Source organism: Sus scrofa, chromosome 6 (genome assembly GCF_000003025.6).
Source record: "Sus scrofa isolate TJ Tabasco breed Duroc chromosome 6, Sscrofa11.1, whole genome shotgun sequence".
NCBI lineage: Eukaryota > Metazoa > Chordata > Mammalia > Artiodactyla > Suidae > Sus > Sus scrofa.
In genome coordinates, this window is record NC_010448.4 from 61139062 (window position 1) to 61260957 (window position 121896).

Consider the following 121896-nt stretch of genomic DNA (forward strand, 5'->3'; position numbering starts at 1 on the left):
AGTGGTCTGTTCTTATTTTTTTATATAATGATTTTTTCCATTATAGCTGATTTAGAGTGTTCTGTCAATTTTCTACTGTACAGCAAGGTGACCCAGTTACACATACATGTATATATTCTTTTTTCTCACATTATCATACTCCATCATAAGAGACTATAGTTCCCAGTGCTATGCAGCAGGGTCTCATTGCTTATCCATTCCAAAGGCAATAGTTTGCATCTATGAACCCCAAATTTCCAATCCATTCCACTCCCTCCCCGCCTTGGCATCCACAGAAAAGAAAATCATGGACATTTTCCTGTTTTCTATTTCCTCCTGGTTCTGTCTTGGGAGATTGTACCTTTCTAAGAACTTGGCCATTTCTTCTAGGTTGTCCATTTTATGGACATGTAATTGCTTGTAGTAGTCTCATGGTCCTCTGTATGGCATCAGTTGTAACTTCTCTTTTTTATTTTCTATTTTATTGGTTTGGGCCCTCTCCCTTTTTTCTGGATGAGTCTGGCTAAAGGCTTATCCATTTTACCTTTTCCAAGAACAAGCTTTTAGTTCCACTGGATGTTTCTGTTGTTTTCTTAGTCTCTAGTTCATTTACCTATGCCCTCACATTTATGATTTCTTTCCTCCTGCTAATCTTGGGTTCTGTGTGTTCTTCTTTCTCTGGTTGCTTTAGGTGTGAGCTTAGAGATGAGATTTTCCTTGTTTCCTGAGGTACTAAGCTTGTGTGGTGATAAACTTCCCTTTTACAACTGCTTTTGGGAGTTCCCGTCATGGCTCAGTGGTTAACAAATCTGACTGGGAACCATGAGGTTGCAGGTTCGATCCCTGGCCTCGCTCGGTGGGTTGAGGATCCAGCATTGCTGTGAGCTGTGGTGTGGGTGGCAGATGTGGCTCAAATCCCTCGTTGCTGTGGCTGTGGTGTTGGCCAGTGGCTACAGCTCCGGTTGGACCCCTAGCCTGGGAACCTCCATATGTGCCATGGGTGCAGCCCTAGAAAAGGCAAAAAAACCCAAAAAATTTTAAAAAACTGCTCTTGCTACTTCCCATCATTGTGGATCAGTTTTCATTTTCCCTTGTTTCAAAAATAAACAGGTATTTTTGTTTATTTCTTCAGCAATCCATTGGTGGATTAGTAGCATATACTGTGTAACCTCCACAAGTTTGTGTTTTTCAGTTTTTTTCCTTATAGTTCGTTTATAGCCTCACAGTACTGTGCTCAGAAAAGATGCTTGATGATGATTTTAATTTTCTTAAATTTACCAAGGCTTGCCTTGTGGCCCAGCATGTGATCTGTCCTGGAGAATGTTCCATGTGCTCTTGAAAGGTATGTGTATTCTGCTTCTTATGGGTGGAATATTCTATAAATATCAATGAAGTGCAGCTCGTCTTATATGTCATTCAGGGCCTGTGTTTCCTTACTGATTTTCTACTTGAATGCCTTTTCTGCTGATGTAAGTGGAGTGTTAAATCCCCCACTATTCTTGTCACTGTCATTTTCACCTTTTATGTTTGATAACATTTGCCTCATATACTGAGGTAATCCTTTGTCGGGTGCATGTGTATTTATCATTGTTGTATCTTTTCTTGGATCGAGCCCTTGATCACCATGTGGTGTCCTTCTTTGTCTCTTGTCACAGTCTTTGTCCATTTTCATGCAATACCTTTTTTTCCAGCCCCTCACTTTCAGTCTCTAGATCTGAAGTAGGGCTCTTTTAGAGAGCTTTTTAGATAGATGGATGTGGGTCTTGTTTTTGTGTCCATTCAGCTGGTTTGTCTTTTGGTAGAGCATTTAGCCCGATTTGCATTTAATTTTTGATATATGTATGTCTTTATTGCTGTTTTGTTAATTATTGATATATGTATGTCTATTGTTATTTTGCAAATTACTTATATATGTATGTCTTTATTTTGTTAACTGTTTTAGATTTGTTTTTGTAGGTGTTTCTTTTCTCTTGTGCTCTAATGATTTGAGGACTGTCTTTCGTATTGTGTTTGGATTCCCTTTTCTTGTGTGTGTCTATATAGATTTTTGATTTGTAGTTGCTATGAGGTTTTGATAGAGCAGTCTTATATATGATGGTTTTAAGTCATTGGTCTCTTAACTTCAAATGCATTTTAAATATCCTGTATTTGTACTCCCCTCTCATAATTACTAGTTTATTCAGTTTTTTTGTCCTTTTAGGACCACACCTATGGCATATGGAGGTTCCCAGGCTAGGGGGCAAATCAGAGGTGTAGCTGCTGCCTATGCCACAGCCACAGCAGCACAGGATCTGAGTTGCACCTGCAAACTACACCACAGCTCATGGCAACACTGGATCCTTAACCCTCTGAGCAAGGCCAGGGATCGAACCCCCATTCTCATGGATGCCCGTCAGATTCGTTTCCGCTGAGCCAGGACAGGAACTCCACAATGACTACTTTAGATACCATATTTGTGTGTGGATGCTTTCCTACCTTTAGTGGATCTTTGCTTTTACCAGTGGGCTTTCCAATTTTTAATTTTCTTGTGTCTAGTTATGGCCTTTTCTGCCTAGGGAAATTCCAGTAGCATTTGTGGTTCAGTTGAGTGGTGCTGAATTCTTTTAACATTTGCTTGTCTTTAATGCCTATGAGTGCTCTGTCAAATCTCAACATGAGCCTTGCTGAGTATCCCCTTTTATCACTTTACATGTGTAGCACCAGTCCCTTCCACACTGCAGACTTTCTGCTGAAACATCAGCTAATAACCTTATAGGGATTCCTTGAATGTCTTTTGTTGCTTTTTCCTTGTTGCTTTTAATATTTTGTCTTTAATTTTTGCAAATTTGTATGTGTTGGAATGTTTTTCCTTGGGTTGGTCCTTTATGGAACTCTTTGCACTTAGATGTGTGACAATTTTCTTTCCTATATTAGGGAAGTTTTCAGCAATTAACCTGTTTAGATATTTTTTTCCAGCCCTTTCTCTCTCTCTTCCCTGGGAACCCTATCATGCAAATATCAGTACATATGATGTATCTGAGGTCTCTTAAACTTTTTTATTTTGTCCTACAGCAGGGCCTTCCACTCCTCTGTCCTCTGTCCTCCAGCTCACTGATCCTTTTTTATTGCCTCATTTTTTTCTCCTGTTGATTCCTTCTAGTGCATTTTTCATTTCAGTTATTTTATTCCTCAACTTTGGTTGGTGGTTCTGTTTTCAAACTCTTAAAACCTTGTGACTTTTCATTCCATGTATCCATTCGTTTCCTGAGTTCTTAGATCATCTTTACAGTCATTATTCTGAACTGTTTATCAGGTAGAAAGCCTGTCTCCACCTCAATTAGTTGTTCTTTGTGTTTTTTTTTTTTTCTTCATCTGGAACATATCCCCATGCCATGACATCTTGTCTCAGTTTCTGTTTTCAGGTATGTAGGTTAGTGATGTTTCTCGACCCTGGAGAAGTGGCCTTCAGTAGATGTCCTGTATGTCCCGGCAATGAGCATTCCTGTCATCACCCGGCGGCAAGGACATGTGCTCCCAGGGTAGGTGCTGACCTGCCTTTGCTGGATCAGGTCCGTGGGCTGCTGGATGGTCGTTTTCTTCCTTGTGGTGTCTGCTTCCTGGTTGGTGGAGCTGGTCTGGAGGTTGTGTCAGCTTCCTGGGGTGGGGGAGGAACCAGTGCTTTCCCACTGGTGAGTGGACTTGCCTTGGCCCTCTGGTAGCAGGGCTGCATCAAAGGGCATGTCTGGACGTTGTTGTGGGCTCAGGAAGTCATTAGGCAGCCTGTCTGCTGATGGGTGGGGCTTTGTTCTCACCCTGCTGGCTGTTCGGCCTGAGACATCCCAGCACTGGAGCCTCCAGACTGTTGAGTGGGGCCAAATTTTGGTTCAAAAATGGCAGCCTCTAGGAAAGCTCACGATAATATTGGCGAGTACCTGTGCCACCAGTGTTTCCACAGTGAGCCAGGGCCATCTCTGGTGTGCCCAGGAGACTCTCAGAGCCAGCAGGTAGTTATGGCCCAGGCTTCTGTTGAGTTGCTGCTTTTGCCCTGGGTCTCAGAGTGCAGAGACCCCATGTGTGCCCTCCAAACATGGGGTCTATTCCCCCAGTCTGGTGGAGCCCCTGCTGTCCTTTCAAGCCAAATGCTCTGGAGCCTCCTTCTCCCACTGCCGGATCCCCAGGCTGGCAATCCTGGTGTGGGCTCAGAACCCTCACTCCTTGGGAGAAAGTCTGTGAAGTAGTTGTTCTTGGGAGGTGGTTGAGATTTGATTATATCAGGCCTGTGCCCTTCCTCCTGTCTTGTTGGGTTTCTTTATGTCTCGGGATGTAGAATATCTTTATTTGTAGGGGGCTTTTTTGTTGGTTTGTTTTTGTGTTTATAGGGCTGCAGCCACGGCACATGGAGGATCCCAGGTGAGGGGTTGAATCAGAGCTGTAGCCACTGGCCTACACCACAGCCATAGCAATGCCCGATCTGAGCCGCATCTGCAACCTACACCACAGCTCATGGCAATGCTGGATCCTTAACCCATTGAGCGAGGCCAGGGATGGAACCTGCGTCCTCATGGATGCTCGTCAGAGTCATTTCTGCTGAGCCATGACAGGAACTCCTAATTTGTAGGATTTAGCCTTATTTTAATCAATGGCTGTTCAGCAGGTAGTTGTGATTTTGCTGTGCTCATGAGAGGAGGTGAGTCAGTGTCCTTTAACTCCATCCTCAAAAACTTTTAGTGAGTATCTCTTGTAGTAAGTAAATATTTATGTGTAGTTGAGCCATCTTTCCAGTGTTGCTTCTATTTAACAAATTTACCCAAGTCAAGGCAAGTGAAGCAGCCTCATCCAGAGGCACCTGTAGCTGCGCAGGACGGGCCTGACAGTGCAGTCACCAAAAAGGCCAGTCTGCCTGCTGGACCCATCCTGTTCTCTCCAGCTGCCCAAGTGAGCATGGTCTTGCTTCCTCCGCATGAGTCTGGGGCCCCCAGCTCTGCCAGGTACTGGGGGTGGGGGCAATTCTAACCAAAGGAACTACTGTTATCAGATCTTTTGATTTTTCAGGGTTTTTTTTCTAGTATAAAATACTCACATTTTTATATTCCGGCTCTTGTTATTTTAATAGCTGATTTAAAAAACTCAACCACAGAACACTTGTGGGCTATGTGTGGCCCACAGGGCCCTTCTGAGGCATCTGAGTTACTATGGGCCAGACCCTCTGCTAAGTGCACAGCGGGTTGCTCAAGAACACGCAAGTAGAAATTGGTGTTGGATTGAATCCAGGCAGACCTGTGTTGATTGACTCTCAAGCCACGCTGTTCCCTAGCCTGGAGGTCTAGTTTGTGCTTCTCACTGTGTGGTCCCTGGGCCAGCAGCGTGCCCATTACCTGGTGCAGCAGGCCAAGGCTGGCCCCGAAGAGATCAGTTCCTAATCCCTGCAACCTGGAAATGTTACTTTTGGGAAAAGGGTCTTTTTAGTGTGATTAAGGATCTTGAACTAGAGAGGTTATCTGGGACTGTCTGGGTGGACCCTAAATGCCATTACACATATCCTTATGAGGGAGGCATAGGACGATTTGACACAGAGGAGAAGGAAATTTGATAGCTGGAATGATTCGTCCAACAAATGAGGAGTGCTGACAGCAGAAGCTGGAGAGGCATACTGAGCAAGGTTCGTGTTCTGGCCGAAGGTCCTCGCACTCTCACTGCATCCACAGGGCTTCTCCCCCAAGTGGATTTGCTGGCTCCGAGTGAGGAAGGACTTGGAGCTGAGGGCTCTCCTGCACTCAGGACAGCATAGCGCCTTTCCCTTCTGTGAAACTGCTCAGGCGTCACTGGGACTGGAATCTCTTGGAGGCTGTTTCCTCTGCAGGCCTTTATGAAGTTCATGTCCATAGACACTTTCTTTTGGGGTCTGATTTTCGGTGATGGCTCTTCAGAGACATTGTACCCTGAAGGTGTCTTGTTATTGGGTCAGGAAACCCAGTCTAAAACTTTTAAAAAATGGAAATTCCCAAAAGATGAGATTCAGGACACTGAAATCAAGAGGTGGCTACTCTATTGCAAGTTGGGGTGGTTAGTCTTTAGTCAGGCTCTATCAAATGCTGGCTAGGTGCTGCTGGGGAGGTATTTTATAGATGGGGTGAACATTTACGAATCAATTGACACTAAGTAGAAGATGGTGGAGTGTAAGGACAGAGGCCCCACCTCCTCTCATGAGAGCAGCAAAATCATAGTGAACTGCTGATAAAGAGTAGAACATACCAAAAAAGATATTTTACATCCAGAGACGTAAATAAGAAACCCACCAAGATGGTAAGAGGGGCACACTTGCAATATAATTACAACCCCCCCACCAGGAGGAGTAACCCACAAACTGGAAAACCATTATATTGCACAAGTTCTTCTATATATAGGAGTGAGAGTTCTGACCCCATGTCAGGATCCCCAGCCTGGGGGTCTGGCAGTGGGAGAAGGAGCCTCCAGATCATTTGGCTTGAAAGGACAGCAGGGATGGAGAGCAGGGGCTCCACCAGACTAGGGGAACAGACCCCACTCTTGGAGGGCACACATGGGGTCTCTGCATGCCGGAACCAGGGCAAAAGCAGTGACTTCGGAGGAGCCTGGGGCAGGACTACCTGCTGGCTCTGAGGGTCTCCTGGGGAGACAGGGAGCTGCTGCGGCTCATCTGGGGGCCACAGACCCTGGTGGTGGAGATATTGAGGCATATTCATCTGTGTGAACTCTTGCTGCAGGCCAACATTTTTCTTGGGTCATTAGCACCAACACCTGACCTCATCCAACTGTCTACTGGTGCCAGCGCTTGGGTGCCTCAGGCCAAACAACCAACAGTGTGGGAACACAGCTCTGCCCATCAGATAAGCTGCCTAAAGACTTCCTGAGCCCACAGCAACGTCTAGACATGCCCCTTGGCATGGCGAGGGCCAAAACCCAGCTCCACACATCAGTGGGCAGGCACCAGCCCTTCTCTCCACAAAGCCTCCACAGGCCTCTAGACTACACCCACCTGGGGGCAAACACCAGAAGAAAGAAGACTACAGTCCTGCAGTCTATGGAACGGAGTCCACAAATACTAGTCAGAACCTGTCCCGGGAGTAGCTGGCCCCTGGCCGTTGGGCGGTGAGAGGAGGCACAGGTCCTCTGAAGAAGGCCACTTCTCCAAGGTCGAGAAATGTGACTAACCTGCCACACACCTAAAATACAAAGAGAAATTTAGATAAGATGAGGGCAAAGGAATATGGTCCAGATGAAGGAACAAGAAAAACCCTAGAACAATTAAAGTGGAGACAGATAGGCCATCTACCCGATAAACAGTTCAGAGTAATGCTCATAAAGATGATCCAGGAACCTGGGAAAAGAACAGATGCACAGAGCAGGCAGTCCCAAGAAGGTTTTAACAAAGAGGAAACATAAAACAACCAACCAACCAAAGTTGAGGAATAAATGAGAAACACTAGAAGGAATCAATAGCAGAACAAATGAGGTAGAATGGATCATTGACAGAATAGTTGGTGGAAGGCACTGCTGCAGACAGAATAAAGAAAAAGGGATGAAAAATGAGGACTGCTTAAGAGAAACCTGGGAAAACATCAAACACACCAACATTCACCTTATAGGAATCCTAGAAGAGGAAGTGGAAAGGGCCTGAGGAAACATTTGAACAGATAATTGCTGAAAACTTTCCTCACATGGGAAAGGAAACTGTTACCCAAGTCCAGGAAGTGCAGAGTCCCATACAGGATTAACACACTGAGAATACGTAGTAACCAAATTTCAAAAATTGAACACAAAATATTAAAAGCAGTATGAAAGACATAACAAAACGTACAAGGGAATCCCCATAAGGTTATCAGCTGATTTTTCAGCAGAAACTCTAGGCCAGAAGAGAGTGGCAAGATATATTTAAAGTGATGAAAGGGGAGTTCCCAGTGTGGCTCAGTGGAAATGAACCCAACTAGTATCCATGAGGATGTGGGTTTGGTCCCTGGCCTTGCTCAGTGGGTTAAGGATTGGATGTTGCCTCGAGTGGTGCCGTCAGTTGCAGACCCAGCTTAAATCTTACGTTGCTGAGGCTGTGGTGCAGGTCAGCAGCTGCAGCTCAGATTCAACCCCTGGCCTGGGAACTTCCCTATGCCACACCTGTGGCCATAAAATAAAAGTGACGAAAGGGAAGAAACTCAACCAAGCGTAGTCGTCCCAGCAAGGCTCTTGTTCAGATTCAGTGGGGAAATTGGAAACATCACAGACAAGCAAAAGCTGAAAGAATCCAGCACCACCCAACAAGCTTTACAACAAATGCTAATGGAACTTCCCCAGGCAGAAGAGAAAAGGCCATAACTAGAACCGAGAGAATTATGAACGGGAAGCTCACTGGTAAAGGTAAAGGTACCGTAAAGGTAGGAAGCCATCCACACACAAACTGATAGGGAGTTAAAAGACAGAAGTAACAAAATCATCTGTATACCATGAGCAACAAGCAGTTAAGGGGTACACAGACCTATTAGATGTAAAATATGGTACCAAAACCAGTAAGTGTGAGGAGAGTACAAATACAGGATATTTAAAATAGATTTGAAAGTGAGAGATCATCAACATACAGCAATTGTGTGTGTGTATAGACTGCTGTACCAAAATGCTGTAACCCACAAACCAAAAATGTATGATAGGTAAAGGAATCTAAAGACAGCACTGAAAATAGTCATCATATCACAGAGAACAAAAGAGGAAAGGAATGAAAGGCCTATAAAGATAAATCTGAAACAGTTAATAAAATTGCAGTAAGAACATACACATGAATAATTACCGTAAATATAAATGGAATAATAACCCAGCCAAAAGACACAGACTGGTTGACTGGATACCAAAATAAGACCTACATATACGTTATCTACAAGAGACCCACTTCAGATCTGGAGACACACATGGAATGAAAGCGAACGGAGAGGAAAAGGTACTCCATGCAAATGGAAATCTGCATGGAAACCTGGATTGGCAATACTTGCATCAGACAAAATAGATTTTAAAATGTTTACAAGAGACAAAATAGACTTTAAAAGGCTTACAAGAGACAAAGAAGGACACCACATGGTGATCAAGGGCTCGATCCAAGAAAAGATACAACAATGATAAATACACATGCACCCGACAAAGGATTACCTCAGTATATGAGGCAAATGTTATCAAACATAAAAGGTGAAAATGACAGTGACAAGAATAGTGGGGGATTTAACACTCCACTTACATCAGCAGAAAAGGCATTCAAGTAGAAAATCAATAAGGAAACACAGGCCCTGAATGACATACAGATCACATGCTGGGCCACAAGGCAAGCCTTGGTAAATTTAAGAAAATTAAAATCATCATCAAGCATCTTTTCTGAGCACAGTACTGTGAGGCTATAAACGAACTATAAGGAAAAAAACTGAAAAACACAAACTTGTGGAGGTTACACAGTATATGCTACTAATCCACCAATGGATTGCTGAAGAAATAAACAAAAATACCTGTTTATTTTTGAAACAAGGGAAAATGAAAACTGATCCACAATGATGGGAAGTAGCAAGAGCAGTTTTTTAAAATTTTTTGGGTTTTTTTGCCTTTTCTAGGGCTGCACCCATGGCACATATGGAGGTTCCCAGGCTAGGGGTCCAACCGGAGCTGTAGCCACTGGCCAACACCACAGCCACAGCAACGAGGGATTTGAGCCACATCTGCCACCCACACCACAGCTCACAGCAATGCTGGATCCTCAACCCACCGAGCGAGGCCAGGGATCGAACCTGCAACCTCATGGTTCCCAGTCAGATTTGTTAACCACTGAGCCATGACGGGAACTCCCAAAAGCAGTTGTAAAAGGGAAGTTTATCACCACACAAGCTTAGTACCTCAGGAAACAAGGAAAATCTCATCTCTAAGCTCACACCTAAAGCAACCAGAGAAAGAAGAACACACAGAACCCAAGATTAGCAGGAGGAAAGAAATCATAAATGTGAGGGCATAGGTAAATGAACTAGAGACTAAGAAAACAACAGAAACATCCAGTGGAACTAAAAGCTTGTTCTTGGAAAAGGTAAAATGGATAAGCCTTTAGCCAGACTCATCCAGAAAAAAGGGAGAGGGCCCAAACCAATAAAATAGAAAATAAAAAAGAGAAGTTACAACTGATGCCATACAGAGGACCATGAGACTACTACAAGCAATTACATGTCCATAAAATGGACAACCTAGAAGAAATGGCCAAGTTCTTAGAAAGGTACAATCTCCCAAGACAGAACCAGGAGGAAATAGAAAACAGGAAAATGTCCATGATTTTCTTTTCTGTGGATGCCAAGGCGGGGAGGGAGTGGAATGGATTGGAAATTTGGGGTTCATAGATGCAAACTATTGCCTTTGGAATGGATAAGCAATGAGACCCTGCTGCATAGCACTGGGAACTATAGTCTCTTATGATGGAGTATGATAATGTGAGAAAAAAGAATATATACATGTATGTGTAACTGGGTCACCTTGCTGTACAGTAGAAAATTGACAGAACACTCTAAATCAGCTATAATGGAAAAAATCATTATATAAAAAAATAAGAACAGACCACTTCCAAGTACCGAAATTGAATCTGTGACTTAAAAACTCCCAACAATCCAAGGTCCAGCACCAGATGGTGGGTGTCACAGGCAAATTCTACCAAATGTTTACACAAGAGTTAACACCTTCTGAAGCTATTCCAAAAACTGCCTAGGAGGGAACATGGTCAAAATCATTCTGTGAGGCCACCGTCACCCTGACACCAACACCAGACAATGATATCACAGAAAAGAAAATTACAGGCCAATACCACTGATAAACAGAGATGTAAATATCCTCGACAAAATCCTAGCAACCCCAATCCAACAATAAATTAAAAACATCAAATACCACAGTTCAAGTGAGATGTATCCCAGGGACATAAGGACTTTTTAATATCTGCAAATCAATCCGTGTGATACACCACATCAACAAGTGGAAGAATAAAAACCACATGATCATCTCAAGAGATGCAGGAAAAGCTTTCGATAAAATTCAATATCCATTATAATGAAATCTCTCTAGAAAGTGGGCTGAGACAGAACATAACTGCAACATAATAAAAGCCACGTAGACAAACCCACAGCTAACATCATACTTGGTGGTGAAAAACCGAAAGCATTTCCTCTAAGATCAGAAACAAGACAAAGATGCCCACTCTTGTCCTACAGTCTCGGAAGTCCTAACTGTCATAATCTGAGAAGAAAAAAATAAAAGGTATGCAAATTGGAAAGACATAAAATGGCCACTGTGTGCAGATGACGGGATACTATACATGGAACATCCTAAAGATGCTACCAGTAAACTGTGAGAGCTCATCAGTGAATTCAGCAAAGTTGCAGGAGGAAAAATTAATACACTGAAATTGTATTAATTTTTTCTATACACTAAGAAAAAAAGATAAATTAAGGAACAATCCCATTTACTACTGCATCAAAAAGAGTAAAATATCTAGAAGTCAAAAGACCTAGATATTTGAAGGAAATCAGAGATGACCCAAATAAACGGAAAGATACACCATGCTCTTGGATTGGAAGACTCAGTATTGTCAAAATGACTGGACTACCCAAGGCAATCTACAGGTTCAGTGCAATCCCTGTCAGATCACCAATGGCATATTTCACACAACTAGGACAAAATTTTAACTTTTGTATGGAAATACTAAAGACCCTGAATAGCCAAAGCAATCTTCAGAAAGAAAAAGGCAGCTGGAGGGATCAGGCTTCCTGACCCCAGACTAAACTACAAAGTATATCAACACAGTATGGTACTGGCACAAAAACAGACATAGAGATCAACAGAACAGGAGAAAAAAAAAAAAGCCTAGAAATAAACCCACCTATGGTCAGTTATAATCTATGGAGACAAGAACATACAGTGGAGGAAAGACAGTCTCTTTGGTAAATGGTGCTGGGAAAACTGGACAGCTACATGTAAAAGAATGAAATTGGAACATTCTCGGAGTTCCTGTAATGGCACAGCGGAAACGAATCCCACTAGGAACCATGAGCTTGTGGGTTTGATCCCTGGCCTCGCTCAGTGGGTTAAGGATCTGGCATTGCTGTGAGCTGTGGTGTAGGTTGCAGACGCGGCTCAGATCTGGCATTGGTGTGGCTGTGTCATAGGCTGGCAGCTATAGTTCCTATTAGACCTCTAGCCTGGGAACCTCCATATGCCACCAGTGTGGCCCTACACAGCTAAAAAACAAAAAACCCAGAATAGAACATTCTCTAACACAAAACAAACTCAAATTGCATTAAATATCTAAATGTAAGACAGGACACTGTACAATTTCTAGAGGAAAACACAGGCAGAACACTCTCTGACATAAATAGCAGCAGTATCTCTTCAGACCCACCTCCTAGATTAATGAAGAAAAAAACAAAAATAAACCAGTTGGACCTAATTAAACTTAAAATTTTGGGCACAGCAAGGAAAACCAAAAATAAAGACAACCCATAGGATGGGAGAAGGTATTTGTAAATGAAGCAGCCAACAAGGGATTAATCTCCAAAATACACAATGTACACATGCAGCTCAATATCAAAAAACAACCCAATCGAAAAAGGGGAGATCTTAAAAAGACATTTCTTTAAAGAAGACAGACAGATGGTCAACAGGTACATGAAATAGATGCTCGGCATCACTAATTATTAGAGAAATGCAGATCAAAACTACAGTGAGGTACCACCTCACGCTGGTCAGAAAGGCCATCTTCAGAAAGTCCACAAATGACAAGTGCTGGAGGGGGTGTGGAGAAAAGGGAACCCCCCCCCCATACTGTTGGTGGGAATGTAAGCTGGAACAACCACTGTGGAGAACAGTATGGAGGTTCCTTAAAGAACTAAAAAATAGAACTACCATTTGACCAGTAATCCCACTCCTGGGAATATATCCAGATAAAACTCTAATTTGAAAAGACACGTGCGTGCATTCCAGTGTTCACTGCAGCACTATTTACAACAGCCAAGACGTAGGAGCAACCTAAACATCCATCGGCAGATGAATGGGTAAAGAAGATGGGTATATGCACATAAGGGAACTTTAGCTATAAAAAAGAATGAAATGATGCTATTTGCAGCAACATGGATGGACCCAGTGAGCCAGATGTCAGATATGGGTTTGTATGTGTATTCTTAAAAAATGATACAAACGAACTTATGTACAAAACAGAAATGGACCCACAGACATAGAAAACAAACTTATGGTTACCAAAGGGTCAGGGAGGAGGGGCAGACGGGGAGTTCGGGATTAACCCATGCACACTAGCATGTACGAAATAGATAACCAACAAGGACCTACCGTACCAAGCAGGGAATTCTACTCCATATTCTGCAATAACCTGTGATGGAAAATGATCTGAAAAACGTATAACTGAATCATTTTGCTGTACACTTGAAACCAACACAACATTGTAAATCAACATAATGTTTAAAAATGTTTAAAGGAAAAAAATTCCTCTCCCTCCTCTTCGCTACACCCCCATTCTACTTCCCTGGCTCCTTAGGTGGATGAGTTTGCATCCCACAGAGGTGATTCTTTGTAGCTCAGGCCCTTTCCTGGCTTTATTCCAAGCTGGCCGTTTTACCTGAAAGGCGAAGTGGGCCAGGTACTATGGCAATGGGTCCTGTACTTCCCCCCTCCTTCGGGGTCCCACCTGGAGGAGACCTGATTATCCGGTGGCCTGGGCACCTGCCCTGGACCCAGAGTGGGTGTGGGGCTTATCCCTCTGGGGTGGTATTCACAGGAACATGCACCTGCACACATCCACACGCAAGCCAACTCCGCGGTCCTTCTCTGCCTTTTCCTCCAATAGCATCTCTGGCTCCCAACTGCTTCTGAAGCCTGGGGTTTGGCTGGCTTGAATGCAGGCAGTGGGGCAACACTGAAGTCACCCAATTCCTGGGATGTGGGCTTTTTGAGAAATATAACAAAAAAAAGAAAAAAGAAAAACCCTATACAAAGAAAATCACAACTGCAACATTATGTAGAAATAACTAAGGACAATTTATGAGAACAAAAGCACAAAACTTCACTGGATAATATAAAAGTTTGAATACATAAAAGGACCATATTCCTAGATGCTAAGATTAAATGTAACAATGTTATTTATCCCTAATTCATTTATAAGTTCAATAATCAGCAAAAGGCTGTTCTTAATTGGTAAACAAATTTTCACCTGGAAGAGTAACAAACTTTTTCATATAAATATACATACAGATAAGTACATTTCTTAAAGACACAATGATTGAAGACTCATATAAAAGTTTAAAAGAATATAGATCTCAGATAAAACAGGGTGTCCAAGTGGATGATCCTGACACAGAACGTGTATTATATCATGACTGTGTGTATCCTTTACTAATATTGATGTTGGGGCAATTACCAATGGGGAATAATTTTCATTTTCATAAAATACATCAAATTGAAGAATAAAGTATTTTACGGATAACTACAGGATAAAACAATGTTTAGTGGTTAAATTTATGGACAAAACGACAACAAAATGAAGACAAAGATCCTTACTATATAAAGAGATTGTACAAACTGATAGATACCAAAGCCACATATATGATGCAAAGAGAAGAAATATAATTGCTTAACAAGCCTAGAGGAAAACATCCAACCTCCTTCAAAAAAGAACAGCAGTTAAAGTGAGATAACCGTTCCCTTATTAGCAAAGGTGAAAGGCACTCTTAATCCATAAAGCTAGCAGGACTGGAGGGGACGCACACCCTCACGTGTTAGCAGCAGGGCTCACCCGTACAGCGTTTTCCAAAGATTTATCAGGAACCTTAAAACAATTATTCCCCTTATGACACGGTAATCCCCCTTTGGTGAAATCTAAAAGAATCCTAAATTTGGAAAAGTATTTTAAGCACCAAAATGTTTATTACAGTATCATTTACAATTATGAAAAAAATCAGAACTAAAACATTCAAGTGGAGGGAGGGCCACAGAGAGAAAGCTCTGGGTGTGATGTGCAGCTGTTAACAAGGTGAAAACAACAGACGAGGGGGTGACAGAGCAGTGTGTAAGGTGTACGACTGGGTAGAAAAACAAGGTGTTACTACATGTGTGGAATGATCACAACTACATGAAAACTATGAAATACCTTAAAATAGGCAATATAGCCACATGTGTAAGTAGGGAAGAAAGAAGAGGTACCATGAAAATGAGACCACTTCCCCACCACGCCCTAGAGACAGCCACCCTCATAAATCTACCATTTTTAAATTATAGGAAAACCGAAATGTTAGCGGAGGCCATGGTGTATGTGGGGGATTGGCGAGGTAGGGGGCAGGGCGGAGGAGAGAGAGCTACCGTTCTGGAAAACAAATTGGTTTTAATGAGCCAAGTATTGCTTTAAAACACTAATGCTTCAGAAACACACACTTCAAAAGGAAAGTGAGTTCATGCAAATTAGTAAGAACAAGCGCAAAGGCACAATAGCTAAACGGGCAAAGCCTAGATGATACACAAAGTTTAAAAACCTGTGGAGTAAAAATTCATTAGTAAGCAAAGAATCATTTTTTTGGCTTATCAAATAGGCAAACATTTTTAAGTAATAAATACCCAATGCTGGCAAAGGTGTTCAAATCCTTATTTATACCAGGCATGGTAGAGACAGGTTTCTTGCATATGCAAACTGCTCAGTTTGTCTCATCTGCCTGGCGGGCTGTGCTGAGAAAGATTTGACGCCGTCTTCAGGTTCCGTGGACCCAGAGCGAGTGTAATTGATGACCAACACCTGCCACTGACCCAGGAGGAAGACCCCTTATTTCACAGCCCCCTGAGCTGGGGGTTGCGACTGGCCCTACAGAATCCAATTCGGCACCCCCTTCCGAGAGCCACAGAAATGGCTCACATCTCATCTAGTAATATCACTTTCTGGAAATCTATCTGAAGAAAATAACTATAAATACAATGCTTTGTTAAAACTTTATATAAAAATTAGTCATTTTAAAGTTGTCATTACAAAATCAGACAAAAAGAACTTCAAATTTGTGGTAAGTATATGAAAAACCCTTACTCATAGAAAAACGTGTATAGAAAATACTAAAATATGATCAAATGTGTCTGATGTGCAGCTGCGGTTTACAGCTATGGTTTATTAACTATCACTAAGAAAACTTTAAAAATGTCCACTAGTTACTGAGTGTTTACTATGTGCCAGGTTACACTGATGAGCTTTTCAATAGTTCCAGGGGGAGGCAGTGTTACCACATTTCCTAAGAAAATGAGGCTTAATCGGCTTCTACGCAGGGGCTGGATCTGGCTTCAGCTCAGCCTGGCTGCACAGCCCATACTCTCCCTTCCCTGCCAGGCAGCTCTTCCACCAGCGAACACAACCGCAGTCCTGGGCTGGTATGAATGAGAGTACCCTTGGGAAACCTGTTAGTCTTTGCTTTCTGAAATTTTAATGTGCTTAATATTATTTAAAGAGGAAAAATAAACCTAATAGAACTGTTAAAATGAGGGTCTGAACAAACTATTTCATCTGGGGCTCTTTCCAGGCCCAAAGGCAGTCCTGTTATCCCTTAAGATGGGTTCAGAGTGCAGATTCTTCAGAGAGAAAGCGTGTGTTGGGGAGAGTTGAGTAGTTTAGTTGTTCCCAAGGAAAAAAAAAAATCAGCATAACCTTTAGACCTCGAGGGGAGAAGGCCAGGCGCATCTCCAAAGCCTTCAAGGTACAGGAATCTTTTGGCCCAGAAATTGCACAGCAGGGGACCTCCCCGTGGGAAACAACCATATGCAGACATCAGAGCAAACTGCCCAGGGAGATGCCAAGACCTAGAAGAGGACGGGGAAGCGGAACCACGGTGGCAAAGGACACATTACAGGCACCGCACAGACATCCCATGGGCCCAGTCACCATCTGCCAGCACACAAAGCTGCCATGATATTACTGTGTCCCTAGGTGTACCCTACATCCCTGTGACTTATTTATTTTATAGCTGGAAATTTGTACTTTTTGCTCTTCACATATTAGGCCTCTCCCCCCAACCTTCTATAATACTGAATTATAACTAAATAAAAATGAAAGGTTTTCAAAGGAATAAAACGACAGCAACCCCCGTTTCCAAGCCTAGATGTCTAGTGAAATAAATCTGGCCACATCTATGCAACCAGATGGCAGACAGTCTTGAAAGAGGGAACCAGAGGGCATATTTGTGAATATGCAAAGACATTCGTGATACATCAGAATAAAAGTTACACCTTTAAAACAATGTTAGCATATGATTCTGTTTCTTAAAAATCTTTATTTAAAAACCACATAAATCTATACATAGGAAAAAATGGACAAGTTATATCCCTTTTAGCAGCAAATATGTCTGGGACAGGGAAATACAAATATTCCCCCCAAAACCCCACCAAAATGCAAATACAAATTCTTAAATTTTCTTAAAGGAATACATATAACTTGCATAATCACCAAAGAATGCTTAAAACGAGTGTTTCTAAATTTTTAGAAATTAACCTACGTGTGAGCGCGGTGCCAAGCTGACCTATTAGAACTGGGTGGGGCCAGCAGGGAAGGAGAAGAGCACCGTCCCAGGGTGTCCGCTTGGGAGGCCACGGGGGCTGAAAGTCCACGCAACAGGCTGAGGTAACCACCAGCACAGCTCAAGTGCGGCAAGTAACATACGGAGACGGAGGCCTGTGCATGTTCCATACGCACCAAGTGGACCAGGGGTGCCGGGCAGAGCTGACTACCCATCTGTCACTGCCGCCGTCCGCAGCACGAAGGAAGCAGCGCACAAGGTCAAGTGTGATGCTCCCTGCCTTTCTCGGGTTTAGGCTCCTTAAGAAGCCCTGGCCCGGGGTCCCCAGCAAATGGCCCACACCAGACCCCCGAGAAGTCTTCACCACCTCTTAAGTCAAGTATCTCAAGGCCAGGGTGGAGTGATGGAAGGAGGCACGTAGAGAAAAGTCTAGAAGCAATAATGAAGAAAGAACTAGAGCAGCTGGACCAGGAAGAATACAGTGATGGTGAAAATTTTGAAACCTCTTCACCTGTGAATGGAGCAGCGCTAGGAGAATGACTTTAAAAGGCTGGGTCTTCAGAAAAAGCCAGCACCATGGGCACCCTGACAGGATAGGATATCAAGTACAGAAAACCACCTGTGAGTTCTTGCCAAAAAAAGGTGAAGAGAAAGCTAAGTCCCCAGAGTTGAGAGGTAACGTTCATTCACAGAAAATACAGGGGAAAGAGGAAGAGGCCTAAGGATACCACAGAAAGCAGATACAGTTCAAAGGGGGGACACTGCACAGAACAACTGAGCCACTTCCTCCAGCACCGCATAATCACATAAAGGTGTAAAGCAAACAAAAATGAGGGCCAGCATGATGGTGGCCAGGGCGGGAGGGGGGCGGGGGACGGAGTCATCACCGAATGGATCTAGAGTTTCAGCTGAGCAAGATGAAAAAGCCCTGCACAGTAACATGACTATACTTAACACTACTCAACTGCATGCTCTAAAATGTCTGAGACGGTTAATTTTATATGTTTCTTACCACGACCAAAAATCTTTTAAAAGAGTGCTTCTAAATTAGAAAAAATAAACCTGAATATAAAAAGTGTACCAGAGTTCCCTGGTGGCCCAGAGGTTAAGGATCCAGCTGTCACTGCTGTGGCTCAGGTTCCATCCCTGTGGGAACTCCTGCATGCCACAGGTGCAGCCAAAAAAAAAAAAAAAAAAAGTATCAAAAGTGTTGGGTATATTAGGAATTGGGTGGGGAGAAGAGGGTAATATATTTACATTATTCTTGGGGTCACAGGAGGCATTTAAAAAAAGTGAAAGGAGATTGCTTTAGATTAAGAGAGACTCAAGAAATCACACAACCAAATGCAATCCATGGGCCATGTTTGGATCTGGATTCAAACCAACTGTAAAACGACATATTGGAAATGACTGGGGAAATCTGATGAAGGTCTGAGTAAAATGCTTTTTCAAGTTGATTTAAAACTCTCCTTTTTAAGTAGATATATTTAAGTTAAGAAAAAGATGACACAATTTGAAAGACGATATGTTACATAAATAATAATCCAGGTACAGTGTATACTTAGCAAAAATGGTGAGGGAAGAAGTGAAGTGAGAGCTTGACAAAGGCCTGAGGAAACCTATGACCCTGCGGAAAGAAGATTCCACAAGATAATGATGGGTAGAAATTATCATGAAGGCATGACACAGTTTTTCTGGAGGTGAAGGGAGAGAAATTAAGGAGGGTGTGACATTAGAAGTGATCAGAAAAGGATGGGATCTTGTTGAAAAGGCACAGGAGCCAACTTGGAAGGACTCCCAGGGCCCAGAGCTGGAACAATTCATACAGAAATAAATAGGGGAGGCATTAATTACAGCCCATAGATGAAATAAGTATTCAGGAATCCATAATGACATAAATAAATTACTGAATAAACAAGGAAGGCCACTCATCCTCACAGGAGAACTCCAATTACTAAATGCAGAAGGAACGAGGGAAATAAAAAATCACCATTACAATAATCAGAGGGAAAATGCTATAGGTAAGATCCACTTGCTAGGTGCTAGAACAGGCAAACTTTTGAGGAGAAACCAGATACTTTAACAGTCTCTAAGTTTTTCCTGTACGATGTTTATTAATTACAGAGAGGAAAAAATAAAATTTAACAAACATCATCAACAATAAGACATATCGACATTATGTCCCTCTGTGGTAGGGGCGGCAGGATCAGAAAGCAATTTCTGATTGGAGGGTGGACTGTGTGGAGAAAAGGCAGGGCAGTGAATAACAAGAGCAACGACCCACCCTTCCCGGCAAGAAGTCAGGCTCTGGGACTCTCAGTCCAGCTGGTTCCCAGGCGTCTTTGCATTGGACCACCGTTCAAGCCAGCAATGGAAAAGTTCTACATTACAGCAATATGGCACCTAAGAGGTTTTTAGTGCAACTCGAGGCTTACCTTTTAAAGAGTGAAGCATGTCCAGAAGAGAATTAGGATTTCAGGTGAAGATGGCTGTGTTGATGACGCAAGAACCCAAGAAAAGCAGAAATACTGTTTTCAAACAGGATTGTTTTAAAGGAAGGAGGGGAACAAATGAAAATAATACACCGTAAACCCTCAAACAATTACAGAAAGCTATGAAAAAACTCTCCTTGATCAATAGCAGCATCATAATCTACAAGACTAATTATAAGAAAGCGCTTAGCAAAAATGTACCTCCCTGATCAGTGTCTCAAAAATTCATCACCTCATCCTAAATCATGAGAGAAACGGCTAACAGAACTTCGCCTTAACAAAGCTTTCTGAACCGCTGATCCTGATCTGATTTCATGTGAAACCACGTTGGGAAGACGACTCTTGTCAGTAAGTACAGTACTGTACCTTTTCTTAAAGAGGATATGGCAGGAATTTAAAAAAAGAAAAATCTAGGTTGAGCATGAAGGTAGAAAATAAACATCTCATTGATTCTCAAAACCAAACCAAACCTAGGTTCAGTTCTTGCCCCATCACTGACACCCTAGGTCAAATCAAATGACAACCTGGAGTTTCAAGTTGGCTATAATTATAAAAACAATAAATTTCCTCACCCTAGGTATACTGCAGCATTCCTTAAAACATCAAGTAATATGTATGGCAATGTTTTGTAAGCTCTGAGTTACTATGTAAACATATTCCCGATTACTTCTGGATAAATCCATACAGGGACACGTCACAGATCTCTTTACCAAGGCCTAGGCTGATAACCTCCCGTGCGGTAAAGATACTACATGTAAACACTTCTACACAAACTTAGGCAACAGAATTCCTGTCTGGAGCCCAACTGCCAGTCACCAGCTTTTTATCAGGATGTCAAAATTAAGGACACCACCAAAGAAGGACAAAATCCATTAGTTTCTTTCCTATGCAACAAAAATATTCTCTGTAAGGTTTTCTGCCTGAGTGACTCCTTTTGCAAGAAGACTATTCTACCCTCTTGCAATCATTTGCTGCCTTCTGACCACACCCTGATGAATTCCCAAGTTGTTAACAAGGTGTGAGGAATGATGGGAGACCTCACATTCAGAGCACTGAAAGGGTCTCTCTACAGGAGAAAGCCAAAGATGTTGAGAACGTTCTGACTGGAGGTTTTTCAGGAGTAACTGCACTCAACGGTCTTCTCTTGAGAATGGAGTTGGTAGTGTTGAGTGAGGTAGGAGGGTCGGCCGAAGCACTTCCCACACAGCTGACACTGGTAAGGCCTTTCTTGAGCATGGATGCGATAGTGCTGAATGAGATGTGAACGCCGACTGAAGGCTTTGCCACAGTCACAACACTGACAGGCTCTCTCCCCGACATAGTCATGTTTCCGCTGGTATCTAATCAAATGGGGCTTGTTGCGGGGCAACCCAGGTGGGAGGGCTTTTGCTGCCTCATGGGCTTTGAGATGTTGAAAAAGATGCACATCTTGGATAAAAGCTCTGCCGCACTGGACACATTCATAGTAGTCCTCCTGACGGTGAACTCTGAGGTGGCCACAGACGTCGGCATGCGGGGCGAATGGCTTTCCGCCTTCGCTGCGTCCAGGGCACTTCGCCCCCGAATGAGCCTGCTGGAGTCTGGCGAGGGAGAAGGCTGCTCCGCTTGGTTGGCGTTCCAAGGGCTTCTCCTCACTGTGGACCTGCTCATTTCTCTCGCAGGCCGACTGGGTCCCAAAGCCTCTTCCACAAAGTTCACATTCGCTATGTTTGGTCTCTCGGAGGAGAGACCCTCTGTCCACCAGCTGCGGACTGGTGCAAATTCCAGGAGCAGCATGTTCCTGGGGGTCCTTTGCTAGAAGAATCTCTGATTGTTTGGTAAGATCTGAGCTTCTCTCAAACTGATCACCACCACGGCTTCTTTCCTGATCCAGACACCGGGGGTCACTCACTGCTATAGGAGCCAAAAGTTTCTCTTGGTTGGCCTGGTGCACATCTGATGGATCATCAGAGGACTCCTGTACACACGGGAAGTTACCTGCCTCTGAATCCCCCATTCCTGCCCCCGAGGGAGATTTTTCTATAGGCAGGCTTGGCTCTGGAGTTACATCTTTGGCTTCAGGTTTTTTCTCCCAATCTAAAAGAAATATAAAAGTTCCTCTATTTTTTTTTACTCAGAGAGACACATCATTATAGTAGAAACAGAAGAAAGAGACCAAACATAAACGGCATAGTTTTTATGGAGCTTTGAGAGTTTTCTGGAACCCTAAGGAGAGAATGGGAGGAGGACAGAGGGACGGTAAGCGAGGAAGGGTGAGGACAGGGCAGAAGAGAGACCACCCAGGAGCACCGCACGTTGACCAAGATGCCGAGACACAGACGGGGGATGAGGAGGAAAGCTGGGCTTGGGGTTTGTCTGCGTCTTCTAGACCATGCTTGGTAGGTCACAACCACTCTGAGAAACTATCGGCTGTGGCCATACCAGGACGCCACTTGCCAAGTCAACGTGGGAGATACCGTGCACGTTAAGCAGGTTCCACTCCTGTAGGACTCTTCGAAACCGTTAATGGGCACCTCAGATCCCAAAGATGGGCAGTACAGTGTGCAGCATTTCCCTAACTGATGTCACCATGGAATACTGTTTCTAAGAATGCCTCCTCCCAGAGGCTGCAGGACCACTGGGGAAACCACAGAGTAAAGAGGTCAACAGCCTCTGCTGCTCAGAATAAAGCAAAACAGACTCTCTCTTCTTTGCTTCCGATCTCCTGTCCCACCCTGTCTCTTCAACTCAACATTTATTAAACGTCTACTTCGAGCGAGGCATTATCCAATGAGACAGTCAGAGCAAGTGTGTAAAAGGACTCTAATCAAGCTATAAGTGACTACAGCAGAGAAGACGGAGGAACTTACTCCACTTACCAACAGGAAAGGCGCAACCAAGGGGCCGGCATCAGGACTCGTAAGCAGAGAAGGGGTGGCAGGCCTAGAAAACATCCTGAGCAAAGACATAGAACTGCGAAGGTACCTGCTCTGGGGAGCCAGCACACAGGCTGTGACTTGAAATACCTGTGGGAGACGAGGCTGGGATGTGAATTTTGGGCCCGATGGGAAGAATTTAAATGTGCTGCTAAAAGCTCAGGTTTTCCTTTTTGAGGGAAGTAAGAAGCTGGTCAGAAGTTTGTGCCTTCTGAGTTCAACTCCCTAGGTGGGAACGAAACTGAAAACAAGCAAATCAAGTAAAAGACTGGAACTTTAAGAGGCAACGACAAACTCAGGGGTCACATCCCCGCAGACACGCCAAACATGAGCAGAGTACGAGTGAAAGGGCAGAGCCCGAATGCAGATGAGCAAGGCTTCGGCAGAAGAGGGGTCGGGGCCCCACCACCATGGGGCAGATCTCTTGGGAAGTGGTCTCTGAAGACTCAAGCATGGAGGACCGGGAGACCCTGTCTCTTCCCTGGCCCCACGGCCAGTGTCTCAGCCCGTTCTACCAGCCTCTCACCTGACCTCTCCACCATCAAGCACCAGGCTCAGCCGGTCTGCCTAAAGCCCACTTCCCACAGAACAGCCAGAGGGATCGTTCTAGAACAGTGCTGCCCACAGAACACTCTGACGATGAGCATGGTCTCTATCTTGCTGTCTAGCACAGTGGCCACAGCGCCACGTGACTAAGGAGCACGTGAAACGTGGCTGGTGTGAATGAGGAACTAAACTTTAAATTCTACGTCATTTTAGTGTAAACTTCAGCAGCCACATGTGGCTGGTGGCTACCACACTGAACAGCACACTTCTAAGGTGTCAATAATACTACCTTGGAGTTCCCTAGTGGCCTAGCAGTTAAGGATTCAGCACCGTCACTGCTGTGGCTCGGGTGTGATCCCTAGTCCAGGATCTTCCCATGTTGCAGCATAATAGTAGTAGCAGCAGTAGTAATACTGCCTCATTCCCTGGCCCGAAACCTTTCGGCACCATTTTCACATCTCACTTGGAATGAAACCCATATTCCTTAGCCTGTCCCTATGTGGGCTGGCCCACATCGTTCTCCAAGACCTTATCTTGCACCCCTTCCACTTGGGACCATGTAGCTCTTCTTCCTGCTGTGGGAACACCTAAGCTCATTCCAACCACAAAGCTCCTGTACCTGCTCTTCCCCCGCCTGCAACACGGCTCAAGATTTCTACGCAGACCCACTCTTGTCTCACTCAAATCTCCCTCAGTGAGGCCTTTCCTGGTTGCTTTATCTGTAGAACCTAGGAGAGTGCCTGGCCCACCACAGAAGCTTCCTAAGTATCTATGGCATGATTGACTGAATAAATGATTGAAGGAACAAAAAGCAAAGAAGAGATGACAATGGAGGAAACAGATGCAGGAAGGCGTCCCCTTGGTAGGTCCCTGAATCTTGTCTGGGCATCCACTCCTCGGCCTGCCCGGGAAAAGCAGGGAGGGCAGTCGATCAGCACCAGACTGAGCACAGCTCCTGGCTCGCAAATGCCGTGTGACCTGATACGCAACAGTGGAGAACAAGGCAGGAATGTCAAGGCTTCTGGGAAGGAAACTTCCTCCCCTCGAGAATGCTCCCTGGACATCCCTGCTCTACAGACAGAAACGGGAAGGCACAGTTTTGATTTGCTGGCAGAGTGAAGAGAAGATGAAACCAGTGGTCCCTAAAGACATCACTGAACCCCTAAATCCAACCACCCTCAAAGCCCGGCTGACCAGTACCATAAGCTCACCACCCCCTGTGGCTGTGGTTTTCTGTTAACAGCAACTGAAGGAGAGTGATGCTCCTGGCTGAACACGTGGTGACTCAGAGGAAAGGTGAACAGTCTTCATAGAGACGGTAAAAACAATCAAATATGCAATATGCAGCCACAGAGTTTGGAGAAGGTGAAGTTTAGAAGGTTCTTGTCTTTGAGACCTAAGGATGTCAGTGGGAACCTTTGGGAAAGTTTTAGAACAAAGTAAGAGAGAGAGAGAGAGAAAGAGTGTGTGTGTGTGTGTGTGTGTGTGTGTGTGTGTGTGTGTGTGTGTGTGTGTGTTGGCAGAGGTGGGGTGGAAGCCACACTGTGGGGAGGGGGGCTAGGGAGGGAAGGGGAAGGGGCTTTGGGGTGTGAACAAGTCTGAGAAGCCACCACAAAGAAAATGGGAGGCAGCTAGAAAGAAGAGCAGTTATCATGCCAAGGTTTTGTGTTTGTCTCAGTTAAGGAGGAAAGACCTCGGATTTCCCGCAGCCAAGGGAAGGGACAAACGAACGCAGGGTTGGGACACTAGAGAAAGCAGAGACTGGCCTCCCTGGAGCTGGGCAGGAGAGAAACTCTTGACTCGGAAGGGATGAGCTTCAGAGAGGAGGTGGGAAGGAGGCCCACGGAGAGTTGAAGCCGTGAGAGCCCCAGAGTTGAGCAGGCTTTGAGGAACAGCCCCCGGCCCCTCCCAGCTGACTGGGGGGTTCCTCCATGATTCCCGTCTCCTCAGGCTCCCCCCACCCCCCACTGCTCACCTTGACGTAGCGTGGTCCTGCTGTCTTCCTCCTCTGCCCATGCCTCCTCCTCTTCCAGCCAGGAGATGATGTCAGGCTTAGGGAACTGGTACCCTGTTGAAAAAGGAGACTCTGTCTTGTACCCACAGGAACTCCTAGTCTGGGTTCTAACGACTCTGAGGGAATTAGAAAACGCAGATTTGTAGAGAAGAGAAATAAAGCCCGTTTGCAGTGGTTTTGCCCTCAGGGGACGAAGGGCCATGACGGAGACATTTCTGACCACCACAACTTACCTAGGGAGACCAGGTTCCTGTAATTCTCCAGCATCACCTCCCGGTAGAGGTTCCTCTGAGCAGAACTAAGGTAGGTTAATTCCTCTGGACTGAAGTCCACAGCCACATCCTTGAAAGTCACCAACTCCTAAAATACCAGACACTCCTAAATGATCGAAATCCAGGAATTATCCCAAAGAGGGAGAAAGGCATCTGATGACAGGAGACTGACCATGCAGCAGACTTTTAAACCAGCAGAAAGTTCCTAACCCAAGTGTTCTAATCCAGAGGTTATAGGGACCTGGAAATATACCCTTCTTTGTCTTGTAGTCTGAGAGAAGTGGCAGTATTTCTGAGACAGCTCCTGCTGCTAACTTCTACAGATTTGGGTTGGAGAAGAAAGATCCTTTAAAGTCACTATATAAACAGAGAAAAGGTGCAAATAATTAAAAGCTGAGCAGTATACCTCAGCCTCAGGAATCAGAGGCAGTTGAATTTAAGTTCTGGCTCTGGTCTTTCTCATAAGCTTTGTTGAGTGTGAACAGGTTAAGCCTCAGTAACTCAGCCATAAAACACAAAGAGGTCATAAATTTGAAGAGATATTTTATCTTATTTATAAATAAGAAAATACATTTCCAAATGACAAGGTATAATTTTATACCCATTACACTGCCAAAATTAAGAAGTCTGATTATACCAAATATTATCTAGCATGTGGACCTTGGGGACCTGTTATAAGATGCTAAAGGAAATGTAAACTGGTAAACCACTTAGGACCCCAAAATTCTACTCCCAGGTATGTTTGCTCACATGTACTTGAGCAAATATGTTCACAGCAGCGCTGCTTCTAACATCCAAAATCTGGAATGTACTTGAACATTCATTTCCCAAAGAAGAGAGAAATATATAACGGTAGAGTCATACGATGGAATCACATTCCAGCAGTAAACACTAACCGCAATTTCATGCAACGATCTTGGTAACCATAGGGTGAATTTAAAAGCAGATTTCATAAGGCTACATCAGACTATGATACACATTTTACTAAGGCACATCTTGTATGTTTTCGTGGGGACACCATGCAGACTGAGGAACATCTGACTTAGACCAGGAGCATTACTGGCTGCCCAGCTCCTAGAGGGGGCATATTTGGCTCACTTGTGTTTTTCATTCTTTTTTCAAAACTCGTATTAGCTGCTACCACCAAAAAATGTGTAGATTTCATATTATTAACGGCATCACATTACCTCAGGGGTCCCTGTGGGCATCTTCATGTGGGATCCTTCACGCAGACACTGTAGGGACAGAGAGCTACTCTCAGGAACGGATCATCTAGAGCAGTATTCCTCAACCTTTTTTTTTTCCTTATCTCTCCCTCAAGAATATTTTTAGACGCTTTTTTCCTATTTCACTCCCCATGACTTTTTTTTCTGTTTCTAAAGGAAGGCCAGCATATTAATTTTCTCTAGGTTTCAAAATGTGATTTAGAGAGTAGAAGATGGCGGGATAGCAGGACCGGAGCTCAACTTCTCTCCTAAAACAACAACATTCACAACTAAAGACTGAGCAGTCTCCACCCAAATGGACCAGAAACCTTAAAAAGGATCCCCTACTCCAGAAGAACAAGAGGAGGCCACATCAAGAGGTAGAAGGGGCGATTTCACGATACAAACAACCCCATACCTCCTGGGTGGGAAGCTCCACAGACTGGAAACTAACTGGTTCACAGAGACTCACCTACCGGAGTGAGAGTTCTGAGCCCCACATCAAACTCCCACGTGTGGGGACCTGGCACTGGGAGAAAGAGCCCCCAGAGCATCTGGCATTGAAGGCCAGTGGGGCTTGTTCGCAAGAGCTCCACGGGACTGGGGGAAATAGAGACCCCATTCTTAAAAGGCGCACACAGACTTTCACGTGCACTGAGTCCCAGGGCAAAGCAAAGTCTCCAAGGGAATCTGGGTCAAACCTGACCGCAGTTCTTGGAGGACATCCTGGGAAAACAGGGGTGAATGTGGCTTGTTGTGAGGGACAGACACTGAAGGCAAAGCTCTCGGGATTATTCAGCAGCGGCCCTTTTCTGGAGGAGGCCATTTTGGGAAAATCTGGCCCCACCCATCGGCTCTGAGAAGCCCCAGGGCAAACAACAATCCAGGTGGGCTCAAAGCACCACCCCTCAGTAAACAGGCTGCCTGAAGACCCCTCAGGCACACAGCTGCCTCTAATCCCATCCAGAGACTAAGCCCCACCCACCAGAGGGATTAGAATCGGCTCCTCCCACCAGGGGGCAGGCACCAGCCCCTCCCATCAGGAAGCCTACAGCAGCCCCCCATACCAACTTCAGCCACAGGGGGGCAGACATCAGAAGTAAGAGAGGCTACAACTCTAGTATCTGTCAAAAGGTCACCACACCAAAAACCTATCAAAATGAAAAGACAGAGGACTATAACTCAGATGAGGGAGAAAGAAAAAACCCCAGAAAAACAGCTAAGCCATGAGGAGATTCTCAACCTCCAGGAAAAAGACTTTAGACTGTTGATGCTGAAGAAGATGCAAGACATTGGAAATAAACTGGAGGCAAAGATGGATAACTTACAGGAAACACTGACCAAAGAGATACAAGATATACAACTTAAAAAAGAGAGATGCAAAACACAGTAACTGAAATAAAAAATTCACTAGAAGCAGCTAACAGCAGAATACAGGAGGCAGAAGAACGAATAGGCAAGGTGGAGGACAGATTAGTGGAAATTACAGATGCAGAACAGAAAAGAGAAAAAAGATTTAAAACAAATGAAGAGAGACTCAGAGAACTCTGGGACAACGTGAAACACACCAACATCCGTATTATAAGGGTGCCAGAAGGAGAAGAGAGAGACAAGGAGACAGAAAAAATATTCCAAGAGATAATAGCCAAAAACTTCCCTAACATGGGGAAGGAATCACTCACTCAAATCCAAGAAGCACAACAAGTACCATATAAAATAAACCCAAGAAGGAACAGCCCTAGACACATACTAATCAAACTGACCAAAATTAAAGACAAAGAGAAAATCTTGAAAGCAGCTAGGGAAAAGAAACAAATAACATACAAGGGAACCCCGATAAGGTTATCAGCAGATTTTTCAACAGAAACTCTGCAGGCCAGAAGGGAGTGGCATGATATACTCAAAGTGATGAAAGGAAAAAACCTCCAACCAAGATTAAAGGTTCTCGTTCAGATTTGAAGGAGAAATCAAAACCCTCTCAGATAAGCAAAAGCTGAGAGAATTCAGCAACACTAAACCAGCCTTACAACAAATACTAAAGGAACTTCTCTAGGCAGAAAAGAACAAGAGAAGAAGGAAAGGAAAAAGAGCAGCAAAAACAAATCCAAAGTAATTAATAAAATGGCAATAAGAACATACATATCAATAATTACCTTAAATGTGAATGGACTAAATGCCCCAACCAAAAGACATAGACTGGCTGAATGGATACAAAAACAAGACCCATATATATGCTGTCTTCAAGAGACCCACTTCACTTCTAGGGACACATACAAATTGAAAGTGAGAGGATGGAAGAAAATATTTCATGCAAACGGGGATCAAAAGAAAGCTGGAGTAGCAATACTCATATCAGACAAAATAGACTTTAAAATGAAGAATATTTTCAGGGACAAAGAGGGACATTACATAATGATCAAAGGATCAATCCAAGAAGATGTTATAACAATTTTAAATATCTACGCACCCAACACAGGTTCACCACCATATATAAGGCAACTGCTAACAACCTTAAAAGGAGAAATTGACAATAACACAATCATAGTGGGGGACTTTAACACCCCACTTACAGCAATAGACAGATCAACCAGATAGAAAATCAATAAGGAAACATAGGCCCTGAATGAAGCATTAAACCAAATGGACTTAATAGATATTGATAGGACATTTCATCCAAAAGCAACAGAATACACATTCTTCTCAAGTGCACATGGAACATTCTCTAAGATTGACCATATCCTGGGCTACAAATCCAACCTCAGTAACTTTAAGAAAATTGAAATTATATCAAGCATCTTTTCCGACCACAATACTATACGACTGGAAATCAACAACAAGGAAAAAACTACAAAAAACACAAACACATGGAGACTCAACAACATGCTACTAAACAACCAATGGATCACTGAAGAAATCAAAGAGGAAATTAAAAAATACCTAGCAGCAAATGACAATGAAGATACGACACTCCAAAACCTATGGGATGCAGCAAAAGCCATTCTAAGAGGAAAGTTTATAGCAATACAAGCCCACCTCAGGAAACAAGAAAAAGCCCAAATAAACAAGCTAACTTTACATCTAAAGAAGCTTGAGAGAGAAGAACAGACAAGATCTAAAGTTAGTAGAAGCAAAGAAATCATAAAGATCAGAGCAGAAATCAATGAAATAGAAACAAAGAAAACCATAGAAAAGATCAATGAAACGAAAAGCTGGTTCTTTGAAAAGATCAACAAAATTGATAAACCCCTAGCCAGACTTATCAAGCAAAAAAGAGAGAGGACTCAAATCAATAAAATTAGAAATGAAAAAGGAGAAGTAACAACGGACACCACAGAAATACAAAGGATCATAAGAGACTACTATATGCAACTATATGCCAATAAATGGAAAACCTAGAAGAAATGGACAAATTCTTAGAAAAGTACAATCTTCCAAGACTAAACCAATATGAAATAGAAAAGATGAATGGACCCATCACAAGAACTGAAATTGAAACTTTGATTAAAAAACTTCCAACATGGGAGAGGACAAGATGGCAGAGGAGTAGGGGGACACGCTCACCCTCTCCCACAAAACAACAAAAAAAAGCACATCTACAGAATAAATGACTCGCACAGAACAGCAACCAATCGCTAGCAGAGGAACCTAAACTTCAATAACGGCAAGAGGTTCGTGACATTACTGTGCAGAACTGGAGAAAAGAGGAAAGTGAGAGAAGGTGAATCCGAGCGGGACGGGTGCTCTCGAAAGGGAACTGAGGAGGAGAAAGGGATCCCACACCCTAGAAAGTCACCTACTCGGGGGAAAGATCAAACTAACCAGAGGAATCTCCAGATGCAGAGAAGAGTGTAGCAGTATGTTGAGGTACTGAAAAGCCGATCAAGAACCCAATGGACCATCTGAACTACGGGCACAGTCACCAAAAATTGAGACGCCTGGGTGGGGGCTGGGCACCTAGACCTCGGCTCCAGAGGTTAGTCCCGAGAACGGGCTGGGGGGGGGCGGGGCAGAGCGGAGACTGCTTGGGAGGTCTAGAAACCAGTCTGTCAAGTTTGACGGGGCAGAGACTGCCTGGGAGACTAGAAAACAAAGCTGTCGCAGAGGAAGGGAGCAATACTTTAGGGGCAGGGAAGTGGAAAGCCGCATCAGAGGGAACCTGGGAGAAGAGCCTGGTCTGCACCCGTGCTGGGGAGGGGAAAGAAAAAGGGGTGGGTCCCCATAGAATACTCCTCACGCCACAGCAAGCTTACAGCCCAATAACTAGCAGAAAGCTGTGCTTCCCAGTGCATCCCCTCCCCCCACCCCCACCACCCCCTACACTCTCGCCGGACATGCGGCTGCCTGCCACCTGGGAGGGCTGGCCTCAACAATTGCCTGAAGCCTACCACCGCAGGGGCTGTCCCTGCACAGGCCTGCTTGCCCTTTGGAGGGGCTACACTTCCGCAGAGCAGCACCAAACACCACCAGCCCCCGAGAAAAGGCCTGCAGCCCAGAAAAGCTAGAACAAGCCTAGCCAGGCCGTGAATAGATCGGCCTAATTCTCAGACGGTTTTTCTGAGTCGGGCTGCCCCACGGAGGAGCCTCTTGGGTTTCCAGCGGCCCTGCTACCCGCCCAAGCCCCCAGGGAGCCCTAGTGGATCAGCTGCATAGGACTGCCAGCTCCAGGCAGGACCCCCTGCAGCCCAGAAAAGTTGCAACAAGCCTGGCCAAGCCTGGAAAAGATCTCAGACGGTCTTTCTGAGTCGGGCTGCCCTGGGGAGGAGCCTCTTGGGTTTTCAGCAGCCCTAATAGCCACCCAAGCCCTCAGGGGGTGCCCCACTCCCACAGAATAGCTGCTCAGCACCACAAGCCCCATGGAGGAGCCCCTGCAGCCCAGAAAAGCTGCAACAAGCTTGGCCAGACTGTGAAAAGATCCACCTACATTCTCAGGCCGTCCTTCTGAGTTGGGCTGCCCTAGGGAAGAGCCTCTTAGGTTCTCAGTGACCCAGATAGCTGCTCCAGCCCCCAGGGGGTGCTGCACTCCTGAGAAACAGCTGCCCAACACCGCCAACCCCCTGCAAGAACCCCACAGCCTAAAGACACCAGAGCAAGCTCTGCCTGACCAAGTGAAATCTGCTACCATCGTGGTGTGGACCTCCCAGTCCTGTCTGCCCTCAGGAAGTCCATCTTTGCTTCAAAGAAACACTGTTAGCCCCATAAACACTCCAGAAAAGCCACACTGCCTCAAAAAAGATTGACCAACAACGCCAGTCCTCAGGAAATATTCCACAGCAGTGACAAGGCAAACACTGCCCGATAACAGAGAGTACAACTCCCTCAGGAGAAAGAAAACGAGAAAGATGAAGAAGCTGAGAAACCACCCCCAGTGAAACCAACAAGAGAACTCACCTAAAACAGTCAACAATGAAACAGATCTATACAGTCTGACAGACCTGGAGTTCAAAAGAGAAATAGTGAAAATACTGAAGGAATTAAGAGAAGATATGAACAGAAATGGATATACCCTCAGAAAGGAACTAGAAAATATAAGGAGGAGCCAAGAAAAACTAGAACATTCATTTGCAGAGATGCCAACTGAACTAAGGGCAGTAAAAACCAGAATGAATAATGCAGAAGAACGAATCAGTGATATGGAAGAGAGAATAATGGGAATCACTCAATCCGGTCAACAGACAGAAAACCGAATCAAAAAACTGGAAAGCAATATAAGAGACCTATGGGATAATATAAAGCGGGCCAATCTACGCATAATAGGAATTCCAGAAGGAGTAGAAAAAGATAAGGGAATGGAAAATATATTTGAAGAAATTATCGATGGAAACTTCCCAAATCTAAAGGATACTGGGTTCAAAATACAAGAAGCACAGAGGGCCCCAAACAAACTGAACCCAAACAGACCCACACCAAGACACATCATAATAAAAATGGCGAAAGTTAGTGATAAAGAGAGGATCCTAAAGGCAGCAAGAGAAAAACAGAATGTTATCTACAAGGGAACCCCCATAAGAATATCAGCTGATTTCTCTACAGAAACACTACAGGCCAGGAGGGAATGGCAAGAGATATTTAAAGTGCTCAAAGGAAAAAATATGCAACCTAGAATACTCTATCCAGCAAGAATATCATTTAAAATAGAAGGGGAAATAAAAATTTTTCCCAACAAACAAAAACTTAAAGAATACAGCAACACAAAACCCAGGTTAAAGGAAATATTGAAAGGGCTTCTCTAAACCAAAAAGAAAGGAAGGAAAGGGAAGAAAAAAGAGAAGAAAAAAAAAAAGAAGAGGAAGAACCAGGACTGAGGAAACTGCAGTCAGAGAGCAGTCACTCAAATAACCCAGCATACAGATTTAATCATGAACATGCTTCAAACAAAATAAAATTAAAAAGAAAAATATTAAAAAGTCATCAAAACCATAAAATGTGGGCAAGGGATGTTAGGAAATAAATAACCCTTTTTGTTTGTTTGTATGATTCTCTTCTTAATTTTAATATAGTAATGAAGTGTTTGAACTTACAGGACCATCAGGCTAAAACACACAATTATGGGAAGGGGTTAGCATACTTAAAAAACAGGGCAACCACAAGCCAAAACCAAATATTGCATTTGCAAAAAATGGAAAAAAAAATACACTCAAGCAGATAATAACAGGAGACCATCCAACCAAAAAAAAAAAAAAAAAAAAAAAAAAAGAAAGAAAGGAAGAATGGAGAACCATAGAATCAACTGGAACACGAGGTTCAAAATGGCAATAAATAATCATCTATCAATTATCACCTTAAATGTCAATGGACTGAATGCCCCAATCAAAAGACACAGAGTGGCTGAGTGGATAAAAAGGCAAAAACCTTCAATATGCTGCCTACAAGAAACTCACCTTAGGACAAAAGATACATATAGATTGAAAGTGAAAGGGTGGGGAAAAATATTTCACGCCAATAGACATGACAGAAAAGCAGGAGTCGCAACGCTCATATCAGACAAAATAGACTTTAAAACAAAAGACATAAAGAAAGACAAAGGAGGATGCTACTTAATGATTAAGGGATCCATCCAAGGAGAGGATGTTACTATCGTCAGCATATATGCCCCAAATACAGGAGCACCCAGATACATACATCAAAAATTAACAGACATAAAGGGAGATATTGATGAGAATACCATCATAGTAGGAGACCTTAATACCCCCCTCACATCAATGGACAGATCCCCTAGACAGAAAACCAATAAAGCAACAGAGATCCTAAAGGAAACAATAGAAAAGTTAGAAAAGTTAGACTTAATTGATATCTTCAGGACACTACATCCAAAAAAAGCAGAATACACATTCTTCTCAAATGCTCAGGGAACATTCTCAAGAATCGACCACATATTGGGACACAAAGCGAATCTCAATAAATTTAGGAGCATAGAAATTATCTCAAGTATCTTCTCTGACCACAATGCCATGAAATTACAAATCAACCATGGGAAAAGGAAAGAGAAAAAACCTACTACATGGAGACTAAACAACATGCTACTAAAAAACCAATGGGTCAATGAGGAATTCAAGAAGGAAATTAAAAACTACCTTGAAACAAATGATAATGAAGACACAACCTCTCAAAATCTATGGGATGCTGCGAAAGCAGTGCTCAGAGGGAAATTTATAGCAATACAGGCCTTTCTCAAAAAAGAAGAAAGATCCCAAACTGACAAATTAACCCTCCACCTAAGTGAATTAGAAAAAGAAGAACAAAAAAGGCCTAAAGTCAGCAGAAGGAAGGAAATTATAAAGATCAAAGAAGAAATCAATAAAATAGAGACTCAAAAAACAATAGAGAAAATTAATAAAACCAAGAGCTGGTTCTTTGAAAAGGTGAACAAAATTGACAAACCCCTGGCCAGACTCACTAAAAAGAGGAGATAAAGAACTCAAATAACCAAAATTATAAATGAAAGAGGAGAAATCACAACAGATACAGCAGAAATGCAAAAAACCATAAGAGAATACTATGAACAACTATATGCCAACAAACTTGACAATCTGGAAGAAATGGACAATTTTCTAGAATCTTACAGCCTGCCAAAACTGAATCAAGAAGAAACAGACCAACTGAACAGACCCATCACTAGAAATGAAATTGAAGAAGTCATAAAAACACTCCCTACAAATAAAAGTCCAGGACCAGATGGCTTCACAGGCGAATTCTATCAAACATATAAAGAGGAATTGGTGCCCATCCTCCTTAAACACTTTCAAAAGGTTGAAGAAGAAGGAGTACTCCCAAAGACATTCTATGATGCCACCATCACCCTCATTCCAAAACCAGACAGAGATAACACCAAAAAAGAAAACTATCGCCCAATATCTTTGATGAATATAGATGCAAAAATTCTCAACAAAATCTTAGCCAACCGAATCCAACAACATATCAAAAAAATTATACACCATGACCAGGTAGGGTTCATCCCAGGTTCACAAGGATGGTTCAACATATGCAAATCAATGAACGTCATACACCACATTAACAAAAGAAAAGTCAAAAATCATATGATCATCTCAATAGACGCAGAAAAAGCATTTGACAAAGCCCAACATCCACTCATGATCAAGACCCTCGCCAAAGTGGGTATAGAGGGAACATTCCTGAATATAATCAAAGCCATTTATGATAAACCCACAGCAAATATAATACTCAATGGGGAAAAACTGAAAGCCTTCTCACTCAAATCTGGAACAAGCCAGGGATGCCCACTCTCACCACTGCTCTTCAACATAGTTTTGGAAGTCCTAGCCACAGCAATTAGGCCAACAAAAGAAATAAAAGGCATCCATATAGGAAGAGAAGAGATAAAACTGTCACTGTATGCAGATGACGTGACACTACACATAGAAAACCCTAAGGACTCAACCCAAAAACTACTTGAACTGATTAATAAATACAGCAAAGTAGCAGGCTATAAGATTAACATTCAGAAGTCAGTTGCATTTCTGTATACCAGCAATGAAATATTAGAAAAGGAATACAAAAACACGATACCTTTTAAAATTGCACCTCACAAAATCAAATACCTCGGAATACACCTGACCAAGGAGGTAAAGGACCCATATGCTGAGAACTATAAAACTTTAATCAAAGAAATCAAAGAAGATGTAAGGAAATGGAACATGGAATTCCATGTTCCTGGATTGGAAAAATCAACATTGTAAAAATGGCCATACTACCCAAAGCAATCTACAGATTCAATGCAATCCCTATCAAATGACCCATGACATTTTTCACAGAACTAGAACAAACAATCCAAACATTTATATGGAACAACAAAAGACCCAGAATCGCCAAAGCAATCCTGAGAAACAAAAACCAAGCAGGAGGCATCACTCTCCCCGACTTCAAGAAATACTACAAAGCCACAGTCATCAAAACAGTGTGGTACTGGTATCAAAACAGACAGACAGACCAATGGAACAGAATAGAGAACCCAGAAATAAACCCTGACACCTATGGTCAATTAATCTTTGACAAGGGAGGCAAGAACATAAAATGGGAAAAAGAAAATCTATTCAGCAAGCATTGCTGGGAAACCTGGACAGCTGCATGCAAAAAAATGAAACTAGAACACACAAAAATAAACTCCAAATGGCTGAAATACTTAAATATACGACAGGACACCATCAAACTCCTAGAAGAAAACATAGGCAAAACACTCTCTGACATCAACATCATGAATATTTTCTCAGGTCAGTCTCCCAAAGCAATAGAAATTAGAGCAAAAATAAACCCATGGGACCTCATCAAACTGAAAAGCTTTTGCACAGCAAAGGAAACCCAAAAGAAAACAAAAAGACAACTTACAGAATGGGAGAAAACAGTTTCGAATGAAGCAACTGACAAGGGCTTAATCTCTAGAATATATAAGCAACTTATACAACCCAACAGCAAAAAAGCCAATCAATCAATGGAAAAATGGGCAAAAGACCTGAATAGACATTTCTCCAAAGAAGATATACAGATGGCCAACAAACACATGAAAAAATGCTCAACATCGCTGATTATTAGAGAAATGCAAATCAAAACTACCATGAGATATCACCTAACACCAGTCAGAATGGCCCTCATTAATAAGTCCACAAATAACAAGTGCTGGAGGGGCTGTGGAGAAAAGGGAACCCTCCTGCACTGTTGGTGGGAATGTAAACTGGTACAGCCACTATGGAGAACAGTTTGGAGATACCTTAGAAATCTATACATAGAACTTCCATATGACCCCGCAATCCCACTCTTGGGCATCTATCCGGACAAAACTCTACTTAAAAGAGACACATGCACCCGCATGTTCATTGCAGCACTATTCACAATAGCCAGGACATGGAAACAACCCAAATGTCCATCAACAGATGATTGGATTCGGAAGATGTGGTCTATATACACAATGGAATACTACTCAGCCATAAGAAAGAATGACAATGCCATTTGCAGCAACATGGATGGAACTAGAGACTCTCATACTGAGTGAAATGAGCCAGAAAGACAAAGACAAATACCATATGATATCACTTATAACTGGAATCTAATATCCAGCAGAAATGAACATCTCCTCAGAAAAGAAAATCATGGACTTGGAGAAAAGACTTGTGGCTGCCTGATGGGAGAGGGAGGGAGTGGGAGGGATCGGGAGCTTGGGCTTATCAGACACAACTTAGAATAGATATACAAGGAGATCCTGCTGAATAGCATTGAGAACTTTCTTTAGATACTCATGTTGCAACAGAACAAAGGGTGGGGGGAAAAATGTAATTGTAATGTATACATATAAGGATAACCTGACCCCCTTGCTGTACAGTGGGAAAATAACAAAATTTTAAAAAAAAAGAACTATATTCAATGTCCCATAATAAAACATAAAGGAAAAGGAAAAAAAAAAACAAAAAAAACAAAAAACTTCCAACAAACAAATGTCCAGGACCAGATGGCTTCACAGGCGAATTCTTTTTTTTTGTCTTTTTTTTTTTTTTTGCCATTTCTTGGGCCGCTCCTGTAGCATGTGGAAGTTCCCAGGCTAGGGGTCTAATCAGAGCTGCAGCCACCGGCCCACGCCAGAGCCACAGCAACTCGGGATCCGAGCCGCGTCTGCAACCTACACCACAGCTCACGGCAACGCCGGATCGTCAACCCACTGAGCAAGGGCAGGGACCGAACCCACAACCTCATGGTTCCTAGTCGGATTCATTAACCACTACGCCACGACAGGAACTCCCCCACAGGTGAATTCTATCAAACATTTAGAGAAGAGCTAACACCTCTCCTTCTGAAACTATTTCAAAAAATTGCAGAAGAATGGATACTCCCAAACTCATTCTATGAGGCCACCATCACCCTGGTATCAAAACCTGACAAAGATTCCACAAAAAAAGAAACTACAGGCCAATATCACTGATGAACATCAATGCAAAAATCCTCAACAAAATACTAGCAAGCCACATCCAACAATACATTAAAAGGATTGTACATCATGATCAAGTGGGATTTATCCCAGTGATGCAAGTGTTCTTCAATATCTGCAAATCCATCAGTGTGATACACCACATTAACAAACTGAAGAATAAAAACCATATGATCCTCTCAATAGACGCAGGAAAAGCCTTTGACAAAATCCAACACCCATTTCTGATAAAAACCCTTCAGAAAGTGGGCATAACGGGAACCTACCTCAACATGATAAAGGCCCATATATGACAAACCCACAGCGAACATCATTCTCAATGGTAAAAAGCTGAAAGAATTCCCGCTGAGATCAGGAACAAGACAAGGATGTCTGCTCTCACCAGTACTCTTCAACATAGTTCTGGAAGTCCTAGCCACAGCAATCAGAGAAGTAAAAGAAATAAAAGGAATACAAATTGGAAAGGAAGAAGTAAAACTATCGCTATTTGCAGATGACATGATACTATAGCTAAAGAATCCTAAAGACTCTACCAGAAAACTGTTAGAGCTTATCCACGAATTTGGCAAAGTTGCAGGATACAAAATCAATACACAGAAATCAATAGCGTTTCTATATACTAACAATGAAAAAGCAGAAAAGGAAATTAGGGAAGCAATCCCATTTACCATCGCATCCAAAAGAATAAAATACCTAGGAGTAAACCTACCTAAAGAAACAAAAGACCTGTACTCAGAAAACTACAAGCCACTGATGAAAGAAATCAAAGATGACACAAATAGATGGAAAGATATACCATGCTAGTGGATTGGAAGAGTTAATATTATCAAAATGATTATACTACCCAAGGCAATCTACAAATTCAATGCAATCCCTATCAAATTACCAAGGACATTTTTCACAGAACTTGAACAAAATATTTTGAAGTTTGTTTGGAAGTACAAAAGACCCAGAATAGCCAAAGACATCCTGAAAAAAAAAAATGGAGCTGGAGGAATCAGGCTCCCGGACTTCAGACTATACTACAAAGCAACAGTCGTCAAAACTGCGTGGTACTGGCACAAAGACAGACATATAGATCAGTGGAACAGGATAGAAAGCCCAGAATTAAACCCATGCACTTACAGCCAACTAATCTATGACAAAGGAAGCAATACTATACAATGGAGAAAGGACAGCTTGTTCAATAAGTGGTGCTGGGAAACCTGGACAGCCACATGGAAAAGAATTAAATTAGAACACTCCCTAACACCATACACAAAAATCAACTCCAAATGGATTAAAGACCTAGATATAAGACCAGACACTATCAAACTCCTACAGGAAAACATAGGCCAAACACTCTCTGACATAAACGACAGCAACATCTTCTCAGATCCACCTATCAGAGTATTGACAATAAAAAGAAAAATAAACAAATGGGACCTACTCACTCTTCAAAGTTTCTGCACAGCAAAGGAAACCCTAAACAACACAAAAAGACAACCCACAGAATGGGAGAAAATCTTTGCAAGTGAATCGACTGACAAGGGATTAATCTCCAATATTTATAAACAACTTCTGCAGCTCCATGGGCAGAAGATCTAAACAGACAGTTCTCCGAAGAAGACATACAGATGGCCGAGAAACACATGAAAAAATGTTCAGCATCACTCATTATTAGAGAAATGCAAATCAAAACCACGATGAGGTACCACCTTACACCAGTCAGAATGGCCATCATCCAAAAGTCTACAAACAATAAGTGCTGGAGAGGGTGTGGAGAAAAAGGAACCCTAGTACACTGTTGGTGGGGTTGTAAATTGGTGCAACCACTGTGGAAAGCAGTATGGAGATTCCTCAGAAAACTAAACATAGAACGACCATTTGATCCAGCAATCCCATTCCTGGGCATCTATCCAGAGAAAACCACGACTCGCAAAGACACATGTACTCCAATATTCATTGCAGCACTATTTACAATAGCCAAGACATGGAAACAACCTAAATGTCCATTGACAGAGGAGTGGATCCAGAAGATGTGGTACATATACACAATGGAATATTACTCAGCCATCAAAAAGAACGAAATACCAGCATTTTTAGCAACATGGATGGACCTAGAAACTATCATGCTAAGTGAAGTCAGCCATACAATGAGACACCAACATCAAATGCTTTCACTGACATGTGGGATCTGAAAAAAGGACAGACGGAACTTCTTTGCAGAACAGATGCTGACTCACACACATTGAAAAGCTTATGGTCTCCGGAGGACACAGTTTGGGGGGTGGGGGGATGTGCTTGGGCTGTGGGATGGAAATCCTGTGAAATCAGATTGTTATGATCATTATACAACTACAGATGTGATAAATTCATCTGAGTAATAAAAAAATGAAAAAAAATGTGATTTAACAGAACATTAAGGAGCACATTTAAAAAAAACATCACAACAGTATCCTATGCCTAGAAGAGCTGCCATTTTTTCACATATACAAAGGAGCACAACAGCATAAACCACATGAGAATTGTCTTAAATAAGCCAAAAGGAGAGAGAAAATGGAATACTAAACAATGAAAAATTAATTCAAGAGATAGGAAAAGAGGGAACATGTTAAATATTTAGTATCTGGGGTGGTGAGAAATGTGACAGAGGAAAATAAAGCCTGGGAGGGGAATACAAAAAATCAGAAGAAAAATTGTTATACGCAAGCCAGGAAAAGGCTCCATCAGCTAATGTTTCTATACAGATTTTGAGAAAATGAGGGTGTTGTTTGATTAAAGGGGAAGGTAAGAAGTCAGGAAGCCGAGGTCCCCATCTAAAGAACTCAGAAGAAAGCCTGACCTGCGATCTAGCGGATGGCACACTGTCACACTTCTCTGCAGCCTCCTTTTGGTGTTCTTCAGTGTTTCTCTGTTCTGCATGGAGAGAGTCCTGAGCAAAGACACCTACAAGGGAGAAAGGAATGAACATGGAAGTCCAGTCTGGCAGCACCCACGCCACCCAGTCCTGCCATGAGGGGAAGCAGCAGTCCTGGCCTTCCTACGCAAGAGGAAGTCCACAGAAATCCTTTCTCAGCTCAACACAGCAAGTTCCAGAAAAGAGCTCTGGTTATCTCCCACCTCTAAACCCTTCCATTGCTTCTCAGTCAGTGCCTTCCCAATAAAGCAGAAGTTCCCTCTTTATTTACATCAGTGGCCCTAGCCTCACTGTCCATTCAGTCACCAGGGAACCTCAGTTTCTCAATCATAACATGAAAATAATAACATTGATACTGCTAAGGGCTCCTGTAGGGATTACACATTACATACGTAAAACACACAGCATGCATTTTGAAAAATGGCAACTCTTATTAACAAGCTTTTCTAACATCTTTTTCATTCTCTGATCTAGAAGACAACCACCACCTTCTCTACAGAAACCTGAACCCTGAAAGCCTCCCTTGCCTGTAGTCTCTTCCAGAGTGAACCTTTCATTAATGTTGTTTCTTTCTCATATCCTTTCCCCTGAATCCAGCTCCAGCAAGAGCTCTGTGCCTTTGGCCAAGTTTAAAACCTCTGCAGGACAATATCCCCTATGTCCACTGGAGGCAGTGTCCCACCACGAACAAGAGAACAGACACAGGGCCTTCCCTTGCAGCGGCTCACTGCAGGTTAAGGATCTGGTGTTGTCACTGCTGTGACTGGGTCACTGCTGTGGTGCAGGTTCAATCCCTGACTTGGGAACTTTCGCATGCCATGGGTGAAGCCAGAAAACAAAAAACAAACAAGAATACAGACACTGGAGCCAGCCACCCAGGTCTGAATCCTGACTGCTAATTACTATTTGTGGGACCAAGGGTAAGTTCTTCAATCTCTTTGTGCTTAGTCTCCTCATTTATGGAAAGAGGGCAATACTTACCTCAAGAGTTATTAAGAGAAGTAAATTAATATTATAAAATACAGGGACTATAGTACATTTTAAGTGCCTAACATGTTCACTATTAGCATCTTCGAAATTCTTTTAAGGAAATGCAGGTACACAATGGATTAATCATAATCCTTAATTCACGATATGTCAGCATTCAGCCATGCACGACCCTTATGCTTATTTCAGATTTATTTGTTTATATTTTGAAATGTAATTAGCCCACTCCACCAGCCCGCACCCCAGGATTGTTCCCTTGCCTTTCTCTTCTTTTCTCTATACACCCAAACAATACTTTATTTTTAGTATCAGTTTTATTCAAAGCACTGTTAAGAGTGAATGGATTTCTTCTCTCACAACTACAATGCCCTCACTCCAATCTAGTAACGTGAGTTTCCAGGAGACCAGTAAAATTTTGACAGACCTTAAATTTCCAGGCCTCGTATCTCCCACATTTTATGCCCTCTTTTCTTGCCTGAGTGTGTCTTTTTGGTTTGTGTTGACACTGCAAGTTTAAGCTCAATAAGAAATGTGGAGGGGAGGAAAACAAGAAGGGGTACTCTCAGAAAAACAATAAACATTAAAAGCAAATCCAAACCCCAAATTGATTTCATTTCACACAAGCTTAGGTAGATTAGCCTGGATTGTAAAAATTTATTCATTCATTCAACAAATTTTTCTTCAGTTCCCTATTACATGCTGGTTCTACAAATGCAAATAGCTAGTTGCTTCCTTCCTCTCTCACCTTTCTCCTCACATGCCTGGATCAAGTTTGCCACCAGGTTTCCTGCTTCCTTGCTGCTCTTGGGCTGTTTTGACCTCACCCAGGTCTGAACCTCCTCTGGCAGGGTGTTCAAAAACTGCTCCAGCACCAGTTGCTCCATCATCTGCTCCTTGGTGTGGGTCTCCGGCTGCAGCCATTGCCAGCAGAGATCTTGTATCTGGCTCAGAGCTTGGTGAGGCCCAGTCACTGACAGGTACTGAAAATGCCTAAACTTTTGATGAAAAACTTTCAGAGCCCCTGGGTTTCTTATGGAGATAACTTCTGGATTCTCTTTTTGCTCATGTAGATGAATGAGCTGGGAATTCGTCAAGATATCCAAAACCTCTGTCATATGCAGCATCTTTAAAGTTTGGCCCTGCAAAGGATGGAGATACTCTAGGAGGCAGCCTGCTTCGGAACACACTGTTGTGGAGGATGGTGGGCAAAGTTGTATCAGATGGAGAAAGGATTCAGGAACCTCAGTACCTGCGAAAATTACAGAGACTCACAAATGGCTTACACAGTTAGGACTGGACTGCAGAGGTTATCTGAAGCAAAGGAAGTCAGCTCATTTCACACAAAAGCCTAAATGAGCATTCAGACAGATTCAGACACCTACAGAGAGGATGATTCCTTAGTCACATTCCCAGATGAAGACCCACAGGCACAAACCAGAAATATTTCAGAAATGGCACTGAAGGGAAAGGGGACTTAAACCACAAACCACAATGAATTGAAATAACTTATGAATCACATAAGAATTTCATTTTTTAAAAAAGAGTTTAAATGAGTTAATAAAGAATGAGGAAAGATCATTACAATACAAACATCCTCAAAAGGACTGGATTTGTGTGTTTGTGTGTGTACACAAATATATATAAAGAAAATCATACAAAATATATAAAGAAATCATACAAATCAGTAAGAAAAAGGCAAATAAAACAAGAGCAAAGAAGTTAAAAGATTTGAGCAGGTACATACAAAAGAAGAAAACTATATGACCAAAATATATGAAATCGATTTCATTAGTTTCCAGAGAAATATGAATTAAAACCAGAATGAATATCACTATACACCCTCCCGAATGTTAAAAAAATTTTTAAATCAGACAATTGTTAAGTGTTCAAGACAAACCCACAGTAGAATGATATAGCCATGGAGTGGAAATTTAAACAAAGAATATAGATCTTGCTGTTGAGTAAAAGAAACAAGGCTCAAAAAAAGAAAGTCATGATATGAGTCCATTTACATAAAGGTAAAATACAAGCAAAACAAATCTAAAGTGTCATAAATTAGAATAGTGGTTACAGCTTGGACTGGGAGCAGCGGTAATGACTGGGAGGGGGACAACATAAGGGTTTCTGGAAAGCTGGTAATGTTCTATTTTTTTTCATCTAGGAGCTCATGATGACACAGTGCGCTTGTTTTGTGAAAACAGCTATATACTTATGGTTGTGCCCTTTTCTGTATTACATTATACGTAAAAAATTTAGCTGTGTTACAGATCTAGGTTCTAACATTAAGTGAAAAATCAGGAAACAAATTTGAATATAGGATATATACTTAACCATATAAATCACATTAAAAAAAAAACAACCTTGGAAAGTAAACCAAAATATTGCAACAGAGAGTTGTCTATGAGCAGTGAGGATATAAATTATTTTTACTGGTGATTGTGTACCTTCTCTCTCAAAACTACTTTCTAATTTCAAATATTCTACAATGAACCTTCTAACACCTAAGATAAGGAAAATAAAAAATATTTTTTTCTATTAAAGCTGCATTCACTCTATGAAACCACAAAGAAGACTGCCGCTTGGGGGAAATATTTCTTTTTTTCTTTTCTCCTTCCCATTAAGAAGGAGACATATTTCTAAGACATATTTTAAGTTTTTCTGTTTAAAGGCATTTTTGTTTTTCATTATTATAAGTCACAATGCATGAACATCACTGAAACTAAGTAACTGTCCACATCTTTACTATTTCCCTTATAGGATAGATTCCTAAAAGTGAAATTAACTAGACAAAAGGTATGAACTTTTTAAAAAGTTCTTAACACAATCTTCCAAAATTTCCTCCCAAACGCTTCCACTATTTTCCTGTTCCAATCTCAATATATAAGATTACACACCAGCAGGAGCAAGATGGCAGAGGAGTAAGACGCAGCTCTCACCTTCTCCCACAAACACACACACACACACACACACACACAAAAACCCATCTACATGTAGGACAATTAGCACAGAACTCTACTGAAGGCTGGCATAGACCTTACACCTCTGAAAAGGGGAAGAAAGCCTCCACATAACTTGGTAGAACAAAAGGAAAAGAGAGAGAGAAGAAAAAAAGGTATCAAGATGGGACCAGCACTCCTGAGAGGAAGCTGTGAAAAAGGAAAGGACTCTGCACCCTGGGAAGACAGTTAACTGATGGGGACATCGGCTGAGACAGAGGGAACCTCAAAGCCTCAGAGAAACGCACTGCAACCGGACTGAGGAGGGCAAAGCAGAGAGAGAGCCACATCGGTACCAGTGCCCCCAGACACCACAGCCTGAGACCCTCAGGCAGGGGCAGAGCGCTGAGACTCAGGCTCTGAGGTCAGTTCCCGGAGAGGACTAAGAGTGGCTATATGGATATAGCCCGAGGGGCTAGGGAATGGTGCACCACAGGCTGAGAAGCAGAGCGCCACACCCAAGGGAGCAAAGGAAGAGGCCTGGGCCTGCAGGAGAAGAGAGACACCACTGTTGGGGAGGGCCAGAGAAGGAGGGGCATGACCACCAGAGGAATTCCTTTCTCTGCACACACATGGGCTCTCAGGCAGCAGGGCACCTCTTGCATGGGCTCTGGAGGCAAACGCAGTCATCTCAGACTCCAGAGGTAAGCATGGACCACCACCAATAGGGGTCCATGAACAGACACCACCTGTGACCCCAGTCACCTCAAGCGTCTTCACAGAAGAGGGCAATGCAACTGAGTGCTACCCGCTGTTGCTCTCACTCCCCTGGGAACGCACATGTTCTGCTGTTGCCACTGCCAAAGGCTCTGGGCGCCACCTACAACTGCCCAGGGTCACTGCTGCTTCCCAGGGCCCTATAACCAGAGCAGCCTGCACCACACCCCAGGGGTCCTCGCCACTGTCAGGGGCCCAGCAACCAGGCACTAGCTACTAGACCTACCCATTGCCTCCATCTCCCTGGGAGCATGCGCAGGCTGTACACCAGCACACCCCCACCAAGGGGATAACAGCCTGCACACACTGAGAAAAGAGACAGCAAGCATCCAAACTAAAGGCAGCCCTCACGCCAAAAAAGACAGTAAGCTCTCACAAACTACCTAGAGCTGCTATCGCACGTAAAGAGCCTTCCAAGACTACAGTAGTTGCTTCTCCTAAACTCACAGAATAAGAAAAATATAAGCAAAATGAAGAAGCTCAGGAACCATTCCCAGGTTTAAAAAAAAAAAAAAAAAAAAGGAGACTTCCCCTGAAGGGCCAAACAAAGAAACAGACCTCTGCAGTCTAACACACGCTGAGTTCAAAAAGAGGATAATGAAAATTCTGAAGGGATTAAGAGTGGATATGAAAGAATTAGAGCAGATATGAACAGTAATGCAGATTACTTTAGAAAGGAACTAGAAAATAAGAGGAGCCAAGGAAAATTAGAAAATTCATACTCAGAGACGCAAGCTGAATTAAAGGCATTGAAAAGCAGAATGAATAAAGCAGAGGAACAAATAAGTGTCTTCCAAGATAGAATAATGGAAATCACCCAATCAGAACAGCAGACAGAAAACCAAATGGAAAAAACATGAAGCAATATAAGATATCTATGGAGTAATATAAATTGGGCCAATCTACACATAATAGGGATTCCAGAAGGAGAAGAAAAAGAAAAATGGATTGAAAACATATTTGAAGAAATTATGGCTGAAAACTTTCCAAATCTAAAGGAAATAGTTATCAAGATACAGGAATCACGGAGGGTCCCAAACAAGTTGAACCCAAACAGACCTACACTAAGACATATTACAAAAAAATGGCAAAAGTTAAAGATAAGGAGGGGATTCTAAAGGCAGCAAGAGAAACACAAAGAGTTAGTTATAAGGAAACCTCCATAAGGCTATCAGCTGATTTCTCTACAGGAACACTACAGGCCAGAAAATAGTGGTAAGATATATTCAAAGTTCTGAAAGGGAAAAATCTTCAGCCTAGAATAACTCTACCCAGCAAAAATACCATTTAAAATAGGAGAAATAGGGAGTTCCCTTCGTGGCTTAGCAGTTAACATACCCGACTAGGATCCATGAGGATTTTGGTCTGATCCCAGGCCTGTCAGTGGGTTAAGGATCTGATGTTGCCATGAGGTGTGGTGTAGGTCGCAGACATGGCTCAGATCCCTTGCTGCTGTGGCTGTGGCTGACACCTGAAGCTCCAATTCAACCCCTAGCCTACGAACTTCCACATGCCATAAGTGCAGCCCTAAAAAGCAACAAAAAAAAAGTAGGAAAAAAGGAATTTCTCCAACAAATAAAAACTAAAAGAATACAGCAATACTAAATCCATTCTGAAAGAAATACTGAAACATCTGTCTCCTCTAAATAGGAAAAAAGTAAGAAAATATATTATGGAGGAAATCACAGTTGGGAAGTAATCACTTAAACCTGTATGCAGATCTAAAAGGGAAAAAACCTATTTGTAAAAGTGACAATAAACACAAGGAACAACAAAAGGGATAAACATGAGGATGTAAAAAAAGGAAATCAAAATCATAAAATGTGTAGAAGGAAAGAAAGAAAATCTAGACTGTTTTTTTTTAGAATGTGTTTGAGCCTATATGACCATCAGGCTAAAAAAGCAGATGTAGGAAGGAGTTAACATATTTGAAAAACAGGGCAACCACAATCAAAACCAAACAATACGTTCACAAAAACAAAAAAGGAGAGGCCACAAGCATAAAATAAAAGGAAATTATCCACCCCAAAAAAAATGAGAAACATAGAATCAATGGGAAAACAAGGTTTAAAATAGCAATAAATACATATTTATCAATAATTACCTTAAATGTCAATGGACTGAATGTTATAATCAAGAGACATATAGTGGCAAACTAAATTTTAAAAAAAGCCTACAATATGCTGCCTACAAGAGACTCACCTCAGGGCAAAGTGAAAGTGAGGGGATGGAAAAAGATATTTCATGCAAATGGAAAAGACAGGAAAGCAGGAGTTGCAATGCTCATATCAGACAAAACAGACTTTAAAACAAAGGCCATAAAGACAAAAAGGACACTATTTAATTATAAAAGGATCAATTCAAGAATAGGGTATTACATTTGTCAATATACATGCCCCTAATATAGGAGCACCCAAATACATATAACAAACACTAACAGATATGGAAGGAGAAATTGATGGGAATACAATAATACTAGGACGTTTTAACACCCCACTCACAGCAATGGACAGATCCTCTAGACAGCAAATCAATAAGGCAACAGAGATCCTAAATGACACAATAGAAAAGTTACACTTAATTGATATTTTCAGGACATTACATCAGAAAAACTCAGAATATACATTATTTTCAAGTGCACATGGAACATTCTCAATGATTGATCACATACTGGTGCACAAAACTAACCTCAACAAATTTAAGAATATAGGAGTTATTTCAAGCATCTTCTCTGACCACAATGGTATGAAACTAGAAATCAACCACAGGAAAAGAAATGAAAAAAAAACTGACTACACAGAGACTGAACAACAATAAGAAACCAAAAAGTCAATGAGGAAATCAAAAAGGAAATTAAGAAATAGCTCAATACAAAAAAACAATGAAAACACAACCTTACAAAATCTGTGGGATGTCACAAAAACAGCTCTTAGAGGGAAGTTCATAACAATACAGGCCTTCCTCAAGAAAAAGAAGGAAAATTTCAAACAACTTAACCTACTACCTAAAAGAATTAGAAAAAGATGAACAAATAAAACCTAAAGTCAGCATAAGGGAGGAAATCATAAAGATCAGAGATGAAATTGACAAAATAGAGATTCAAAAAACAATAGAAAAAAATCAATAAAACCAACAGCTGGTTCTCTGAAAGGGTAAACAAAATTGACAAACCTCTGGTCAGAGTCACCAAAAAGAAAGAACCCAAGTAAACACAACAAGAAATGAAAAAGGAGAAATCTCAGTAGATAATGCAGAAATCAAAAAAAAAAAAAGAGAGAGAGAATGCTATGAGCAATTATATGCCAACAAATTTCACAACCTAGAATGGACAACTTTATAGAGACATACAGCCCACCAAAACTGAATCAAGAAGAAATAAATAAACCAAACAGACCAATTACTAGAAATGAAATTGAATATGTAATAAAAACACTCCCTACAAACAAAAGTCCAGGACCAGATGGCTTCACAGGCAAATTCTTCCAAACATACAAAGAGGAATTTATACCCATCTTTCTTAAACTTTTCCAAAATGCTAAATAAGAAGGAACACTCCCAAAGACATTCTATGAAGCCACCATCACCCTAATACCAAAACCAAAGATACTACCAAAAAGGAAATTTATAGGCCAGTATCTTTAATGAATATAGATGCCAAAATTCTCAACAAAATTTTATCCAACCAAATCCAGCAACACATAAAAAAGATCACACACAACCAAGTAGGATTTACCCCAAGTTTATGGGGATGGTTCAACATACAAATCAACCAATGTCATATACCACATTCACAAAAGAAAATTCAAAAACCACATGATCATCTCAATAGATGCAGAGAAGACATCTGACAAAATCCAACATCCATTCATGATAAAAACTCTTACCAAAATGGTTATTGAAGGAACATACCTTAACATAATGAAAGCCATTTATGACAAACCCACAGCAAATATAATACTCAATGGAGAGAAACTGAAAGCCTTCCCACTAAAATCTGGAACAAGACAAGGATGCCCACTCTCACCACTTTTATTCAACATAGTATTGGAAGTCCTAGCCACAGCAATTAGAAAAACAAAAGAAATAAAAGGTATCCAAATTGGAAAAGAGGTAAAATTGTCACTCTATGCAGATGGCATGATACTATATATAGAAAACCCTAAGGAATCCACACAAAAACTACTCGAACTGTTCCATGAATTCAGCAAAGCAAAAGGATACAAGGTTAGCTTCAGAAATAAGTGGCATTTCTGCATACTAACAATGAAATATTAGAAAATTAATATAAAAATAACTTTTAAAGTCACACCTGCAAAAATTAAATACCTAGGAAATAACCTGACCAAGGAGGTGAAAGGCTTATATGCTGAGAACTGTAAAACATTTAATCAAGGAAATTAAAGAGAATTCAAAGAAATGGAAAGATATGCCATGCTCCTGGACTGGAAGAACTGATATTGTTAAAATAGCCATACTACCCAAAGCAATCTACAGATTCAATGAAATCCCTATCAAATTACCTATGACATTTTTCACAGAACTAGAACAATCCAAAACTTTATATGGAACCATAAAAGACCCAGAATTGCCAAAGCAATTCTGAGGAGAGGGGGGGAAAAAAAAAGCAGGAGGCATCACTCTCCCAGACTTCAGGCAATATTACAAAGCTACAGTAATCAAGACAGTATGGTACTGGTACCAAAACAGACATACAGACCAATGGAACAGAATAGAGAACCCAGAAATAAACCCAGACTCCTAAAGTCAATTAATCTTCCACAAGGGACACAAGCCTATAAAATGGGAAAAAGACATTCTCTTTAGCAAGTGATTCTGAGAAAACTGGACAGCTGCACATAAATCAATGATACTAGACCTACCCTCATGCCAGGCACAAAAATAAACTCAAAATGGCTTAAAGACTTAAGGACACCATAAAACTCCTAGAAGAGAACATAGGCAAAACATTCTCTGATATCAACCATACAACTGTTTTCTTATGTCAGTCTCCCAAGACGACAGAAATAAGAACAAAAGTAAATCCAGGGGAACTAATCAAACTGACAAGCTTCTGCGCAGCAAAGGAAACCATTAAAAAAAAGACAATGTACGGAATGGTAGAAAATAGTTTAAAACAATGCAACTGACAAGGGGTTAATCACCAAAATATACAAACAATTCATACAACTCAACAGCAAAAAAAAAAAAAACCAAACAACCCAACTGAAAAATGGGCAGAAGACCTAAATAGACATTTCTCCAAAGACATATGGATGGCCAACAGGCACATGAAAAAATCTCAACATCACTAATTACTAGAGAAATGCAAATACAAAACTACAATGAGGTACCACCTCACACTGGTCAGAATGGCTATCATTAATAAATCAACAAATGCTGGAGAGGGTGTGGAGAAAAGGGAACCCTTCTTCACGGTTGGTAGGAATGTAAATTGGTACAACCACTATGGAAAACAGTATGGAGGTACCTCAGAAAACTACCCTATGATCCAGCAATCCCACTCCTGGACAAATATTCAGACAAAACTATAATTCAAAAAGATACATGTTCATCACAGCACTATTCACAAGAGCCAAGACATGGAAACAACCTAAATGTCCATTGACAGATGAATGGATTAAGATGTGGTACATATACACAATGGAATACTATTCAGCCATGAAAAGGAACGAAATAATGCCATTTGCAGCAATATGGATAGAATTAGAGATTATCATACTAAGTCAGAAAGAGAAAGACAAATACCATATGATATCACTTATATGTGGAATCTAAAATATGGCACAAATGAACCTATCTACAAAACAACCAGACTCAAGGACATAGAGAATAGACTTGTAGTTACCAAGGAGGAGGGAGGAGGAAGTGGGATGGATTGGGAGTTTGACATTAGTGGATGCAAACTCTTAAATTTAGAATGGATAAGCAAGGTCCTACTGTATAGCGCAGGGAACTATACCCAATTTCCCGAGCTAGACCATGACAGAAAAAGTATTTTTTTTAAAAAGTATATATATATATATATATATATATATATATATATGACTGCATCACTTTGCTGTACAGCAGAAATTGGCACAACATTGTAAATAAATTATACTTTAATAAAATAAAATAAAATTTAAACTAGTGACAAAAGCAGCTAATACAGCAAACACCTTTTTAACAAAGTCCGAGTCCCTAAAAAATGTATGAATGGTGGTAGGTTCCTTGTTTTCAGAGTAGGGAAGAACTTGCAGAGAAGTGGGGAGGAGAGTGTTGTTGGAAGAAGGGGGTGGAGACCAAAAGAGGTTCTGGCAGGCACAGGCTATATGGTGGGAGAAGGAAGCAGAGACTGAAGGTAGCAAATAGAAGAGAGGGGCTGAGGAGAGAAAAAGAGCAAAGCAAAGCAAGGCTGAGTGCAGGAGCAGAGCAGAGGAGGAGCAGAGCAGAGGAGGAGCAGGGCAAGGTAAAGAGGAAGAGCAGAAGACCCGAGGGGCCAGTCTGGGAAAGGAGGGGTGTGGCCAGGGTAGGGGGGAGGCACACAGAGAGCAGGGGCAGGACTGAAGTAGAGGAGGAGCAGAAAGGAGAAGCGGGACTAAGGAGAGTGAGGAGAGGAAGGGGTTCTGGGTCAGGATAGAGGGGAAGGACATAGAGGGAAGGGGTGGGACAAAAGTCTAGGAGAAGGTGGGACAGAGCTGAGGAAGAGGCAGGGGCAAGGGGAAAAAACAGAGAGGAGGGGGTGCATCTGAGGCAGAGGGGACCGATGCAGAGTAGGGCTGAGGTAGAGCAGCAGAAGTGGGGACATTACTGAGGTACAGGGAAAGGAGGGGAGAGATGAGGCGGCGCCAGAACAAGAGGACAAACAGAGAGGAAGGGTTAGGGTCAGAGGTAGAAGGGGAACTAAGTAGTGAAGGAGCGGAGCTGAAGTAGATAAGCGGGGTGGAGCTGGAAGAGGGACAGGGCAGGGGGAGGGACAAAGGTTGGGCCTAGACTGAGGGCCGGGCCTTGAAGGGAGAGGTGGGGGATTAAGGGGAAAGGTGGTTCTGGGTGCGGGGGTGAGGGTCCTAGAAAAAGACAGGAGGGGCCCTGGAGGGGAACGGCAGGGCTTCTCAAGGGCGAGGGAGGGTGTTCCGAGGAGGAAGGGTCTTGAGAATTTGGGAGAATCCTGGAGGGGGATAGGACCTGGGAGATCCTTGAGGAGGAGGGTGGGGGTCCGCAATGCTGAAGGGAGGTGTGCTTGGGGGAGGAAGGAGGCGTCCTTGAGGAGAGCAGAGGTCCTGGAGGCGAAAGGAGGGTATCTAGGGGAAACAGGGGCGTCCTTGAAGGGGAGGGGAGGGTCCAGCAGGGGAAGGGTAGGGAGGCTGTTCTTGAGACCATTCTTGAGGACAGGGAGCGGGGGGCGTCCTTGAAAGGGAGGGCGGGGTCCACTGGGGGGAGGGTGGGGAGGCCCTTCTTGAGGAGAGACCATTCTTGAGGATGTGGGGCTTGGGGGGTGTGTCCTCGAAGGGAGGGTGAGGTCTTGCAGGGGGAGGGTGGGGAGGCTGTCCTTGAGCAGATACCATTCTTAAGAACAGGGGCCGGGGGGGGGGGGGGGTGTCCTCGAAAGGGAGGGCGGGGTCCACTGGGGGGAGGGTGAGGAGGCTGTTCTTGAAGAGGACACTGGGCCTGGGGGGGTGTCTCCGAAGGGGGTGGCGGGGTCCTGCAGGGGGAGGGTGGGGAGGCCATTCTTGAGGAGAGACCATTCTTGAGGGGCCTGGGGGGGTGTCCCCGAAGGGAGGGTGAGTTCCTGCAGGGGGAGGGTGGGGAAGACGTTCTTGAGGAGAGGGGACCTGGGAAGGTGGGTGTCCTCGAAGGGGAGGCCCTTCTTGAGGAAGGACCATTCTTGAGGACATGGGGCTTGGGGGGAGTGTCCTCGAAGGGAGGGTGAGGTCTTGCAGGGGGAGGGAGGGGAGGCTGTCCTTGAGGAGATACCATTCTTGAGGAGGACAGGGGGCGGGGCGGGGGGGGTTGTCTTCGAAGGGGGTGGCGGGGTCCACTGGGGGGAGGGTGGGGAGTCCATTCTTGAGGAGAGACCATTCTTGAGGGGCCTGGGGGGGTGTCCTCGAAGGGGAGAGCGGAGAGGACGTTCTTGAGGAGGACATGGGGCCTGGGGTAGGGACATTCTCGAAGGGAGGGCGGGGTCCTGCAGGGGGAGGGTGGGGAGGGCGTTCTCGAGGAGGGGGGCCTGGAGGGGGGTGTCCTCGAAGGACGGACGGGTCCCGCAGGGGGAGGCAGGGGTCTGGGCGCAGGCCCGGTCCCTGCAGAAGGCGGAGGAGGGCACTGGCCCGAGGCCCGGCGTCCTCCTCAGGGCCGACCTCCCAGCGCCACCTCGGCCCCTTCCCCTCAGGGCCGCCCCTTGGCCTCTCCTTTCCCGTCGGCCTTCCTCGCTCAGCGGCGCGGCCGCGCGGCGTCTGCTCAGGGAGGCCCGCGCCTCCCCCGCCGCGAGCCTGGCCCTCGCCCCGCGTTCCCTCCCGCCGCGTCCGGGCCGGGCCGCCACGCGCCGCACACACACGCCCAAAGCCGCGCGCTCACCTCGCCCGGTGGACCGCCTCGCCTGACTGAACCGCTAAGCTTCGGACTTGGCGCCCAAACCCGCGGCGCATGCGCCGTGAGGGGTCTGCGCGTGCGCCCTGCGGAACGACCGGAGCGCCGCGCGGGAAACGCAGGCCGCTTCTGGATGACTCCGCTGGGGGGCGCGCGAAGACTAGGCCGGACGCGGAGGGCCTGCTTCCTTAAATTGCTTTCGTAATTCTTTCAATATTTAACAGTTAAATGTTTTTAAGTTAATAAACAGTATGCAATGAAAACAAGTCTTTTCTGACCGCGTGTGTGCCACCCACCAAATCTGCATGCCATAAACCACATACACCCAGGTAACCCCATAATTATTTGAATATTTATGAGTGATTATATTGAATAATTATGAAAGCATGAACATGTGTCCTAACACAGTTTCTTTATGTACATATAATTATACAGAGATATATGCATATGTATATGTGTATATACATATGCACATTGTACACATATGTGTAGTTATCACTGATACATATTATAAATATACCTGTACTGTAATATGTATTCAGTACATCTATCTGTAATATAAACAAACATATTTTTATAAGTAAGAATTTTTAAAATGTAATATAACCTATGACACACAATGATATATACTGTAACACAAAATGTGTACCTAAGTAATTTAAATGCATATATAATTATGATACATATGTTCACTATTATATGCAATTATATACTTTTAAAAATATATGTATTCTTATGTTTGCAAAAATACTCAGCCTCATTTCCTCCCTTTTTTATACAAAAAGGGGCAGACTTTACACATTGTTCTGTGCCTTAATTTCTTTATACTTACCAGCATATCTCAGAGAGCTTTTCATATCAGTACAAAGAGAATTTGCTCACCATTTTTGAGCATCAGTTTGGATTTTGTTGTATGGTTGTGACCTGATTTATTTAACTGTTCCCAAACTACTGCATGGTTGAGTTGTTTTCAGCCTTTTGCTACCAGTATTCAATGCATAATCATGACCTTCAACAGTTCTGCTGGTATGTAAATATGCTGGGAGGTTAAAACCCCTGGAGTAGAATCACTGAAGCGAAGTGCACAGGCGTGTGTCCTGTGTCCTGCGAGTGAACTTGCATTCTCAGTGCTATAAGATGCTTTTTTCAAATTTTCCAAAATGAGGGTCAAAGAACTCAAGGTCGTTCTAGTTTACATTCCTCTTTTCATGAGCAAGGTAAAACATGTCTTCCTGTGTTTAGGAGCCATTGGTATTTAACTAAAGGACATTTACCAAGGGTTCAGCATAAATGGGAACTATACTGAAACATGTGCACGAATTATTTTATGCATGAGGAGGATGAGGATGATATAATGGCTATCATTTCTTGACATGGGACCTTATACCTAGCATGTGCGCACGTACACACGCACACAAAGACACACAACTCAAAACGAATCACAAACCTAAGTGTAAAACCAAAACTATTAAACTCCTGGAAGAAAACATAAGAGAAAACCTGTGACTTGAGGTTTGGTGATGGCTTTTTAGCCACACACATGCAGATTCTCAAAGTCAAGCCCAGTCTCACAAAGTCAGAACACAGAAACTCCAGGTGTGGCCGACTCCCCCAAATTGCCCCTCTGTGTATTTTATCTGGAAACCTACCATCTGGAGGTTAAACTCTCTTGAGCCTCAGTTCATCCCTCCTGAATAAAAGGACAGTAAGTTGTTAGGATCAAACATGACTACCTATGTGTGTAGGGAAAGAAAAAAATTGTCCTCTGACCTCTTAGGGTCCCCAGGTGGGTCTGAAAATTAACTAAGACAGATGAACAGGAGGAAAGCTTACAAATTATTGTAATGTAAGTTGACATAGCTCAGTGGTCTGGAAGGCTCAGGGCAGGTCAGCTCATGGCGGGTTCAGGACGTTCTCAGGGACCCCGGGTCACGAAGAGAGCAGGAACAATGGGCTTGGAGGGGCTCGGGGACACACAGCGAAGCCCCTGCCTCCCCACCTCACGCAGGGCCCGGGTGCGTGCACCGCTGTGCAAAGCAGAGACACGCGTGGGCACAGCCTGAGAAGCATACACACCCTGTTGCCATCCCCACCACTGCCGCTAGGTGTCCTTAGAGACCAAGGTAAAGTCCCTGCCCGGAGCAACAAGAATTTCAAAATCTTCAAGGCTCTGCCTCCCCTATGCCAGCAAGCCCCACTCTGCACGTGAATTCACCTGCGCCCAGCTGTCCTCTCAGGACTGAGAGCACTGGCAAGCCAAGACCACGTCTCCTTTTAAATTCCATTGCCAGCCGCCAGAACTGGGCTGCTCGGCCGACGGCCGATCTCAGTATGACACAATATATTTTCAGAAAGGTGATAGACGCAGAGTGGGATCTGTTATCTAGGAGGAGCTGAAGCATACCCCACCCCCAAGAACAAGAGCTAATGATGGAGGCGTTGCTTCCTCTTCAGTCTGCTCTATTATCCAGTACAGGATCCGCTAGTCACATGTGGATATTAAACACTCGAAATGTGGGTAGTACACACTGAGGCGTGTTTTAAGTATAAAACACACACCAGGTTTCCAAGACTTAGTGTTTAAAAAGGATACTGTAAAATTCTCACTGGCATCTTTTCATAGCGATTCCATGTTGAAATTATATTTCAGAAGTTCATGTTGTGGCTCAGCAGTAATGAGTCCAGCTAGTATCCATGAGGACGTGGGTTCAATCCCTGGCCCTGCTCAGTGGGTTAAGGATTCAGCATTGCTGTGTGCTGCAGTGTAGGTGGTAGACACAGCTCAGATATGGCTTTGCCATGGCTGTGGCGTTGGCCAGCAGCTGCAGCTCTAATTTGACCCCTAGCCTAGGAACTTCCATAATGCCACAGGTGTGGCCCCCCAAAAAAGAAAAATTATGAAAAAGAAATTCTACTTCAAATATGTTGGGCTAAATAAAATGTATTGTTAAAATTCATTTCATTTGTTGTATTTTAATTTTTAATGTGCCAATTTAAGTTGTAGTAGTTCTCCTGCGGAGAAGGATCTGGCATTGTCACTGCAGCAACTTGGGTCACGGCTATGGTGCAGGTTCTATCCCTGGCTCAGGAACTTCCACATACGTGGGCATGGCCAAGAAGGGGGAAAAAAGTTTTAAAATTACATATACAGCTCACAGTAGTTTTCAGTATATTTCTGTTGGAAAGCTGGCCAAGAAGTCAGCAGCCCTACAGGATGGCTCTGCTCCACAAGGTCATCAGGACTCAAGCTTCTTCCAGCACAAAGCTCCACCATCATGGTGCAGGTTGGCACCTGGAGCTCCAGCAGCTGCAGGCATATTCTAAGCAGCAGGACAAGAGAAGATGAAGAAGGAGCAAAGAATGTGAGCCTGCCATCTGATAAGGACGGTACCTACCCTTACCCCTCACCAGCCAGACCTCAATCAAATGGGCTTCCAGTGTAAGATGTAAGAAATGCTATATAGGCAATTGGGTAGATTCCACTTCAGGGCTACTATGAATGGAGCTGTTATGAAAACCCTTTTCTTTTGAATAGCTCTTTTTTTTTTTTGAGTAGATATGTTAATACTTTGGTTTTGTTTTTTTAATAGAAGTACTGTTGATTTACATGGTTAGTGCCAGCTTGCAACAAAGAGATTCAGTCACACATTTCTATATGTGTTTTTTCATATTCTTTTCCATTATGGTTCATTATAGGATATTGCATATAGTTCCCTGTGCTATACAGTAGTGCCTTGTGGTTTATCTGTTTTGTGTATAGTAGTGTTTATATGTTAACCCCAAATTCCCAACCTTCCCTCCTCCCTTCCTCTTTGCTAACCACATATATGTTCTGTATGTCTGTGAGTCTGTTCCTGTTTCTTAGATAAATTCATTTGTATCATATTTTAGATTCCACATATAAGTATTTATCTTTCTCTATCTCACTTACTTCACTTTGTATGATAATCTCTAGGTCCATCTATATTGCTGCAAATGGCATGATTTCATTCTTATTTATAGTATCCCATTGTGTATATGTACCACCTCTTCTTTATCCACTCATCTATTGATGGACCTTTAGGTTGTTTCTATATCTTGGCTATTGTAAATAGTGTTGCAGTGAGTATTGGGGCACATGTATCTTTCCAAATTATAGTTTTCTCCAGATATATGTCCAGGAGTAGGATTTCTGGATAATATAGTAGCTCTATTTTTAGTTTTTGGAGGAAATTCCATACCGTTCTCCATAGTAACTGCACCAATTACATTGGTGTAGGAGGTTCTAGGAACATTCTTGTACACATCTTTTGGCGAGTAGAGTATGACTTTCCATTGGGACTGGAGCATGTATATGTGCAGTTCTCTTAGAGGCCAGCCATCAGTTTTCTCTCCTAAAGAGCTGCGCCAACTCATCCTTCCAGAAAAATGCATGAGGGTTCCAGGGCTTCCACACCCTCACCAACTCATATTTCTTCTTTAGTCATTCTGATGGATGTGTAATGGTACCCCTGGAAGCTGGTTTTTGAAAACAAAATCTTTTAAAGAAATTTCTCAAGCTGGAGAGGTTATAAATATCACTTAAATTAAAATTTAGCAAGTAGAAGCTAGAGTGAGAAAGACGCTTTTTTTGTGAATACATCTTGTTACTACTTGGGATTCTTATAAAATGTGTGTATTATCTTAAAGTGAAAACTCTATAGTATCCTATATTCTTTTTTTTTTTTTTTTTTTTGTCTTTTTGCCATTTCTAGGGCCGCTTCTGTGGCATATGGAGGTTCCCAGGCTAGGGGTCGAATCAGAGCTGTAGCCGCCAGCCTAAGCCAGAGGCACAGCAACAACGGGATCTGAGCCGCCTCTGCAACCTACACCACAGCTCATGACAACGCCAGATCCTTAACCCAATGAGCAAGGCCAGGGATCGAAACCGCAACCTCATTCATGGTTCCTAGTCGGATTCGTTAACCAATGAGCCATGACGGGAACTCCAGTATCCTATATTCTTGAGGTGCATAAGCTGATGGGTGATAATGTTGCTACCCAGAAAGGAGCAGATGCTCTCCTAAGTAGCAGAGGCTGTAAACTTGTGCTCATCTTAAAACCAGCCCGCACTACAAAAAACAAAAGCAAAAGCAAAAAGCCTGCCATAATTATTAAATCCTGAAGACACCAATACATGTATACAAGGAGGAAAGTGAAAAGATGCTGGCTGCAGCAATAACAGAAATACCCCAGGAAGGGGCACTGCAGGTGGCGGGAACAGCCAGAACCAAGGCTGAGTCAGGGTTTCTGTTGCTTGCAACCCAAGGAGCCTGATACAGAGGATGCAGGACAAGGAAGAAATGAGGACGAGAACGTGAGAGTGGAAGATTCTCTCGGGCTGGAGGAATGGAAAAGCTTTCCTGGAAGGAAATTTCTCCTGCAGACTAATCCCATCTCCCTAGGGGCTTATGGGATGGATTTCCCATAGAGATTGGCGTGCTGTCCCTCCTGCTCACATGTGGGGGGCGTGGCTGACATTGATTCCATATCACCTCGCTAGGGGGATTCGGGGGCCTCTCGTTCCTTGACACCAGGCTCATCTCCTTGCTCCAACCTGGTGATCAACTTTGGTTTGAAAAACTGATGCCCTATTCCAAAGAAGGAAAGAAGAGTTAGGTCTCTCCCAGAAGGCATCCCAAAGCAAATGTGTGCATAGAAAGAAGACAGACAGTGTGAGACAAGAGGACTGTCCAGGGAACGTGGGCAACACCCTCCCCAGCCTCCACACCCAGTCTGACCTTCCCCCACCTTCCACCACACCGGCTCAAATTTCCATGGATGAGATCCAAATAGTTCCCAAATGGCAGAGCCCACCCCATACAGCACCTCAGCTGATCAAACTATTCCTGGTCACAATGACCACTGTAATTGGTTAGCTGTAGTCATGTGATGAACTCAGATCCAATCAGGGTAGGTCAGACAATGGTGGGAGGGGGGAATACAAGCAACAAAATACCTTTCCTTTTGCAAGAGATGGCACTCCTGGGGCTTCAACATCACCCAAACCTCAGTTCAAGAGACCAGTTCTGGGGTGGAGCTCATGCTTCTGGAAGGTTTTGGAACCAACAGACCACCAAGCTCTCATGGACCCTGTCTGAACTAGGGAAGGATGTCCATACTCAGCGAGGCAGGAATCCCATGGTTCTTCATCATCACATCTTGTACAGATCCTTCTGAGGTGGCTCCGGCAGCTGCCATTCCTTCTGGGTGAAGGACAAGGCCACATTCTTGGAACTCACTGGTTCCTGTAACAAGTTCCTGAAACTTGTACACTGAGGGATGGGCCCCCCGCCTGGCCCAAGAGAGGATGTGAACATCCAATGGAAGCTGGGGATGTGATCACAACTCTGCATTGTGGTAGCTTGCACACATGGCCCCCGGTGTCCACCCTGACTCCTGTCCACACCCTTTAGTATTCAAGTCTGCAGCGCCCTTCCGTTCTGAATCTGCACTCGGCCATGGAACTTGCTTTGGCCAACGGGATGCTGACAAAATGTGATTCAGGCAGAAGCTTGGAAAGGGCTGGAGAAACTGGCATGGATTTCTCTCTTGGGCAACTCCCCCTGCCATGAGGATGACCAGGCCCAGGCCAGCAGCTGGAGGAGCAAAGGTAAGTAGGGCAAGGCCACGTCTCTGTAGTCCCCCAAGAGAAGCCAGCCTAGGTGAGCTGACGACCAGCATCTGCCAGGCATCTGGAGGAGCCCAGAAACACCACTGGAGCCACCTCCTGACCCCTGTGTCTGCTGCTCCTGAAGTTTGAAAACTAAAGGGTGTTGCCCAAAGAAATAAAAACAAAAATAAACAAATGGGACCTAATAAAATTTAACAGCTTTTTGCACAGCAAAGAAAAACAAACAAAGACAACCTACAGGATGGGGAAAAGTAGTTGCAAAGAATGTAACTGACAAGAGCTTAATCTCCAAAATGTACAAGCAACTTATACAACTCAACAACAACAACAATTGAAAAATGGGCAGAAAACTAAATAGACATGTCTTCAAAGACTACATATGAATGGCCAGTACATACATGAAAAGATGCTCAACATCACTAATTATTAGGGAAATATAAATCAAAACTAAAATGAGCTACCACCTCACACTGGTCAGAATGGCCATCATCAAAATGTCTGCAAATAACAAATGCTGGAGAGGGTGTGGAGAAAAGAGAACCCTCCTACGCTTTGGTGGGGATGTAACTTGGTGCAGCCACCATGGAGAACAGTGTGGAGGTTCCCCAGAAAACTAAAAATAGAGCTACCATATGATCTAGGAATCCCACTCCTGGGCATATATCCAGGCAAAATATAGATACATCAAAAAGATACATACAACTGCATGTCGTGGTAGCACTATTCATAAAAGCCAAAACATGTAAACAACCTAAATATCCATCAGCAGAGGAATGGATAAAGAAGATACGGTACATATTTATACAATGGAATACTACTCAGCCATTAAAAAGAACAAAATGATGCCAGCTACATGGTTGCAACTAGAGATGTTCATAATAAGTGAAGTCAGAAAGACAAATACCATATGATACTACTTATCTGTGGAATTTAAAATGAGCCTACCTGCAAAACAGAAACAGACTCATAGGCAGAGAACTGACTTGTGGTGACAAGAGGGAGAGAGAGGGAGTGGGGTGGATGGGAGTTTAGGGTTAATAGCTGTGAACTATCACATTTAGACTGAGGTCCTCCTGAACAGAAGAGAGAACTATATCCAGTCTCTTGAGATGGACTGACAGTACAAGGGAATGTTTATGTATGACTGGGTCACTTTGCTATACAGCAGAAATTGACACAACATTGTAAATCAACTCTAATTTTTAAAAAAAATTTAAAGTATGTTGCTCATTTCTACCTAAGTTCACCCTGAAATGCATTCAGAATGAAGACCATGGTGAGACACTCTAGACTCTGGGGAAAGTGGCAGAATAATTAGATATTTTCAGGAGAAAATAATGTGAACCAAGATTCTTCCAACTTTCCTTACTTAGAAAAGCACTAAAATCATTGATGGAGAAGTCTATACTTCATGGCCAACCTGGTCCTGAGGTGTGTGTTTGACTGCATGGACCGTCTTCTCCAAAATCACATAGAAACTGATCTCCTACTTACCTGTCCTGAGCACGTCCTCAGAGCTCTCTGAGAAGCCATCTCCTGAAATATATCCCTCAGTGAGTCTCCAAATAAAACGGAAACTCACAGCTCTCACCTTATGCAACTTTACATCAGTTGCCAAGACCAGTAGATCTTATTACTCTTAAGCGACGTTATTTTGCTAAACATAAAGCTACAAGCACATGCCAAGTATGTGTGTGCTATCCAAAGAGGTGAGTGAGGAGATGCTCTGAGGGCTGGAAGAGGCTCACACAGATGTAAGACCATCTGGGAACCTCCCAAGTCCCCATCTGTGAGGGAGAGACCAGGATGGTTCAGGGCACAGACTCTGGAGCCAGCCTGCCTGGGTTTGGACCTTGGCTTGGCTACTTAGGATCTGTGTGACCTGAAGTAAGTGACATGAGCTCTCTGTGCCTCTGTTCTCTTAGCTCAGAAAGACAGATAATAAGAACCCATCCCGTGGTTGTGAGGATTAAGTGGATCAAAAGGTGTAAAGAAATTAGGAGTTTCTTCTTTGTCTAGTGGTTAAGGATCTGGCACTGTCACTGCTGTGACTCCAGTTCCATCTGCAGCCTGAGAACTTCCACATGCCACAGGAGTGGCAAAAAATAAAGTGTAAAGAGATAGAGAGTCGAAGATTAAAATTATTCTCGCATGTAGTCATCACAGCCTGGTGCTTGGGGTGAGTTAACATAACAGACCAGGTCGATGGTGGACACAATATCCAGTCTCCTTTGCTGTAACAACAGAAGCTATTAGGTGAGCACATGATTGCCCAGCTAAGGACTACACTTCCCAGCATCTCTTGCAGCTAGATGTGGTCATGTGACTGTGTTCTAGCCAATGAGGGTAGAGGAAAAGTGATGTGGGCATCTTGCAGGAGTTGCCCTTTGAAGGACTCAAGTGTGTCTTCCCCTTCCCTCCTCCCCTCCTGCCCATGACCCAGGAAGTGGACTGGATGTGGGGGTGAGCCCTCTCCAGACACACGGCACACACAGACCACCACCACCACTACTTCCGTTTATTTAAGCAGCTGTATTTGGGGGTTTACATCACAGGAGCCCAGCATGCATGGTTTGGGGGTGCCCAGTCAAGAGCAGGAAGCAGAGGGATCTCAGGAATTAGGAAGCAGAGACAAAGCTGAGACAGCACAGGGGGCACTCCCACACCTTGACTTCACGAAACTCCAGAACAGGCAGAGGAACGAAGGTGCAATTCGAGTCAGGCTTGGAAGGTTCAGGAGGAGCTTGGGCATCCAAGTCAGAGTCATCTTGCTCCACAGAATAGGTGAAGCAGACACTTGGCTGGGAGGAAAGGGAACAGAGGAGAAAGAGGAGAATGTTAGTGTCCACTAGAGACATTTGGGGTCAGACCATTCTTTGCAGGGTCGGGGGTGGGGGGCGTCCTGTGCATTTCAGGATGTTGAGCACCGTCCCTGGCCTCTGCCCACAAGGTACCAGAAGTTTTATCCCTTCAGGTGTGACAACTAAAAATATTTCCAGACATTGAGGGTGTCCCCTGGAGGATAAACTGCCTCTGGTTGAGAATCACTGCCTGATCCCACACTTCTGTGCTCTTGGTTAGGAGAAGATAGAGACTTCCTACCTCACACATTCATGGCCATGGGACCCAGGCTGAGAGATTTAGGATTCTCCATGCCCTCAGCTGAGGGGGGGCTCAGTGGGCACAGGGCCTAAAATGGACCAATCAGAGCGCTCTCTGCTTCTAGGTTACTTGGTTCATCTACAAGTGTCTTCCCACTGATTTCTTATTAGTCAATTGCATGAACAAAACAAAAATGAAAAATTATGCAGTGGAAAAATGGGACAAGCATCTTGGCCAAGTGGATGAAAACACCCACCACCAACGATGGCAGACAGACCTCATGTGCCTTTATTGGGTGCAATAAGAGGCAAAGAAATGTTGAGATTTTCCAGATTAGAGAAAACTAAAGATGTCTTATTAAGGACAACAGCTGGTGTTGAAGGTCAAAGAATGCTAAAAACCATTACATAGCAAATGAACAAAATGGGTGTATGGACAGTCGATAAGATGAAAATGCATATCAAGGCTACAAACAGGAAGTTTACAACAGTCCCACACTTATATAAGAGAATATTCTATTTCTAAGTCGATACACATTGAGGAATAGAGAACACGGTAATTGAAAAAATGTTAAAATTGGTGAATTCGAATGATCTTTATACTGTTTTGGCAAAATCCGTGGCTTCTAAATTCTGTAATAAGAAAATTTCTGGAGTTCCCGTCGTGGTGCAGTGGTTAACGAATCCGACTAGAAACCATGAGGTTGCGGGTTCGGTCCCTGCCCTTGCTCGGTGGGTTAACGATCCGGCGTTGCCGTGAGCTGTGGTGTAGGTTGCAGACGCGGCTCGGATCCCGAGTTGCTGTGGCTCTGGTGTAGGCCAATGGCTATAGCTCCGATTCGACCCCTAGCCTGGGAACCTCCATATGCCGCGGGAGCTGCCCAAAGAAATAGCAAAAAGACACACACACAAAAAAAAAAAAAGAAAGAAAGAAAGAAAATTTCTAAAGAGTCCTCCCTGGCACTGTTGCAGGCACTAAGAGGAAGACGTCCTTAGGCGCATCCTAACCCTGTGCCTCCCCTGACCTCTCCCCTCTACCCCCCTGGCTCCTATCCGAGCCCCTCCAGGCGCCCCTCCTGCATTTTAAGAATCCCAGAGGTGGAGAAGATGCCTTATTGGTCAATATTGAGTCACATGGTCAACCCTGAGCCAATCACGGTGAACATTGCCTGCTCTGATTGGCCAAGGGCACACCTGGAGCCTTGCGGATGCGATCAGACTCATGTAAGTAAATGGAAGCCAGGTGTCTCCCACGAAAAATCAAGGGTGTTAACAGTGCAAGGAGGAATGGGTACAGGTGGTAAAGCCTCCACAGCGACCACTCCCTCATTCATTCCTTCGTTTATTCAGCTCATATGTTCTGTGCTCCAGAGATGCCTCATTGAGGGCCGAGGAGGTTGCTGCCCCCACAGTGCTACTCTAGTAAGGAACACGGATGATAAACGGACACAAAGTATGCTCTCAGGTAGCAATAATATCTCTGAAGAAAACCCAGCAAGGCAAGGAGTTAGGAAGGGATGAAGAAGTGTCCAGGGGAGGCTTCCTGGAAGAGGTGACATCCAGCAGGTACTGGAATTATGAAAGAGAAAGAGGAGGGGAGGGGTCGCATCCTCAAGAAAAACCACCCCCCCGCAAGATGCGGCCACATCCTGGGGAGAACTAGGGGTACCCAGTGCGGCAGAGGGGTGGTGCATGTGCCTGACCTCTCAGAACCCAGGGCCTCTGGTCAAAGGGAGGAAGCAGGCAGGCTCACCATCGGGCAGATGGGCAGCACTCGGAATGACATCCTCCCCTTCATTCTGGGGGGCTTCTTTGGCGGCTCCTCGGGGGTCGCAGAGAGCAGGGCTGAGGGAGGAAGACAGACTCATGAGATCCTCTTGCCCTCTGAGGCTTAAAACTCCCTAATGGTAACATTTTCATCACGAAACCAGAGGCAAGAGCTAACATGGGCACAGTACTTGCTATGTGCCAGGCAGTCCTTAAAGGGTTTTACACAGAGTAGCCTGTTTGGGTGTTCACAAGACTCTCAAGATGCTAACTAGGTTCATCCCATTTTCATATGAGGAAGCTGAGGCTCAGACAGGTAAGGACACTTGCTGGAGGTTGCACAGCAATGCCTGCAGACATGCGCTAATCGCATCCCCAAGGCCCACAGGGATCAGACAGGGAGTGTCAGTGAGGGGAGGGGCTGGAGTAAGACAACAGGGGTGTCCAGGCCACAAAGAGGAGCCCAGGTGGCTTCCAGCTCCCAGGAGACACCCCTGCAGCCTCCGAGCCAGGGAGCAACAGGACCCACTGACATCCGGTGATGTGGGGGGCTCCATCCTGGGTGCCCCTCGGGGCCCTCCCTCCCCACGAGGAGCCACTGGGAGAAGCTGGGGCTGGGGCCAGGCTGCAGGGCCACCCCTTGCCCCCCAGCCCAGCCCTGGAGACCCTCCCCACTCCCCCCGCCCACAGCTTTCCACCCAGGGGTCTCTCACCTCCTTTCTCAGGTGGCTTGGTCTTCACCTCCTCGGTGGGGGTGTCCTTGCCCTCGATGGTGCTGAGAGGCAGCATCATGACACGACAGGCCTTCCCTGTGGGCAGGAGACCAGGGCAGGGAGTGCCTGGGCTGAGCAGCCAGATGGCCGGGGGTGACCCAGCCCTGCCCTCACATGGGGGTGGACACGGGCAGCTATGGCCCCCAAGTCCTCCGGTCCCCCCATCCAAGGGCAAGCGTCGGGTCCCTGAAGGGGCAGCTCAGCCGACCGGGTATCAGAGGGCCTCTGGTGTCTGGCATACAGCAGGCACTCAGTAAGTGCCCTCCTGGCCGGCACTGCCAGGGCCGCATGCCAGCCCTGTCCTAAGGCTCCGGGGCAGCTTGGCCACGTGGTTCAGACCAGCACCGCCCTTGCCTGGCCTGGGCCCCCTTCTGGTCCAGGAGGCTCAGTGACTGCCTCTCAGGGCTGCTGGGAAGGGGAGGGGGCTGCTCGGTGGACCCCTCCCCACAGCCCCTGGGGAGGGGCGGGCCCTGCAGGAGGTGCTTGGCAGCAGGCTCAGCTGTGGGGTCCTGGGACCCTGCCTCCTCCCCAGGTTCACCCCGGGCAGGACTTGGCCAGTGTGTGTAGGGGAGGGGGGGATTGGGGGGATTCCTGCCTGACAGTCAGTGGCTGAGAGGTCTCAGGGGTCAAGTTTGCCAAATTTAACATCATCGTGACAATAAATCCACAACAAATGGAAACTGGAGTTTCAGATGCACAAATCACTTTTTAAGTAAAAGTAGGCTTCAAACACCTCATGGGTCATGTCTACGTTAAAAATCATTTTTAGGAGTTCCTAGCACAGCTCAGGAGAAACGAATCTGACTAATATTCATACGGACGTAGGTTCCATCCCTCGCCTTGCTCTGTGGGTCAAGGATCCCACACTGCTATGGCTGTGGTGTGGACCAGTGGTTATAACTCCGATTTAACCCCTAGCCTGAGAACCTCCATATGCCACAGGTACAGCCCTAAAAAGCAAAAAATAAAATAAAAATAATTTTTATATATTTTTAGTTAATTATGTTTCAATATAAGCAAGTCCCATGAAATATGTGGGACATATTTATACTAAAAGATAATTATTTATTTTAAATTCAAATTTAAGCAGGCGTCCTGTATTTTCCTTGCAAATTCTGATTTAGGGGTTGTTTATCCTCTTGTGAGCTCAGCTTTCTCCTCCATGAAAATGAGGAAATAAATGATTAAACATGAGGAAAACATATACATACACACACAGAGATCCTCAGAACACATTTTTTTTTTTTTTTGGTCTGTTTAGGGCTGCACCCATGGCATATGCATATTCCCAGGCTAGGGATCAAATCAGAGCTGTAGCCACCAGCCTACACCACAGCCACAGCAACGCAGGATCCGAGCTGCACCTGTGGCCTACACCACAGCTCATGGCAATACCGAATCCTTAACCCACTGAGTGACGCCAGGGATCAAACCAGCATCCTCATGGACACAAGACAGGTTCATTACCACTGTGCCACAATGAGAACCCTCCTCTAAGCCTTTTAAAGAAGCAAAAGACCCATCACGGACCCTCACACATCATTCTGCAAACACAATGTGCATCATATATTGGGAACAGCAGACAATTACCTACACACAAAATTGTAAGAAACGTATTTTCAGATGAACATCAAGGAAACCACAGCATTAGGACACAAACACACCTGCAGCCACACTCCAGGGAAGCTGAGATACCCACCTCACTGGGGTGGGGGGCAGACCTGCTTTTCGTACTGGTCACCCTGCTCACACGCGGTTGTGGACACACACACACAACTGCAGACACACAAGCTGAAACTACACGCCATCCTCTCCAACACAGTTGCCCTCCGCCTGGCCCTCCGAGCCCACCCTCCGTCCCACCCAGGCCCCTCCCCAGAGCCTGCCCCACTCGCACGCACCCCCAGCACAGCTCCCAGCCCCCACCCGCAGCCACGCAGACGCCCAGCATCACTGGGGGCTCAGAGCAGTTTTCCCAGCGCCCTTCTCACCTGCGGCTCTTCTTGTGGGTCCTCGGTGAGCCCCCAGACACATCCCGAGGGCCTTCCTGTCCTTCCCTGTCCCTCCCCGCCTCCCAAATACCCTCCGGACTCCCCCGCCCCTGCCCCGTCATCTTCCCAAGTCCTGTGGGACCAACTCGGGAACCGGCCCCCATCGCCCCACTGACTTCTCCAGGGTCCGCAGCACCCGCATCCCTCCTGCCTCCTTCACCAAACTGCCAAGTCCCCAGAGCTGCCCCTCCCATCCCCTAAAGTCTGGGGAGCAGGACCCAGGCTCCCCTGGACCAGTCCTGGACGGAGTCCCCGCCATCCTCTACCCCAGACACCTGCGCTTCCTCTGCCCCATCCAGTCTCCCCTCCTCCCAGCGGCCAGCGAAAGCCTAGAACCCAGAGATGCTGAGAGGTTTAAAAGGGTGCGAGGTCGCCAGCCGTCCTCAGCTGAGACACAGGCTCCTCAAAGAGCCCCACTCCGCACAGCATCAGGTCTCTGGGACTCCCTGGCAGCAGTTTCCAGCACCCCATGGGCCCGAACGCACCGACACATCCTCTCTGGGCACCTCTGTCTGCAGCACCATCCCCACCCCCCACGCCCCGGCTCCAGTGCTGCACCCACACCGCGATGGGACACCCTCTTCAGAGCTGTGGCCAAGACACTGACCTCCAGACCCAGGTTCTCTCCAGGCTGCCGGGCAGGAGCGGATGCGCTTGCTCAGTGTCTGTTCTGGGCCACCGCCCACGGCTGCCTCAGAAGATTCCCATGGTAGCTGTGGAAGAATCACTCGAGTGAGGTGATCATTCTCCCGCACAACCCGCACCCCCGACCCCACCCCGTCCCCAGCAGCAACACAGGCATCAGAGTGTTCCCTGCAATTTCACTGTTCCTGTGTATGGGGTGTTGTGGGAGGCGGGGGGGTACGTACTTCCTCCTCCTCACGGGTTAGAAAAACCGATTTAGATTCATGGGCACATTTTCAGTGGAAGAGAATCAGTTTTGCAGGTAATAAGACCAAATCGTATTTCTTAAACTTGTTCTTCGAATATGGAGAAATGCATGCCACGTACATATGGAAACACAGGTATTTTCTCACAGCAGGGCCACATCCTCACTTTCTGGGGGCTTCACTGTGTGATAATTCTGATAACTTAGGAGATGCAAACTGGTCCTGAGACAGAACCTTCTGGGATCATGGACATGCCCTCAAACAGTACCGATACGGTGATCACTGTTCACGTTTGGCAACTGAAACCTGCCTGGAGAAGCTGGGAAACGGTGTTTTGAATTTTACTTGATTGATTCATTGACATTGAAGTAGCCACAGGCAGTTAGTTAGTGGTTACTGTGCAGGAGAGCAAGGAAACTACACCTGAATTGCTTCTCAAAAGCACGACCTCAAGTGCCTCGGGATGTGGTGTCTTGAGAAGAACATGGCCTCATTTCAGTGGTGTGTCAGAGATCTCAGACTGCCCTGCACCTCGTTAGGGGAAAAGGGTAAAAAAAAAAAAGCCGCAAAGACCCCACAAAACCCCCATCAATAAGGCACAGGATGAGACCCTGGACTTCAAAATTGGCGGTCCATTAGGAGGCAAAGGAAGGCTGAGGAGATTTTTTCCAGCTTAAAGAGAACTAAAGTCTCATTACTAAGCACAATACCTGGCCCTAGAAGGGATCTTGTATAGCAAGAAACTTGTGAAGAAACATGCTAACAATCAGTCAATTGGGACGATCTTTATGCTGTTTTTGCAAAATCTGTGACCCTTACATTCTTTTCTAATACAAAGATTTATAAGGAGTGCCCTGTGGCACCGTCGCAGGCACTATTAGGAAAGATATTCTTGCTGGCATCCTCTGGCTGTGCTTCCCCTGACCTCTTCCTTCGCCCCCCACCCCCGTGGACCCTCCAGGCTCCTGTCCTGCCTGTGAAGAGCACCAGAGATAGAGACATCGCCTCATTGGCCAAGGCTGAGTCACATGCCCAGCCCTGAACCAATCACGGTGAACCTGGGCATTGGCTGTTCTGCAGGAGCACACCTGGAGCGGGTTTGAGGATCGGATCAGATCCATCCTAAACACATCCAGACAGGTGGTCCCCCCCTAAAGCAAGAGTTCAGCAAGAGATGGGGGATTGGATCCAGGTGGGCAAGGCCACAGCTGCCTGCCTCCCAGGGACCACTCCCTAATTCATTCCTTCGTTTATTCAGCCCACGTGCATACAGTGCCTGCCCTTCATCTGTCACATGCTGAGGGATGTGTCACCGAACAATAGAGGCAGTTCCTGCCCCCACAGAACTACTCTAGTGGGGGAGACAGATGATAAACAGATGCAAGACATGCTCTCAGGTAGCAATCATTACGCTGAAGAAACCTCAGCAAGGAAAGAGATTAGAGAGCAATGGGGCAAAAGTGAGAAAGGGGGGCTTCATGGAGGAGATGATAAAGGGAGCGGTGCTCAGAATTAAGAGAAGGAGGCAGGAAAGTGAGCAGCATCCCCAAAGAAACCATCCCCGCAGGATGGAGCCACACTCGAGTGGTGGAGTAGACAAGGCGGCATCCAGCCCCCCGAGGGTCTCTGCTGGACCGAGAGGGTGGATGTGCCTGACCTCTCAAAACCCAGGGGCCTCTGGTCAAAGGGAGACTTACCACAGTACAGAACGGCAGGAATCTGAACGACATCGTTCCCTTCATTCTGGGGGGCTTCCTTGGCGCCTTATCGTGGTTCTCAAAAAACAGGACTGTGGGGGGGTTAGGGAGGAAAGACTCATGAGATCTTCTTGCCCTCTGAGGCTTGAGAAACTCAAAAATAATAAAATCTTCATCATGAGACCAAAACCAAGGTCCATTGTGTTGGATACTGGCTATGTGCCACATACGCTTTTTAAATTTTAAACATAAGTAGCCTGTTTGGGTGTTCACAAGACTCTCAAGATGCTAACTAGGTTCATCCCATTTTCATATGAGGAAGCTGAGGCTCAGACAGGTAAGGACACTTGCTGGAGGTTGCACAGCAATGCCTGCAGACATGCGCTAATCGCATCCCCAAGGCCCACAGGGATCAGACAGGGAGTGTCAGTGAGGGGAGGGGCTGGAGTAAGACAACAGGGGTGTCCAGGCCACAAAGAGGAGCCCAGGTGGCTTCCAGCTCCCAGGAGACACCCCTGCAGCCTCCGAGCCAGGGAGCAACAGGACCCACTGACATCCGGTGATGTGGGGGGCTCCATCCTGGGTGCCCCTCGGGGCCCTCCCTCCCCACGAGGAGCCACTGGGAGAAGCTGGGGCTGGGGCCAGGCTGCAGGGCCACCCCTTGCCCCCCAGCCCAGCCCTGGAGACCCTCCCCACTCCCCCCGCCCACAGCTTTCCACCCAGGGGTCTCTCACCTCCTTTCTCAGGTGGCTTGGTCTTCACCTCCTCGGTGGGGGTGTCCTTGCCCTCGATGGTGCTGAGAGGCAGCATCATGACACGACAGGCCTTCCCTGTGGGCAGGAGACCAGGGCAGGGAGTGCCTGGGCTGAGCAGCCAGATGGCCGGGGGTGACCCAGCCCTGCCCTCACATGGGGGTGGACACGGGCAGCTATGGCCCCCAAGTCCTCCGGTCCCCCCATCCAAGGGCAAGCGTCGGGTCCCTGAAGGGGCAGCTCAGCCGACCGGGTATCAGAGGGCCTCTGGTGTCTGGCATACAGCAGGCACTCAGTAAGTGCCCTCCTGGCCGGCACTGCCAGGGCCGCATGCCAGCCCTGTCCTAAGGCTCCGGGGCAGCTTGGCCACGTGGTTCAGACCAGCACCGCCCTTGCCTGGCCTGGGCCCCCTTCTGGTCCAGGAGGCTCAGTGACTGCCTCTCAGGGCTGCTGGGAAGGGGAGGGGGCTGCTCGGTGGACCCCTCCCCACAGCCCCTGGGGAGGGGCGGGCCCTGCAGGAGGTGCTTGGCAGCAGGCTCAGCTGTGGGGTCCTGGGACCCTGCCTCCTCCCCAGGTTCACCCCGGGCAGGACTTGGCCAGTGTGTGTAGGGGAGGGGGGGATTGGGGGGATTCCTGCCTGACAGTCAGTGGCTGGGAGGTCTCAGGGGTCAAGTTTGCCAAATTCAACATCATCATACAGTAAATCCACGGCAAATGGAAATTTCAATTTCAGAGACAGAAAGCATTTTTGTATTATAGGTAGGTCCCCAAACCCTGCATGAAACATGTCTATATAAGAAAAACATTTATTCAATATACTAAATAATATTTAACTATATATGTTCCGTGAAATATTGGGACACTCTGATACCCAAAGGTAATTCATTATTTATCTGATATCAAATTAAACAAGTGTCCTGTATTTTACCTGCAACCTCCAAATCAGGGGTTATTCAATCTCTTGTGCTGTCCGTTTTCCCCTCCACAAAAATGAAGAAAATTAACTATTAATCACGAAGATTAAATATGACTAAATAGACACACACAGGCATGCACACCTTCAGAACACCCGATCTGGTAACTGAGAGCCAAACCCCTTGCTCTAAGCCTTTTTAAGAAGCAACAGAGGCAATCACAGCTCTTTACACGCAATCATACAAATACAAGGTGCTTCAAATAGCGGGAACACTTGCCCAGGGACACACACACAAAATTGTTAAACACACATTTTCAGATGAACATGGAGGAAACCAGGCATCAGGACACAAATATCTGCAGACACTCCCCAGGGACACTGAGCCGCCCACCCCTCAGAGGGCAGACCTGCTTTTCAGTCCTGAAGGCCCTTCTCACACGCAATTGTGGGTGTGCGTGTGCGCGCGCGCGTACACACACACACTCAGGACACGCACAACTGCAGACGCTCAAGCTGAAAAAAACAAGTCACCCCCCAACACAACTTCCCTCTGGAGGACACCCGGGCCCCTCCCCCAGAGCCTGCCCCCCCCGCCGCGCCCCCCTGGGCTCCCAGCCCCCACCGGCAGCCAAGCAGCGCGCATAGAATCCCTGGAAGCTCGAGAGCTGTTTTCCAAGAGACCTTCTCTGCCGTGAATCTTCATATGTGCCCTCAGCGGACCCACCAAGCATCCGGAGGGGTTGCCCCCAGCCCACTGAATGGCGCTTTGGGGTCCTCCCCAAATCATGCTATGATATTCCGTTCCAACAACTCTTTACCTGGCCGCCCTTATCCCCAAAGGACGCCTCAGGTTTGCTGAACACACACACACACACACACACCGGCTTCTCCATCCAACTGCCAAGTCCTCAGGTCTGTCCCTGCAGCCCCTGCACGCTGCGACCGCCACCGACGCTCCTCCGCCACCCGTCCCAGACGGAGTCCCCGCTGTCCCCCACCCCAGACACCCCACCTCCGCCACCCCTCCCGTCTCCCCCCTCCCAGGGGCCCCAGACATCCCAGTACCTGCAGCCGCCCCCCGCTGCCGCCCCGGCTCCAAGGGCGAGGACCCCGACTGTCCTGGGGGGGGGGGGAAGCGGGCTCCTCAAGCAGCCCCACTGCGCGCGAGAGACCCTGTCTCCGGGGCTCGCAAGCAGCAGCTCCTGCGCCCCAGCTGCTCTGAACCCACCCGCGCAGCCTGGTTTGGTGCCACTGCCCTCCGCGCGCCCGGACCCTGCAGACCCACCCGCAGCGCCGCGCCCCGCGCTGCGCACTCGCCCCGATGGCGGGGACCCTTCGCAGCTGCAGCCTCAGAACTGACCTCCGGACCCGGGTGTTGTCTGGGCCCCTGGGCGGGAGCGGGCGAGCGGGCTCAGTGCCTGTGCTCGGCGCCTGCACCAGCCTGGCTCCGGAGATGCCCCAGGGACGCTGTGAACAAACTCGCGCGAATGAACGGGCCCGAGTCGCTGAGCGACACGCGCAACCCCCCCCCACCCCGCCCCCAGCACGAGTCAGGTGGTTCAGACCGTCTCTGACACCAGCACAGGCGTCAGTGTTCTCTGCAATTTGATTATTAGCAGGGAGGGTCGGGGGCCTCTTCCTCCTCGTTCCTTGGTGCTTTAGGAGGTTGCCGCGGGCACATTTTCAGGGGAAAAGAATCGATTGTGCAGGTAATAAAGGGAGGTAGCATTTCTAAACTTGGTCTGCGAATGGGAAGAAACACATGCCACCCACGGAGAAACGCATGTATGGAGCGTGTGCGCTGGACCCCAACACCAGATCTCTTTTACACTGTGTGTCACAGTCACAACAGGTCCAGGGTTTCCCTCCTTTTTCTAACCATTCTCACGCTTGCACAAGTATTGACTTTAGTTTGGCATCTATAAATCAAGGTCAGTCTCCTTTTTTGTCAAGAGCGCTATGCCAAATATGTTAAGCTTTCTGGGGTCTGGTCTGTGTCACAGCCATGTGGTTGTGCATGAAAGCAGCCCGGATTATAAGAAAGGAATGCATGCAGTTGTGCCAACAATCCTTATTTACATGAGAGGCTGTGGGCTGGGTGCCCATACCCTGCCCACCCCTGACCTGGGGGATTTTCTGTGACCCCAAGACACCCAATCGGCCCTGAGGACAGAACCTTCTGTGGCCACGGATATGCTCTCTATCTGCCCCATCCAGTATGGTGCCCACTGCCCACATCTGGCCATTGAGTCCTGTCTGGAGAAGCTGAGACTGGGCTTTGAATTTTGGTTAAGATTGATTCATTGATACCGAAGTAGCCACAGGCAGTGAGTTCATGGTTACAGTGCAGGGGGTGCAGGGACACGACACCTGAACTCCTTTCTAAGTGGAGTTCCCCGTAGTGACACTATTGAGGTCTAATGCCCGTGCCTTCTTTGTGCAAGAGTTCTTCCTGGTGCATCGCCCCATGTTTAGAAGATCCTTGGTCCCTCTCCATTAGACCCAGGTAGCACCATCAAGCTGAGACAACCAGAAATATCCCCAACGTTGTGGGGAAGTTCCAGGAGGGGGTGGCGGAGCCTCAGCCCAAATGAGAACTTCTGGTCTACCAAAAAATTTCTAAGCAGACATGAAGGAAATCTCAGCCACCTAGGTTCCCCTATTTTGCCTGCTAGGGGATTTTGGTGTGCATTCCAGCTAAAGGTCCTTTCACACCTCATGAGATTACTGCCGTTTTCTACATGACTTTTCCAGCGGAATGTGAGGGAGGAAGCCAGCCCCAAGCTCCCCCACCGGTGGTGCCTGGACCCAGCATCCTTGCACTTTGGATTTTGCAGAGACGCTAAGGGTTGAACCATCGGGGAAAGCTTTCCCACACTCAGGAAACACATGGGGCTTCTCTCCAGTTACCATGCTCTGATATCTCTGCACACGGACTTACACAGGAAAGCCTTCCCTCGTCTCTCACACCGGTACCTATAATCCTCCTTGAGGCTTGTCTGATGCTTGAAAGGGCCTCTTGGCTAGTGAAGTCTCCCCCACACTCCTGCTTCCCTCCAAGGTGCCTGGCTGGTGAATCTCTTTGGTTCTGACTGGTGAGATACAATGGAAGCTGGGGATGTGATCACAACTCTGCATTGTGGTAGCTTGCACACATGGCCCCCGGTGTCCACCCTGACTCCTGTCCACACCCTTTAGTATTCAAGTCTGCAGCGCCCTTCCGTTCTGAATCTGCACTCGGCCATGGAACTTGCTTTGGCCAACGGGATGCTGACAAAATGTGATTCAGGCAGAAGCTTGGAAAGGGCTGGAGAAACTGGCATGGATTTCTCTCTTGGGCAACTCCCCCTGCCATGAGGATGACCAGGCCCAGGCCAGCAGCTGGAGGAGCAAAGATAAGTAGGGCAGGGCCACATCTCTGTAGTCCCCCAAGAGAAGCCAGCCTAAGTGAGCTGACGACCAGCATCTGCCAGGCATCTGGAGGAGCCCAGAAACATCACCGGAGCGACGTCCCAACCCCCTTGAAATTTGCCAATGAGAGGATGTTGCCCAGCAGGCACGTCTACCTAAATTTACCCTGAAAAGAGTTCAGAGTAGAGATCATGGTGAGAACTCCAGGCTCTGGGGAAAGGGGCAAGAAAGGGGCCTTAGACAATTACATATTTTCAGAAGAAAAATAATGTGAACCAAGATTTTTGCATCTTCCCTTACTGAAGTCACCGATGGAGAAGTCTATACTTCATGGCCAACCTGGTCCTGAGGTGTGTGTTTGACTGCATGGACCGTCTTCTCCAAAATCACATAGAAACTGATCTCCTACTTACCTGTCCTGAGCACGTCCTCAGAGCTCTCTGAGAAGCCATCTCCTGAAATATATCCCTCAGTGAGTCTCCAAATAAAACGGAAACTCACAGCTCTCACCTTATGCAACTTTACATCAGTTGCCAAGACCAGTAGATCTTATTACTCTTAAGCGACGTTATTTTGCTAAACATAAAGCTACAAGCACATGCCAAGTATGTGTGTGCTATCCAAAGAGGTGAGTGAGGAGATGCTCTGAGGGCTGGAAGAGGCTCACACAGATGTAAGACCATCTGGGAACCTCCCAAGTCCCCATCTGTGAGGGAGAGACCAGGATGGTTCAGGGCACAGACTCTGGAGCCAGCCTGCCTGGGTTTGGACCTTGGCTTGGCTACTTAGGATCTGTGTGACCTGAAGTAAGTGACATGAGCTCTCTGTGCCTCTGTTCTCTTAGCTCAGAAAGACAGATAATAAGAACCCATCCCGTGGTTGTGAGGATTAAGTGGATCAAAAGGTGTAAAGAAATTAGGAGTTTCTTCTTTGTCTAGTGGTTAAGGATCTGGCACTGTCACTGCTGTGACTCCAGTTCCATCTGCAGCCTGAGAACTTCCACATGCCACAGGAGTGGCAAAAAATAAAGTGTAAAGAGATAGAGAGTCGAAGATTAAAATTATTCTCGCATGTAGTCATCACAGCCTGGTGCTTGGGGTGAGTTAACATACAGACCAGGTCGATGGTGGACACAATATCCAGTCTCCTTTGCTGTAACAACAGAAGCTATTAGGTGAGCACATGATTGCCCAGCCAAGGACTACACTTCCCAGCATCTCTTGCAGCTAGATGTGGTCATGTGACTGTGTTCTAGCCAATGAGGGTAGAGGAAAAGTGATGTGGGCATCTTGCAGGAGTTGCCCTTTGAAGGACTCAAGTGTGTCTTCCCCTTCCCTCCTCCCCTCCTGCCCATGACCCAGGAAGTGGACTGGATGTGGGGGTGAGCCCTCTCCAGACACACGGCACGGAGCACCAGGACCCAAGGACCCAGGCTGCCCAGCTCCACAGGATGGCAACCCCCGGGCCCTGGGGGTTTTACACACAGACCACCACCACCACCGGAGAGACATCTACTTCCGTTTATTTAAGCAGCTGTATTTGGGGGTTTACATCACAGGAGCCCAGCATGCATGGTTTGGGGGTGCCCAGTCAAGAGCAGGAAGCAGAGGGATCTCAGGAATTAGGAAGCAGAGACAAAGCTGAGACAGCACAGGGGGCACTCCCACACCTTGACTTCACGAAACTCCAGAACAGGCAGAGGAATGAAGGTGCAATTCGAGTCAGGCTTGGAAAGTTCAGGAGGAACTTGGGCATCCAAGTCAGAGTCGTCTTGCTCCAAGGAATAGGTGAAGCAGACACTTGGCTGGGAGGAAAGGGAACAGAGGAGAAAGAGGAGAATGTTAGTGTCCACTAGAGACATTTGGGGTCAGACCATTCTTTGCAGGGTCGGGGGTGGGGGGCGTCCTGTGCATTTCAGGATGTTGAGCACTGTCCCTGGCCTCTGCCCACAAGGTACCTGCAGCTTCAGCCCTTCCGGTGTAACACGCCAAAATGTTGCCAGACATTGAAAGTGTCCCCTGGGAGATAAACTGCCTCTGGTTGAGAATCACTGCCTGACCCCATGCTCCTGTTCTCCTGAGTGGGGAAAGTTAGGGACCTTCTACCCCCCACACTCCATGGCTGTGGGACCCAGGTTGAGCGATTTAGGATTCTCCATGCCTGCAGCTGATGATGGGGTCAGTAGTGGGCACAGGACGCAAAGTTGACCGATCAGAATGCTGTTTCTAGGTTCCTTGGTTCATTGGCAAGTGTCTCCCCACTGATTTCTTATAGTCAGTTGCATAGAGAAACTAGAGAGTGGGCAGAGGTGAAATGGGACAAGCATCTTATTCAAGTGGATCAAAATGATCCACTAGTGATGCCTGACAGACCTCTTGTGCCTCTAGATGGCATGTCCTGAGAAGTCGCTGTATCACTTAGGTGGTATTACAGAGATCACAGCTACCCTGAGTCTCCTTAGGGGGAAAGGCGGGGGGGAATAAACAAACAAAATCTCAAACCATATGCTGCCAAGTGTGATTCTGATCTTCAAAACTGTCAGGGTCATAAGAGGCAAAGAAAGTTTTTCCAGCTTAGAAAGAGCTAAATATACATTATTAAGTGCAATAGCTGGCCCTGGACCAGACCTTGTATTAGAGGACAAAGAATGCAAAAAAAAAAAAAAACCAGGATGTAGCAAATAAACAAAACTGGATTATGGGCAGTAGATGAGAGGGTAGTGTGTATCAGGGTTGATACACTGAGACTGCACATGCGAGAGCATAGTCTTATTTTAAAGTGATAAAGATTGAGGACTATGTTCATATGTATGTCAATATACACACGTGTGTATATGTACACACAGTATATACTCATATATACATATACACATGTACATATATAAAGTAAAAAATGTGAAAAATCGGTGAGTAAGAATGATCTCTATAATGTTTCTGCAAAAGCCATTACTCTCACATTCTTTCCTAATTAGAAGATTCCTGAAGGCACCACCCTGGCACTGCTGCAGGCGCTAACAGGAAAAATGTTCTTCCGAGCATCCCAAGCCTGTGCCTCCCCGACCTCTCTCCTCTGCCCCTTGGGCTTCCATCATCCCCTCCAAGCCCCAGGCCTGCCTGTTAACCATCCCAGAGATGGCTCAGAGGCCTCAAGGCCAAGGCTCATCGGCCAAGGCTGAGTCATGTGCCCAACCATGGACCAATCACAGCGGACATAGGCATTGCCTGCTCCTATTGGTTAGGGGCACATCTGGAGCCCATTTGCGCATGGAATTAGATCCATCCAACGAGCATAGAAACGGGGGGCAGGGTCTCTCAAAAAAAGCAAGGGTGTTAAGAGAAGAAGGAGGAATGGATACAGGTGGTCCAAGCCTCAGCAGGGACCACTGCCTTAATTCATTTCTTCATTCTGCCCAACTGTATACTGTGCCTGCCCTTCCTTATACTGGTTTTGTGCTCCAGAGGAGATTCCTGCACCCACAGAACTACTCTAGTATAAGACAGATGATGAAACACAGATATAGGGCATGTCTCAGAGAGCAATCATTACTCTAAAGAAAATTCATCCAGGAAAGAGGTCAGAAAAGGAAGGAGGAAGGAGGGCCCAGGGGAGGTTTCCTTGAGGAAGTGACAGTCAGCAGATGCAGGAATTACCAAAGGAGAGGGGAAGGGGCGGCATGACCAACAAAAACCACCCCCCACACGATGGAGCCACATCCCAGTGGGGGGACTAGGGGCACCCAGCCACCCAAGTGTCTGCTGGGCAGAGGGGTGGTGCATGTGCCTGACCTCTCAGAACCCAGGGCCTCTGGTCAAAGGGAGGAAGCAGGCAGGCTCACCATCGGGCAGATGGGCAGCACTCGGAATGACATCCTCCCCTTCATTCTGGGGGGCTTCTTTGGCGGCTCCTCGGGGGTCGCAGAGAGCAGGGCTGAGGGAGGAAGACAGACTCATGAGATCCTCTTGCCCTCTGAGGCTTAAAACTCCCTAATGGTAACATTTTCATCACGAAACCAGAGGCAAGAGCTAACATGGGCACAGTACTTGCTATGTGCCAGGCAGTCCTTAAAGGGTTTTACACAGAGTAGCCTGTTTGGGTGTTCACAAGACTCTCAAGATGCTAACTAGGTTCATCCCATTTTCATATGAGGAAGCTGAGGCTCAGACAGGTAAGGACACTTGCTGGAGGTTGCACAGCAATGCCTGCAGACATGCGCTAATCGCATCCCCAAGGCCCACAGGGATCAGACAGGGAGTGTCAGTGAGGGGAGGGGCTGGAGTAAGACAACAGGGGTGTCCAGGCCACAAAGAGGAGCCCAGGTGGCTTCCAGCTCCCAGGAGACACCCCTGCAGCCTCCGAGCCAGGGAGCAACAGGACCCACTGACATCCGGTGATGTGGGGGGCTCCATCCTGGGTGCCCCTCGGGGCCCTCCCTCCCCACGAGGAGCCACTGGGAGAAGCTGGGGCTGGGGCCAGGCTGCAGGGCCACCCCTTGCCCCCCAGCCCAGCCCTGGAGACCCTCCCCACTCCCCCCGCCCACAGCTTTCCACCCAGGGGTCTCTCACCTCCTTTCTCAGGTGGCTTGGTCTTCACCTCCTCGGTGGGGGTGTCCTTGCCCTCGATGGTGCTGAGAGGCAGCATCATGACACGACAGGCCTTCCCTGTGGGCAGGAGACCAGGGCAGGGAGTGCCTGGGCTGAGCAGCCAGATGGCCGGGGGTGACCCAGCCCTGCCCTCACATGGGGGTGGACACGGGCAGCTATGGCCCCCAAGTCCTCCGGTCCCCCCATCCAAGGGCAAGCGTCGGGTCCCTGAAGGGGCAGCTCAGCCGACCGGGTATCAGAGGGCCTCTGGTGTCTGGCATACAGCAGGCACTCAGTAAGTGCCCTCCTGGCCGGCACTGCCAGGGCCGCATGCCAGCCCTGTCCTAAGGCTCCGGGGCAGCTTGGCCACGTGGTTCAGACCAGCACCGCCCTTGCCTGGCCTGGGCCCCCTTCTGGTCCAGGAGGCTCAGTGACTGCCTCTCAGGGCTGCTGGGAAGGGGAGGGGGCTGCTCGGTGGACCCCTCCCCACAGCCCCTGGGGAGGGGCGGGCCCTGCAGGAGGTGCTTGGCAGCAGGCTCAGCTGTGGGGTCCTGGGACCCTGCCTCCTCCCCAGGTTCACCCCGGGCAGGACTTGGCCAGTGTGTGTAGGGGAGGGGGGGATTGGGGGGATTCCTGCCTGACAGTCAGTGGCTGAGAGGTCTCAGGGGTCAAGTTTGCCAAATTTAACATCATCATGACAATAAATCCACAACAAATGGAAACTGGAGTTTCAGATGCACAAATTTTTTAGTTGAAAATAGGCTTCCAGCGCTGCATGGGTCATGTCTACATTAAAAATCATTTTTTATTTATTTCACTACATTATGTTTCATGATAGGCAGGTCCCATGAAGTATTCGTGATGTGCTTATATTAAAACACAATGGCTTATTTATCTGAAATTCAGACTTAAGTAAGCATCCTTTCTTTGAGGTGCAGCCTCTGATACAGGGAGTATTTAACATCTTGTGCTGTCAGCTTTGCCCTCCATGGAAATGAGGAAAATTAATGATTAAGCATAAGGATTATATATCATTACATAGACACACAACCTCAGAACACACTCTGGTATCTTGGAGTCAGACCTCTCCCTCTAACCCTTTCAAAGAAGAATAAGACCCATCACAGACCCCTCACACCTAATCCTGCAAACACAGGCTGCTGCAAATAGTGGGAACCCCCTGACAGGTCCCTACACACAAGATTGTAAGAAACCTGTTTGCAGATGGACACTGAGGAAACCAGGGCATTAGGACACAAACACAACCGCAGACACCCCCAAGGGAAAGTCTTGAGAAACCTGCCACGCAGGGGGCCAGGCCTGCCTGTCAGTGCGGATTGCCCTCCTGAAATGCATGTGTGGACATGAGAGCGCACGCGTGCGCGCACACACACACACACACACACACACACACCTGCAGATGCACAAGCTGAAATTACACACCCCCTCCTCCAACACAATTTCCCTCTGCCGGGCCCTCCAAGCATCCCCCCCCAGTCCACCCAGGCCCCCCCCATAGGAGCGCCCCCAGGAGACCCCGGCCCTACGCACAGCCACACAGCTGTGGGAGGAATTCTTGGAGGCTCAAAAGCTGTTTCCCAAGGGCCCCTCTCATCCAGGAACCTTCTCAAGTGCCTCAGCGAGCCCCAAACACATCCCCAGGGGCTCCTCTTCCCTCCCCACCCCTCAGACTGCCCTCTGGACGCCCCACAGGATCATTTTCCTTATTCTATTTGGCCAGTTTGCTACCTGACCCCCTGACCCCCACCGACCTCTCAGGTGTGCAGAGCTCCGCTCACCTCCTGCCCCACCCCCATCAGATCACACGGTCCCCAGGGCCGTCCTTCCCAACCCCTAAAACCTCAGAACCAGGACCAGGCTCCTCCTCCATCTGTTCTGGAGGGAATCCCCGCCACCCCGTCCTCGCGACAGCCCAGCCCCTTATCCCCTCGAGCCTTCTCTCCATCTGGGGCCCGAGAAATCCTAGCACTTGCAGACACCACGGGGCTCACGAGGGTCTCAGGACTCTGGCCGCGCTCAGGGCAGACATGGGCTCCTCAAGGGCTCCACGGGGCGCGCGCACCGTCGGGTCTCAGGGGCGTCCAGGCAGCGGCCTGAATGCACCTGCATCTCCCGGCTTGGCGCCCTCCCGCCTCCCAACGGAGACCCCACAGCGCTCTCCGAGCTGCACCCCACCCCCAGGACTGACCTCTTGACCCGGGTTCCCTCTGGGCCGCTGGGCAGGAGCCGGTGGGCTTGCTCAGTCCTTGTTCTGGGAGACCAGGCAGGGCTGGTTCGGAAGATGCCCACGGAATCTGGGGACAAACCCGCGCTGATGAGCCGAACCGACTCGCTGAGCAACACGCACCACCCCCACCCCGACCCCAACGCAGGTCAGGTGGTTTAAAGGGTCTCTGACACCAGCGCAGGCATCAGAGTTTTCACCGTCATTTCATTATCAGGGGGAGGGTCGGGGGACCCTTCCTTCTCCTCCTTAAGAGAAAACAATTTAGAAGGCCGGCTCCGGCCGTTTGAAGTGGACGCGAATCATTTGCGCAGGTAATAAAGGCAGGTAGCATTTCTAAACTTGGTTTGCCAATAGGAAGAAACGCATGCCACCCACGGAGAAACACATGTATGGAGCATGCGCACTGGACCCAACGCAAGCTCTCTTTCCGACTCTGTGTCACAGGCCCAGTAGTTCAAGAGTTTCCCTCCTTTTTTTTTTTTTTTTTTTTTCTTTTTGGCCACCTCGTGGCATATGGATGTTCCCAGGCCAGGCACCGGATCTGAGCTGCAGTTCTGACCTACGCTGCAGCAGTAGCAGCATCAAAGGATCCTTTAATACTGTGGGGCCAAGGATTGAACCTGTGTCCTGGCGCTGATGCTGCAGAGACGCCACCCACCCATTGGCACCACAGTCGGAACTCCTCCCTCCGACCATTCTCTCACTTCCACCTGAATTTACCTGAATTTGGCATCTATGCAAATTAGGATCAGCTACCTTTTTTTCAACTGTTTCATGGCAAATATTTCAGAATTCGGGGCCCTGGGGCTCTGTAGGAGCTTTTCCAGTTTGCACGGGAGCAGCTGGGAATATAAGTGAGGAATGGGTGTGTCTGTGCCAACGAGCCCTTATTGCCACAACAGGCTGTGGGCTGGGTGGCCATACCTGCCCACCCCTGACCTGGGGGATTTTCTGTGCCAGCTCCTTCAGGAGATAAAGCTGAGATGTTCCTGTGAAAAGCATAGTCTGTGCAGTAATGTGAACAGATATACATCCTTTTTTAAAGTTGTATTTCATGAAAAGCTGAATCCTGTGAATTGAAAGAGTGTAATATACAAATAGCAATAGAGTCTTGATATAGTTGCAAAAGTTTAAACAACATCCTTCCAAAACAAAAAACAAAAAAAAAACCCTCCTGAGCCTCGGTCTTCTCGCCTATAAACTGGGATCATTTTAGTTCCTGCCTCACAGAACTCTGGGGAAGGTAAGTGAGGCCGTCCATGCAGAGTGCTCAGCACATACCTGACAGGTGGAACATATGCAGGAGATGGTCGCATTCACCTGACTGTACCAGTATCCAATTGGTTAATCTGCCCCAGGCAGAGGCGGTGTCCTGGGCAGGGTACTGGCCACCCCTGAGTCTCCAAAGGCCCAGGGAACCTCCCGAGGAGCCCAGAGGGTCTGCAAGGCTCTCTTGTGAGAGGCTCCCTTTGGCTGTGCTCATTCCGTCCCTCTCAGCACCGAGCCCACACCCTCACTTCCTGGGGGCTTCACTGTGGGACAACCTGATACCCCAAGACACCCAATCGGCCCTGAGGACAGAAACTTCTGTGGCCACGGATATGCTCTCTATCTGCCCCATCCAGTATGGTGCCCACTGCCCACATCTGGCCATTGAGTCCTGTCTGGAGAAGCTGACACTGGGCTTTGAATTTTATTCAAGATTGATTCATTGACACTGAAGTAGGCACAGGCAGTAAGTTCGTGGTTACAGTGCAGGGAGGGCAGGGAAATGACACCCCAATTCCTTCTCGATTGCAAGACCTCGAGTGCCTCGGGATGTGGTGTCTTGAGAAGGACATGGCACCCCTTCAGTGGTGTTCCAGAGATCTCAGACTGCCCTGCACCTCGTTAGGGGAAAGGGGTGAGCAATAACAAGACATCAAGACCAACAACACTCATAAAAAGAAAATGTAGGATAAATATATACAATATAACCATCAATCCAGGGCGGGGTGAGACTCTGGTCTCAAAACTGTCTCAGAAGAGGCAAGAAAAGGTCAAGGAGATTTTCCAGCTCAAGGAGAACTAGGTATATGTTACAAGCACAGTAGCTCATCCTAGCTGGGACCTGGAGTTGGAGGGGGGGAAAAGCCAAAAAGACAGTGTGTAGTAAATTCACAGAGCAGGACCACCAACAGCAGAGGAGAAGGAAGTGTGTGGCAGGATTAAAGCCCACAGGTGATGGGAATCCCACGCTTAGGTAGGAGATGATTCTCTTTCCCAGGCAATGCACACGGAAGTATGTATATGCATCTTGAGAAAACAAAGCACGAAATAGGAAGGTAATCGGTGCATTTGGAGGATTTCTGTACTATGTGTGTAAAATCTTTAATTCTCACATTCTTTCCTAATAAGAAAAGTTTTTAAAGCCTCCTCCCTGGCACGGTTGCGGGCAAGGATAGGAAAGATGTTCTTGGGAGCATCCTGAACCCGTGACTCCCTTGACCTCATCCCTCACCCTCACCCCCGCTTCCTGTCAAGGAGGTTCCAGGCTCCTGTCCTGCCTGTGAAGAACCCCAGAGATAGAGAAGATGCCTCATTGGCCAAGGCTGAGTCACATGCCCAGCTCTGAACCAGTCACAGTTAACCTGGCACTACCTGCGCTGTTTGGTCAAGGACACACCTGGAACTGGTTTAAGGACAGGCTCAGATCCACCCTAAGCACACGCAGACAGGTGTCCCCCAAGAAAAATCAAGGGTATTAGCAGAAGAAGCAGGAATGGATTCAGGTGGGCAAAGCCACAGCTGCCTGCCTCCGCGGGGACCACTCCCTAATTCATTCCTTCGTTTATTCAGCCCACGTGCATACAGTACCAGCCCTTCCTGTCATCTGTCACCTGCTGAGGGATGTGTCACCGAACAATAGAGGCGGTTCCTGCCCCCACAGAACTACTCTAGTGGGAGAGACAGATGATAAACAGATACCAGACATGCTCTCAGGTAGCAATCATTACGCTGAAGAAACCTCAGCAAGGAAAGAGATTAGAGAGCAATGGGGCAAAAGTGAGAAAGGGGGGCTTCATGGAAGAGGTGAAAATAGAGACGAGCTGGGAATTAGGGAAGAGAAGGGGGCAGGAAAGTGAGCGGCACCCCCAAGGAAGCCATCCCCACAGGATGGAGCCGCATCCTTTGGGCGGGGGGGACATGGGGCACCCAGCTCCTGCAGTGTCTCTGCTGGGCAGAGGGGTGATGCGTGTACCTGACCTCTCAGAACCCGGGCCTCCGGTCAAAGGGAGGAAACAGGCAGGCTCACCATTGGGCAGATGGGCAGGAGTTTGAATGACACGGTTCCCTTCATTCTGGTGGGCTTCCTTGGCGCCTTCTCGGGCTTCTCAGAAGGCAGGGCTGAAGGAGCAAGAAAGACTCATGAGATCATTTCGCTCTCTGAGGCTTGAGAAATGCAATAATAAAATCATCATGAGACCAGTGACAAGAATACCTGTGCAGTGCTTGCTCTATGCCAGGCACTCTTTTAAGATTTTTAAAGGTATTTAGCTTATTTGGTTGTTCCTAAAAACTCTCAGTTAGCCACGCCATATCATCCCACTTTAGAGATGAGGAAATCAAGGCACAGAGAAGTTAGGGCATTCACTGCAGGTTGCACAGCAGTGCCTGCAGGCATGCGCTAATCGCATCCCCAAGGCCCACAGGGATCAGACAGGGAGTGTCAGTGAGGGGAGGGGCTGGAGTAAGACAACAGGGGTGTCCAGGCCACAAAGAGGAGCCCAGGTGGCTTCCAGCTCCCAGGAGACACCCCTGCAGCCTCCGAGCCAGGGAGCAACAGGACCCACTGACATCCGGTGATGTGGGGGGCTCCATCCTGGGTGCCCCTCGGGGCCCTCCCTCCCCACGAGGAGCCACTGGGAGAAGCTGGGGCTGGGGCCAGGCTGCAGGGCCACCCCTTGCCCCCCAGCCCAGCCCTGGAGACCCTCCCCACTCCCCCCGCCCACAGCTTTCCACCCAGGGGTCTCTCACCTCCTTTCTCAGGTGGCTTGGTCTTCACCTCCTCGGTGGGGGTGTCCTTGCCCTCGATGGTGCTGAGAGGCAGCATCATGACACGACAGGCCTTCCCTGTGGGCAGGAGACCAGGGCAGGGAGTGCCTGGGCTGAGCAGCCAGATGGCCGGGGGTGACCCAGCCCTGCCCTCACATGGGGGTGGACACGGGCAGCTATGGCTCCCAAGTCCTCCGGTCCCCCCATCCAAGGGCAAGCGTCGGGTCCCTGAAGGGGCAGCTCAGCCGACCGGGTATCAGAGGGCCTCTGGTGTCTGGCATACAGCAGGCACTCAGTAAGTGCCCTCCTGGCCGGCACTGCCAGGGCCGCATGCCAGCCCTGTCCTAAGGCTCCGGGGCAGCTTGGCCACGTGGTTCAGACCAGCACCGCCCTTGCCTGGCCTGGGCCCCCTTCTGGTCCAGGAGGCTCAGTGACTGCCTCTCAGGGCTGCTGGGAAGGGGAGGGGGCTGCTCGGTGGACCCCTCCCCACAGCCCCTGGGGAGGGCGGGCCCTGCAGGAGGTGCTTGGCAGCAGGCTCAGCTGTGGGGTCCTGGGACCCTGCCTCCTCCCCAGGTTCACCCCGGGCAGGACTTGGCCAGTGTGTGTAGGGGAGGGGGGGATTGGGGGGATTCCTGCCTGACAGTCAGTGGCTGAGAGGTCTCAGGGGTCAAGTTTGCCAAATTTAACATCATCGTGACAATAAATCCACAACAAATGGAAACTGGAGTTTCAGATGCACAAATTTTTTAGTTGAAAATAGGCTTCCAGCGCTGCATGGGTCATGTCTACATTAAAAATCATTTTTTATTTATTTCACTACATTATGTTTCATGATAGGCAGGTCCCATGAAGTATTCGTGATGTGCTTATATTAAAACATAATGGCTTATTTATCTGAAATTCAGACTTAAGTAAGCATCCTTTCTTTGAGGTGCAGCCTCTTATATAGGGAGTATTTAACATCTTGTGCTGTCAGCTTTGCCCTCCATGGAAATGAGGAAAATTAATGATTAAGCATGAGGAAAACACGCACATACACACACACACCCTCAGACCACACAATCTAGTAACTTAGAAACCTCTCCTCTAAGCCTTTTGAAGAAGCAAAAGACCCATCACAAACCCTCAACATAATCCTGCAAATACAAGATGCATCAAATCTTGGGAAGGGCAGCGATACACACACACACGCAATTGTACAAAACAGACGTTTTTAGATGAACACGGAGGGAACCAGGGCATTCGGACACAAACACACCTGCAGAAACACACCTCCAGGGAACGAGACACCCACCACTCGGGGCAGGCCTGCTTGGCGGTACGAATGTCCTCCCCTCTCGCGGTTGTGGACCCGCAGCGCATGCACACACACTCGGAAAACACACAAGCCGAAGTAACCCATCACCTCCTCCAAGACAGTTGCCCTCCGCCTGGCCCTCCGAGCCCACCCTCCGTCCCACCCAGGCCCCTCCCCAGAGCCTGCCCCGCTCAGATGCGCGCCCAGCACAGCTCCCAGCCCCCACCCGCAGCCACGCAGACGCGCAGAATCACTGGCGGCACAGAGCAGTTTTCCCAGCGCCCTTCTCATCTGCGACTCTTCTTACGTGTCTCCGCGAACCCCAGACACATCTCGAGGGGCTCCTCGCCCCTCCCCGCCCCTCAGACTGCCCTTTGGACGCCCCACAGCATCCTTTTCCTATGTTCTGGCCAATTCGCTGCCAACTGACCCCTGACCTCTCAGGTGTGCAGAGCAACCCCCGCCCCCCGCATCACCTGCCTCCTGCATCCAACTGCCAAGTCCTCAGGTCTGTCCCTGCAGCCCCTGCACGCTGCGACCGCCACCGACGCTCCTCCGCCACCCGTCCCAGACGGAGTCCCCGCCGTCCCCCACCCCAGACACCCCACCTCCGTCACCCCTCCCGTCTCCCCCCTCCCAGGGGCCCCAGACATCCCAGTACCTGCAGCCGCCCCCCGCCCCCGCCCCGGCTCCAAGGGCGAGGACCCCGACTGTCCCCCGGGGGAAGCGGGCTCCTCAAGCGGCCCCACTGCGCGCGCAAGGTCGGGTCACAGGGGCTCCAGGCGGCAGCTCGGCGCCCCGTTGCTCCGACGCACCCGCACCCGCTCGCTGGGCGCCTCCTCCCTCAGCGCGTCCGGACCCCGCAGCCCCGACCCGCCGGCCCGCCCCCAGCGTCGCGCCCCGGCCCTGATGGCGCAGACGTGCCAAGGCTGCAGCCTCGGAACTGACCTCCGGACCCGGGTGCTGTCTGGGCCCCTGGGCGGGAGCGGGCGAGCGGGCTCAGTGCCTGTCCTCGGCGCCTGCACCAGCCTGGCTCTGGAGATGCCCCGGGGACGCTGTGAACAAACTCGCGCGAATGAACGGGCCCGAGTCGCTGAGCGACACGCGCAACCCCCCCCCCACCCCGCCCCCAGCACGAGTCAGGTGGTTCAGACCGTCTCTGACACCAGCACAGGCGTCAGAGTTTTTCGCTGTAATTTCATTAGTACGGGGGAGGGTCGGGGGCCTCTTGCTGCTCATTCTTTAGAGAAAACAATGCAGAAGTTCGCCACAGGCAGGCTGTAGGCGGGCATGAATCGATTGTGCAGGTAATAAAGGTAGGTAGCATTTCTAAACTTGGTCTGCGAATGGGAAGAAACACATGCCACCCACGGAGAAACGCATGTATGGAGCGTGTGCGCTGGACCCCAACACGAGATCTCTTTTACACTGTGTGTCACCATGGCTCAAGAGTTTCCCTCCTTTTTCTAACCATTCTCACACGTTCACCTGATGAGACTTGTTTGCCATCTATTCAAATCAGAGTCAGTCACTTGTTTGGTCGAGCGTTTCATGGCGAATTATTTTAGAATTCTGGCCAGAGGTCTCTCTCCAGCAGCCACTCCAATTTGCATGGGAGCAGCTGGGAATATAAGTGAGGAATGGGTGTGTCTGTGCCAACGAGCCCTTATTGCCACAACAGGCTGTGGGCTGGGTGGCCATACCTGCCCACCCCTGACCTGGGGGATTTTCTGTGCCAGCTCCTTCAGGAGATAAAGCTGAGATGTTCCTGTGAAAAGCATAGTCTGTGCAGTAATGTGAACAGATATACATCCTTTTTTAAAGTTGTATTTCATGAAAAGCTGAATCCTGTGAATTGAAAGAGTGTAATATACAAATAGCAATAGAGTCTTGATATAGTTGCAAAAGTTTAAACAACATCCTTCCAAAACAAAAAACAAAAAAAAAACCCTCCTGAGCCTCGGTCTTCTCGCCTATAAACTGGGATCATTTTAGTTCCTGCCTCACAGAACTCTGGGGAAGGTAAGTGAGGCCGTCCATGCAGAGTGCTCAGCACATACCTGACAGGTGGAACATATGCAGGAGATGGTCGCATTCACCTGACTGTACCAGTATCCAATTGGTTAATCTGCCCCAGGCAGAGGCGGTGTCCTGGGCAGGGTACTGGCCACCCCTGAGTCTCCAAAGGCCCAGGGAACCTCCCGAGGAGCCCAGAGGGTCTGCAAGGCTCTCTTGTGAGAGGCTCCCTTTGGCTGTGCTCATTCCGTCCCTCTCAGCACCGAGCCCACACCCTCACTTCCTGGGGGCTTCACTGTGGGACAACCTGATACCCCAAGACACCCAATCGGCCCTGAGGACAGAAACTTCTGTGGCCATGGAAATATTCTCTATCCAGACAGTGGTCACATCTGGCCCATGACACCTGCTTGGAGGGGCTGAGAAACGGTGTTTTAAATTTTACGTAGGATGGAGTCATTTATACCAAAGTGGCCACATGTGGTTTGTTACGGTTACGGTGCAGGAGGTACGGAAACCACTCCTAACTTCCTCTCAAATGCTATTCTCCATAGTGCCACTATTGACATTTGCGCAAAAGGTCTTCCTGGTGCATTGCATCACGCCTAGAGGATCCTTGGTCCCTCTCCATTAGAGCCAGGGAGCACCACCAGGTTGGGACAACCGGAAATATTCCCAACGTTGCGGAGAAGTTCCAGGAGGGGGCAGTGGAGCATCACCCCAAATGAGAACTTCCGGTCTATCAAAAAACTTCTGAGCAGATATGAAGGCAATCTCCAGCCACATAGGTTTCCCCTATTTTGCCCGCTCTAGGGATTTTGGTGTGCATTCCAGCTAGCAGCCCTTTCGTGCTCAGAGAATTTACCAACTTTTCCAATGTGAATTTTCTGGTAGAGCCTCAGGGAGGAGACCTGCCTGATGCCCTCCGCTTTGGGTGCATGAACTCAGTTTCCCTGAAGTGTGGATTTTGCAGTGATGGCGAATGCTAAAGAAATGTTCATTATTCTAATTAATCATGTAAATATGGAGGGAATCCTACTCAATGGGAGACAGATACCAAACTGAAGAGTCAACTTATTCTCGCATGTAGTCATCACAGCCTGGTGCTTGGGGTGAGTTAACATAACAGACCAGGTCGATGGTGGACACAATATCCAGTCTCCTTTGCTGTAACAACAGAAGCTATTAGGTGAGCACATGATTGCCCAGCCAAGGACTACACTTCCCAGCATCTCTTGCAGCTAGATGTGGTCATGTGACTGTGTTCTAGCCAATGAGGGTAGAGGAAAAGTGATGTGGGCATCTTGCAGGAGTTGCCCTTTGAAGGACTCAAGTGTGTCTTCCCCTTCCCTCCTCCCCTCCTGCCCATGACCCAGGAAGTGGACTGGATGTGGGGGTGAGCCCTCTCCAGACACACGGCACGGAGCACCAGGACCCAAGGACCCAGGCTGCCCAGCTCCACAGGATGGCAACCCCCGGGCCCTGGGGGTTTTACACACAGACCACCACCACCACCGGAGAGACATCTACTTCCGTTTATTTAAGCAGCTGTATTTGGGGGTTTACATCACAGGAGCCCAGCATGCATGGTTTGGGGGTGCCCAGTCAAGAGCAGGAAGCAGAGGGATCTCAGGAATTAGGAAGCAGAGACAAAGCTGAGACAGCACAGGGGGCACTCCCACACCTTGACTTCACGAAACTCCAGAACAGGCAGAGGAATGAAGGTGCAATTCGAGTCAGGCTTGGAAAGTTCAGGAGGAACTTGGGCATCCAAGTCAGAGTCGTCTTGCTCCAAGGAATAGGTGAAGCAGACACTTGGCTGGGAGGAAAGGGAACAGAGGAGAAAGAGGAGAATGTTAGTGTCCACTAGAGACATTTGGGGTCAGACCATTCTTTGCAGGGTCGGGGGTGGGGGGCGTCCTGTGCATTTCAGGATGTTGAGCACTGTCCCTGGCCTCTGCCCACAAGGTACCTGCAGCTTCAGCCCTTCCGGTGTAACACCCCAAAATGTTGCCAGACATTGAGGGTGTCCCCTGGAGGATAAACTGCCTCTGGCTGAGAATCACTGCCTGACCCCATGCTCCTGTTCTCCTGAGTGGGGAAAGTTAGGGACCTTCTACCCCCCACACTCCATGGCTGTGGGACCCAGGCTGAGCGTTTAGGATTCTCCATGCCCGCAGCTGATGATGGGGTCAGTTGTGGGCACAGGGCCTGAAATGGACCAATCAGAGCGCTCTCTGCTTCTGGGTTCCTTGGTCCATCTGCGAGTGTCTCCCCAGGGATTTCTTATGAGTCAATTGCATCAATAAAACAAAAATGAGAGAGATTATGCAGTGGAGGAATGGGACAAGTATCTTGGCCATGTGGATCAAACTCCTGTCACCAACGATGGCAGACAGACCTCATGTGCCTCTAGATGGGACGTCCTGAGAAGTCGTGGGATCACTTAGGTGGTATTCCAGACATCACAGCTACCCCAAGTCTCATTAGTAGGAAAGGGTAAACGACAACAACCCCCCCCAAAAAAAAAAAACAACCCATCAGTATGGGGCAGGGGGTAACTCTGGTCTTCATGATTGTTAGGGGCATAGGAGGGGAAAAAAAAGGCTAAGGATGTCTTCCAGCTTAAAGACAACCTTGCATTGGAGGAAAAAGAACACCAAAAAGACAGTATGCAGTAAATTATCAAAACTGGAATACAGACAGTAGATGAGATGAAGGCGCATATTGAGATTAAAAACCCCAAGCTTACAACAGTCCCACACACACATGTGTGAGAATATTCTAAGTGGACACACACTGAGGAGTATACCTATTTCTCTCAGAGAAAACATGAAACTAGAAAAAATGTTAACACCTGGCGAGTTTGGATGATCTTTGTGATGTTTTTGGAAAATTTTGATTCTCACATGGTTTCTTCATAATTTTTTTAAAGACTCCTGCCTGGCACTGGTCCAGGCACTAATAGAAAAGGTGTTCTTTCAAGAACCCTGACCCTGGAGTTCCTGTCGTGGCGCAGTGGTTAACGAATCCAACTAGGAACCATGAGGTTGCGGGTTTGATCCCTGACCTTGCTCAGTGGGTTAAGGATCCGGCGTTGCTGTGAGCTGTGGTGTAGGTCGCAGACGCGGCTCGGATCCCGCATTGCTGTGGCTCTGGCCCAGGCTGGCGGCTACAGCTGATTAGACCCCTAGCCTGGGAACCTCCATATGCCACGGGAGCAGCCCTAGAAATGGCAAAAAGACCAAAAAAAAAAAAAAACCCTGACCCTCTGCCTCCCCCGACCTCTCCCCTCGCACCCCTAGTTCCCATCAGAACCCCTCCAGTCTCCTGTCCTGTCTGTTAAGAATCCCAGAGATGGGAGTTCCTGCTGCGGCACAGCGGGATCAGAGGCACCTCTGGAGCGCTGAGACACAGGTTCCATCCCTGGTCCAGTGCAGGGGGTGGGGGATCCAGAACTGCCACTTAGGTCACAACTACTGCTGGGATCTGATCCCTGGCCTGGGAATTTCATCAGCTCCTGGACCACAGCAGGTGGGGGGAATATCCCAGAGACAGAGAAAACTCCTCATTGGCCGAGGCTGAGTCACATGCCCAGCTCTGAACCAATCACGGAATCATAGTGAAGCTGGGCATCTCCTGCTCTGATTGGTCAGGGGCACACCTGGAGTTGAAATGAAGCTGGGATCAGATCCATCTAAGGGCAGGGAGGCAGGTGTTCTGCCCAAAAAATCAAGGGTTTTACCAGAAGTGAGTGGATAGCATCCAGGTGGGCAAAGCCACAGCTGCCTGGCTCAGCAAAGACCACTCCCTAATTCATTCTTTCATTTATTTGGCCCGAGTTGGTACAGTGCCTGCCCTTCCTTATATCTGTTGCGTGCTCGAGGGATCTGTTCTTGAACAAGAGAGAAGGTTCTTGCCCCCACAGAACTATTCTAGTGAGGGAGACAGATGATGAATAAGCAGCTACGAAGCAGGCTCCAAGTAGCAATGATTACACTACAGGTGATTGACAAGGTAAAGAGTTAGAGAGAAATGGGGCAAAGGTGAGTAAGGGAGGCTTCATGGAGGAGGTGACATTGGAGCAGAGGTTGGAATTAGGAAACTGGGGAGCATCCTGAAGGAAAACATCCCTTATAGGGTGGAGCCATATCCTCAGTGCTACAGGGGCGTCCAGCCACCCAATGGTCTGCTGGGCAGCGAGGGTGGTGGATGTGCCTGAGCGCTGAAAAACCAGAGGCCTCTGATCCAAGGTAGGAAACAGGCAGGCTCACCATCTGGCAGAACGGCAGGACTTTGAATGACATTCTTCCCTTTACTCTGGGGGGCTTCTTTGCGGGCTTCGCACGGTTCTCAGAAGGCTGGGCTGAGGGAGGGAGACAGACTCATGAGATCCTCTTGCCCTCTGAGGCTTGAGAAACTCAAGAATAGTAAAACCTTCCCCATAAGATCATTGATGAGACCTGACATGCATGCAGTCCTCCTTATGTGCCGGGCGCTGCTGCAAGTTTTTACGGGTTTTCCTTTATTTGGTTGTGCAAAATGACCTCTGGGATGGCTGCTATCATCATCCCACTTTACAGAAGGAGAAACCGAGGCACAGAGTTTAGAGGAGCTGCACAGCAGGCTGCACTGCAGGCATGTGCTAATTGCATCCCCAAGGCCCACAGGGATCAGACAGGGAGTGTCAGTGAGGGGAGGGGCTGGAGTAAGACAACAGGGGTGTCCAGGCCACAAAGAGGAGCCCAGGTGGCTTCCAGCTCCCAGGAGACACCCCTGCAGCCTCCGAGCCAGGGAGCAACAGGACCCACTGACATCCGGTGATGTGGGGGGCTCCATCCTGGGTGCCCCTCGGGGCCCTCCCTCCCCACGAGGAGCCACTGGGAGAAGCTGGGGCTGGGGCCAGGCTGCAGGGCCACCCCTTGCCCCCCAGCCCAGCCCTGGAGACCCTCCCCACTCCCCCCGCCCACAGCTTTCCACCCAGGGGTCTCTCACCTCCTTTCTCAGGTGGCTTGGTCTTCACCTCCTCGGTGGGGGTGTCCTTGCCCTCGATGGTGCTGAGAGGCAGCATCATGACACGACAGGCCTTCCCTGTGGGCAGGAGACCAGGGCAGGGAGTGCCTGGGCTGAGCAGCCAGATGGCCGGGGGTGACCCAGCCCTGCCCTCACATGGGGGTGGACACGGGCAGCTATGGCCCCCAAGTCCTCCGGTCCCCCCATCCAAGGGCAAGCGTCGGGTCCCTGAAGGGGCAGCTCAGCGGACCGGGTATCAGAGGGCCTCTGGTATCTGGCATACAGCAGGCACTCAGTAAGTGCCCTCCTGGCCGGCACTGCCAGGGCCGCATGCCAGCCCTGTCCTAAGGCTCCGGGGCAGCTTGGCCACGTGGTTCAGACCAGCACCGCCCTTGCCTGGCCTGGGCCCCCTTCTGGTCCAGGAGGCTCAGTGACTGCCTCTCAGGGCTGCTGGGAAGGGGAGGGGGCTGCTCGGTGGACCCCTCCCCACAGCCCCTGGGGAGGGGCGGGCCCTGCAGGAGGTGCTTGGCAGCAGGCTCAGCTGTGGGGTCCTGGGACCCTGCCTCCTCCCCAGGTTCACCCCGGGCAGGACTTGGCCAGTGTGTGTGGGGGAGGGGGGGATTGGGGGGATTCCTGCCTGACAGTCAGTGGCTGAGAGGTCTCAGGGGTCAAGCTTGCCAAATTTAACATCATCATGACAATAAATCCACAACAAATGGAAACTGGAGTTTCAGATGCACAAATTTTTTAGTTGAAAATAGGCTTCCAGCGCTGCATGGGTCATATCTACATTAAAAATCATTTTTTATTTATTTCACTACATTATGTTTCATGATAGGCAGGTCCTATGAAGTATTCGTGATGTGCTTATATTAAAACATAATGGGGAGTTCCCGTCGTGGCGCAGTGGTTAACGAATCCGACTAGGAACCATGAGGTTGCGGGTTCGGTCCCTGCCCTTGCTCAGTGGGTTAACGATCCGGCGTTGCTGTGAGCTGTGGTGTAGGTTGCAGACGCGGCTCGGATCCCGAGTTGCTGTGGCTCTGGCGTAGGCTGGTGGCTACAGCTCCGATTCAACCCCTAGCCTGGGAACCTCCATATGCCGCGGGAGCGGCCCAAGAAATAGCAACAACAACAACAACAGACAAAAAGACAAAAGACAAAAAAAAAAAAAAAAAAAAAAAAAACATAATGGCTTATTTATCTGAAATTCAGACTTAAGTAAGCATCCTTTCTTTGAGGTGCAGCCTCTGATACAGGGAGTATTTAACATCTTGTGCTGTCAGCTTTGCCCTCCATGGAAATGAGGAAAATTAATGATTAAGCATAAGGATTATATATCATTACATAGACACACAACCTCAGAACACACTCTGGTACCTTGGAGTCAGACCTCTCCCTCTAACCCTTTCAAAGAAGAATAAGACCCATCACAGACCCCTCACACCTAATCCTGCAAACACAGGCTGCTGCAAATAGTGGGAACCCCCTGACAGGTCCCTACACACAAGATTGTAAGAAACCTGTTTGCAGATGGACACTGAGGAAACCAGGGCATTAGGACACAAACACAACCGCAGACACCCCCAAGGGAAAGTCTTGAGAAACCTGCCACGCAGGGGGCCAGGCCTGCCTGTCAGTGCGGATTGCCCTCCTGAAATGCATGTGTGGACATGAGAGCGCACGCGCGCACGCACACACACACACACACACACACACACACACACACACACCTGCAGATGCACAAGCTGAAATTACACACCCCCTCCTCCAACACAATTTCCCTCTGCCGGGCCCTCCAAGCATCCCCCCCCAGTCCACCCAGGCCCCCCCCATAGGAGCGCCCCCAGGAGACCCCGGCCCTATGCACAGCCACACAGCTGTGGGAGGAATTCTTGGAGGCTCAAAAGCTGTTTCCCAAGGGCCCCTCTCATCCAGGAACCTTCTCAAGTGCCTCAGCGAACCCCAAACACATCCCCAGGGGCTCCTCTTCCCTCCCCACCCCTCAGACTGCCCTCTGGACGCCCCACAGGATCATTTTCCTTGTTCTATTTGGCCAGTTTGCTACCTGACCCCCTGACCCCCACCGACCTCTCAGGTGTGCGGAGCTCTGCTCACCTCCTGCCCCCCCCCATCAGATCACACTGTCCCCAGGGCCGTCCTTCCCAAACCCTAAAACCTCAGAACCAGGACCAGGCTCCTCCTCCACCTGTTCTGGAGGGAATCCCCGCCACCCCGTCCTCGGGACACCCCAGCCTCCTCCGTTTCCTCCCTCTTCCCTCTTCCTAGCGGCCAAAGAGTTCCTTGGACCTGGAGTCCCCTCAAAGGATCTGGGGAGCCCAAGTGCCCTCAGGGGAGACACTTCGTTCCCTCAAGGCACCCCACTGCGCACACTTCAGGGTCTCGGGGGCTCCCAGGCAGCGGCCGGCGCCCCGTTGCCCAGAAGTCACCTGCCCCTCAGCCCTGGGCGCCTGGTCCCTCCCCTCGGCGACGCCCGGGGCGCCACCCCGCCGCCCTCCTCCACCCTCCCTGCGCCCCTCCAGCGCCCTAAGGGCTCAGACCCTTCGGAGCTGCGGCCGCGGGACTGACCTCCGGACCCGGGTTCTGTCGGGGCCCCTGGGCAGGAGCGGGCTCAGCGCTCGTCCTTGGTGCCGGCGCAAGGCTGGCTCCGGAGATGCCCCGGGGACGCTGTGAACAAACTCGCGCGAATCAACGGGACCGAGTCGCTCAGCGACGCGCCCACCGCCCCCCCCCACACACACACACCGCCCCCAACACGAGTCAGGTGGTTGAAACCGGCTCTGACACCAGCACACGCGTCAGCGTGGTCGCTGTTAATTTCATTACGGGGGGGTGGGGGTGGGGGTCGGGGGCTCTTCCTCCTCGTTGGTTGGAGAAGCCAGTTTAGGAGGGTGTCGCGGGCCGGGTTCAAGGGTCTGGGAATTCGCGGTGCAGGTGATAAAGGGACTCAGCATTTCTAAACTTGTTCTACGAATAGAAGGAAACCCGGGCCACATACACGGAGACACGCATGCATTGAGCATGTGGGCTGGACCCAAAGGCAAGATCTCGTGTCCACTGTGTGTCCGCCACAGTGGATCAAGAGTTGCACCCCTTTTTCTAACCTTTCTCACGCTTTCACTTGTATTTACTTCAGTGTGGCATCTATTCGATTCAGTCCTTTTTCCGTCAAGGGTCTCACGGCAAATAGGTTAGGATTTGGAGGCCATCGGGGGTGTGTGACAGCTGCTCCAGGTTGCAGGAAAGCAGCCCAAACGATTCCTGAGGAACAGGTGGGACTTGTGATCATTCTGATAACCCACGAGATGGAAACCAGTCCTAAGACAGAAGCTTGTGGGACACGTTTCCCGCCTGCACTCTCTGGAACAGTAGCCCGGCGCACATGTGGCCCCTGAAACATGCCTGGAGCGGCTGAGAAACTGTGTTATGAATTTTATTTAAGATTGATCAAAGCAGCCACAGACCATTAGTGGTTACTATGCTGGCGAGCAAGAAAATGACACCTGAATTTCTTCTCAAATGCAATTCCCCCTAGGGACACCGCTGACATTTGGGGCTGGAACATTCCTCATGCAGGCAGTTGTCCTGGTCATTTGCAGGAAGTTTAAGGGATCCTTGCCCCTGACTCTGAGCAGCTCGTAGCACTGCCCAGTCGCAACAAGGAGAAATGCCCCCCAGTATTTCGGAGAAGCTCTGGGAGAGCACTGAGGGACATACATCGAAGGAGAAACGTTGGTCTACCATCACGTCACGGACAGGGCTCATTTGCCGGGCAGTGTGGATTTTCTGGTGGCAATTAAAGGATGAGCTTCAGCTTCGCCAGGCTGGCACTCTCCACTGGGAGGCTTAGGGTGGGCAGGAGGGTTGTGTGGCCACTCAGTGCCCTTGCCTCCTCAGAACTGTCCTTCCCCTGTGCTGGAGTTTCTCAGCCTCCACACTAGTGACTTGTGGGACCAGGTCCTTCTTGCAGTGGTGGGTGTCCTGTGCATCGCAGGATGCTGAGCGCTGTCCCTGGCCTCTACCCACAAGGTACCAGCAACTTCAGCCCTTCAACTATAACAACCAAAATGTGTCCAGACATTTGAAGGTGTCCCCTGGGGGACAAGTTGCCTCTATTGAGAATCACTGCCTGATCCCATACTTCTGATTCTGTAGTCAGGGAAAGATAGGGACCTTCTGCCCCACACCCCCACAGTCATGTGACCCAGGCTGGGACAATTAGGGTCTTGCATGCCCTCAACTGATGACCAGTTCAGTGGTGGGCACAGGACCCAAAATGGGCCAATCAGAATCCTCCTTTCTTCTAGGAGTTTTGCTTATCTGTGTCACCCAATGATTGCTTATTAGTTACATGGAGAAATTAAAAAAAATCAGCAAGTATTCATTGAAGAAATGGAACAAGCATCTTGGCCAAGTGGATCAAAATTTGCATCCCCAGTGATGGAAGACAGAACTCACGTGCACTGAGATGTGATGTCCTCAGGAAGACATGGTATCACGCAGGTGGTGTTCCGGAGATCATAGCCCACCTTGAACCCCATTAATGGGGAAAGGCTTTTCAAAAACTCCAATAAACCGAGAGTAGGGGCAAGGTGTGACTCTGGGCTTCACAATGATCAGTCCCACAAGAAGCAAAGGAAGGCTGAAGAGATTTTCCAGCTTAAAGAGAACGAAAGACACATTACTAAGCACGATACCCGGCCCTAGATGGGATCTCGTGTTGGAGGAGAAAGAACGGCAGACAGTATGTAGCAAACGCACAAATCTGAAATCCAGACCAAGATAAGATGAAAGTGTATATCGAGATTAAATACACCAAGGTTACCACAGCCCCACCCTTATGTAAGGGAATATTCTTTTCTAAGGCAGCACACACGGAGGAATACATATATGCCACCATGGAAATGGGGAAAAGGTAAAAATCAGTGAAAAGGAATGATCTTTGTACTATTTTTGTAAAATTTTTGATTTCCACATTATTTTCTAAGAAAATTTTTTCAGAGGCCTCCCTGGCACTGCTGCAGACAGTAATAGGAAAGATGTTCTTTAGGGCATCCAAACCCAGTGCCTCCCTGAACTCCCCCCCTTGCACCCCTGGTTGCCATGAGGGCCCCTCCAGGTTGGCATCCTGCCTATTAAGAATCCCAGAGATGGCACAGAGGCCTCAGGACTAGTTCTCATTGGCCCGCGTTCAGTTGCATGCCCAGCCACGGACCAATCACAGTGATCCTGGGCATTTCTTGCTCTGATTGGTCAGGGCACTCCTGGAGCTGGTTTGAGGATGGGATCCGAGGCATCCAACATGCGTGAAGACAGGTGGCTCCCCAAGAAAAATCAAGGGTGTTAGCAGTAGAAGGGTGAGTGGATCCAGGTGGGCAAGACCACAGCTGCCTGCCTCAGCAGGGACCACCCCCTAATTCATTCCCTCATTTATCCAGCCCACATGTACACAGCACCTGCCCTTACTGTCATCCGTTCTATGCTCCAGAGATGTGTCACTGAACAACAGAGGAGGTTCCTGCCCCGACACAGCTACTCTAGAGGGGAAGAGAGATGATAAACAGATACAAGGTAGGCTCTCAGGTAGCAATAATAACTCTGAAGAAAACTGGCAAGGCTAGAAGTTAGGAAGGGATAAAGACGTGTCCAGGGGAGGCTTCCCAGAAGAAGTGACGTTCAGCAGATGCAGGAATTATAAAAGAGAAAGAGGGGGGGAGGGGTCGCGTCCTCAAGAAAAACCACCCCCCACACGATGGAGCCACATCCCAGTGGGGGGACTAGGGGCACCCAGCCACCCAATTGTCTGCTGGGCGGAGGGGTGGTGCATGTGCCTGACCTCTCAGAACCCAGGGCCTCTGGTCAAAGGGAGGAAGCAGGCAGGCTCACCATCGGGCAGATGGGCAGCACTCGGAATGACATCCTCCCCTTCATTCTGGGGGGCTTCTTTGGCGGCTCCTCGGGGGTCGCAGAGAGCAGGGCTGAGGGAGGAAGACAGACTCATGAGATCCTCTTGCCCTCTGAGGCTTAAAACTCCCTACTAGTAACATTTTCATCACGAAACCGCTGACAAGAGCTAAGGTGTGCAGAACTTGCTATGTGCCAGGGGCGCTTTTAAGTCTTTTAAATGTATTAGCTTATCTTGTGGTTCATAATAAGAATCTGTGAAATGGCTGCTGTCATCATCCCACTTTAGAGATGAGGAAACCCAGGCTCAGAGAGGTCAGAGAGGCTGCACAGCAGTGCCTGCACCCCGAAGGAACAGACAGGGAGTGCCAGCGAGTGAAGGGGCTGGACTAAGACAACAGGGCTTCAAAAAGTAGATTCAAACAGCACGGGACACATCTACATTAAAGTCATTTAAAATTTATTTTACTAAATTCTGTTTACATGTAGGCAAATCCCATGAAATACCTGTGACACACTAAAGGGTAATTAGTTCATCTGAAATTCAAGTTTAAGTAAGCCTTCTGTATTTTACCTGCCGCTCCCGGTTGAGGGGTTGCTTAACTTCATGGGAGCTCAGCTTTCCCCTGAAAATGAGGAAAATAAATTATTAAACATGAGGATTAAATATGATTAAATACACACATGCTCCCTCAGAACACACTCTCTGGTAACTGAGAGTCAAACCTCTTTCTCTAAGTCTGTTTACGAGGCATAAGATTGCAATCACATGCAATCCTGTAAACACCAAGTGCTTCAAATAGTGGGAACACCTGACCATACACACGCACACACACACACACATGACCTTGTGTGTTTTAAGCACAGATTTTCAGAACACTGAGGAAACCAGGGTGTTCACACACAAACCCCTCTGCAGACACACTCCAAGGATGAACACCCACCATACAGCGCAGCAGGCAGACCTGCTTGTCAGTGCTGGTCACCCTGCTCACACGCAGTTGTGGACACACACACACACACACAAAACTGCAGACACACAAGCTGAAACTACACGCCATCCTCTCCAACACAGTTGCCCTCCGCCTGGCCCTCCGAGCCCACCCTCCGTCCCACCCAGGCCCCTCCCCAGAGCCTGCCCCACTCACACGCGCCCCCAGCACAGCTCCCAGCCCCCACCCGCAGCCACGCAGACGCCCAGCATCACTGGGGGCTCAGAGCAGTTTTCCCAGCGCCCTTCTCACCTGCGGCTCTTCTTGTGGGTCCTCAGTGAGCCCCCAGACACATCCCGAGGGCCTTCCTGTCCTTCCCTGTCCCTCCCCGCCTCCCAAATACCCTCCGGACTCCCCCGCCCCCGCCCCGTCATCTTCCCAAGTCCTGTGGGACCAACTCGGGAACCGGCCCCCATCGCCCCACTGACTTCTCCAGGGTCCGCAGCACCCGCATCCCTCCTGCCTCCTTCACCAAACTGCCAAGTCCCCAGAGCTGCCCCTCCCATCCCCTAAAGTCTGGGGAGCAGGACCCAGGCTCCCCTGGACCAGTCCTGGACGGAGTCCCCGCCATCCTCTACCCCAGACACCTGCGCTTCCTCTGCCCCATCCAGTCTCCCCTCCTCCCAGCGGCCAGAGAAAGCCTAGAACCCAGAATAGCCCCACTGCTCAGAAGGGTCTGAGAACCCAGGGCAGCTGCAGTAGATCCTCCGGTTCCTCATGGGCCCCACCATGCGCGGAAGATCGCGTTTCAGGGGCTCCCAGGCAGCACCTCCTGGGTCCAAAGGCCCCGAACGCGTCAGCACAGCCTGGCTGGGCACCTCCACCCTCTTGGGACACCCTCAGGGCCCCCGCTGCCCCCTCCCCGCACTGCTCGGGCCATGATAGCAGGGACCCTTCCGAATCTTCCATTCAGGACTGACCTCCGGACCCGGGTTCTGTCTGGGCCCCCGGGCACGAGCAGGCGGGCTCGCTCAGTGCCTGTCCTTGGTGTCCGCGCAGGGCTGGCGCCAGAGATGCCCCGGGAAGCCGTGGCCGAACTCGCGCGATAGAAAGTGGCTGAGTCGCTCAACGACAGGCACAAACCCACGCCACCCCACCCCACCCCCACCCACACCCCCAACACAGGTCAGGTGTGTAAAACAGCCTCTGACACCAGCACAGGCGGCAGTGTTTGGCTTTAATTTTGTTTGGAGGGGAGGGTTATTATTCAATAAAGACAGACACCTCTTCCACCAGGCACTGTCCCTGTCACTGCGGGGTTCATAGGGGGTCTCAGAATCGGTGCCCTCCCCCAGCGGCCCTCCCTCCCAGGGCATGACCTCTTGCCCAGGACTCACAAGCACACCCCTCCACGCAGGGGGACCCCTTCCAACACTCAGAGACACCACTCAGAGCCCTACTTGTTCAATTTAAGACCCACTTGTAGATCCTCACACACACACACAAATGGGCAGCAACACACCCACATGTTCAGCAACACTTGGGCATGTTCACACACACGCACGCACGAACACACACGCTCACACACGCACACAAATGTGCAGACACACAGCTTCAAATACTAGGCACGCCCAGACCCACACCCACTCAGGACACACACATCTGCAGGCTTAACTCTCAAAGGGCCCCCTCCCAGACCCCCAGGCCACCTCGGCCTGACACCCCAGGGTCCACCCCCAGCCTCACCCGGGGCCACCCCCCCAGAGGTTCCCCCTCTCAGATGCCCACTGGGGCTCCCCTCTTGGTCTCCCCTGACTCCTACTCCCAAGGGCTTACTTTAAATCTCAGACTCACTCCCTCAGCCTTGTAGGTCTGCTTGAAAAGCCTGACACCTACTATCAGATCAGACAGACATGCAGAAATCCACCCACCGAAATACATCCCTGGGAGGTGCAGCATTCCTGGACATGAGGGAATGGGTGAGTTTGAAGGCAATTTGTGAAGGCAGATGGCTACAGACGTCAGTTATACATTTGTAGATTGAATGTGCCCTCTCCTCTCTTGCCTTGTCTCACTTGAGTGTAACAACAGGTCCGAAATGAACCTTTATCATCCGCTTCTCCCCTCCCAAATCATCCCCACCTTGGGACCAGTGGCTCAAACCAGAATCCATGGAAACATCCAAGACACCTGCCTCTCCTCAGTCTTCCACATCCCACCCCGAGCTAAGCCTCAGCTTAGCCTTCTATATATGCATCCTGAAGCCACCCACTTCTGTCCCTCCTGCTGTCCCAGTCTGCTCCTGGATGCTGTTACTTCTTGCTTTGGTGACCCCATCAGCCTCTAAGTGGTCTTTACGTTTCTAACCCTTCTCCCCTGTCCGCCACAGGGATTGCTTGATCTTCCTGGTTAAATTCTGCTTCAAAAAACTACAAAAGTGACACACACTGCAAATATTTTTTTTTTTAAAGAGAAGTGTATCTTCCAATCCTGCAGATTATAACAGCCTCATGGGGATCCTTCACTGGGATTGATTCAGAAGCTGTGGCAGGGAAAAAAAAAATCTTTTTCCCCTAGGGTTGTGATGCTGGGACACCTGGTTGCTGGTTTTGCCCCATCATGGACAATGCTTCCGTCCAAGAATGGAAAACAAGGGAAACTATGCAGGGAAGACCAGGGGATGACGGAGAGGCAATGGAGTCTTACTGCAACGAGTTCTCCAGTCCAACCTCTAAAGTTAAAGAGAACATCAAGCAAAGAACCTCAGGTGCATGAGTCAATAAATGCCTTTTGTTGCTGTTGGTTTCACTTAAGCTAGTGTGACTTGGGCTCCTGTTACTTGCAAGCAAAAGGAATCTGATGAATACATACAGAAACATTCTCATTTGTACTAGAAGAAACCCCACCACCAACCCCCTCCTTCCTGTGCAGAAATATCTCACGGGCAAGAGGAAGACCCTGCCACATGTGTCCCCCCCCCCCCCCCAGAGTCCCCAGCCCTACTCCTGAGATAATTTTCAGGAGGAATTCAGACACAGAGTCAACATTGGCTCCATCTTAAAACCGCACTAGATCCTTGGAGATCTTCACCTGTGTGCTATTTACCTTCACCCCAGTCTATCTGGGGGCCACCCCAGGCTGCCCAAAGCTGCAGAAAAATGCTCTGGAGGGCATGAAATCCATCCAAGGGGACTGGGTCTGTCTCCACCCCAAGCTGCCCCTGGAGCACGTGCAAAGCCACAGGCTCAACGTGGTGGTGCTGCTTTCACCTCCTGTTGCCCAAAATCACGTGGAAATTGGGCTCCCTCTCTACTTTTGTGGAGCACCTCTTCCTAACTCTCTGAGGTGCTGTCTCCCGGGCAGCAGGCCTCAGGAAGCCCCCCCAGCTCAGTCCAGGTTTGGCAACCAGGAAGGGACCTAGAACCCACTTTCTTCCCCCTGACCTCTACGAAGATCCAGAGGCTTGGCACCAGCAGTGGCCTCTTGTGACGGTCCACCTCCCGTGTGAATCCGGACGCATTTGGGGGAGTCTATCCATGGTCTCAGATCTCCCAAATATTGGCTAGTGGTTCTGAGTTTCATTGGTGGCATGTAATAGGCACCTATCTCCCCAGGTAAAAGAAGGATGATGTCTCTCCGCTGAAAGATTTTAGGGCAGGTAGGTGGAAGGACGTCGGGGGAAAGGTGTTCCCTCAGCCGAAAGTTACTGAGGGAGCATGGTTGAAAGACAGGGATCTGTCTTAACAGGGTGATGAGGCAGGAGACTGACTTAACATATTTCCTAAATGAGGGGGCATCGGAAAGCCAGCCTCCAACGAAGACCCAGCCAGGTTCACATGCCGTATCAGAGCTTGTACCTAAAAGCACACACTTAATTGGGAATCGAAGGAATTCTCACCCCTGAAAATAGCCAAGATGGGGCTCTGTTGACATTTCAAAATTGGTTTTGCATAGCCAGACAGAGGAAACTGGCTTGGTAGAATACTCTTTCAGAATTCTAGCCCTGAAGGCACAAGTCCTTCTGGGAAGAACTTGCATTTCTCAAACCATGTTTTTGAGATATAAATGTTTTACCAGCTCTCTCAGGAATTCTTACCTTGCTCTTATCTAAACCATCTCCAGTTCTGGAGAGTGAGAGGGGAAAAGGGAAATGAGTCCTTTTTAAACCCAAGCTAGGAAATGTAACATATTGCAAATGCTAATTGTAAAGTAGTGAGTGTTACATTGCAATACCTGACACATAACTAAATTTGAAAATAAAACTATGGGATCTGCTGTTGTGTTTAACTGTATGTTTCTGTGTACGTTACATTTTCTTCTGTTCAGTAGGTTGTCCATTTTGCTGATGGTTTCGTTTGCTGTGCAAAATCTCTAAAGTTTAACAAGGTCCCATTTTTTAACTTTTGCTTTTGTCTCCTTTGCCTTAGGAAACAGATCCAAAAACATACTGCTGTGATTTATGCCAAGTAAGGCTCTACTTCTCTTCTATGAGTTTTATGCTTTAAGGTCTTACATTTAGGACTTCAATCCATTTCAAGTTTATTTTTGTATACGGTGTGATAAAATGTTTAATTTCATTCTTTCAAATGTAGCTGTCTAATTTTCGCATCACCACTTATTGAAGAAACTGGCTTTTTGCCTCTTTTGTTGTGGATTAATGGAGTATAAATGCGTGGGTTTGTCGCTGGGATCTCTATTCTCTTTCATTGATTGAGGTGTGTGTTTTTGTGCTAGTCCTATATTGCTTTGACTATTGTACCATTGTAGTGGCGTCTAATGTCAGGGACTGTGATACCTCTAGCTTTGTTCTTTTCCTCGATATTCCTTAGACAATTCAAGATATTTTGTGTTTGTGTGTGAATTTCAGGGTTGCTGTAGTGCTGTGGAAATGCCATGGGTATGCTGAGAGGGATCGCGTTGAATCTCGAGCTTGCTTTGTCCATCACGGGCATTTAGCACCATTAGTATTTCCAGTGAGGAACACGAGGTATCATCCCATATCATTGTATTCTTTTCTTTTCTTTTTTTTTTTTTTTTTTTTTTTTGTCTTTTTGCCTTTTCTTGGGCCACCCCCGCGGCATATGGAGGTTCCCAGGCTAGGGGTTGAATCAGAGCTGTAGCCGCCGGCCTACACCACAGCCACAGCAACGCGAGATCCGAGCCGCGTCTGCAACCTACACCACAGCTCACAACAACGCCGGATCCTTAACCCGCTGAGCAAGGCCAGGGATCGAACCCTCAACCTCATGGTTCCTAGTCGGATTCGCTAACCACTGAGCCATGACGGGAACTCCTGTATTATTTTTAATTTCCTTTATCAGTGTTTTGCAGTTTTCAAATTATAGTTCTTTCACTTCCTTGGTTAAGTTTATTCCTAGGTGTCTTATTCTTGTTGATGTCATTTTAAACAGGATTACTTTTTTGCTTTCTCTCTCTCTCTTTTTTATTTTATTTTATTTTATTTTTTCCTTTTTAGGGCCACACCCATGGCATATGGAGGTTCCCAGGCTAGGGGTCAAATTGGAGCTACAGCTGCCAGCCTACCCCACAGCCACCACAGCAGTGTGGGATCTGAGCCACATCTGCAACCTACACCACAGCTCACGGCAACGCCATATCCTTTACCAGGGATCAAACCTGCAACCTCATGGTTCCTAGTCGGTTTCGTTTCTGCTGTGCCAGGACAGGAACTCCAACTTTTTTGCTTTCTCTTTGTGATAGATCATTACTATTGTATAGAAAAGCAGCAGATTTCTGTATTTTCATCTGTAATCTTCAACTTCACTGAATTGGTTTTAATAATATTTTGGGGTGAAGACTTTAGGGATTTCTGTACATAGTATCATGTCATCTGCAAAAGGTGACAGCTTTAATGCTTCCCTTCCAATTTAGATGCCTATTATTTTCTTCTCTTACCTGACTGCTATGGCAGGAATTCTAAAACTATATTAAATAGCAGTGGCGAGAGGGGCATCTTTGCCTTTTCCCAAATTTACAGGAAATATTCTCACCTTTCCCTGTAGAGTATGAGTTAGCTTTGGGTTTGTCATAGATATCCTTTCTTCAGTTGAGATATGTTCCCTCTAAACCCACTTTCATCACAGATTTTATCATGAATGGATGTTGAACTTTGTCAAATGCATTTTCTGTGTATATGGAGATAATGAGATTTTTATCCTTCCTTTTGTTAATGTTGTAGAGCACACTGATTGATTTGCAGATATTAAACCGTCTTCGAATCCTTTAATTAAATCCCACTTGATCCTTGGTTACAATTCTTTTTATATATTGTCAAATTCAATTCCCTAACATTTTGTTGAGGATTTTTACACCTGCATTAATCAGAGATGTCGGCTCGTACTTTTCTTTTCTGTGGTGTCTTTGATTTGGGAGCCACTATTCATATTACTGTTTGGGATCCCCTCACACAGCCGATCAAAAATTTCCTCTGGGAGTTCCCGTCATGTGCAGTGGAAGCAAATCCAACCAGGAACCACGAGTTTGCAGGTTCAATCCCTGGCCTTGCTCAGTGAGTTAAAGATCCGGTGTTGCCATGAGCCGTGGTGTAGGTTGCAGACGTGGCTTGGATCTGGTGTTGCTGTGGCTGTGGCGTAGGCCGGTGGCTACAGCTCCGATTCAACCCCTAGCCTGGGAACCTCCATATGCCGCGGGAGCGGCCCAAGAAATAGCAACAACAACAACAAAAGACAAAAAGACAAAAAAAAAAAAAGAAAAGTGATCACATCATTGACTTAGATGTCACTGCCTGTTGACTAACAATGACCTTCTGCCAAGATGCACATGCACTGCATGGACCTCCTTCTCCAAAATCACATAGAAACTGACCTCCGCACCTGTTGTGAGCAGGTCCTCAGAGCTCTCTGAAAGGCTGCCTCCTGGGCTATACACCTCCGTCAGTCCCCAGTAAAACGGACTCAGAGCTCTCTTGTTATGCACTTTGGCAACAGTTCACCAGTCCTGTGGATCCTGTTGCTGTTAAGTGGTATTACTTGGGTAAAGATAAAGCTACAAGCACATGCCAAGTATGTATGCGCTATCCAAGGAGGTGAGTGAGTGGATGCTCTGAGGGCTGGAAGAGGCTCACACAGGTGTAAGGCCATCTGGGAACCTCCCAGGTCCCCATCTGTGAGGGAGAGACCAGGATGGTTCAGGGCACAGACTCTGGAGCCGGCCTGCCTGGGTTTGGACCTTGGCTTGGCTACTTAGGATCTGTGTGACCTGAAGTAAGTGACATGAGCTCTCTGTGCCTCTGTTCTCTCAGCTCAGAAAAATATAATAAGAACCCATCCCATGGTTGTGAGGATGAAGTGGCTCAAAAGGGGTAAAGAAATTAGTTCAGTGCCTACCACGTGGTCCCTGCTAAAGAAATGTTCGTTATTCTAATTAATCGTGTAAATATGGAGGGAATCCTACTCAATGGGAGACAGATACCAAACTGAAGAGTCAACTTATTCTCGCATGTAGTCATCACAGCCTGGTGCTTGGGGTGAGTTAACATAACAGACCAGGTCGATGGTGGACACAATATCCAGTCTCCTTTGCTGTAACAACAGAAGCTGTTAGGTGAGCACATGATTGCCCAGCTAAGGACTACACTTCCCAGCATCTCTTGCAGCTAGATGTGGTCATGTGACTGTGTTCTAGCCAATGAGGGTAGAGGAAAAGTGATGTGGGCATCTTGCAGGAGTTGCCCTTTGAAGGACTCAAGTGTGTCTTCCCCTTCCCTCCTCCCCTCCTGCCCATGACCCAGGAAGTGGACTGGATGTGGGGGTGAGCCCTCCCCAGACACATGGCACAGAGCACCAGAACCCGAGGACCCAGGTTGCCCAGCTCCACAGGATGGCAACCCCTGGGCCCTGGGGGTTTTACACACAGACCACCACCACCACCAGAGAGACATCTACTTCCGTTTATTTAAGCAGCTGTATTTGGGGGTTTACATCACAGGAGCCCAGCATGCATGGTTTGGGGGTGCCCATTCAAGAGCAGTGGGAAGTGGAGGGTCATGAGACTTAGGAAAGGCAGAAAATGCTGAGGCAGCACAGGGGACATTCCCACGCCTGGATTTCCTGGTACTCTGCAGCAGCCTTCGGAGGGGAGGCGCATCTTGTGCTAGGTTTCGGAGTTTCAGGAGAAGACTTCGGTTCAGAGTCAGAGTCATCCGTTTCCAAGTAAAAGGTGAAGCAAACACTTGGCTGGAAGGGGAGAGAACAGAGAAAAAGGAAGAGAGTCTTACTCCCCTGCGGAGCCCACGATCCCCAGGTGTGGGGGCTGAGCCTATGGAATCAGGGTCAGCCCACCTGGGGCTGAGTCCCTCCGAAGGGGCCACGTACAGCTGGGGATCCTGGGGCAGGAGACCTGGCTTCTGCCTCAGTGTACACTCCTGTATCATGAAATATCAGGAACTGCTCCCGCAGAGGGGAGCATGAGGACTGGACAGGGGGACCCAAGAAATGGAGCTGAAACAATGTTTGCCGCTTAGTGAGAGCTGAAAACCCGGGAGCTGTGACAACTTTGGTTTTGCTAGTTTCTTAAAACCATCTGCTTTCCTAAAAAATTAAATACTTCCTTCCAAGATAAAGCCTCTCCCATGGTACTGGCACTTGGTAAGCGACACGGAGCTGTCGTGGTGTCTAGGAGGACCCTTCTACCTCCCGGTTATCTGGTGCTTAGTCTTCTGCGTGAATGACGTGGCAGGTCCCCTTTAATTCTCATGAAGTGGCCTCTGTCGTTACTTCTCCATCTTCCAGACAAGGACAAGGAGGTGGGGAGCCCCACGAACATGCCCACTCATGACAATGGAGAGATGGGGTGTCAGGGAGTCAGGATTAGGAGTGAGGATGGACCCTTCCCCAGGGACGGACATCTCCCACCATTTACCTGACAAATGCTTATATTCCAGGCCCCACTGTAAGGAAGTATAAATGTGAGCTCACTTTATCCTCATGGTAATTCCCAGGAAGGGTGTTCTTACTGCTCTATTTCACAGGTGAGCAAACTGAGGCACAGAGGAAGCTAAGGTGTGCCCTTAGCTTCACTAGCCTGGCACTCACAGCTGGAGGCTTAGGGTGGACAGGAGGGTTTTGTCACTGCTCAGTGCCCTCACCACGTCAGAACCAATCTTCCCCTATTCCTGGGTTCCTCAGACTCCACGGTAGTGAGCATGTGGGACCAGATGCTTCTTGCAGTGGGGGGAGGGGGCTTGCATTGCAGGGTGTTGAATACCATGCCTGGCCTCTGCCCACAAGGTACCAGAGCATCACCTCTTCAGACGTGACAAGCAGAAATGATCCCAGATGTTGGAGGTGTCCCCTGGGAGGTAAACTACCTCTGGTTGAGAACCACTACCTGATCCTGTGCTTCTGTTCTTGTGGTTGGGAGAAGGTAAGGACCTTCTACCCCACACACTCCATGGCCACGTGACCCAGGCTGACAGATTTAGGGGTTTCCACGCCTCAGCGGATGATGGGTTCAGTCATGGGCACAAGGGCGGAAATGGGCCCATCAGAATGCTCTGTGTTTCTACATTACTTGGTTCATCTACAAATATCTCTCCATGAGTTCTCATTGATTAGTTACATGTAGAAATAACAAATCAGAAAGTATTCAGTGGAGAAATGGGACAAGCATCCTGGCCAAGTGGATCGAAATTCGTATCCCTGATGATGAGAGATGGGCCTGCTGTGTACTGGGATGTGATGTCCTGAGGAAGACATGCCATAACCAAGCTGGTGTTCCAGAGATCATTGCTTACCTGAATCTCATTAATGGGGAAAGGGCAAAAAAGAAAAAAAGAAAAACAAACAACAACAATTAAAAAAAAAAACAATAAACCACGAATATGGAGCAAGGTGTGACTCTGGACTTCAAAATTGTCAGTGCCATAAGAGGCAAAGGAAGCCTGAGGAGATTTTCCAGCTTAAAGAGAACTAAAGGCACATTACAAAGCACCACACCCGGCCCTAGAGGGGATCTTGTGTCGGAGGAAAATGAACAGCAAACAGACCATAGGTAGCAAATTCGCAAATCTGGCATGAGGGCAGTGAGGAGATGAACGTGTGTATTGGGATTAAATGCAGGAAGGTTACCACCCTCCCACACTTGTGAAAGAGAATGTCTAAGTCCATACAGACATACATAATGAGAGGAAACCTGGACAGAGAAAAGGCTTAACAATCGGTGAATGTGTTTATCTTTCTACTGTTTTTGCAAAATCAGAGACTCTTACCTTCTTTTCTAATGAGAAGATTTTTTTGAGTCCTTCCTGGCACTGCGGCAGGCACTAATGGGAAAGGCGTTCTTCCCAGAACCCGAACCCCGCGCCTCCCCGGACTCTGCCCTCCACCTCCCTGGTCCCTTCACAGCCCCTCGCGTCTCCCCTCCTGCCTGCCGGGAACCCCAGAGATGGATCAGACGCCTCATGGCCAAGGCCGAGTCACATGCTCAGCCCCGAACCAATCACAGTGAAGCCGGGGGCATTGCCTGCTCTGATTGGTCAGGTTACACCTGGAGCTGGTTTGAGGCTGGGATCAGATTCATCCCAAGTACGTGGACGCAGGTGTTTCCAGGATAGAACAAGGGTGTTAGCAGAAGGAGGAATGCACTCGGGTGGGCAAAGCCAGAGCTGCCTGCCTCGGCAGGGACCACTCTCTAATTCATTCCTTCATTTCTTCAGCCCGCGTGTATACAATGCCTACCCCTCCTTATATCTGGTCTATGCTGGAGGGATCTGTCACTGAGCAACCAAGGAGGGTCCTGCACTCACAGAACTACTCTAGTAGGGGAGACAGAAGATGGACAATAGATAGAAAATACGCTCTCAGGTAGCATTAGTAATGCAGAAGAAATTCAGCAAGGCCAGGCATTAGCCCCTGATGGATAGGAAGTGTCCAGGTGGAGGCTTCGTGGAGGAGGTGACATTGGAGCAGAGGCTGGAGTTAGGAAAGAGGAGGCAGGAAAGAGGGCAGCATCCTTGAGGAAACCATCCCCCAGAGAATGGGACCACATCCGGGGCGTGGGGCAGACAAAGGAGCAACCAGCCCGCAAAGGATCCACGCTGGGCAGAGAAGGTGGTGCCTGTGCCTGACTATTCAGAGCCCAGGGGCCTCTGGTGGAAGGGAGGTAAGAAGCAGGCTCACCAGGGGACAAACCGGCACCCGTCTGGCTGACATTCTCGCCTTCTTCCTGGAGGACTTCCTTGGGCGACGACGAACCTTAGGTTTCTCAGAAGGCAGCGCTGAGGGAAGAGGAAAGAGTCATGAGACCGTCTTGCCCTGTGAGGCTTGAGAAACTCCGCCGTAATAAAGTGTTTATCGTGAAAAATACTTGGACAAGAGCTAGTATGTGTAGAGTACTTGCCATGTTCCAGGCACTCCTTTGAGTTTTTTTGTTTGTTTGTTTGCTTGTTTGTTTTTTGTCTTTTTGCCTTTTCTAGGGCCGCTCCTGCGGCATATGGAGGTTCCCAAGTTAGGGGTCGAATCGGAGCTGTAGCCACCAGCCTATGTCACAGCCACAGCAACATGGGATCCGAGCCGCATCTGCTACCTACACCACAGCTCACAGCAACACCGGAGCCTTAACCTACGGAGCAAGGCCAGGGATCGAACCTGCAACCTCATCGTTCCTAGTCGGATTCGTTAACCACTGCGCCATGACGGGACCTCCTCTTTTGAGATTTTTAAATGTGAGCAGCTTATTTGGTTGTGCACAATGTCTCTCTGAGATGCCTACCATCATCATCCCACTTTAGAGGTGAGGAAACTGCAGCTCAGAGAGGTTAGGACACTTGCTGGAGGTTGCACAGCAGGGCCTGCAGACCAGCCTGAAATGGTGTCAGGTCCACAGGGAACAGACAGGGAATATGTGGAGACAACGGGGTCCCCTGTGCTCAACAGGAGGGACAGCTGATCTGCAGCTGATAGGGACTGCAGGGGATGCCTCTCCGGGAAATAGCCCAGTTTTCCCAAGAAGACAGATGTCTCCACTCTGAGTGAAATTTCCTCGTATTTCAAAACTGCCAACAAATCTTGACATATTCTTACAAACTCCGACACGGTTGCAGGAAATGAAATTTGGTCTCTCTAGGAAAGACCATTCAACCAAACTCTCCAAACTGCAAATGCACCACCACCACCCCCATGCAGCCATTCCCCCTTTTAAACATTCCCTGGATATACTCCCCAGAGTGCAATATGACCCAACCATAATCCTATTTCTACTTGCCTTTACTGTCATCCTCAAAGACTGGGAATAACTCCCAACACCCACCTTCGGGAACCTGGTTAAATGAATTGGGGTGTAGTATAGACAGACCAGGGAATACTAGGCAGCCAGAAAATAAACCTGGCATCTTGTGGGGAAGGGTCCCTGGAGATGGACGGTGTGCAGAGCAACTTAGGTCAAAGACCCCAAAGCCAGATGGCCAGGGTTCAAACCCCAGCATGAGCTAATTATTCACATGTGTCACCCCCTGAGCTTTCCCACCTGCAAAAGGCAGAGATTACCGTTCCCACCTCCCAGGGTTGTCATGAAGCCTGAGTGTCTGGCTGCTTGGAAAGCACTGGGACTGTGACCGGAACATAGCCAGTGCCAGATCATATCAGAATAAATGAAACAAGACGACAGGGGAAAGGAAAGCGGCATCCGTAGTACCCACAGCAATCAGACATAGACACACAGTTACAGATGCACACACATTCTTGTCTGGCTCAGTGAGCACAGAACATTCTGGAAGACCGGGCAAGAAGCTGGGAAGTAGCTCCCTCTGCTAAGGGTAAGTATTAGCCTGTATCTGTTTTTGCAGTTTTTACAGGCAGCCACAGTTGTGATGAAATACATGGAAAAACACACAACATCCATGGGCTGGTTTGGATGTTGAACCACCATATATCGGATAGAATGACTTAGTGCCCCCAGGGCCCTCCCTCCCTGGGAGGAGCCAGTGGGAGAAGCTGGGGCTGGGGCCAGGCTGCAGGGTCACCCCTTTCCTCCCCCCAGCTGAGTCCTAGAGCCCCCCTCACTCACACCCACTCCCTTTTCCACCCCATGGGTTCTCACCTCTTCTCTCCGGCGGCTTGGTCCTCACCTCCTCCGGTTCCTGGCTCCGGATGGTGCTGAGAGGCAGCATCGTGATGCCACAGGCACCCCCTGTGGGCAGGAGACCAGAGCAGGGAGTGCTTGGGCTGTGCAGCCAGATGGCCGGGGGTGACCCAGCCCTGCCCTCACATGGGGGTGGACACGGGCAGCTATGGCCCCCAAGTCCTCCGGTCCCCCCATCCAAGGGCAAGCGTCGGGTCCCTGAAGGGGCAGCTCAGCCGACCGGGTATCAGAGGGCCTCTGGTGTCTGGCATACAGCAGGCACTCAGTAAGTGCCCTCCTGGCCGGCACTGCCAGGGCCGCATGCCAGCCCTGTCCTAAGGCTCCGGGGCAGCTTGGCCACGTGGTTCAGACCAGCACCGCCCTTGCCTGGCCTGGGCCCCCTTCTGGTCCAGGAGGCTCAGTGACTGCCTCTCAGGGCTGCTGGGAAGGGGAGGGGGCTGCTCGGTGGACCCCTCCCCACAGCCCCTGGGGAGGGGCGGGCCCTGCAGGAGGTGCTTGGCAGCAGGCTCAGCTGTGGGGTCCTGGGACCCTGCCTCCTCCCCAGGTTCACCCCGGGCAGGACTTGGCCCGTGTGTGTGTTGGGGGGCGGATTGGGGGAGATTCCTGCCTGACAGTCAGTGGCTGAGAGGTCTCAGGGGTCAAGTTTGCCAAATTCAACATCATCATACAGTAAATACACAGCAAATGGAAATTTCAATTTCAGATGTACAAATAATTTTTTAGTTTAAGTATGTCCAAACACTTCATGGGACAATCTACATAAAAAAATCTTTTTTTATTTATTTGAGCAAATTGCGTTTAAGTATAGGCAGGTCGCATGAAATGTTTTGGATACACTTACACTAACAGGTAATTCACGGTTTATCTAAAATTCACATTTAAGTAAGCATCCTGTATTTTACCTGCAACCTCCAATTCAGGGGTTACTTAACTTCTTGAGCTGTCGGATTTCCCCACCATAAGAAGGAGGCAATAAATGATTAAACATGAGGATTAGATAAGATGAAGTTCAGGTCAAGGACCTAAAACATGGTCTGACACAGAGTCAGACCTTTTATATGTCGATTCTGATTTTATTATTATTGGTGGAGCATCAGGAGGCCTCGTCCCCCACCTCGTCTCCCACACCGACCTTCCCTGCTTCACTGGACCTTCCAAGCCGGCCTCTGACCCCTGAGCTCCCCCAGTGTCCCTCCCCCACCATTCCTGGCCCTGGCTCTGGGCCAGGTCTGCCAGGGAAGACAATTTTGGAAGAAGAAGATCCCCAGGTCACAGAGCTTCAGGCTCCCGAGCAGCTGAGGCAAGTTGCCTGTTTCAAGTGTGGCTGGGGAACGGGGGCTGGTCCCACAGGACCACAGACCTGCAGGGACCCTGCAGGAAGGCAGTGACCCCCTCGGAGACTCCTGCACCCTCCGATTCTCCATGTCATTCTTCCAAAACCTTTGAGACACCTTTTAGCCCACAGGCCTACTTGGAAAAAAAAAACAAAAAAAAAAAAACAAAAAACCTCAGGCCCACCAGCAAATACACACGCGCGTGGGCACACACGCAGGGCACACACACACACCTGCAGACCCACAAGCGAAAACACAGGTCATTCTCTCCAACACGATTTCTCCCTGGGGCTGACCCTGAGAGCCCACCCCGGTCTCCCCCATTCTCATCACGGAGAAGCTGCCCCTCCTAAGATGACCCCCCCCTTCCCCGTGAGGCTTCCAGGGCCTGGCCTGGCCCCAGCCAGACAAGAGCCCACAGACTCACTGGAGGCTCAAAAGCCCCCTTCCAATCTCCTTCCTGCGCAGCCTCGGCAGACCTCCAACCCCTCTGAAAGGCTCCCCACCCCAAACTGCCCTTCGAACTTCCGGCTGGACGTCTCCAAAATGACTTTCCTGTGTTCTCTTTGGCCAGTTCTGTACCTGATCCCGTGAGCCTCAACCGACCTCTCAGGTGTGAGACTCCCACTCGCCTCCCGCCTCCTCCATCAGACTCCGCAGTCCCCAGGGCTGTCCCTGCCACCCCTAAATCCTTGGGACCAAGACCCAGGCTCCTCCTCCACCTGTTCTGGAGGGAGTTCCCCTAACTCGGGCTCGGGATGCCCTAGCCTCCTCTGTCCCCGCCAGTCTTTGTTCCGCCCAGTGGCCCCAGAAATCCTCAGACCCAGAGCTGCCCCGTGGCTCAGAGCTGCAGATTCTCTTCGCCCTCGGGGGAGAGTCGCACTCTTAAGGGCCTCACCACGTGCGCAGGATGGGGGCTTGGGGGCTCCCAGACAGCAGCTCCTGCGTCCCAAGGCCCTGAACGTGCCCTCGGGGCTGACCCCGCAGCGCCATCCCAAGCTGACAGCGGGGACCCTTCAGAGCTGCAGCCGCAGGACCGACCTCCCCACCCGGATTCTGTCTGGGGCCCTGGGCAGGGGCGGGCTCCCTGCTAATCCCAGGCACCCGCGCAGGGCTGGCTCTGGAGATGCCCCCCGGGCCGCTGTGGACAAACTCAGGAATGAACGGCACTGCATCCCCCAGCAACACGCACAATCCCACCCTCCCCACTCTCAACACAAATCAGGTGTTAAAACAACCTCTGATACCAGCTCAGGCATCAGCGTGTTGGCTGCCATCTCATGATGGGGGAGGGAAGGGGGCCTCTTCCTCCAGGAAGGCCCCCAGCCTCCCCTCACCACTGGCCCCCATCACTCAGGGGTTCCTGCGGGGCTCAGAATCCGTCCCCTCTCCCAGCAGCCCTCCCCCACTGTCCAGGCTGGGCCTCCCAGGGAAAGGCACCGGAGATCATGCTGCAGAGACACAGGAGCCTGGGGACCCCTCAGGGGCGGGTGGGGGACAGGTGGGTCCTACACAATCGTCACACACACAATGACGCCCCCTCCCGCCACTGACCTCCTGCCCAGGACTCACAAGCACACCCCTCCACGCAGGGGGACCCCTTCCAACACTCAGAGACACCCCTCTGGCTTCAGAGTCCCACTTGTTCAAATTAAGACCCACTTGTAGATCCTCACACACACACACAAATGGGCAGCAACACACCCACATGTTCAGCAACACTCGGGCATGTTCACACACACGCACGCACGAACACACACGCTCACACACGCACACAAATGTGCAGACACACAGCTTCAAATACTAGGCACGCCCAGACCCACACCCACTCAGCACACACACATCTGCAGGCTTAAATCTCAAAGGGCCCCCTCCCAGACCCCCAGGCCACCTCGGCCTGACACCCCAGGGTCCACCCCCAGCCTCACCCGGGGCCACCCCCCCAGAGGTTCCCCCTCTCAGATGCCCACTGGGGCTCCCCTCTTGGTCTCCCCTGACTCCTACTCCCAAGGGCTTACTTTAAATCTCAGACTCACTCCCTCAGCCTTGTAGGTCTGCTTGAAAAGCCTGACACCTACTATCAGATCAGACAGACAGACAGACATGCAGAAATTCACCTACAAGCTCGGCAACACCCAGGCATGCACACACACGCGCACACACGCACACGCACACGCACACACACACATGCACACACACACACTGCAGTCACAGACACTCCTGGAAAATCAGAGACACCCCCCCCCCTCAGCTTGAGGGCCTTTTGGAAACAAGACCAACTCACGGATACACACACATAAACCTGCAGATTCAGATTCACAGAGCTTGAAACAGCAGACAACCCCGGCAGACACACACAGACACACACACACACACGCACACAGTAACTTGTAGAAACATATTTTCAAATGAACATTTTGGGCAGCAGGGCATAAAGACACGCAAACATCTGCAGAGACGTTCTGAAACGGAAAATCATCCTCCAGACCCCGATCCCCTCCGGCTGGCCCTCCAAGCCCACCCTCCGTCCCCCCCAGCCCCTCCCCCAGCGCCTGCCCCTCCAAGATGCGGGTCCCCCACATGCTCCCAGCCCCCACTCGCAGCCAGGCACCGGCGCGAAAAATCACTGGAGGCTCGGAAACCCTTCTCCAAGCGCCCGGCTCGCGAGCCTCCGCCAGCACCCCCAAAAGCCCCCGGAGGGGCTCCGCGACCCTCCCCGTCCCCCAGACTGCCTCCGGACGCCCCCCAAAATCAGGAGCCTCGGTGCTCCTCGGCCACTTCAGGGACCGGCCCCCATCCCCAACTGACTTCTCCGGTGTCCCGAAGCACCCCTTCCCTCCTGCCCCTCCATCAAACTACACAATCCCCAGGTCTGCCTCTCCTACCTCCTAAAATCTCGGGACCAGGACCCTGCTCCTCTTCCACCTGCCCTGGAAGCAGACCCAGCCATCCCCGAACCCGGATAGCCCAGTCCTCCTCGGTCCCCGCCAGCCTGCTCTCCTCCCAGTGGCCCGAGCGATCCTCGGACCCGATTCGCCCCGCAGCTCAGGAGGGTCTGAGGACTCTGGCCGCCCTCAGGGGAGACGCGAGCTGCTCAAGGGGCTCAGGCGCGCGCGCACCCCTGGGTCTCCGGGGCTCTCCGGCAGCCGCTCCCGCGCCCCATCGCCCAGGACGCACCCGCACAGCCGGGCTCGCGCCGCCGCCCTCCCCGCGGCGACCCCGCCGCGCGTCCCGCCGCCCCCCGCCCCGCACTGCGCACTCGCCCTGATGGCGCAGCCCCTTCGGAGCGGCGGCCGCGAGGCGCACCTCCCGACCCGGGCGCCGGCTCGGCGCGGCGCTCCGGGCCGGGCCGGGCCGGGGGGCGGGCGGAGGGCTTCTCTCCCGCGAGTCTCGCGGGGGTCCTGACCGTGAGCCGGGACCCCCGCAGGGCCGGAAGCCGAGCCAGGAGCCGCCCGCGGGCGCGGCCCCTCCCCTGCCCGCGGGGAAACTCGGGTTGAAAGATGCCGACAGTGCCCTCGAGTCTGAAAAGTTGGGCTGCTGGTTCCGATGTGACTGCCAGGAGGGTATGCGGATTGGGAGTCCTGGTCCTGGCCTTCCTCCCTGACCCCAGCCACCCTGCACCCCTGTCCCTGTCGCGGGGCTTGCCAGGGGGGCCTCGGGGAGCCATCCCCCCCCTCCACCTGCGCCTCCTGCCCTGGACCAGGTCTTCCAGGAGAAGGGAAGCATGGGTTGCCTGGGGAGAGCAGCAGGTCATACTTCTGCGCAGCAGAGGCCGAAGGGCCTGGTTGCCCCGGATCACGGTGGGGGGTCCTGAGGGCTGGGGGCGGGGGGCTGGGCCCCACAGAACCTTCCGACGCACGGCGACTCCAGGCGCATGGCGCTCCCTCTCCCAGACGGCCTCACACTCACTGCCAATTCACCAAGGCTTACATCCAACCCCCAGCCCCTTCCCCTCAACCTTCTGGGCCTATTTGGAATAGTGGAGACCCTCTTGGCAACCGGCACCCAGTTGCAGAAACACGCGCTCGCCTGACACTCTGTGTTAAGGGCGGTCCCTACCCTGACCCCTCACTGGCCAGACCTTCATCAAACCGACTCCCAGAGACAGGAGGTGGGAAATGGGTCATTAGTGCAGGTAGAAAGACCCCTGCAGAAATTCCGAGTTTAATACCCTCAAGAAAGGGCAAACCGAGGCAGGAGAGCAGTGGTCTCTGCAAGACTGCTGGAACCACCAGCAGAATAAATAAGACGTGGGCAAGAGTCTGACTTCCTTTCTTCCAGCCCCACCAAGTTCCCACCAAGTTCCCACCTCAGAGTAATCCCTGCTAGCGTTCAGTGATTTCTTACATATTTATTTGTTGAAAATTTCTCATCTGCGCCTTCAGAGATAGAGGTTTATTTATTCATTTGCATGCTCAATCATATTTTAATGTATGTTTAATTACACATGCACATGCATGTGTATATAAATAAATATATTTTATCTGCCACTAGCCATCTGTTTTTTTTTAACACAAATGGTATCTTATGATATGCACCCTTGCTTCTGTTCTCTTTTTTTAAACTAATGAAATCTTGCTGTATCAGTATATACAGAACTGCCTCATTCTTTTTTTTTTTTTTGGCCACGCCCTTGGCGTGTGGAAGTTCCTGGGCCAGGGATCAAACCCAAGCCACAGCAGTAACAACTGCTGGATCCTTAAACTAGTGAGCCACCAGGGAAATCCCTGCCTCTTTCTTTTCAACAGTGGTAGACTATTCGCCTGCATGATGACTTGGCCATAAGGTGTTTAACC

General features: G+C 48.2%; 4 protein-coding genes across 9 annotated transcripts; all 4 read right to left on the minus strand.

The window, feature by feature from the left end:
• ZIM2 (zinc finger imprinted 2) lies at nt 18720-54645 on the minus strand. Its single transcript, XM_021095100.1, has 7 exons — nt 54580-54645; nt 43038-43541; nt 41231-41334; nt 26961-27008; nt 25735-25861; nt 25463-25555; nt 18720-22102 (listed from the first exon to the last, which is right to left on the minus strand). Exons 2-7 carry the CDS (start codon nt 43414-43416, stop codon nt 21141-21143), a joined length of 1713 nt encoding a protein of 570 aa, XP_020950759.1. The 5' UTR covers nt 43417-43541; nt 54580-54645; the 3' UTR covers nt 18720-21140.
• Nucleotides 63747-77053, minus strand: LOC110255329. Its single transcript, XM_021097579.1, has 9 exons — nt 77015-77053; nt 74419-74577; nt 74072-74309; nt 72257-72352; nt 71523-71614; nt 69543-69648; nt 66825-66920; nt 66098-66189; nt 63747-64044 (listed from the first exon to the last, which is right to left on the minus strand). Exons 1-9 carry the CDS (start codon nt 77051-77053, stop codon nt 63862-63864), a joined length of 1101 nt encoding a protein of 366 aa, XP_020953238.1. The 3' UTR covers nt 63747-63861.
• On the minus strand, nt 78106-89596 carry LOC110261076. Of its 4 annotated transcripts, none has more exons than XM_021095129.1 (7): nt 89423-89596; nt 87447-87542; nt 86725-86816; nt 83391-83496; nt 81164-81259; nt 80437-80528; nt 78106-78405 (listed from the first exon to the last, which is right to left on the minus strand). In XM_021095129.1, exons 2-7 carry the CDS (start codon nt 87523-87525, stop codon nt 78223-78225), a joined length of 648 nt encoding a protein of 215 aa, XP_020950788.1. In that variant the 5' UTR covers nt 87526-87542; nt 89423-89596; the 3' UTR covers nt 78106-78222. The 4 variants fall into 4 exon arrangements, with proteins under 4 accessions (XP_020950788.1, XP_020950787.1, XP_020950786.1 ...); XM_021095128.1 differs by lacking the exon at nt 89423-89596 and adding an exon at nt 89238-89268; XM_021095127.1 differs by lacking the exon at nt 89423-89596 and adding an exon at nt 88737-88881.
• LOC100522080 lies at nt 110562-120286 on the minus strand. 3 transcript variants are annotated; one of them, XM_003127485.4, is made up of 4 exons: nt 119986-120286; nt 115725-115814; nt 113807-113904; nt 110562-110863 (listed from the first exon to the last, which is right to left on the minus strand). In XM_003127485.4, the coding sequence occupies exons 2-4, from the start codon at nt 115792-115794 to the stop codon at nt 110681-110683; spliced, it is 351 nt and encodes a 116-aa protein (XP_003127533.1). In that variant the 5' UTR covers nt 115795-115814; nt 119986-120286; the 3' UTR covers nt 110562-110680. The 3 variants fall into 3 exon arrangements, 2 of the variants coding, with proteins under 2 accessions (XP_003127533.1, XP_013850809.1); XM_013995355.2 differs by lacking the exon at nt 119986-120286 and adding an exon at nt 117127-117396; XR_002344834.1 differs by lacking the exons at nt 113807-113904; nt 115725-115814; nt 119986-120286 and adding an exon at nt 112897-113117.

What these genes read in the sequence shown, in the direction of transcription:
- LOC100522080 (XM_013995355.2), bottom strand. Translation starts at nt 117,190, where the DNA reads ATGGAGAATCGGAGGGTGCAGGAGTCTCCGAGGGGGTCACTGCCTTCC. An exon ending in CAAGCCGCCGGAGAGAAGAG is followed by an intron (nt 113,905 to 115,724) that starts GTGAGAACCCAT and finishes CTCTTCCCTCAG; the next exon opens with CGCTGCCTTCTGAGAAACCT. An exon ending in GGGTGCCGGTTTGTCCCCTG is followed by an intron (nt 110,864 to 113,806) that starts GTGAGCCTGCTT and finishes CTCCCCTTCCAG; the next exon opens with CCAAGTGTTTGCTTCACCTT.
- ZIM2 (XM_021095100.1), bottom strand. Translation starts at nt 43,416, where the DNA reads ATGCTGCATATGACAGAGGTTTTGGATATCTTGACGAATTCCCAGCTC. An exon ending in CAGGAACCTGGTCTCCCTAG is followed by an intron (nt 25,556 to 25,734) that starts GTAAGTTGTGGT and finishes CTTTTTCAACAG; the next exon opens with GGTACCAGTTCCCTAAGCCT. An exon ending in CAGGACCACGCTACGTCAAG is followed by an intron (nt 22,103 to 25,462) that starts GTGAGCAGTGGG and finishes TATTTCTTTTAG; the next exon opens with ATTGGGAGAAAAAACCTGAA.
- LOC110261076 (XM_021095127.1), bottom strand. Translation starts at nt 88,866, where the DNA reads ATGGGTTACTTCGGCTTGTGTGTTTTCCGAGTGTGTGTGCATGCGCTG. An exon ending in TCCTGCCCATCTGCCCAATG is followed by an intron (nt 83,497 to 86,724) that starts GTGAGCCTGCCT and finishes GTTTGTCCCCAG; the next exon opens with ATTCCGTGGGCATCTTCCGA. An exon ending in TGCTGCCCATCTGCCCGATG is followed by an intron (nt 78,406 to 80,436) that starts GTGAGCCTGCCT and finishes CTTTCCTCCCAG; the next exon opens with CCAAGTGTCTGCTTCACCTA.
- LOC110255329 (XM_021097579.1), bottom strand. Translation starts at nt 77,053, where the DNA reads ATGGCTTCTCAGAGAGCTCTGAGGACGTGCTCAGGACAG. An exon ending in GAGAGAACCTGGGTCTGGAG is followed by an intron (nt 66,921 to 69,542) that starts GTCAGTGTCTTG and finishes TCCTGCCCACAG; the next exon opens with GGAAGGCCTGTCGTGTCATG. An exon ending in TGCTGCCCATCTGCCCGATG is followed by an intron (nt 64,045 to 66,097) that starts GTGAGCCTGCCT and finishes CTTTCCTCCCAG; the next exon opens with CCAAGTGTCTGCTTCACCTA.